Source organism: Nesoenas mayeri, assembly GCF_963082525.1.
Source record: "Nesoenas mayeri genome assembly, chromosome: 1".
Taxonomy (NCBI): Eukaryota; Metazoa; Chordata; class Aves; order Columbiformes; family Columbidae; genus Nesoenas; species Nesoenas mayeri.
Genome location: NC_137541.1, coordinates 20,188,447 through 20,293,042, shown reverse-complemented (window position 1 = coordinate 20,293,042; position 104,596 = coordinate 20,188,447). Strand labels below are relative to the sequence as shown.

Genomic DNA, 104,596 nt, shown 5'->3' with positions numbered 1-104,596 from the left:
GCCAGGTGCGACCGGACGCTGAGTCCCGGCGGGTCCCGCCGGCCCGGCCCGGTCTGTGCACAATGCCGGGCGGGCTCGGGGCGCGGCCAGTGGGCACCCAACCCCCCCGAGCCTGCCGGGCGGTCCGGGCCAGCGCCGAGCCCCCAGGGACCGGCGACCCCCGCCCGCCGGGCTGGCCAGGCCCCCTCCTGGGGCCTCGCAGACAATGGAGCCAGTACCGCGGGCCTAGTCCCCGGCTTCCTGCGCCGCCCCGCCGCCACACGCCCCCTCCCCGGCCTGGCGGCGCTGTCCTGCGGGCGCTCCCAGGCAGGACGGGGCACCGCCGGGCCCGGGGCGCGAGGCCTCGGCCACACAGGCACCGGCGCCGCTGAGGGAAACCGCGGGGGCGGCGGGGGCCGGGGGAGGGCGAGCCGGACCACCCTGCCCGGCCCCCTCCCGGTGCCGGAACGGTGCCACTCACCTCCCCGGGTGGCCGTCGCAGGGGAAGCCGGAGGTCGCCGCCGCCACCCGGCCGGGCCCGAAGGAGTTAAAAGGAAGGGCCGGGCGGGACCGTCCCATTCATTAGCCGGGCGCTTTGTCTCCGGCCGCCGCCGCCGCCGCGGCGCTGAACAGGCTGCCCCGGCTCGGCCGCCACAGGGCGCGGTGCGCAGGCGCCGGGTGCGGGGGGCGGGGCCACCGAACGGCAGCACGCACGACGCGCAACATGTCATCCGGGCCGCGGCCCGTAAAATGGCTGCCCCGGGGCCGTGACGCCCAGGGGGCGGTTGGGCGGCTCCGCGCCCGGATCTGGATCGGGGCGGCGACGGGCGCAGGGAGCCAGGTGTCCGGCTGCGCCGCCCCCGCGGCGGGGCCGGGGTGAGATGCGGGCCTTCGCCGCAAAGGCGCGACCGCTCGCCTCGGCCCTCTTCGTTTCTGGGCCAGCTGAGGGGCGGTGGCGGCTGCTGCGGCTCGGAGGGCGGCGGGGACGGCGCGGCGCCGGCCTGGGGGTTCCTGCGGCGCCGCAGGCCTGCAGGGGCATCTGCTGGGCTGGCAGCGCCTTCCCCGGGAGACCCCGGGCGAGCGTCCGGCGCTCCCCCGAGCCAGCTGCAGTCGGAGCGGCCGTTCCCCGCCTCGCAGCGGGGGCTGGCGGGCGAGGCGGCGCGGGGAGTTGGTGCCTGGCTCGCTGGGACTGCCGGCAGGGCCCCGGCTTCGGGAAAGGCAGGCGGCATCCCATGGCCAGAACACCCAGGAGAGAGAGGCCTCCATGGGCATCACTCTGCTGGGGTACGGGCGGGTCGCTGGCCTGAACGCAGCCCTCACGTTTTCAGGAATTTAATTTCTGTTATGCATATTTGCGTTTAAAAACTCACCTCGATGTGTATTTGTAGTGTAACGCGTGCTGGACATGTTCCTGGGCTCTGTTTTGGCTGTGCTTGCAGCTGGTGTCCGCCTCAGGAGGGCACTTTAGGTGGGGCTTGATTCTGGTGCCCTGTGTAGCCATCACGGGGAAGCTGCTCAGGGACGGAGATGCCTTGTGTCGGTGCAGTGATGTGGTGGCCCGCTAGAGACTTGAGATCTTGGGAGTTTTTCTGGATAAAGCTCTTCCAGTTTCGATATTCAGTTGTGAGTCAGTGTTTCTCTTCTGTGATTGAGAAAGATTAGTCGAGGTTGTCAATTGGACTGGGTGATCCAGGCTTTTCGGGTCGGGTGGGGGTGGTTGGTTGTTTTTTGTTTTGTTTTGTGGGGTTTGTGTGTGTGTGTGTGTTGTTTATGTTTTTGGTTTTTAGTGTATGTCATTTGTACAGAGAGTTACATGAACATATAATCTGGTGAGGCTTTGACATTTGTTGTCCAGTTACCAGCATTTATCGCAGATTTCTACTTCTTAGACTTCAGTGTTGCTGGTCATAACAACTTGCATCTTACAAGTAGAAGTAGGAGTAAAACATTAGCAGTACTGGTTTGAAAGTAATTTTAAGTTTTAGATTAACACAGTGTTTAGATAGAGAAATTGTGCTTAAGCAAGGGGTTTTTTTATGTGAGTTGTTTTTTATCAGTTAATATTTTTTTATTGAACAGTCAAAAATGTTTTTTTGCTATATGTCAGAATATGAAGGAATTTAGTTGATTGCTTTTTGTTTTGAAATAGCAGAGCTTTGGAACATTCTTCTATAATGTTTGTATGTTTGTACTTCTATAGTACTGGTGTGGTCTTCTAAATGGATAGTGCCAGTGAACAAAGTAAACAATCTGTTATGGTTAATGTTTACTGTGAAAATCTCATGTCAGGTTTGTTGTGGGGTTTTGTTTGCTTGTTTGTTTTCCATTAATATGCTATTCAAAATCACAACAAAATAGCTATTACACTGTGTGCTGTCAGTCCTTCTTAGTTCCATATTATAACTTTGTAACTTACAGTGTGTTTTTACAGATAGTTAAACTGCTACTGTAGACAATTCAGGCCAAATAACTGAGGCCAAAGTGATTTGAAGTGAAGTTACTTTCACTTGCCCAGTTTTCACTGTTATAAAAGTGCATTTACATGGAAGCATCTAGTTAAAAATGAAGTTTGGTCTCAGCCATATCTGACATCTAGACTTAGTAATAGAGGCGTGAGAACTTAGCTTAGAAGCCTTTATCACCAGTCTGTTATAAGGTAATTATGGTGATTATTTAACGTGCAATAATAATAAAAAAGAGAAATATATGATCTCATAAAGCATCTCTTTGAGAGCTATTAAATTGTAACGGGTATGTTCAGTTTTACTTGGAATTAAATAGTTACACTCACCTCACCATAGAAAGCATATTTTTTTTTTCTTTTTTGAAACTGTTATGACTTTGAAGAATATCCTAGTTTATAGTAAAAAATAGTACAGTAAATTAAGAAATACTGGAAATTCACTTTGTGCTTTTCTACTGTATGTTGCTCTTTCTGTATGCATCTCTTTGTTCTTCATTTTTTCATACATCCTATTCCAAAAATTTTCTTAAGGGTTAATGAAAGCTGAGACTGAAAGTTGGTTATTTCTTTAAATTTTCTTCTAAGTGGCTTGAGAACCAATTAGTGGTTCAGTATATAATTTATACATGTGTATCACAGATAGAGTGACCTAGCTGAAACTTCTTTCTGTTTTACAGAGACACACTGCAAACTTAAGAAAGTAGGTCTTAAAAATCTGAGCAAAGCTGGGGCTTTTTTTTCCTCACAGGTGACCAGGTAATATGAAGAATAAAACAATGAGGTGATGGGGTGACATGACTGCAAAAGAAAGAAAAAGTAACTGCAATTTCTAGAGAAGGCTCCAGACTGCCAGCTTGTGGTTAATGTAGCAGCATTGGTTTAGTGATAGTCTAAAGACAGAGATTGTCCTTAAAGTATGCGGTCTGAGGTGCAAGTATGTGGAAGAACATTGTGATTTGGCAAGTTGAACATTAGGAAAGTCTGTGACAGAGATTTTGCCAGGAAGCCACCAAACCTTTTCTTATTTAACTTCAGAAATTTTTTTTTTTTTTCATTTTCACCCTTTTATGCCTTTATAAACTTGTTATCTGTTTCAGACATTGTGAATAAACACCTTTATTTGCATGTTTAACTGAACCTGGCATGAATTAAAAGTGGTGCGATATTAAAAAGTCATTTCTCACTTCAGTCCGTGGAGCAAACTGCAAGAACCTGGTTCCCTGTTATGTTTTGTAGAATATCAGAAAGCTAAGAGAGCCTGCTCCCAAAGAAACTGTTTGGGTTCTCTGGGGAATAGGTGTTACAGGTTCAGAGAAGAAAGAAATGTCACTTCGGTAACTGTAAGTAACCAGCTTTCTGTCATTCTGCATGCTGGGGTGCACACTGAATTCAGCATGCTCCCAGGAGGACTATTATTTAATGTGAACCTAAAACCAGTTGGAAACGAGATTAAATCCTTATCTCCCCCTCCTACTGTGACAGAATTTAAAATATGCCCTAAATATACCAATTTTTCTGTCAATATTGTGTTATGTGTTATTAGGTTATTGTAGATTGCTGCAGACAAAGCTTTATGTTCTGTGGTCCCATAGTCTCTCCAGTCATTAAACTGTTCATCTAAATCTGATATTTTTTCCTTCTTTCAATCAATTTATTTCTTGGTCATAAAGATAACACTGATACTGCAATGATAAGTTGATGTAGTTTTATCTTTCTGAATATGTATACCTTTGGAAACATTAGGTGTTATAATGGCATATTGATAATAGCACTGTTAGGAGTATTAACCATTTTGCTGCTGTTACCTTGTTTTAGCAGAATTGGGCAGAGTAGGTTTGGAGATAAATCCTTTAAGATTATTTTCCTTACTCAAACCTTTGACTTCACCTCTAGCAACTTCTGCATCAGTGGTGTGTTTTCCATATGAAATCATGAAGACTATATCAAGAAATAATAGTTATTAAGTCAAGCACAAAGAATTGCTGCCTTTTGTATGCAATGATGTAATGTATTTATTAAAATTCTCTTTTCCTCCCTGTATATGTTGTCCCAAAAGCAGGGTTCTTTACCCGGTGTGCAAGCAGCCGAATATATACACAGAGTCAAGATATCATTTTATTAGGAGATTGCGCTGTGTTGGGAGCTAGGTGATAAAACCACAAAGCTAGCACTCTTTCTTCACAGTACCTGCATCATTTATACTTTCAGTTTTGGTTAGTACCTCCTCACATTTCTACCCCTCTTTCCAGGACTGGTTAGTAATTTACATATTGTTGCACAATCATTTTCTTGGACTATGCATGCTCATGGCTTAGGGTCTTCACCTGGGCCAGAGTCTTCATGCCTGTGGGTGTGATTTTTAGTATTATAATGAGCAAAGTTCATCCAAAGGACACTCTGACAGTCTCAAGATACATGTTAAACAAATGTAACTAATTACGCATGTTCCAGGATGTTCAAACTGCAAGGACAGCAGCTCCTGATAAGGAGTTCCTCAAATCGCTCTTATCTCTGTTTAAGGAGCAGACTGACCTGGTACTGGTCCACTGCTTGCTTATCCTGAAGTTAGTCATTGCTGACAGGATACATTCCTTTAATTGGTAACGACTACATATAGACTCCAGCCTGTTCCAGGACCCTATCTAGGCAGTGCCAACTTAATGATTGAAACCTTAAAACAGAGGTCAGGAGTACTAAATTTGGATGTTCAATTTGGTGTCACATGGGTACAATTTCTAAGAATACTTAACATAAGAGAGTACTTACATATTTAGCATACATACTGCATTAACTTCAGCAGGCATTTGGCTCTCCTCATCAGATTCAACATCTCAGGTTGGGTACTTGGAAAATGAAGAATGAGTAATTACACAGTAGTTGTGAGCAACCTGAAGTGGTATTTACTGCCAAAACCGTGATACCTTTGTGCCCTTATATAAATGGCTTCATATGTTACAAACAAAGTGTCTAATCTCTTTATCTTCTTGGATTTATCAGAGTTGTATGTAGTGATTTTTGACTTTGAGTTGAGGATATAATAAGATGATCACAGGAGTTATTCATATTTACCCTTTATGTGGAGTGAGGATGGTGCTGGAATATGTCTTAGGAATGCTCAATTTGAAGTTCCTATTTTAGCATTTTTTGAGCCTATTGAGATTCTGTCTGCATTAAGAAGTTATGTATCAGAACTGATTTATATATGTGTGAGTTTGGAAAATCTCGTTATTAGCCAGCATCAGGCACTGGCCGAGGTGGTAGACATATCTGAGACAAAGCAAAGAAAACTTGTGTAGGGCTCATTACTATTTGTGAAATGATACATATGAGTTGGATTTCTCTCAACAGAGGAAGCCATGAGCTATGTCTGATTCTCTTGTTTGTTTGTTTTGGGGGGGATATTGTGTATTGTCATGCTTCTGACTGACTTTCTCACTTTATTTTTCCTCCCTAGACTTTGATGTCACGTTGCTTTTTAGTCCTTCCCCACGTAAATGAGAAGCCCGTCTATTTTGGGATTTATTCTGCGGTAAATGACTAGGGATTCTAACAGCAAAGTTTCATCTGTTGCATACTGTCTTAATCATCTGCAGACCAGGTTTGTCCTCTAGAATGAATGAGGAAGAGGTACTAAAGTAATTAAGGCTGGATTTGTGTCTCATTGCTGATGGAGTTTCAACTTAATTATACTAAGGCTGAAGTATTAACTCATTGTAAATATTGGAGATGGTTTCTTGAAGATATACATGTTTTTGAGTGACCTAATTAGGAAAACAGCTTCACTCTATACTTAATCACATATTACACTTGCAAGTTTTGATACTGACAGTAAGGAATTGAGAATAGAGGAGTCACTGTAAGGGATTTAACAAATAAAATGAACTAAGCATACTATTAAACTTCATGAAGGCAGTGAGTAACTTTTTTTTTTTTTTTGGATGAAAGCTGAGCAGATGGAAGGATCAGGGAGTAGGAATGGGTAATGAGAGAAAGTAATGATGTATTTGCAGTAATATTGTTTTAATGGGTTATAGCGGCTTAAGCAGTTCCCTGACTTTGTGCTGAATGAAGTATCTTCTGAAATCCAAACATCATGAGAACAACCACAGGGAGAAATTAAAAATAACACTACTGAAAATGTTGTTTGATTTGTGAAATACATTGTGTATCAGATATTTCTGTGGAGGGCACTTGGCTTTCTTTTTGCTGTGGCTACCTTTGACAAAAATCTTCAGTTCAAATAGATGCTTTTTTGTTGCATTAACTTTCTATAAAGTCAGTCTTTATCTGCTACTGAGACTTCCTCAACATGCCTTGCAAAAAAAGAAGTCAAAATGCAATGTAAATTGTTTAACCACAATGTTTTAAAATTCTTTGCTATGCAAGGATGGCATTTTTAGAACTTTTCACATAGCAAGTATTGTTTTGCTTTTTGATTCCTATCCATTACCACTGACATTTTGTCTTTACCCGTAACTTGGCTCAGTTATGCTATGTGAAGTGACAGATGCTCCAATTCTAAACATGCAGTTTCTTTTGATCGCTAATAACTAGAGATGCTGAAGGGGCACTTCTAAACCCTGGGTTTGCTTTCCTGCTGCCTCCTTTGTGCTGGCAATGATTTTCATCTGATGATGCAGGAAGGCAGTTCTGGGAGCTAAACAGAGACCCAGTGACTTGTTTATGAAGGGTTATTCTGATGGCAATAACCATTTGGCAGGAATAGCTTCCTATAAAGACCTTTCCAGATGGAGTTATTATGCAGAACATAATAAAGGTGCCAAACTGTAAACACTAGGAATTGAATAATTAATTCCAAAGAGGCAATGACAGGAGAGAAGGGGAATACTATTCCCCTGATTATGGTTCTGTCTGCTCTTTAGTAAACAACAATATTGTTATACATAAGAGTGAAAATAACTCTGCTCCAAAGGTTTGTGCTTGATAAAATAGTCTCCAGTAGATAGTAGGTTTGTGATTTAGGAGACCTACAGGTGAGTAGATGGGCAAGCTTTGTGCTTTTGGTGCAGCATTCTGTAATTTGTGGATTTATTTCTTTTTTCAGTTGAAGTATAGTTTATGTATGGTTTCATGTATATGCTTATACCAAAGTGTCTGTAGGGGTGAGCTCAAGCTCCACCTTCCATCATGCAATAGTCATGAGCGCATATAGTGGAGAGTGCCATGTTACTGCAAAATCCCAAAGGTACCTGATGTTAAAGGATCCAAGCTAGATAGCAAAAGGGTAAGGCAGGAAGTAGGTTTCCCTGTCAATTGTGTATCTCAGTGAACTGATTAACATACCTTTCTGTCTGCAAGTGAAAGTCTACATACCTCTTATTGCAGTAGGTGACTCCAAGCTGCAGTTCCAACAAACGCTTAAATCGAAATGGGGTAATGGCCTTTGCATAGCAGCTGTACAGCTTAAAGACCACTCTGTCCAATGGTATTAAGTATTATCTGTAGATAACATTCCATAGGACTGTTTAGCAGATGCAACTGACAAAGGTATTTCTTAGCAAGTACACTGATGTAGCTTGAGTTCTGGTGGAACTCTGATGATAAAAGGACTTTGTCTTTATCAGTACCATAAAAGGCATTGACACAACCTCCAGTCTGTTTTAAAAGTCATATTTCATTGAAGACCATTCATTTGGATCAACATTAACTGTTCTGGAGATCTGAATGGTCTTCTTCCTGGTTTTATAAATACGGAACCACTTTGATTGTGAGGATGAGAAAGGTGGTACATGCAGGAAGTAACAGCTAGTGAAGCCATAAGAAGCAAAAAAACTTTGATTCCTTAGCATTCTGTGAATGTGGATGAACATGACTATTATTTCATCTTTACTCACCCTTTTATCATAATATGGCTAAGCTTCAGGATCAGAGAAATGAAAAGGAAAATGCAGAGAGTTCTTCGTAACCAGAGAACAAGGCAGATGTTCAGTAAACATGTAGGAGTAAAAAGGGCCAACACTTTTCTTTTGTATTTGAACCCAGAAGGTTGATGTCCATTCTGGAATTGCCATGTAGGACTTCGGAACACATATCCCACTCAGTCTAGTATAAAAAAGTCAGACTTTCTGCCCAAGTATCGATAACAAGGAGATGGATCATTAATACATGGAATTGTCTTTAAATAGTTTGCAAAGGTAACCCAGAAGAGGTGGAGGGACACTACACCGCCTCACAGACTGGAGATAAACAGTTGTGGTTTGTTTGTCAGCGCACTGCTGTAATATATCTTTAGATATGTTAGCAGAATTTTTTCCAGAGTTCATGCTGTTCTGGCTTCTGTGAGGTTTGTGAACAACCTTTCATTTGAGAACAATCAGCCTTGCACAGTCATGCCTGTGAGTACTTTACCAGTGCCATATACCACGACTGATGAGGTAAGTGGGATCAAAAAGCATCCCCCTTGCAGGATATGAGAACCATAACAATGTTGCATCCTATGGGATTGTATGGGGGAGAAGGGGGGGGGGGGGGGGCGTGAATATTAATAATACATAGATGAGTCTGAAGGTGTAAACTGTATAGAGGGGAAGCCAGACTTGAAAACGTTATAGGGATAGATTGGCTTGAGGCGCCACATCACTTAGCAAGGTTAAGCAGATTTGTCATTGTGATAGGAAGAAGACCAACACATGCATGTTATAGTCATCCAAAACCTGTCTTGAAATGGAAAGATTCTTGCAGGTTCTGAACATGTGGAGTGGGCTCTGCCTCTTGCTTGCCCTTTTACCAGCCAGCAGTTCAGACGAGGAGAGGAATACAGACTTCTACCCAGGGAAGATCAGCACCACTGCCAATATTTAAGTGCTGTGGCAAGTCTGTTGATCTCTATTATTAATAATCTGTGAAATATGATACTATGTAGATGATACACTTTAGCAATGTAGAAATGTCTCATGAAGTCTGATTCTGCAAAGACAGAGAGGAGGATGCCAAAGCAGATAAACAGCATTTGTGTTTGTTTACGTGATCCTTCATTTTTGAAATGTTTCTCTTGAGAATTTGATAACTAGTGCAGGTGAAAGCTGGCAGGCAGAAGATGTTCTTTCTATGGAAATTCACTGTGCAGGGTGAGTCAGCTGTGGCAACTCGAATTGAAAACTCGATGCTGCCAAGTAAGAGTATGAAGATTCTGATGGGCTGGGACTGGAGCCCCATGCACATGTTGAGCCAACGCCAAAAGAGGCGATGAGGGTCCTGTTGCCATCAAACTATGGTTCAGAGGGGCAGTTATTTTTTGCCTGAAATTGTACAGTATTGCAGTAGATTTTTTTCCTTCTCATCCAAAAATGGAATGAATAATCTTTTGAGACACCAAGTCTCATGGTGAGATGGAAAAGGCAAAGGAAACAGATCTTTGAGATTATAGAACATGTGCTGAGGACTGGTCAGATGCCACAGATAATACTACATACTGTTGTATTTTAAAATATGGGCTAACATACTAATACTTAACATGGAAGGTTGAGAATTCTGATCTGGTAGTCTGCCATAAGGTATGTGAGAGATGATTCAAAAGTGTCAGGATCCTAATACTGAACTATATGTTGAGCCTGCCCTGATCTTTGTGCCATTGCTCTGAAGGACTGTAGCGAAGAATGACATGTGTCCTGTGCCACAGCTTGGACAGTCCTTAACAAAAACTCCTTGTACCTTGTTACCAAGAATAATTGAGGATCAATAACACTGATGAACCTTTCCTGCATGCTAAATTACTAGGTGGAGACACTGTCTCCAGGTATGGACACCAGAAAATGAAGCTCAGCAGTTGTTTGGAGTTCTGTAGAGAATCTAAGGGGCAGGGAGGCCTTTCTGCAAGTGGATCAGAAACCTTCCATCTCAAATCTATTAGGAGATCAGGTCCTGGCATCACAGCACACTGTTGTGATTGATTGAGGCTGTCCTGTCAGTCCTTAGTCAATTGGTTGTGGCAATCAATGATGCTGCTTCTGTCTTTTTAATTAAATCACTGTGGAAGTGCCACTTTGTATTTTTATCAGCATGACGTTTAAGACCTTATACCTTATGGATGGCATGTTTTTACCAAATGTGTCCTGTGCACAGGGCAGGCAGAGCTGAAAGACGTGTCTCAAGAAAAAGTCAAGTAAGTAGATCTTACTAGAGAGAATAAAGTATGAGTTTAAACTACAAAAAATATGGTGAAATGATACAAGTAAGGAACACTACATTATTGAAGGGACATCCAGCTGTGGAATGCTGTAGTCCACCTGGCAGAAAAAAGAAACTGGAGAAGTGCCAGACTTGTGCGTCAGACATGTTGGAGCATGGATACTATCAAGTTCTCTGTGGAAAAATTATTTCCAGTTATAAAGCATTTGTACAACTGCAGGGCAGATACGCATGTGGATTAATACTTAAAAGATAAAACAACATGTTTGCTATCATAAATGAAATTTATTATACTTATTATTAGCTTCTGGACAAAATTTATAATTTCTAGTAATTTTTATACTTTGCACACCAACGCAGATGGTTTAGTATGCTGCTCCCTCTTTAATATCTATGACCAGCTGAATTCCAGTGCAACAACATTAACTTGAATCAGCATGTTGTAAGACTTGTGAGACTGATGTAACTGGAGAGTAATTCATCACAGGGAAGTGCACAAATGACCAGATGGACTCTGCAGTTCATACACTCTTATCTGTCTTCTTTTTTTTTTTTTTTAATTGGAAATTGAAGTTACTGGGCCTGTCTGATCTCAAAGATCTATTTCTACACTGCGTGCACTGCAGTTGCTTCTGTTTTAAGAGATCAGTGTGCTGGATGGTCCCTGATTGGGGGGAAAAAGGAGTTGGAAAGTACTTTGCCTATTCTATAGGATTTCTTTAGCTTTCTGGATCTTAATTCACTTTCTACAAGTAAGTAATGACAGATGTATCTGTTTCCGATTTCCCAGTCATAAATTTATTGCGGGACAAATGGCTGTTGGAGGCAAGGAAACACAGTACCACTAGAGAAAATGTAAAAGTAAGTTGTTTTGAAGAAATCTTTGAGAGGATGGTTGTTAGAGATGGGCAAGTGATCATATGTACTCTTGACCGCTTGCTTTTTACTACTCACAGGACTTGTTCTGTATTATCAGCACAGTGTCTCAGGCCGGGGTAGCTAAAAGTTGTTTCTTAAGCCTGTGGGTGCAGCTGCCTCACAGAAATGTATTGCAGTAAAACCCTCCAGATCTCGAATGTGGCTGTAATGGCTGTCTAAAAATAATATAAAACAAAGGGTGTCCTTCACAGGGCCAGCCAGAAATAACTTGCTTTTGCTCTGTCAAAACGTAAAGCTCTTGCTAGTTAATTTAAAAGCCACAGCCTGACCTGGAGGCGACGCAAGAGCAAACTTTACAGCAAATTTTCTACGTGCAAACCTCGAGCTTGGACTTCTACCAGAGAAAAAATAAATATCAGTCGTTCGTAGTTTCGAGCCTTGGTTTTGTAACACGCCGCGTTCCTTCCCCCCCCACACCGTTTCGTTCTCCCCACGCTGGGACGTGTGGCCGTTCTGGCTGGGGGCGGCGCGGCTCGGGGCCTGGCTGTGGCCGGGCCCGGCCGGCTGCGGGCGGGAAGGCAGGGGCCGGAGCGGCGCGTTCCCGCCCTGTCCCGCGAGGCGCGCCCCGCCCCGGCCCTACCCGCCGGAGCGCCCCGTGCCGGCTGCGGCCAGTCCCGCGCGGGCCTGCGCCACCCGAGGGCGGGGGCGGGGGAAGCGGCGGCGCAGGCCCCGCCCCGCGGCGGCGGCGGGGCTGGGCGGTGCCTGGCGCCCTCACGTCCCGTCCCTCCCGCCCTCCTTCTCCTCCCCCCTGTCGGCGCAGCGCTGTGGTGAAGCCGCATTGTTTGTGCCGAGGGGGGAGGGGAGCTTCTCAGCCCCGGGAGCTGAGCGCCGAGCCCGCAGCCGGACGACGAGCCGCGTCGCGCCTCACGAATGCGCCGCGCCCGGCTGCACCAGCAGCCCCGCACCCAGCGCCGGGTCGCTGTCGCGGGCAGCGCGGCCCTCTCAGCGCCCGCTCGTCCGCCCGCGGCTGCCGGACGCGGGGCCAGGCGGCAGCCTCGGCGGGACCTCCGCCATTAAACCGGCCGCAGCGTCGGCCGCAGAGGCGGAGCGGGAGGTCTGTCAGCCGTGCTTCGGCGGCTCCCACAGCGTGAGTGAAGCCGGGCGGGCGGCGGGGGCCGGCGGTTGGGGGCTGCGGGGACGGGAGCCGGCGAGTCCCGCCGCGGCAAGACGGACACCGGCTGGGGGAAGGGCAGGGCGGGCTGGGCACGGCAGCGGGGGAGGGCGCGGAGGGGAGAGGCGGGCGGGGGGGAGCCGAGCGCGGCGGTCTGGGGGAGGGCGCCGCTCGAGCTGTTTTGTCAGCCGCCATATTTGTGGGCCGAGTATTTTCGCGGTGGGGAGGGAGGTGACTGTTGGGAAGGGCTGGAGATGATGGGCCTGGGCAGGAACCATCGTCCCGGGGGCCGGGAGGGGGGGAATGCCGGGGCCGGGCAGGAACCATCGGCGCGGAGGGGTATGTGCACGCTGAAGGCTCCTGGGCGTGGGCAGGAAGTGTTCGCGCAGGACCGGGGAGGGCGGGCCCGTGGGCAGCCCCGAGCCGGGCGGCGGGAGCCGGGCCGGTAGTCGCGGTGACTGTGCTGTCCCGGGGCAGCGCAGCCGCTGCCGGCGGCGATTTCCTCCCGCTCGGGGGCAGAGCGGCTGTGGCGATCCCGCGTCGGTTGGCCGTGGCCAGGCCAGTTCAGTGGGGTACGTGAACACCGGTTCTTCGCATTCCCCTGAGGATATTGCTCCACAGCTGAAGTTGTGGGGGATATCCGGCCCGTATGCGCGTAAGCGCTGTTTGCTTACTCTCATTGTCTAGGACTAAAGAGCATTCCTGTGTCTTTCTCTTTTTAATGGTCTGCATGAAAGTGTCCATTGAGAATGGAAATTCCCTTTTCCATTGAGCAAGGGATCCAGGGACCAAAGGCAATTTATTTGAAGAGGAGGAAGGTAACTAGGACAGAGATTGTAAAAGGAATTTGTAATCAAAAAGTATACCTTATCATACTTTTCCTGTTGGCTTTAGCTGTTGTACAATTTGATTTAAAAGTATTTTTTCCCCTCATACCGTGCATTCCACACAAACAGCTGTCTTCCTGTACTTGGGTGGCGGTGAAGCAGAGTGTGTGCTGGTAACTTTCTTCCCCAGCAGCAGCTGGTGTAATTCCAGGAGAGGAAAATTGTGGGTAACTTTCTTGTTTCATCTACTGCAGTCTTTGAGTTGTTGTAAGAGGCAGAAAAGTGCTAACAGAAGTGCCTTAAAGTAATTCTATTTTGCTGTTAGTGTGGTGTTAGTATTGAATGGAAACTGTCTTAGTTTACTCTTTTTCAAACTTAGGTCCATGGCTTTCATTCCTGTGGATCTACAGGGTACTATGGGGGGAGGGAAGAAAGATGTGTGATAATTAACTAGGAAGAGCAAACCAATTGCCAGGCATGAATTTGCTATGCAGGAATCTGATCTTCCTTCAGAATATTTATAGGACACTTGCAAACAGAAGAATTTTGGAGAAACAAAACATTGCTTTGGCTTCTGGAGCATTTAAGTTATTCACACTAAGTTTCTATGAAACTTGGCCTGAGTGCTACCTGTTACAATTCTGTGTTCATTGCATTTTGTTTGTAGCATGTCCATTCTGTGTTTAACTGTGACAGTAATTTGCTTCCTAAGTAAGCTTTATTTACAGTTGAGTATTACAGAGAAGATGCCTAGATGTTAGCTCAATTTGTTTTTATCATTCTGGTTCATGCAGTTTATTTGACTTTTATGATAGCAGTCCTAAATCTTAAAGCAACAATGCTTGTGCTTCTAGATGTTTTCTTCCTGTTCTGACTGTTTTTAGCCATGCTTAAGAATCTCAGGAACGGGGAAGGATAGAGAGCTTGGAAACTTAGCATTAATGTGGTGTTGTTTGGGTTTTTTTTTTCTGTAATACTTGGTTAAGTTAGGTAGTGGATTGTATACAAGTTACACTATTTTTTCATTCCGGAAGGCTGCCTCTCATCCGTCCCCCAGTATTTTGTTCAATACAGTCACTATCCTGATGAGCCACTATGAACAGGTACACAACCAGCCAAGATGTAGGAAAAGATACAGACTTTTACATCTAGACAGAAGTAAAGAACAGTGAGGTAAACATAATTCAAATGATCTGTTTTTCTTGATTAGTGACTAAATTAAAGACAAATACATAAAAACCACAAAACCATTCTCATCTGTAGTAGGTTGCCGTACATTGACACATCGGTGTGTTTTAGCTGAAGAATTGCCCACTATTCACAATAATAAACTGAAATCAGGGGCAATCGTGTTATCTTTGGCCTCCAAATTGTAAAGTCTATTGTGAAACTGGGAACTAACTTCTAATTTCAGCTGAATTATTAGTATGTCTTTGTTTTTGGTTATTGGACCTTCTGTAGCGGTATTAGTGGTTTAAACTTTTTTTACAGTTGATAGATCAGTATTATTTATTCCCATGTTGTTTTACAGAATTAATTTACTAAATATTTCTTCCAAACTTGTTTGAAGTGGTGAAGCCTTTTTTATTCATCTGTTGTTTATATAGAGCAGATCAGAGGTCTGTTATGATTAAAAACGTACTATTGTCCGATTTTGTGCTTGTGCTATAAAAACAAGTAATAAGAGTTAAGGATTATTTGTATATAAGATCTATGAGGAACACAATTCTCATATGAATTATAAAACAGCTTAGATTAGTCTTCGTAATTTTTCTGGGAAAACAAGGTCAGTTTGTGAGAGCAGATAGAGCAGACCTTCTCAAGAACTAGTTTGAATGCTAGCTGCTTAAATTATTTAGTCTTCGTGTAAAAGGAGTTCCTTTAGTACTTTGAAGGTGCACCTTTAGAGATAGGCATCATAGACTAAGCAAAAGGAAGGCTACATGGAGGAGTTTGTTATTGTTCCAGTCCTTGCTATTCCTGAAATAGATACACTAGTCTTAAACAGTAATTGTGTTTTCATCTCTGTGTTTCTCTGCTATTTTGGCAATACATGCTAACACTAGTTGTATTATTTTAGCTAATAAACAACACTGACTTGAAGTGCAGAATTTTTGGTTGGTCAGAATTTAAATGGTGAGGCCCTAATAATACTTGAAGCCAGTGATTAAAGATCGAGAGTTTTTTCTGTAGCTGAGGCAGAATGTTGCTGTTTATAAATTATTTATTAGGAAGAACGGGGATAGAACTTTTAAACTTGACCTTATAGGTTGGTTTTATAATATTTTCAGCCCTCATAGGGGGAAAAAAAAAAAAAAAAAGATGTTAAAAAGGTATAAGTGTGGAAGCTTTTACTTAGAAATTCTGTGAACAAAATGCATGCTTGTCCTGGTCATGATGCTTCATGGCGGGGTGCAGATGGAGCTATCATTTTGTGCATTATGTGGAACGATCTATTTCCAGTAAGTGTTAAACTTGAAAATTATGATAAAGAGCTTGGGATTGGATTTAAAGACAGGGAGATTTTTATCTACCCCAGTTACTCTGAGAATCACTCTTGAATAATCTGTTGAGAGAGAAGGGTGTGCATACATGCACAGTTACATGCAGGGAGCAAGCTTTCACTCTGAGTCACATCTGCTTTACAGGTGGAATATTTCGTAGTTGCAGTTCATACTGTGACATATTGAGCACTGCAGGTTCAATTGCGTTCTTGTCATTTTGTAAAGAATAATAGACTCGCTAAGAATTGAGAAAAGTAAAAAAGTAAAGGGCTGTCAAACTGCACACTTGCCAAAGACAGAAGTACGTGTAGTTTTCTGCCTTAAATTGTAGGTGTAGTAATTAAGTTTTTAACAGGATTATTTCAAATTACACTGGAAAACATTGTGGGGAAAACTTATTTCTCCTCCGTGATTTTGTTAGTTCTTTTGAGATCTGGAGGAAAGAAACTGTGGCTGTTGAAAAAAATTTACAAACTGCAGGCACCTTTAATGTATTAGGAAATACTGTGTTAAAGGTTTTCTTCTGATGTAACAGGTGTATCTTTTTTTTTTCTATGGCACTTCTGAAATGTTTTTTCTCATGCAGAGGTCATACATATAGCTCTTCTGTAGGATTTTTGTGTCAAGGGTTTCGTATAGCTGTGTTTACTAAGAGAAGCTGTTATTTAGGATATATATTTATCATTAAGTTACATTTGTACGAAACAAAGTGTGCAGTCCTATGAAGTAAGGGTGACTGGCTTTTTATTTTCATTTGAGCAGATAGGTTGAGGCCTATAGAATTGGAAGTTTTTTTCTTGCTATAATAAAACTAATAATATGAATATTTGGAGTTCATAGTATTAACTGTTGTTCTAATTTTAGGTAAACATTACCAAATGAGGAGAAAAGGAAGATGTCATCGAGTATCGGCAGCAAGGCATTCTTCTTCCCCGTGCAGTATTAAGCACTCCCCCACACGAGAAACCTTGACGTACGCTCAAGCTCAAAGAATGGTTGAAATAGAAATTGAAGGTCGCTTGCATAGGATCAGTATATTTGATCCTTTAGAGATTATATTAGAAGATGATCTTACAGCCCAGGAAATGAGTGAATGCAACAGCAATAAAGAAAATAGTGAAAGACCACCAATTTGTCTAAGAAGCAAACGGCATAAAAATAACAAAGTGAAAAAGAAAAATGAAGCTCTTCCGAGCTCACATGGTACACCTGCTACAACAGCTCCTCTTCCAGAACCAAAAGTACGGATTGTTGAATACAGTCCCCCTTCGGCTCCTCGGAGACCGCCAGGTTATTACAAATTCATTGAGAAGTCAGCAGAAGAACTTGATAATGAAGTTGAATATGACATGGATGAAGAAGATTATGCGTGGTTAGAAATAATAAATGAGAAGCGTAAAAGTGATGGAGTGTCAGTCGTTTCACAAAATATGTTCGAATTCCTTATGGATAGGTTTGAAAAAGAGTCTTACTGTGAGAACCAAAAACAGGGTGATCATCAGTCTTTAATTGATGAAGATGCGGTGTGTTGTATATGCATGGATGGTGAATGTCAGAACAGCAATGTAATCCTGTTTTGTGATATGTGTAACTTAGCAGTACATCAGGAATGCTATGGGGTGCCATATATACCTGAGGGCCAGTGGCTCTGCAGACACTGTCTGCAGTCCCGTTCTCGGCCTGTAGACTGTGTGCTGTGCCCAAACAAGGGAGGTGCCTTTAAAAAGACTGATGATGATCGTTGGGGGCACGTTGTGTGTGCTTTGTGGATTCCGGAAGTTGGATTTGCCAATACAGTTTTTATTGAGCCAATTGATGGTGTCAGGAACATTCCCCCAGCCAGATGGAAGTTAACATGCTACCTCTGTAAACAGAAAGGTGTTGGTGCCTGCATCCAGTGCCACAAAGCAAACTGCTATACTGCATTCCATGTGACATGTGCTCAAAAAGCCGGTCTATATATGAAAATGGAACCTGTGAAAGAACTAACTGGCAGTGGGACAACCTTCTCTGTAAAAAAGACTGCCTATTGCGATGTACATACGCCACCAGGTTGCACACGGAGACCTCTAAATATTTATGGAGAAGCTGAAATAAAAAATGGTGTTTGTAGAAAGGAGGGATCAGTCAGAACTGCTAGGTCTTCATCAAAAGTCAGAAAAAAGACAAAAAAGGCCAAGAAAACAGTGGTTGAACCCTGTACAGTTATGCCAACAGTATCTGCTCCTTATATTCCCCCCCAGAGGTAAGCAAACCCTCCAAGTGAGAGAAACCTTTACTTAATTATCTGTTTAATAGTAAACCAATGCTTTTAGATGCTGACTTTAAGTTTTGGTGCATTTTTAATATGCTTTCCTTAAAGGGCATACTTGGAGGATTAATACAAATCATGTACATTGTACTTTTATGAAATTGCATTACTAATACATTAACTTCCCCAGAGAAATTAGTAGATGATCAAGTGGTCTGTCTTGTCCTCAGAAACTTTATTTTTTCAGTTGTGTTTGGGTTTGTTTTGTATTGTTTTTTGTTGTTGTCAGACCAGATCATGCTGTGTTCTCAGTCATCATTTGCTGTACTTTGGAGAATTAACCACTGAATTCAGAATTGCATATGTGGTTGACCTTCATATTAAAAAAACAGCCAAGCTCAAAGTTAACTGTATTCATAATTTGAGGATCTGAACTTCTTTTCCTAATTTTAAGAGCACCAAACTGAAAAATTACATTTGCATATGTAAGACTTGAATCTTGCTCATCTCATCTAAATTAAGTATAAACTTGTACTGTAAGATCTATGTAAGTAGTACAAAGAAACCTTCCAGGAAGTGTTTTCTCTGTGGGGTAGAGTATCTTTTCAGGCATTTTTTTTCCTAAATTTGTGGTTTTCATTTGCAAATGCAATAGTATTAATGAAGGCTTGGATCATCAGTTTGCTATCTTGCAGACTTTTTTAGAAAAGTTAGCAAGTACATGATGTTTAGGTAGTTGGTTAAAGTATTATTGGTCGTGGAACTTGGAATTAATGTGCCCTCCCATTCAGTGGTGCTGTCAAATATCTATCCTATAACTTTAGTGAAAGATTTATGTTTGAACAATAATGAATTAATGCATGTGGCAAAGAGTTTTAATTCTAATGTTGTTTTTGCTTACAAATTTATACTTTGTAAGAATTTCTATTTAAGCTGAATTTTATATTAATGTCTTTTGCAGTTCTTGCAGGAGCTTTTGCTATGTGCTAAGTGCAAATATAAAGCACGAACTGATATTGCTATTTAGATTTAACATGCCATATTTTTGTATTTTAACTGTAGTGATCAGAGGGGCTGGCAGGTGGCCCTAGATCTGGTGAGGCTGGTGAAGTGATGCATCAAAAAGCGGAGATCTTTCAAGTGATGTTTTCGTAATAGCAAAATTGGAGCAAAATGAAGACCTTTAATCTCCAGGAGTTAAAAAAAATCAGCATGGACTTCAGTTACCTTAGCTGTATCTTAAAAGAACAGTAGCATCTTTTCAGATTTCTTTCAGTTAAACTGAGTTATAGTGCATTTCAATAGTGGTAATAATTTTTATTTCTAGAATTTGAGTAATGACAGAAAGTTCTGAGGTAGAAAAATACAGTTTTGGCTTTGCTGAACATTTGAGACATAGTGTACTAGGCTGAGAAATGCAAAATTGGACTATTAGGACCTGGTACCAAGTTTGTCTTTATTGAGTATTGGTTTTGTTTCTGACATTTACAGCATAAATGTTTGTTATCCCCTTGAATGAAATTCTTACTGATTTAAGAACAGTAGTTTAGAAAAATTCTCGAAAGAGGCATCACTTCCATGTGCAAGTTTATTGCGCTGTGACAGTGAGGGCTCTTAAAATAATGCAAATAAACGCTGCTTTTTTAAAAGCTCACTCCCAAGTCTCAGATAGTGGACAATTCAGGCTGGTTGAATTAATCTAAATAAATACATGATTTGAGACTGCAGTCCTTTTCTGCAGTAAGCTGTATTAATACAAGTAGCTACTTGTTGACTGACAAACAGCGTTTAGCTCCTGTGTGGTGTTTACAAACATCAGATCGATTGCTTTGTTCTCATTATGTTTTACTTGGTAAAATGGTATTTTTGTTTAGTGATGCATTGTAGAAAAACATAAGTTGATAGTAAGCAACTAGTACCATTGTTTAAACAGGTACTGCTGTTTGTGGGAGGGAAGAGTTATATAAAAGTATTTGGCTTTGTCTTGATTAGGACAATCCTGATTGGCGATGTAGTGTATTTGTTTTTTTAAGACAAATTAAGAAAGAACATGAGTTCCAAATTCTGTGTCACAAATGTAGAAACTGGACACAGTTTAAAACTATTTTAAAGTTCAGCTGTATTACAAATGGCTTGCCTTCAGCTGAAGGAGACTCTTGCTTAAGTAGTCTTTGTAGTGTGAACGTGCTTGGTCCTAGAAAGCTAATAGCTGAATTGAAAGCAAAACAGAAATAGGTAAATTAAAAAGAAAAGTGGTTATACTGCAGACTTAAATCTCAGTTGTCTAATTTTCTTTGGCTATTCTTTTTTGTCTATTTTATTTCACTTTTTGCTTTAGAAAACTCTTGTGTATGTATGTGAGTTAAAAACATACCCATAGACTAATAATGAATGATGTAGATATTTTCACAGCAGTCTTCATTTAAATGATCCCTTTTCTCTAAACTGTTTTTTAATGCTTTTTCTCTTGGAACTGCCTTTCCAGACATCTCGAGGAAGAGCAATTGAGCTATTTAAATTATCAGAGAAGAAATATATGTTTACAACATTCTGGAAATTGAGGCACATGTGGAGATGTTTGATTTGGTATACTTTCTTAATCATTAATAAGGAACTGTATGTCTCCTGGGCATGTAGCTGGTTCTTCAGAGTGAGTAGCCGGAGAAGTATACAAATATGAAGGTTATAGTGAGGAGGAAAATACTTGGTGGATGTAGCCTCTGACCACACGTGCTGAAGCTGTAGGAGAAATGTCTTGCCATTTATCTTTAGTTTATGGTAGCAGATTTATGTGGTTTCCTTACCTGGATAGTGAGTGTGTAGGAAAGACCTGGCATTTTAATAATATCATTTGTAATAATTCTGTTTTCCAAAACACCTGTGCAAATATTCACAATATGTTTAAAGACTGGTGTAGAAAAACATACTTCATAATTTCTACAAAACTTTCTGTAGCTCATCAATTTCTGTATCAGTTTATCTGTAGATCAGGTTTTTACGCGACTGCCTTGAATGACTTTGAGGTTTGTACACCTTGCAGTTTTCACAGTTTCTTATGCAGATGTCATACTCTTAAGCTTTTTACTGTTAAATTACATAGATAGTGTCATTCTCTAGGTCATTTGTTATCTAGTTATATGGCCTCTGTAAACTACTGATTAAGGAGTGTAGGATCAAAAGTTTTTAGCCATCGATAGGAGATTAGTGATTGCTTTCTGTCTTTTATTTTACTTTTTTTTTTAAATGGTGGGCATCTATCCTGTTGCTTAGGTTTTTTTAGAAAGTCAGTACCCACTTCCAGAGGTTCAGCAGGTCATGTGAGAGCCTTAAGAGGACTTCAGTGCTGACTTCTAAGTTGCTTAGCACATGGGATACTATATGGGACCACCAAAGAACCTCTTGTGCATATATGATTTGCATCAGGCGTTCTGGCTACAGAAATGTATTGTCTCTTTACTAGGAAATTCCTTTTTTTTTTTTTTTTTTTAATATAAAACTTCTGAAGATCATTGCTTATGTAGTACTGCTTGCATTCATCAGCCTTTTTGTTTTTTCTTTTTTTCTTTTGGAAAGGCAGAAATGATCTTAGTTTGAAAGTCACATGTTTCTGAGATGTGTGGGAGCAGCCGTGTTAGGTGGGTACAAGTGGGACAGGACACTCTGTCAAACTGTACACCTGTCTGGGAGGGACCAACAGTACTTGCACCTGTTGGGAAACAGTAGTCAGAGAAGTGGCCTCCCACTGCCACCAGCTAGGTTGTCTGAAGACAGCGGCAAATTTGTTCTTGCAGTGTTCATAGTCCACCAGTGGTGTGTGATGGTTGACTTTTGCTTAGTAGATGAATGAATACTTGTTTTACTAATCAAATACTGAAAGTGTTTTATATAGATTGCAGGTCCAGAGTTTCCAAGTTAGGAAATCTAACTTTTAGGACTGACTTGACAATATAAATCTAGCTTATTGTCTGTGTTGTTATCCTGTACTGGCTCTGTACACTATTTCTTCTGGATTATTTTTTTCCCCTGTTGCCACTCATCATCCTTTGTAACGACTGACTTACCCACTGAATAGGATGGATACACAGGGAAGAAAAGTTGCAGTGTTAACTGTGAAAACTGTCTGGTTTCTCTCACTTTTGAGTGCTTGATTCTTTAGTACAAACATTGTTTTGGTGTAGTCTCTTGATCTTGTGTGTCAAAAGAGGCATTTAAAATGTGATTGCTTTGTGAAAGAAAAGCCAGTGTCAATATTCATGTTCTTTAAAAATGTGAAAGTAGGACATTGTGGCTATATACTTGGGGAAATTGAATGTAATGTAAAACATTTAATCTTCAATATTCAAAATACTTGGATATAGTATAATCTGCCGTATTAAAATACCATTCGTGCAAGTACTGCACTCTAAAGCGGAAGCAGATATTTTAAAGCATATAAATATTTGCTTTCTCCTACAGTTTTGGTTTCTACATTATATATTTATAGTATCTGAAACTAAAAAGCATTTGAAATGCAATACTTGTACAGAGAGCAAAAAATAATAAAAAACAGTCCTGTTTGCATAATAAGTAGGAATGAGGCGTTATACTTGTTTTCTGTGTTAAATGCATCGGTTCTGTTGCATCATATTATTGAGAGAGAATAAAAGATCCTTGTGAAAGTAGACAAGTAGTGGGCAGATAACTGAGAGTAAAAATTGATGAGTGTCTTAAAAAAAATTTTCAGCTGTCTTTAGAAATCAACATTTATATGCTGCACATTAATCGATTTTTCTATGTTGACCTTTGCTTTTATTAGAAAGCATATCGCTTCTGGTAGTAAAACTGGATTTCTGGTACTTTTTGTCTCAAGGCAGAACTGGTATTTCCTTTTGTTTTATAATTTATCTAATTGAACTATTCTGAACTTTTTTACCAATAATTAAATGTATTCTTGATATCTTGACACGGGCATCCTGATTACCTCAAAAATGAAGTATGGACCAGAAAAAGAAATTAACAGGAAGTGATGAAACACTATCAGCAGAAAGGAACATTTGCTAAGGCCATTGACACTTAGTCTGCATTCACAGATTATACTTCTTAATCATATATGTGGCCTGTAGGCTTTGTTTGGAGGATTTGGTTTAATGTTTAGGGTACGGGGTGTGGGTTTTTTTTTTTTTTAATACCTTGAGAAAAATTTTAAGTGGGGCAAAAAAGTAAGAAATGCTGCTTAAAACTCAACATGAAAAAGCTATTGAAAAATACTACTAGAACCTGTGTTGCAAAAGACTGAAGGCTGAATAAATCCAGACTAATGTCTGTTAACTGTTTATCCTTGAATATATGTGTATGTATACTTCCACAAAATAATGTGGAAATACTTAATTACAGGACAGCATGATGTTGGTATGCCTTATGTTTGTATCTAATACTTAGATGATGGAATCACCTAGGTAAAGTGGGAGAGGATGCCAGCAGTCATCATCCATTGCTGTTTCTTGTAAGATTGATTGAGCTTGAAACCTTTATGATACATGTGGAAACTACTACTGATGTCATCTTAACCTCTATGCTTAAATTTTAAAAAAGCCTAAATCAAGAAGAGAACTACTGCAGTGTTCACTAGCTTTGCCTTAGTGGTATTTGGGGAAAAAAAAAAAAAGTAAAAGTCACTTTAGAGCTTTATTTTCAAACCACGTTGTCCTGACTCTGGTTGGGTTATTAAATAAGAATTAATTAATGTATTGGAGAAAGTGTGACTGACTTAATAGGTTGTAAAAGTAGATTTTGATTTTAAGTAAAAATAATGGAGAAGACACACGTATGGCTGGTGTAAAAAGACAAAAAAAAACAAAAAAACCACACAAACAAAACCACAAGTTGATTGATATCCAAAGGGTGATTCCCCCCTGCTAAAAATCCAGAGAATAGCAGTGTTGTCTCTTATTTAAATATGCCCTTTTAATGAAATTAATATAGGAGTAAGTTGTACATCTATTTTTTTCCTGTATTCTGGTTGTTTTGCATGGTACAAAGAAGCTCAAAACATATATTGATATGTTAAGTGTCTCTGTAAGGTGCATTACTAGTATTCTGTGTGTCCTCTAAGGGTTTTGGTCCACAATGACTATATATACAACAATGCAGTTATAAAGCTCAAAATCCATGTGTTTTTAATTTTCAGTACTTCTGAATTTCACCAGTTACGTGAACTTTCATTAGATATTTTGGTGGCAGTTAGAGAATGTTGCATCTTGTAAGTGCCGTACAAGAATGTGATTTTCAGAACACGTTGTCTGAAGAACTGTCTCCTGGCAGTTTTTAATTCAATAGTAAAGTTATAGAAGGCACAAAAATTAGTAGATAAAGGCTGAGATTTCTTTCATTATAGATAAAAAGGCGTTTTTTGAACTATACTTTGGGTGATGTTAATTTAGCCTTTTGAGATTAGATTTCAAAATCATGTTTGTTATAGTTATGACTACTACAAAAAAAAAAAAGCACAGAATAATATTTTCAGTAATTTGAAGGAAAAGTCATGACTCAGTATTCTGTATAGGAAGTGGTAGAAATACATCTATGCATGTGATTTTTCTGAGAAAACTAGGGAGGTTTTCCAGTGTGACAGGGTAGAGTTTTTTTGTTGTTTTTTAATTTTTTCCTTATCCAGAGTTTTGGTCACAAAGTTGAATGTTAAATAGGAACAAAGTAACCTGTTGTAACTAACGGAGAATTGACTGTTTACTTAACTGCTAAGTTCAATGTTCTGCTTTTCTGTCCAAGAAAGGAAGATGCATCTGTAGATAAAATACACACAGTTAGATTTGCAACCTAGCAGAGAAGGACAAATTCAATAGCTAGAATTTTAAAACATACAGACAAAAATGAATAACTCTGAAGGTGATTGAACACTGTGTTAGACTACTAAGGAAAGTTATTTGGGAATGGGACATTCCAGTTTGTTCAAAATCTTCAAAACAAAAGCTGGAGAGTAGTTATAATTAGGAAAGTGTGTATTTGTCACAGGGGAATTCTGCAGACTTGTGTGGCACAGAAGTTTAAACGAAATAATTGTCAGTCTTTTCAGGATTTGTTGTATGTGCTGTTTGATACATAGCTGACTTCTGTTAGTTATAAAAGAAATTTTATCCTTATCCTTTTTCAAAAGGAAATAAATAAAAATGGACTCCGATTTTTACATAGTTATTAATCCACCTCCTGTGTTATCTTTAAAGCTGATCAAAAGGGTTGGTTTGGGGTTTTTTTAGTTAAATAATACAGTAAATTGAAATTTTGATTGAAGGCGGAGATAAATACAGTCAGAGCAACAAAACTATCTACACTGTTGTTCTGTTTTGTTTTGTTTTAAAAGGTGAGTTTTACAAACACTGTTTGATAGGCAGCTGCTGCCGAAGGTTCAGTGTGGGAAGAGTTGTTTGGGTAGTTGTCAAGGCCCCAGAATTAATTCCAGTTCTCAGAATAGATGCTTTCATAGGATTTTAATCTTTTTTTCTGCTAATTTTTTTCCAGTTAGTGGAATTACTACAATTATTTGTAGGTAATTTTTGTGTCTTTGCTGAGCAAGACTTGAAAATTCACATGTTCTTGAAACTCAGTTTACTTTGTTACAATTTATTCCATTTAGATTTTGTTTTGTTCTGACAGGTTTTAGAAATACATGTGCAATCTTTGTGTTGGAAAATAGGGGTATTTTATTTGCTCAGTAAGGTGGAACATCATTTGATTGTTTTTGGTATTTTAGTGATAGTAAATAAAATTTTAGAGTATCATTTAGTTTTGCTAGTCTTTTGCATGTACGTTTAATACAGCTATGTTGGATAGAGGAAGATGCAAAATAACAAATTAATGCAATGGGAGCTTCAGGACAAGTATAGTAATTCAAATACTAGTTTAAGTTAATGTTTAAAAATTGATTCTTTAGTGGGTATTTGATCTTACTTAATCTTACAGATTTTCATATGAAGTTCCTTCTGCCCAAGTTACTATACTAATAATACTGGCAAAATCACATATTTACATAAGGAAATATTCTTTCCAGTTCATATTTTGAAAAGAGAATGGAGAGATGCTATAGAAGTCTTTATAACAGTAAAATAATATCTGTGGAGTTAAAAAACATTTATGGTCTGTGGAGCAGTTAGTGATGATTAACAGAAAAATGGCTGATTATCTTTTGTTGGCTTTTTTTAAGTTAAACTGCCGCATAGTTAGTCACCAAAAATACTGTTTTCACTTTTTTTTTAAATCTGGTTACCGTAGTTGCCACAGTGATCTGTAACTGAAACCAGGAGAGGAAGGCAGTCATGAGTAGGAGAAGGAAGCTGTAAGATTGCTAATGTGACAAGAGCACATCTCTTATGTTGATGAGCGGTGCTTTAAGAATATCACCTTTTGTAGGGCAGATAATCCATCAAATGTCTCTGTATGAGGAGAGGGTTAGTATAGAGCACCTGATAAACTGCAATTTCTCACTAAAGCTGTTGCATATTGACTATCATTTGAAATTAAATTGAGTCTGTTTTACCCTTTCAAAACAAACCAATTTCATCATCCTTCTGTTGCTTTTTTAAATGCAGCATATTTTTAATGCCATAATTTACACTTCAACCTAAACTGTGGTTTCAGGCTGGGAACTGCAGGTGCTATTCAAAAGGTTCAGTTAAAAAGGGACCTTTCCCTTTTTAAAGACGAGCAGGGAATTATATCTTTCATGGTTGTAGTGCATGGTGCAGTGTTCTACAGTCAGATGCCAGTAGGAAGGGCAGTAGTACTAGTTTTCTCAGTTGCCTGTGGCACAAATAAAACAGTTCTGAAAAATGTTTTGACATCTGCATAGCCTTGGAATGTAGCCCAAAAAAAGGAAAAAAACAAGAGGGAATATGGTTAATGGTGCCAAAACATCAAGAGGCTGCAGTAGTCATCAGCGTGAAACCTAATGCTGCTTTAATGGAACTAATTATATAACAGCAGCTACTGAATTTCATGGGAACACAGCCACGTTTTCAAATCTTCTTATAATGTGTTTCATTTTAAATAACTGATAAGTTGAGGGAAAAACAAGATACTGTGAGCCACACTGAGCTGTTCTTAAGGTCTCAGAACAGTGGTTCAGGCTGCAGCAAGTTACAGTGTAAGAGCTGTTCTGCTCTGGGTTTAGCTTAATTGTCTTAATTATTTAAATATTTTGAGTGAAGTGTGTTTCGCACTTAACGTGGTCTGTTTCAGGATACTCCTCAGGAATTTTGTCTTAACAAATTCTCTGTTTCACGTGAAACCTAGACAGCAAGAACACTTTTGTCTTCTTCCTTGCTTTCTGTAGTCGCTGTAGTTGTGGCTTTTATTCCCCGTTGTGTCTAAAGTCATTGTGATAGGGGAGACCATAACTCTGGTAGAATCTTCCAGATGTATGTTCCTATCTTCTCTTCTTTGTGAGCTGTCTTCAATAGTAGTCTTGCACTTTCTTGTCAATCTTAATAGAGAAATAAAAATTGTTATGTAATGAGATTGCTAAGTGCAGCAAGATAGGTGTGTTTTTTTTCTGAAGAGAAGGCACAAGTTCAATTGATAGACTGGTGTTTAATGTGCGTTCTAGATATCTGACTATTTTCTCACAATATTTGCTGTGTTTGACTTGACGTTTAAAAAATAAAATACTACAGAAAGATGTTATTCCTGATGTTCTCATACTTGGAAAAAGTCCTAGGGTAGACAGATAACTTGGCAAAAAAATGCCTTTGCTGAGGTGTTTTATGTAGACATGGGAGGTGTTTTAAGTTCTGTAAGTCTTGCCTCTGCGTGGGGGATTTGTCAATATAGTTGTAGCTGTTGATCCTGTCTTGTGCAAGTCATATCCTGGATTTCAAAACTATAAAGTCTTCAAACTGCTCTGTCTTACCTGCCTGAAATTTATAATGTTTTGGTTTTTTGTTTGTTTTTACTTTTCAGTATTTTTTTTTTTTTTTATTACATCTCTCTTGGGGGGAAAAAAAAGGGGGCAAGTGCAACAAACTCCTTTCAGACCTCAAAGAATTTCAAGATTCTAGTTTGAAAATTAATTTTCAGTATCTACAAATATAGTTCAGGTTCAGGTAGCAGAAAGGATCTTGTTCAAGGCTCGCACATCCCTTTGTGCCGTATTTCATGCTTGTGTTTAGCTTCACTGCGGCTGAAAGTATCACTGTGAGTGAGAACCTCTTTGCCAATATGGTCACTCTGTCAAGGGTGGGAGCTTCAAAATCAGCACTCAGTCTGTGTTACTTCGGGCATCACAGCAGTGGATAAATCATGTCTCATTTTCCCAGAATGGTTGTGTTGTCAGCCAAAATTAAAATTGTTTGGGACAGTAAAAGCCTACCTGGGAGTGTCTGAGTAAGCAAAAAGATGATCAAAGAACTGTGCTGTAGTTAGTGGACTCTTAAGAGTCTAACAGCAGATGTCACATCATTATATTAATAAGATCACAGTGTAGCTGCTCTGTAGATAACTGCTGTGTGAACATTCTCTGACCGCTGTATTTTGAGAAATTAAGGTGTGATTGGTGGTGTGTTGCCACTGCTGAATGCTGGTGTCTAAATGAAATATGATCAGCCAGTAGTTGTTTGTTTTTATTTGCAGGGAAGGCAAAGAGGAGTAAGATTCCTACCGCTTGTTGGGTAGTTTCTGCACTCCAGATTACCTTCTGTTTATTTGTATTTTGGAAGTTGGAGAATATCTTCTGTGAACATCTTTCCTAAGTTTATTCTAGCACTTTACTATTATAATTATCTATGAATAGAGTGTTTTGTTATGTGACTGGGCAAATGTACTTAAAGCTGTAATTAAAGATGTTTGCTTAGTCTTGCCACATCTGATGGGCACAAAGCCAAAGCACCTTTCTTCACGTTAAATTATGATTCTCTGATCTTTCCAAATAGGTATCTATTTGGCTGTGCTTTTTTTGACTCAGTTTAGTAGGTTATTCTGCTCCCAAAAGAGAAATGTAAAAGTACTTATTTGATTTTGGTTGCATTCTATAATTAATTGTAATTCTGTTGTGTTTGAAGTGTAATATGGTCACATCAAGGTCTGTTGTGCACTGAGTAAGTCTTTGTGGAGCCTGCTTCAGCCCTACCATGAAAGACTTACAAGACAGTCCTAAATCCATTTGCAGACTGTCTAAGCTTTAAGTTAAGCTAAAACTTTTCAAGAATGCCTAACTTACCTTAGTGTATTAAATGAAAAATAATGTCCCTGAAGAACTGAAGGACACAATGGTACTATATTTTGAAGAAAACCTGTGTTTGCTCTGCCTTTACCTTGTGATGACTGAAAGCTCCGTAGCTAGTTAGCATAATACTGAGTAGAGCTGTTGTACCTTACCTTCTATGCAGCCCAGAAAAAACCACCAGGGATAGATCACCTTTGCTGAACTCAGGGTAGACTCACTTGTATGTCTGAAAAATATCATTCAGGTTTCCCAGCTATTCATAAAAATAATTGTACACAAGGTTTACTTTGCTTTTTTTTTTTTTTTTTTTAGGTCTTTGACTACTTCTCTTATATCACTTACCTGAGAAACTGCTTTATCCCTAATATTAAAAGGGAGAAAGCAGAAAAATATTTGTGTGCTTATATTAATTATTTTTATTTAAATGCCTTGTGGTATCACTCTAAAAATCAGATACTTCTTGAATTTAATTTTGCCTGTTTTGGTATTAAATATAATTAGAGAATCTCTGATAGACCTACCACTATCTGTTGTAGAGTTTTGCTATGGGTAGTAATACACTTAGTGAAGAATGAACAGATTTTTTTTTAGTGTAAGTTTTGAGAGGTTACTGTCATGTCAGGCTTTGACATTTTAATGTGTCTTTATTTAAAAATAAGAGTCAAGGTTGTTGTGTATGATGTTCATATAGCACTTTCCTAGAGTATTTGTAAACAGAGTATATGCAAACAGTATTTGCATCTGTTAAAATCAAGTTTGGAGAAAATAGTGTTTATTTAATCATGATATTTTGCTTAACTGTTTGTATCATCCTCTTGCATCTTTTCTGTGTGAATATTTTCATCATATGTGTGGGGTAAAATCATAAGTGTTCTTCTGTTTTATATTTTTGTTTGCTTTATTTATGAAAAAATAATATTAGTGGATGAGTAATACAAGCTTTTTGTTGTACTTTGTTATGTAAAAAGTTAAGATATATTGTCATTAAAATAAACTACTAATTATGTGTGAAGATGGCACAACTTATCTGAAAACTTGTAGGGATTTACAACCTGATTTCTGATTTTATTTTTAATAGGAAGATAATTCTGAAATGCACATGATGCTTTATTCTCAGTCCTAATCTGGGATTGCTCTTGAGTTGATCATGAAAAAATTAATACCCTTTAGCTTTATAAAGTACTTTAATGCATTTGGTAAAAACTATAGTGTCAAACAGATGTATTTGATTGTCATCTACTGCTCAGAAATAATTGTGCTAAAAGAAGTGTCATTGAAAGAAATAAGTAATATGGTGATCACTGCTCTTGTTACATTATACATTCATATATATCTGACGGTTAACTTCCATAGACAAATACATTTTATGCTTTGCTATGAAAAATACAATATCAGTTTTTCCATATTTTAGATTAAATAAGATTATGAATCAGGTGGCCATTCAGCGGAAGAAGCAGTTTGTTGAACGAGTGCACAGTTACTGGTTGCTTAAAAGACTGTCTAGGAATGGTGTTCCTCTGTTGAGAAGGCTGCAGTCCAGTTTACAGTCACAAAGAAACACACAACAGGTATGTGACACACTTTTTACTTACAAGAAAAAATCAGAAAATCTCTTTTATACAGAGTAAAAAAATAACTGGAAAGCATAGCATGTAGTAAAAACTTTCTCTTATTCAGGACTGAGTAAATTCTTCACCTTATTATCAAGTAATATGACCTATATTTGAAATTAGTCACTATCAAATCACAGTATCACAGTATGTTTGGGATTGGAAGGGACCTCAAAAGATCATCTAGTCCAATCCCCCTGCTGGAGCAGGAACGCCTAGGTGAGGTCGCACAGGAACATGTCCAGGTGGGTCTTGAATGTCTCCAGAGAAGGAGACTCCACAACCCCCCTGGGCAGCCTGTTTTAATTTGTGAGATATTAAAAAAACCCAACCAAAAAAACCAAACCAACTTGTGTGGGTTTTTCTTTTGTTTTACTTAAATGTTTCACAAAAATACTGTCACCAAAACTATCCTAATACCATTGTTTGGGTTTTTTTAACTCATTCTCAATGTGCTATGAGTTAGTAAGGTAAAACATTTTATTTCAAGTTCCTCAGAAGATGCAAAACAAGTATGTTTTTGACATTTATAACTAAGGAAAATGGGGATTTTTGCAGAGTTAAGATTGGACGTGCTAGTTTACAGGTTTTGAATTCAGATCGTTATTGCCCATGTTGTTTGGTAATAGCAGAACTAAGAGTGAATTGTTGATTAAGTTCGAAGACCTGTTTCAACTTTCACTTTCACTTTTGACATAGTTAAGTAGGATTGTAGACAAGCATAAATTTATGCTGATATTTTTTTAAAGTAAAACTCAGCTAAAATACATCTAGGTTGGTTAAAGTTGAACACATTTAGCAGTCAGAATAGCTGGAAAACAGTCACTTCACATATGTATCAGATTCAGAAAGCAGTACTCTTCTGCTTCTCAGTTTTGCAGTATGAACATCTCTTCAGTGATGTTAGAGATTTTGGCAGGTCTTCTGTTGTTTTCTTTTCAGGTCACTGAGTGTCTTAGAAAATAATTAAAACTTCCTTTCTGAATTCTGTGTATGGATCCATGTGTGTAGAACTTGAAATGCTGTGAAGCATCATGATGTGGAAATTATTACTGCATCCCAGTTACATTTTTTAATTGAACTGAAAATGTAGCTGGCTGTGTTCTTTCTGTTCTCCAGGTGTTTGACTTCAAGTGGAATTGTTTGTGTAAAATAGTCTTTAGAACTTAAAAATGCATTTTTTAATCATTTACTTTTATTGAGATTTTTTTTTCTTCTTTAAAGTTTAAGTATTATTTTGTTTGAATTGCATTGCTATTTGCTGATTGTTATTAAGTGATGTAGTCTTAAAAATACCACAGTCAACACTGCTTCTTAATTATCTGATCTGTCATTTTTCTTCATGTTTCTTTTCTTAGCTTTTCATGGAAAAAAACTAGTTAATAATGCCCAGAAGAGCTGAGGTTGGAAGGGACCTCTGGAGATACCTGGTCCAACCTGAAAGCCCAAGCAGGGCCACTTAGAGCAGGTTGCCCAGAACCATGTGCAGACAACTTTTGAATATCTCCATGAGTGGAGAGTCCACATCCTCCCTGGGCAACCTGTCCCAGTGCCTGGTCACCCTCACAGTGGAAAATAAAGTTTTTTCTGATATTTGGAAGAACCCTCCTGTGTTTCAGTTTGTGCCCATTGCCTCTGCTCCTGTCAATGGGCACTGCTGAAAGGAGCCTGGCTCTGTCTTCCTTGCACCCTCCCTTCTGGTATTTATATGTATTGATGAGATTTACCCCCCCACCCCGAGCCATTTCTTCTGCAGGCTGAGCAATCCAAGTTCCCTCAGCCTTTCCTCATAGCTAAGATGTTGAATTTCCATTTAGGTGGAATTTACATTGAATAAAAACTGGCCACTCCTTTATCTTCTTTCATTGCTTCTCTATTATTCCATTTTAATACTGTTTTTTGGGTTACAACTTCTCTAAAATATTTTGTATTCTACTTTTAATCTTTGATTAATCTTTTAATTCTGTATGAGAAATTTGCATTCTGAAGAGTGGTGCCAGAGAGTTGCCTAATAATAGCTGAACTTCACTGTATTCAGATAGTAGACTTTTTTTTAATGAGCTTGAATCCTTAAAATTAATCAAGGACAAAAGTCCAGGGCTTATATGGCAGTATAGACTTAGACTAAGTTAGTGTCTGAGAAAATTATACTTGGGAGTTGGAAAGTACTTTTCCTGTTGAGATGGCATGATGAGACTGCAACATTTCTGAATATTTTAAGAGTAACTACCAAAACAATACTCATAAATGATGTTTGATTATAATAAAGTAAGCCTTAGATATGACCTGTTTAAAATCTTGTTGCCTGTTTGCACTCTTGTACAAACACCTCTTTTCCCTCTGCCTCTTCTTCTAACTTTGCACTATTCTTAAGTAAGAAAAAAATTGAAATACTTTCTAAATTAATTGGAAACGTATATTTGTTCATTAAAAATTGGGTCACTTCTGAGACTTGATTCTTAAAACTTATAATTGAAATTAACATGGTCTTTTGAAAATAAAAACTTTCAGGCAAAGCTGAGTATTAAATGATTCAGTTGATTAAAGAAATGTGCAGTTAGTGCTTTTCAGTGAGTCCCAAGTGTCCTGTGCACGACATTGTGTCTTCTTCATAGCCTCTTCAATAAATATTTGTAATACCTAGTTAAGTAGTCATAACTGCAAAGCATTTGAAGCATTAGTCATCTTCGTTATTCCAAGTCTAAGCCAAACGGTAATGTATGCTTCAATACAGCTATGGCATAGGTGTTATGAGAAAATTTTTGAGGTATAGATGATTGTTTCCTTCCAGTCTAGATGGGAAACTTCTTTTACCTTGTTTTATGTGAGAGGTCAGATAGTCAAAAACCTAAATAGGTTTTCAGTCAATACAAGGAACAGAAACACTGGTGTAATAGGGATTCAGATTTTTGTTATTATTGCTGCTGAAACTGAAAATAAATGTTAAGATGAGGAACCAAAACCCTGGAAGAGGTTTCAAGATGCCTAGTATAAGGTGTTTTTGATCCCACTCTGATGTTTGCTACTAAAACAAATTTGGCAGGGGAGCAAGCGTTCATGATCTAGAGTCACTTCCTAATGAACGTGTTTCAGAGCTCACTTACGATATGCTTTTGAATGTGATATTACGTGAACTAGCAGTTCTGAATCACGCAGGAAGATTTTTTGCTTATAACCTACCTCACCATGTGGAGGAACAAGGAACCCTGTGAAAGAATGGTTTATACTGTCATTTCTCTCCACCTAGAAATTCAGGAAAGGTATTAGAAATACTTTAATAAATTTATGTCCCCAGTATTTTTATTTTATTTTGTTTTTCCCTGTAAAGAATGCTTTCATAAAAATAAGGCATGAAATTTAATTATAGTAGCTTGTTGCTCTAGTGAGGTTGGTTTAAAACCACGTTTAGGAGAAACGAAGTAGAAGGTGCTTGTGACTAAGGTCACAACTGCACTGGAGATTTCAGTAGAAACAGAAATTGCAACCACTAAATGGTTTTGATTGGTTGGCATACAAGTGTCAGAAGAGGAACTTAATAAAACTAATTGTATTGCTCAAGATCCAATTTCATCACTGTAATGCTATTTTTGTTTGGCTCATGTTAAGTTACAGCCCCTGTAGGGAGCAAGGCTGTCCCCAGGTATTTACATCCAGCATAAGGAACGATCTGTTGGTACGCTGGCAGCATTCCTGCTGGGATGCAAAGACTGAGAACATAGTCATGGTGGGAGCTGGAGCTGAAGACCAGTTCTCAGTTGATGCGTACTGTGTGTGTAAACTTAGAAGTGTTTCCCTCTTCCCTCAGTATTAATAAATGTGTCAGTTTTAGCTTTTCTAGGTAATACTTGGCGTTCAGCAAGAACTAAGTCCATCAGAAAATACCACAGAGTTTCTTTATAACTTTTTATTGTGTTGTCAGCAAGAAGAAACTTTCTGGCTTTGTTGCAGAAAGACAGATTTGGAAGAAGAGCCCTTTTTTTCAGGAAGTTAATAGGAACTTCCCTTGTCAGAAAGATTTTGAAAACAAAAAATTCTGAAAGGAACTCTTTATCCAAGTTTTTACTAGTTAAATATTGGAAACCAGTGTGTTATGCTCTTTTCAGCTTGCCTGGATCTTTTAATCTAATTAAGGTGTACGTTTTATGTCAGGTAATAGGTTAGGGTAAAGGCAGGTTGTCTTAGCTATTAAAACCGTGCCTGCCAACATTACTTTGCACAGAAGGGTCAAAAAACTGGAGGCTTGCTATTAATCCCCAAGCTGGAGTGACATCGAAGAAGGGAGTGTATATGTGCACAAAAATAAACAAGGTGCTCTTTGATACCTTGGGTCACATCTGCAGATTTTACCTACCTGCCTAGTTTATGAAATGACATTTGTAAATCAACTGATTTGACTGAAAGAATTTTTTTTTTTTTTAAGTGAAACTAGACCTTCAGATTTAGCCAAATACTTCAGTCTCTAATGAGCTACCCCAAGACCTTGTGTAACAAAATAACTTTTTCTTTTTTTTGGTATTTAAGTTTCCTGACCCACCCTAAAACTAATATGGTTTTGTTGACTTCGCTTTCAGCAGGATCAGTTCCCCAGTTTCATGAACTATGCAATTACCTAGGGCAAAAGAGCAGACTCTGAATGGCTGCAAGCAAAGGGAAGATAAGCCTTCCACCTTTAGCAGTAGCCACAATTTAGTTTTGGTCCTGAAAAACTGTAAAGCCATGAAAAAACCAGTATAGCTGTATCAGTTAACAAGTTGCTTTTCCATGCATGGGATCTTTACTCTGAGATGAAGAAGTGTAGAAGAACAGCAATTGATGGCATTGTAGACTTTCTAATTCAGTAAGTCTCTGAGAATTTTAAGGAATGTGTATATTAATATTCAATCAAAATCCACTTTGAACTAATCAGTCTTTCATAGTTTAATTGTTATATCTGCAAGTCATGACTTAACTCCTTAAAAGAAAAGGTGACTGTCAGTAGTGTAATAGTCATTGGGAAAGGGAACTAGAAGTGTCTGGCTACTTCTTTTTGTTCTTTTTTTCAAAAAGAGGAATGAACTGTTGTTTCCACATTGCTTTATTGTACTACAGAGATAGTAAATAATTAACGATTTTCTGACTTCAGTGAAGTCAGAGACTTGAATAAAACTAACTTCATAGCTTCCACAGGTGCTTGCCTTTACTCTTGCAAAGCATGTAAAGCAATAAAATATTATGCCGATCATAGAATCATAGCACTCGCCAATCTATTAGATATTTTATTCTACTGCCAGTTTTTGCAATTCTATTTTTAGAACCTTCAGTCTGAAAGAGTTCACAAGCTTCCTTTAGAGGACCTGTGATATTTCTAAATTATTCTCCTCTGAAGGAGGCTTTTGCTGCGAGTGTAACAATTTATAGTATTGGTTATTGTTGATCTGCTGAGACAGTTTTCTGTCTTCTACTTTTTTGCAATTTATGGAATTTATTTTTTGTTGTAATTTAAAAGAAAAAACACATGACAATTACTTATCAAGTGTATATTGCATTATGCTAGTTGCAAGTCAGGCGTACAAAGCTTTGGATCTCTTTCTGAGATTTTTTTAATAAAATATTTGCTTTAAATGTAACAGTTTTCCAAAGCAAATGTTTCTTTTGTGTATTTGGTACTAATATAAGGACTTTTACTATTTTCTGGCTTTGTTTCTGGTGAATTACCAATACCATTTGAACACTGTAGCTAGTATTCCAATTTCCTTCTCTTTCTTATGAGCAACAGTAAAAACACACAAATGCTCTGTTTTCTCTATGTACAAATCAAACTAAATACTGCAAATGTTTAAACACCACTGCTTCCTAAAAATGTGTCGATTAAATTCTTTCATGTGTTCATTGAAAGGCATTTTTGATTTTGTTCTGTTAAAAGTGTGTCATAATCCTGCTGGGTGCAGGGGAGGTGGACTGTGGTGAGCACAAGAATAATTTGTTTCTACTAGACTTGAGTTTCTGAAGTAGCTGAGGATGTTCACCTGGTTTGGATTTTGATGTGAAAATACAGAATCTTACTTTGCAGGTTGTTGTACTGCTAGGTTGTTGTTTGTTATATTGCATTTTTGATGTAAAGCTTATGACCAAGTGCCATGACTATAAGATAATAGTTGTTCCTTTCCTGTGAATATGTTCTGTAATTGTGTAAAATTAGCTTATAATAAGAGGTTAGTGTTTTTCATTCAATGAAAAATTTTTTATTCTTCTTTTAGAGAGAAGATGATGAAGAAATGCAAGCTTTAAAAGAAAAATTGAAGTACTGGCAAAGGCTGCGCCATGATCTTGAAAGAGCACGTTTGTTGATTGAACTTATACGTAAGCGTGAAAAATTAAAAAGAGAACAGGTAAATGAAGTATCTTAATTTGGTGAAACTTTTCCAAAGGAAAGACTCTCAAACACAGTTTTTACGATAGAAAGGCTTTAGTATTTGTCTTCTAATCCTCATTTAGGATCAAGGAACGTATGGTCATATGTGCACTCGTGCAAACTCTTTAAAATAAATAAAATGTTAATAGAGTCATAGAATGGTTTGGGTTGGAAGGGACCTTTAGAAGTCATCTAGTCCAGCCCAAGGGCTGCAAGTGTACAGTACCAGCTCATGTCCAGCTTTTTGTCCACCAGTACCTCCAAGTCCTTCTCTGCAGCTCTGCTCTCAACCCCTTCATCCCTCAGCCTGTACTGATACCAGGGATTGCCCCGACCCAGGTGCAGGACCTTGCACTTGGCCTTGTCGAACCTCATGACGTTCACATGGGCCCAGTTCTCAAGCTTGTCCAGGTCCCTCTGGATGGCATCTCTTCCCTCAAGCATGTTAAACACACCACTCAGCTTGATGTTGTCTGGAAATTTCCTGAGGGTGGACTTGATCGCACTATGTCATTGATGAAGATACTAAGCAGTACTGGTCCCAGTATGAACCCCTGAGGGATACCGCTTGTCATTGATGTTCATCTGGGCATTGAGTCATTGACCACTGCTCTCTGGATGCGACCATCCAACCAATTCCTTATCCCCTGAACAGTCCATCAAATCCATTTATCTCCAATATAGAGAGAAGGATGTGGAAAACCATATTAAAAGCCTTACAGAAGTCCAAATAGATGATACCCCATAGCTCTTGCCTTGCCCACTGATATAATCACTCTATTGTAGAAGGCCGCTAGGTTGGTCAGACAGGACTTGCCCTTGGTGAAGCTATGCTGGCTGTCTTGAATCACCTTCCTGTCCTTCATGAGCCTTAGCACAGCTTCTGAGAGGATCTATTCTCTGATATTCCCAGACACAGAGGTGAGGCTGACAGGTCAGTAGCTCATGGGATCTTCTTGCTATCCTTTTAAAAAAATTGATGCAATATTTCCGTTTTTCCAGTCACCAGGGACTTCACCTGACCACCATGTCTTTTCAAATGTCATGTAAGATGGCTTGACAACTATATTAGCCAATTCCCTCAGGACTGTGGGAAGCATCTCATCAGATCCCGTAAACCTATGTATGTTCAGGTTCCTCAGGTGGTGTCAAACCTGATCTTCTCTTACAGTGGGTGGGACTTTGTCCCCTTAGTCCATGCTTTGAGGTCCATCCACTTGAGAGGTGTGGGAAGAGAGCTTGCCAGTGAAGACTGAGGCAAAAAAAGTCATTGAATACCTCAGCTTTCTCCTTGTCTGTTTTTAGCAGTTTCCCAGTCATGTTTGTCAGTGGGGTACACTTTCCTTGACCTCCCTTTTCTGACTGACATACCTATGGAAGCCCATCTTATTATTCTTTGCATCCCTTGCCAGATTTGGCTCCAGCTGCACCTTGGCCTTCCTGGCCCCATACCTACGCAACCGGGCAGTGTCCCTGTACTCTTCCCAGGACACTTGTCCCTGCTTCCACTGCCTGTGCATTTCCTTCTTACCCTTTAGTTTGACTAGCAGGTCTTGACTCAGCCATGCTGGCCTCTTGCCTTCTGTACGTGATTTCTTATACCTGAGGATAATGAGCTGTTGTACTCTTTGGAAAGTGTCCTTAAAGATTTGCCAGCTCTTTTCTGCTCCCATGTCTCTTGAGGGCAGTTTCTCAGGGGGTCCTGTTGATTAACTCCTTGAAGAGGTGGAAGTTTGCTTTCCTAAAATTCAGGGTCCTGACTTTATTCTTTGCTTGGCCCATACCTCCCCCAGGACTGTAAAGGCCACCAGTGCACAATCACTGCAGCCCAGGCTGCCTCCAATCTTGATGTCACTGATTAGCTCACTTGCACTGGTGACAAGCAGGTCCATTATCACATCCCCCCTGGTAGGGCTGTCTATTACCTGGCTTAGGAAGTTGTCCTCAATGCACTCCAAAAGTCTCTTGGATCGCCTACAACTCGCTCTGGTATTTTTCCAGCAGATGTTAGGGTGGTTGAAGCCCCCCAGCAGGATGAGAGCCTGTGACTGCAGTGCCTCCTGTAGCTGGAGTAAGTCGGCTTCATCAGCAGGCTCCCCTAGGTTGGGCAGCCTGTAGTAAACACCAGCCACAATGTTCCCTTTGTTGCTTCGGTGTCTAATTCTTACCCATAAGCTTTCAGCTTGCTCATGGCACTTCTTCAGTGACAGCTCTTCACAATCTATCAATTTCTTGACATAGAGAGCATCTCCTCCACCCATCCTTCCTTGCTCATCCCTTCTGAACAGCCTGTAGCCACCAATAGCTCCACTCCAGTCACGGGATTCATCCCAACAAGTTTCAGTAAGTTGTCTAACTAGGTAGTAGCATTCTAGCAAAATGGTGGTGGACTCCAACTCCTCCTGTTTGTTGTCTGTACTGTGTGCGTTGGTGTAGAGAAATTATTTGACAACCCATTCTGTTAGACTTGCAAAGACAATTGGTTTCTGAAGAACACTAGAAAATAGCATCTTTCCATATTTTCCCAATACATGTGCTTATACTGGATAGCACTTTTATTCTTCTGTCACCAAAAAAAAAACAAACCCAAAGCCTGCATCAAAGTCATTCTAATGTAGTGTTAACATTGCTAGGAGAAAAGGAAGCAAGAATACAGAAAGATAACACTTAGTATGACAACTGTGAAAGCAAATTGTTTTCACTTACGAGTCTTTTAATTGTCCTTATTTATAAAAATACTGTTCCATTTTTTAATTTTTGTAAGCTGTGAACATTCATTGCAAGATAACATAGTTTATAATTCTTGAGTCCTTTCTGGAATTCTGTGCATCATTACTGTACATTCACATGTCACTTGCCATACACATCTATTATGTATTATTATTTATAGACACGTATTTTATGGGTGTGTGTTTGTGTGCTTACACACACACCATTAACGTATCATTAAGAGTTTATTTTTGCCATAACAAGACTGTTTCAACTTTGATAACTCTTTAAATGGCCTGAAAATAAAATTAAAGAGGAGTTGTAATATTGTCAAAAATAATGAAAATTCTGAAGGACAGTCGAGTATCTGAAGATGTTGGTTCTGTTTTTTTAAATTATTTTCTTGGAATTTACATAGAACATTGTCTTTAAAATTACTCTTTGTTTTGGTCTTTTGTAGCCTGTAAATGTACATCAAATTATCTTTTTACACTTTGAACTTAGCACAACTGAAATTTCATTTTAAAGACATTAGTTTTAAATTCTTGTTCTTATTTTCACATTGTTGGCAAAATATGAAGCTTAAAAAGGGAACAAAATTCATTTATAGATAAAATCATTTTAGTTCTAAAAAGCGAGTTGAGATTGAGTCTACAATGAAGGGTTGAGAATTTTTTTTTTTCTTATAAAGTCATCAGCTGAAAATGTATGTTAGATGAATGCCAGCTCATTTACTTAAATATATTTATATTGCGTTTCGTATCTGAAGTACTTTACTCATGCTGCAAAACAACTTTAAAACAGTATCTCAATGAAAAATGCTCACTTGTACAATTACTACTTTTTTAGGTCAAGATTGAGCAGGTTGCTATGGAACTTCAGCTCACTCCATTCACTGTACTTCTGCGATCAGTTCTGGACCAGCTGCAGGAAAAGGATTCTGCTCGTATATTTGCTCAGCCAGTAAACCTTAAAGAGGTATTTTTTAAGCTGTATTTTGTTATGTTTAGATATGACTTGGTAGCACTTAATAACAAATCACTGCATGCAGAGTTGGGAGCAGTATTACCTTTAAATATCTATGGTGATACAAGTTCTAGTCTGTTTATGCTCATACGCTAAAATAATTTCTGGGAAATAATTGTACAGAATAACATGTATACATAATGAGCTTTTGTGGTGAGATTATTTCATAAAGAAAACTCATAGGGTATCTTGAAAGTGGAAATGTGGATACTGTGTTCTTATGTGCAGATGAAATTCCTTTTCATTTACTGGGAAACTAGATAAATTGTATGTGTGTGTATGTGTGCATATATACGTATACAACACGTATATGTGTATAAATAACACATAGGCATGTGGACATGTCTATATGAACTGTATATATGTGTTCATATACTACATATACATGTTTATTTTATGCATATGTGTACATATAAATACATAATTTTATAAGCAAGCATATGCATAAATACACTGATGTACGTAAAAACACAGAATTGTAGAAACATGTGGTTTCATCATCTCTTAGTAGAGCTCCACCTTGTTACCTAAGATGCAGAATCTTGTAATATGTAAGCTTCAGTTGGCATGCAAATGTTTGCAGTATCATGATGTGCAATTGTGAGCTACATTTTGAAGTTCTTGATTTGAGGTGTTAGAAAATGCGTTAAAAAATGTGGGTCAGTTAATAGCTAATGTTACTTTTTCTGTAATAAGATAATTTTACCCATTCATGTTTTAAATATTTATTCAAAGGTTCCAGACTATTTGGATCATATTAAACATCCTATGGATTTCTCTACCATGAGAAAACGGTTAGATGCTCAAGGCTATAAAAACCTCAGTGAATTCGAAGACGACTTCAATCTTATCATAGATAACTGTATGAAATACAATGCAAAAGATACAATATTTTATAGAGCTGCAGTGCGGTTAAGAGATCAAGGAGGTGTAGTTCTCAGGCAAGCTAGGAGAGATGCTGAAGCAATTGGTTATAATAATGAAACTGGAATGCACTTACCTGAACGGCCTAAACTTGAGTCACCCCAGCCTTTCTCATGGGAAGACGGTAAGATGTTGTTCAATTAATTTAAAAGTTCCATTTTTCATTACACACAGCATGTACATTCCATACAGATGACTAAGATTGTTGTTGCTGTTCAGTTTGCTGACTTTTATTTCCATCTCCCATTAAAACCATTGCTTGAAGGATTCAAGTGTTTCTGTTCTACTAGATCTGTCGTTAGAACTAAGTTGTTCTCCAGATTCTGATTTTGACAATGCCAGAGCCTAATTTAACAAAATACATGAAAAAGGTTTTTAACCTGAGTGCTTTCTTTCACATGATTGTATATGCTTATAAGTCACGGAAAACGACTACCAGTGCACATAAACTTACGTGCATTCTTAAATAACCTAATGAATTAAAAACATCCAGCACATTTATAATACTAGGAATTAAAATAACTCTTTTTGAAATAGACATCAGGCTTCTGAGGCTTTGTCAGTAAAGGAGAATTATTAAGATATTTCTTTTATAACCACAGTCTTGCCCCTCTCTTTGACACGAAGGAAATAATCTATCAGAGTGGGAGGGATTAATTGTGCCTTCTTTCTGACCTTTCAATTCTTTGCTCTACTACTTAGTTTTATTGAGCATAATGCTAATCAAGAAGAACAGTAATGATATATTAGGAATTTGTTTCAACATTTCTTCACTGGTAATGGTGAAGCTACTAAGACTGTAATCTAAATAGCTTTTTGGTGATATATTTTAATTCTGGCAAGTGATTATTTCTCCCCTACTCCCCTTTGGTATTATTTTTCTGGGAAACACTAACATGTTTTCAATTATACATATTTTGACTTCAGTGGATAGGTTACTGAATCCTGCCAACAGAGCGCATATGTCCTTGGAAGAACAGCTGAGAGAGTTGCTAGAGAAACTTGATCTCACCTGTGCAATGAAATCCAGTGGGTCAAGGAGCAAGAGATCAAAGCTGTTAAAGAAAGAAATCAGCATTATTCGCAACAAACTAAGCCAGCAACACAACCAGGCTCCTCAAATAGAATCAGGTATTGGAAGTTTTGAAGAAGAAAGTGCAGCATTAGAACAAGACGGAGAAGAAGAAGGTAAGATTTTAAGCCATGTTTAAAGCAGGACTGTTCTGAACCTCTTCAGTCAAGTGCTTTAATCATGTGAATTAAAGAGTATAATAAATTAATATTGTATTTAATTTTTAAATGGACAAATAGCCACTTAACTGCAACAAATATTTTAAGAATATAATGCTGATATTTTTAAACAAAACCTTCATTATTTTTCGCAGTAGCTAGGCTTTTTAAAAATTTAGGTCTTAAGAAATGAAAGTACAAACAATCTCATATGAAAAGGAATTGGAAACATCTTTTTACTTTCAGAAATACACTTACATGCCAAAATATGTATTCGGCATCAAGTGAGCCTAGGTCATTAGTGCTAAAAACTCTGTTGTTTTGCTGTTGTTTGTAGCACTTTTTATTCTCTACTTCAGAATTTGGGAAGGCTAGAGGGCAGGCTTGGATTTTTTTTTAATTTATTTATTTAAAATAAAACTAACTATTGATAGGACTTAACACATTTCATGTTGTAGAGGCAAGTCAGCCATATCTAACCAGTCCTTCCCCTTGTGCTTCTCTTCCTCCTCAAAGCATTGATCTCAGAACTGCATCTACTCTTGGGTAATTCCCATTGATTTCAATGAGAGCAGTATACTAGAAAGTCCTAACTTTATTTCAGTTGAAAATAATATTTGCATTTTTGCTTTTAAATCGGTTACTGAGGTCTTTATTTCTCAATTTTAAATTATGCAAAGAAAATCTAGTCTCTGAAAAACAAAGTTCTATTGAGTGTGTTTCACAATTACCTCTAAAAAGCTAGCCTATTTTTCTTTAGGAGAGTTAGAGACGTTTCATTTTGACTAAGTGTTTTGAATGGGAGGAAGAAAGAGCTCAAGGGAAAGTGGAAGCATTGTAATAAATAAAACTGTCTGTGTCTGGTGCAGCTTGATGCTATCAAAGTTTTTGAAAGTTAAAGTCAACAAAATGACTGTCCTTAACTGCCATTCAAACAGAAACTTGGTGTTTAATTCTTAGTGTGGCTAAGAAAATGCTTTTCAAACATATAACTTCCTTGAGACTTGAATGACTATGATAGAAAAAGTGTACATAAATCAGCATGCTTGTCTTCTGAGGCCATTAAGTACTTTTAAAACATTTAAAGATTGATTGGTTCTTTCTTTGGGTTCTTTTTGGTTTTTTAATCTTCAAGTGATGATGCTACTAAATATAGTTCTTTATGAGTGTAATTTCTGGCAGATAACGAGTACATTAACTTTCTTTTACTTGTAGCTTAACATTTTATGACACAGCCTTACACTGCAGCTATTGTGCAAAAAATAGTCCAAAAGTGAGCAGTAACTGTTTTCTTATATTTACACTATACTCTTTTAAAAAAGCATAATGAAGAGCACGATCCAGAGTTGATTAGCATCTTTGTTACAGTTCTGATCTAGTGAAGAGTAGTAGTCATTGGTTCAGATTTTGATTCTGAAATGGAAGGTACTTAGAGAAGTAAAGAAAATGAACTTCCAGAAGGAAGGATGAGGAAGGTAGAATCCTGTGCCCAAGATATCTACAGGACCTGACTTAAGAAGACCTGCAAATTAGCCCTTGCAATTATGCTTTCAGTTTCTGATCATGTGAAAAATATGGTACCAGAATAACCCAATGAAATTTAGGTTTTAGTGTCTAAATAATTCTGTAGTGTTTTGCTGTGCTTACAGATTTTTGTGAATATTTTTTAATTAATTGTATAGAAAATCATAATTTGTTCACAATGAACGGTCACCTTGGACATTTTAAACTACAGGCTTTTTTAATTGGTGGCACTTTAAACATGCTTATCTGACTGTAAATTTCATTCTAAATATCTTCCTGAAATATTATTTACCAATTCAGATATTTGTATGCCTTCGAAGTATGTGAGCACAGTTGCACGATACATTTTTTAGTATGAACTACGCTTTTGTTTGATTAAACCTTAAACAATGGGGCAAAGATTTTTCTGCACTTAGAAGTCATTGATTTCCAAGTAGGCATTGCTGAGCCAAAACAAAAACAATATAGAGACAATATTTATTCCACTACAGATAGTGGGCTTAACCCTTGAGTTTTTACACCTTTTTCAGGTGGCATAGAAAAATTAACTAAATTTTAAAAGATCATGTGATCAACATTGGCCTCATACAGTTACTCTAGAATAAGCATCTTATTAACTTCTGGTTTTTAAGATCCTTTTGGAAGCTAGAAAGAAGATTTTAGCATCTTTTTGAGTTGATAATTATGGATTAGGAAATCCTTCTACTTGTATTTGAGAATGCTGCAACAGTAGAATGTTTATTTTGTTTCCCATCACTTGGCATGAAAAAGTGAAACTAGTTTGATATGCTCACAGTTATATCTCTTTCTTTTCCCAGCATAGAATTATTGGAATTGACTGAGACATGATCATCTTGGGGGGTGGGGGTGGGAAGAGAGAAAAGGAATTAAAAATGGTAGAGGGTGGTTTTTCTGATTTCTCCTATCAAGTCTGCATTGTCAAGTTTGTATTTGCCAACTAGTGACTAATCAAGCTGTAAGACTTTGGGGTGTTTTTTTTTTTCCCCTCCCCTTTTTTAATTTCTCTTTCTTTTTAGTAGATAAAACTTCTAGCCACAGATGTAAAACAGCTTTGCAAATTTGGCCTTTCTATAAATTTTATAATGCATTTTAGCTCACTCTAGTAGTTCAGGTTACAAATACTTTATTTATTTATTTATTTATTTAAAATGCTTATCTGATAAAATTTATTGTAGGCAGGTAAGGTGAATATTGATAAGGTGAAATAGATAAAAATTTACATTATCAAAAATTTTACTTGAATGGCAGTATAATTGCATTTAACAGATAATCATCCACCACCCCGACTTTCTATTTAAAAAAATAGATTTCTTAGTTTTTAGTTAATGAAACTAACATAACTGCATGAGAAGTAAAACGTATTTATTTAGGTGTAAATTGTTAACACCAACTGTAAACACCTACTTTTCTATCCCTGTTACATTCCCAGTATAAAAGTAGGAACTACTAACTAGGACAGATTGTTGCTAGTCAAGGTTTGTTTTTAAAATGTTATGCTTTGTTTCCAAACAACAATTTATTTGGTGGGCTGCACATATATAGTGAGTTTTATATAGACTTTATAACTGCAGGTTTTCAAAAATCACACTCTATTTATAATTTTTTCAGGAGATAAATCTCCCCCTAAACTTGAACCATCAGATGCATTACCTCTTCCTTCAAACTTGGAGACTAATTCAGAACCACCAACCCTCAAACCAGTAGAACTCAATCCAGAGCAGAGTAAGCTTTACAAAAGAGTAAAATTTGATAATGAATTATATAGCACTTCCATTCAGAAAGAAATAAATGGACACACTCCAGAACACTTACTTGACAGTAATCTCAATGAGTCGACTGTTTCTGCTGTAGCTGAGTCATCAACTGATGTAAACAGACGTACATCCATTCTCTTCTGCAAATCGAAAAGTATAAGCCCCCAAAAGTCTGCAAAGAACACTGAAACCCAGCCAACTTCTCCACAGCTAGGGACCAAAACCTTTTTGTCTGTAGTCCTTCCAAGGTTGGAGACACTTCTGCACCCAAGGAAAAGATCAAGGAGTGCATGTGGAGATTCTGAGGTTGATGATGAGTCCCCTGTAAAGCGCTTGGATACAGGTAAATGTTACAGAACTTATTTGAATGGATGCACCTTGAAAGTTAACATAGCTGTTAATTTTTTTACATACCTGTAATTGTTAATGTTCAGATTTTAGCACTTGAACACTTCTCTCATAGCTGAGTAGTTGCAGTTCAGAAAATTACTGATTCATTTTTGTGTTGGCCCTATACAATTTAGACTTTAGACTTAGTGAATCAAGTTTTACTTTTGCAGTTTTCACTTTAACAATGGAATCTTCAAATTCACATCCATGAGTGGCTTATTTTTTGTTTGTTTGTTTTGAGCTGTTTTCTACTTCCTTTTGTTGCAGTGAATAGGAAAGGTGAATCACCTGCTTTTTTGGAAATTCCCTGTTAAATTACATGGAAACCTCACAAAAATACATGTTCCGTGTATTAGTTCATTTTATTGTAGTATTTACTCCAAACATATTTTCACGTTATTTAACTTATGTCTGTGTATGCGGTGCTTTGTATACCCATGTAATTTATGCAAGTGTTAAAATCCCAAACATTTCCTGTATTTGTTTTCTGTAGTCTGTGCCTTTTAAATAAATGAAGTTGAAGAATCTAGGTGTAGGATTACACTCTTAGTGAGACTTCTCTAAAGAACATTAAAAAAACCCCTATCCTGATACATTGGTATAGTACAGTTTAAGTGAACCATAGTTCTGTTTATTGGAGAAGCTGGAGTAAAACCCTCTTTGAGGAAGAACAGCAGCATAAAGAAATTACTTAAATAAGTTTCCGTAATGTTATCCATGGCCATTGCTATGACATATATTACCCTTGAGATAAATACTCTGTTCGTTGTCATGTTGATAACTCATATGCAGGTATGAAAACAGCATGTGGTTTTTTGTGCTTTTGAATGAAAGAATTAGGAATGTAATTTAACATTTGTTGTGTACTCCAAAAGCTGTTTGTGTTTTTTGTGGGTTGGAGGGGAAAATAAGGTTGGTTTTTTTTGAGTTCTGTTGTGAATGTTTTATGTTGTTGTTATGGTGAGTTTTTAAATTATTAGTCGGGGTTTTTTTGGGGGGGGGCGGGGGGGGGAGGGGAGGGTGGCTTTTGGTGTTTGGTTATTTCATGGCTTTTTTGTTGTTTTTTTTTTGTTGTGGGTTTTTTTGTTGTTTTTTGTTTGTTTGTTTATTTGTTTTTAAATGAGATTTTGTTTTTAATCATCAAGTGAGGAGGAAAATTATTCCAATGCTAGAATCATAGTGTGAGAAAATAAGAGTTGTTGACGGGGAAAATATTTTCATTTATATGTCTGTTTCTTTGTTTCATTTCTTTGGAAAGCCCGTTTCCATTCCTTTTCATAACATCTTGGAAAGACCGTTTAGACTTGATTTGGACAAGGGGTAATGGGATCAAGCTGGAACACAAGAGGTTCCACTTAAATTTGAGAAAAAACTTCTTCTCAGTAAGGGTGACGGAGCACTGGAACAGGCTGCCCAGGGAGGTTGTGGAGTCTCCTTCTCTGGAGACATTCAAGACCCACCTGGACATGTTCCTGTGCGACCTCACCTAGGCGTTCCTGCTCCAGCAGGAGGATTGGACTAGATGATCTTTTGAGGTCCCTTCCAATCCCAAACATACTGTGATACTGTGATTTGTTACTCGAGTTCTGAAGTAGGAAGGTATTATATCATATATCATATATCATATTTTATTTATATAAAAAAAATATCATGTATCATGTTAAGATAGTGTAATGATAGGAATGAGTTGATCTCCTTTAATGATATAAACAGCTTTGGTTTCCAAATATTCTGATTTACCAGTGTGTCATCTAGATAATTTTATTATGTACACGTATACAGATTGTATTTTATCACATGCACAAGTAATAATTTTGTGCTAGATGAGACCAGGAATTACTACTAATTCCTTGAACATTTTATCTTGAATATTGTGAATTATTTCTTTGGAGAAGAAGTCATTTTTTATCATACAAGAAAACTGACTTAATCTTTGGCCATTTAAAAAAAGAAATAACAAACCACCAGATTTTAAAAGCATTTGAAAAAATGGTGGTTTGATTTTCTTTCCATGGGGTTAGATGTATGTGGGGCAAATATGCTTCTGATTATCTTCAAAACAAGAGAAAAACAAACAACCACCAACCCAAGCAATTATGGATAGTTTCTTCTAATTTTAGTACTCTTCCCATTTCAGAATTTCTAGGGGGTTTGGGATTTCTGTTTGTTCTATGTAATACGTAGGCTACTAACAAGAATGAAATCCAAAATGTTAAAAGATTTTTTTTCTTTTTTAACAAAATTCTGTATCCTCTTCCTGAACCAATAAAGATATGCACAGAATTAAATATATGTAAAACTAATCCTTAGCGGGCATGTATATTTAATCTTTTCATTTGTTTCTTCAAGAAGAGACTGTATGTGTATTGAAATGTTTTAGCCAAGTTAAATTAACCTGAAGGTGTTCTAGTTATTTTTAATAGTATGTGGTTTTTAAAGATACATCATTCATACAGATGTGTCAGCTTTTCTTAATCCCATAATTCTTTTTCCGTGTGCAACCAAACATTTTGCTCACACATTTTCAAAATGTGTCTCCATACTCATTCAAACAATTTACAATTGGCGCCTATTCTGAGCCATGATTCAGCAGGATACCAGTACAAACCTCAGATGCTTTCCAAGATTTAAAACCAGTTGAATTGTTTTATTTTTGCATATGCAAGCTGATGTCGATTCATGCAAGTGTCTGTGTTCTGATAAAAATATATATTACTGTATACATCACCACATCTTTTTTTCTGTTTGGTTATTTTTTAAAAAAAATTAGTATCGTGGTGCTGGTAGAAATTGTTTTTATTCAAAATAATTCAGCAGATCTGAAGTTTTCCATCCAAAAACATACCCTGATAGAAAAAGCATGCTTCAGGCTTCTCACATGTGTTCTTGTGAGTTAGCACCTTCATGAGCAATCACAGTAGCTGAATATGAATTATCATCACAGTTTTCTGTGACTGCTATGAATGTTAAATATCCTCAATTCTTGTGGATATAGGAAAAAACTAATTTAAAAGGACTTTGCTTAATGTACGAGGCATTGATATTTCAGAGTGGTCATGAGCTGCACTGTCACATCTTTTCTCTTCCTTACGTGTTCATAACCATTGTGGGGATTTTTGCTATTACTTAAAGAAGCCTTGTTTTATTCTTCACCTTACTCACTCTCCTCAGTGTTTCTCCTTTCGTGTCACTCATGTATTCTTATATGAAAAATTTCAAAGGAAGACTAACTGCTCCTACATCTATACAGTCCTAAAATTCCATTTGGGTCTTTGAAGGCAACTGCAAGGCTGAGGTGGCCCCTGGTGAAAGTGAGTTTGACACTCCTGCTCTAAAGCTTCCCTAGTAATGTAAAACTGCAGCTACTTTGATCTTCATTATTCTCATAGACTGCCTTTCATTATGCTCTCTTGAATTACGTTTGAAGCTGGTGTGCTTGCCAGTTAGTTTCAAGAAAGACACATACAGGATCTATCAGCACTCTATATGGTATCCCATGTGTTTTTGTTATTCATATACAAAATAATTACTGAAATACTAGCTTTTTTTCAGAAATAGGGAGACTATTGTACAACGTGACTTAAACTTCAAAGAGGACTGAAAGCGGTTCACTTTATTACTCTGGCCCCCTTTATGAATCTTTGTTTAACAAATGTGAAGCAATAGTGTAATATAACCTTAAAGTCTAATTTCAGAGTGTTCTAGTAGAGCATTATCAATTACTTATATAGCACATCTTGCTCCATAGTTGATATGTGGAAACTGACAACTACATAGTCAAGAGATGTGTTTAAAAATTTTCTATACGCACTTGATGTATCTTGACTTTGCTTTGTATGGTATCTAGCAATTTCAAAAAGCCGATAGATTGTTTTTACTTCGGAAATTTTGGTCACATCATCAGAGAACGACATATGATTCTTGAAGTTCAGGCATGTCAGACGTTAACTGCAACAAGTTCAATGACCTTTTCAAAATATCCGTTGTATACTTACCTTGCCCCTTGGTTACAAATGCTAATCCTTTTCATCAGGAAATGAGTTGGTGCAATTATTACATCTGAGGAAAAAAGGTGATTAATGGATAGAAGGTAGATTTTACCAATTGTTTGAAAATTTGCCTTTATCAGTTGTGTGTAGGTAAGATAAAGTCCTGGAACACATGACTGGTCTAAGATACCTTTTAAACATGTTAAAATGCCAGATTAGGTTCAGATCAAATTTTTATGTTCTTGGTTTTATCCATCACCTTTAAGCTTTCATAAGTTTAGGATAGTAATTCACTGTTATTGTGTTGGTACCTTCTATTTTTATTAGAAGCTAAATATTTAGAATATACTGTCATAAGCAATCACTTCAACTTATCATAGAATTAGGATTGCAAATAGTGATTATTATAGCACAGTATGTTGGTTTTCTATTATTTCTTGGCGAGATAGAAGTAATAGAAAATTTCAGTGAAACATATAATTATTTGTCATTCTTCTTGCTTTCAGCTACACAGATTTTCTAAAGGCATTGAAATGGATGTAAATACATATTTATAACATGGATCACCGAATTAGAGTATTAATACAGTAAAAAGCACAGCATTGGAGGGGGGGCAGGGGAATTTATAATTTCTTAATATATCTTTGCATGCTGTTGTCAGTATACAACAAATCTAATTATACCATATTAAATGTTATTAGTAAATGTTGGCCTGACTTTGAGATTGCTGCAAAACGTTTGATGGCTCTTCAGAACTGTCTGCAGTTAACCTGTATATGAATTCCACTTGCCTTTGATATAACTTAGTATTGTAGTGAATACCACTTTTACTTAATTTTATTTGGTGTGATAAGGATAGAGCTTATATCTGGGGTAAAATGGAACACAGATTATTTTTTTAATTCTTCAGTACTTGATTACTAATGAATCTTTGGCTCTCTGGAGCATAGGCCAATTTGATTAGAAGTCAAGTTTCATATGTGCAGCATTTGATTACCATTCTCTAAATGGAAGAAATGAAAGTAAAATATGTATATTAAGAACATAACTTATGCCCACTAAGTGAATCACAAACTAGATTAGAAGTTGCTCAGTGAAAAAAACAATTGGCATAATTAATCATCTGGTTAACATAGATAGAAATGATAGTGTATTCATGAGTAAAATGCAGTAATTTGACTAGATGTACTGTCAGATCCAGATTCCTTATGCTTTGAATTAAAGTGGTTTGTTTTCTTTTTTTCTTCAGATGCATAGGGATTGTTTCCTGTAAAATCTGATGAGAAATTCAGTTATTTAAGCACTTAATGATGTCCAAAAACTTCAGCTGCCTGCCTTAGGGAAGTTTCAAAACATAAAACATTTTAAGGTGTATGTGAAAACAAAAAAAGCATTGGAGATTGTGAAGGCCTAAAAGGAATTATCCCTCAGCTTGTTAAATTTGTCAGTGTAGAGACACAGGGACTACAGGACCACTTGACTGCTGAGCTGTCAGGACAAAACCAGGCTGCACAGCAGCCGATGAGCACTGAAGCACCTGAGAAAGTGAAGTTTGACTAGAATGCTTCCAAAATTATTGGGAGAAATGCTAGTGCATTTTTTTTCCTTCTTTTTGACAAGTGTTTGTTGGGTTTTGTTTTCTTTTTTTTGTTCGCTTGGGGTTTTTTGGGTGGTTTTGGTGGGGTTTGTATTAGTGGGATGGTAGGCTGCTGAGAAACTTTGACCATTTGCGGAGAAAATCACGCAAATTAAGGAAAGAAATTTGAAAATAACAATGCTCCATTTCTTTATTTGTATTTTGCCCACTCGAGCTTTAGACAGAAATTCTGGCAACTCTACTGAAATTTTCGCCAGTTTAATTTATGGTAAAATTTTGAGAAATAGGAGGGGATTTTTGTAATACGTGTGGAATAAAATAAGTGCATAAGGCAGAAAGAGAGGGAAGGAAATTATTTTATACCAGTCAGAGGTTGCAGTCACATTTAAGATAACAAAATGTTCCTCTTGGTTTTCTATCATCTAAAGAACCGTAGTATTAACTTCCTCGCTGTTAAAAATCTTTGGCTTATTTCTTGATTTTATATTATTAGAATAGAGAGAATTTTGAGTGACGTGGTCAAGAACAGTGGGACTTGATGAACAACTAGATAAGTGGGGGTTTTGTCCTTTTCAAGGCTTATGAAGTATGTGCATGTGTAAGTTATAATATGCATTAGTATTTTAGAAATTTTTCTTGGGTCTCAAACCTGTTAATTTCTTTGAAACTACTATCTTTTGGGTTATTTTAAAGATACTAATTATTAGCACCCAACTAAAAATAGCTGTGTTTTCTAAGATCAGCATAACTGAATTTTCTGTAAGGATAAAAAATATTTCTAGATACCCCCTGTTTTTCTTGATGCTGTAGGAATTGTAAAGCCTTCTACTGTATCCTGGCATTTCATTTTTTTTTTTGAATGCTTAGTTCATTTCTTGGCCCAGGTTTGGCTTTCTAGAAAATAAAATGTCATAGTCCTCTACATGTTTCATCTGTGGCATTTAACACTAATTTTTCTGTGTGGTGCAGATGGTAAACAGAAAACTGTGGCATTTATTGAAGGTATTAAAAAAGAGACTGGATTTGGAGATCCACACTATGCTTATAAATTAAGAACACACTTGCCATGGTGTTGGGGCTGAGTATAGATGATCTGTGTTGAAATTCACAGGCTTGGTTATTGTGAAGTCCCTTGTATCAGATACATAAGAGTTGATCAAATCACGTTATATTTGGCTTTTCTGTAATATCATAGGATCGTAGAATCATTTTGGTTAGAAAGGACCTTTAAAGGTCATCTGATCCAACCCTCACATACTCACCTATAGGTCTGATTTAAGAGATGGATGATCATAAAAATTAATCCAGTGACTCCAACACTTAACTTCAGGTACTGAACCTGGAAGTCAAAACTACAGGTGACTTAGAGCTCATTCTGCTGTGACTGGAGAGAGAGGGAGACGGTTCCTGTGGTATGACTGACTGCAAGATGAATGTCTCTCAGAAAAGATGTGTCGGGGGGTTTGTTGATGTTTCCTTTTTTATTTTGCTTTTCCCCCTAGATGAGAATACGTTAGGTGGTTACATGTGTAGAGGACGGTCCTCAATGAAGAATAATTATGGTAGAATATACTCTCTTGCTGTAGCATGCAGGCTCTCTGAATCCTTCCATCCTGAGATGTAGCTCTGATTTCTGGATTACTTAAGTCAGCTGGGTAGGCGTTACTTCTCATTATTTTCCTGTACAATGGCTTATATTCATGTAAAGTAGAAAAGAAAGCTTACTAAATCATAAACCAATAAATAAAATCGGCAATCCTTCATTTGTGATATATTTCTACCCTTTTCTGTTGTGACAGAACAAACTTCTCAGAATTCAAGAGCATCTAAGTGTTTCATCAGCCTTTGATCATTCACTTGATTATGTAGCTGTTCTTTGTCTATATGTTGTTCTAAACCAAGGATCTTCCACAAGCATTTAGATGAGGCAGGACATCTTTCTGTCCTGGAGTGCTGGACATAAGTGCTCTATAAAAACGGAATCTCAAAATGATTTTTACAAAGTTAGAAGGAAAATGACCAGTTTGGTTTCTGCTGAGACAGTACTGCAAGCAAAATTAAGAATTGGGAGGTAAAAGGAAAACTCTGTCCGTAAGGCTCCTTTCCATGAGGGAAAGTTTGCTTAAAAAAAATAATTTGTGGCAGTTACCCAATATACTGTCAAAGAAAAACCTGTTTACCCAGTTGTTAGGCTTCTTTATCAAAAGCTCCTGGGAAGAGATTAGCTTCACCCTTTCAAGCCGGAACACAGTCAAGATTTCATTTTTGCTTGGAAATGCCAAATAGGAATAAGGGATCCTTGAGCCAAGTAGAATTGGAATAGTTGCTTCAAGAAGCAATACAGCAGACATGGCATGTGAACTGTGGTATTGTGTATATCCTTGTGCATACTTCTCAAATGGAAAAGATTGCATAAGCATTTCTATGGATAAGAGTAGCTGGGAAATGGCAGAAGTGTACACATAAGAAGGTATCCTGTAAAAAGAAACGTACAGTACACAAGAATAGGTTAAATACTTGATACAAAGTTGTGTTTATAGGTACCAAAACAGCATTCTTGGTTGTACTGTCAGTTGGACTTTGTCAGGCCATGCTATCTTAACGTGGTAACATTCCCCCTGTTTACATTTTTCTTTCTCTCCTCCTCCCTTCTTTCTCTTTTCTTCTTTTACTTTTCCCTTTTTCCCTTCCACCAAAGCTGTAATGATAAAGCTGTCCCTCAGAAATTTCTTTCTTACAATGTGTCATTGGAAAAAAATTGAGACGAAAGTAGATGTTGAAAACTAACCTTTGACTGGTAAAAATGGCTAAGTACTCCTGAGTTCTAGTTTGTTGGGTTTTTTTAATAGAAGTATTTTTAGGTCTGAGGTGAAAAAAAAAAACATACTATACATTAATCTGATTAGATACAAAGATGTGAATGTGCAGGTCAGCCTAAAAATAGCAAAGCCAGGTTGAAGTTTAATAGCCCTGGATTGTCTTCACTTGATGATGCTTCAAGCACTGTCAGGTTGACTGCACAAGCAGTGAAACATCCTGTTTTGTCTTTGAAGCTCCTTCCGGTGAAGCCAGGAAGACAATTTTAGGATTGCAATCACTGTTCATTTTTTGCTAGGCTGGAATAATTTTTTAGTGCGATGTTAGTTTCTGAAAGGATTCAGATCGTGTGCTTGCCCAAGTACAGACCAAGCTGTCATGGAGGGAGACTGTTCAATGCCCATAGTAAGCACTGGATCTTTTTATGCTGAATCACTTGAAGTTTTCCTCTCTCTGTGAAATACCTCTCAAGGTTCAAAAGGCCTGGAAAATGGGGTAAAAAATGCAACTCTGCAACTTAATGAGGTAACTGGTTAATGCAAGGACTTGCAGTTTACTGTGGTGTCCTCTGTGTCACCTCACATTTCTGCCTTCCTTTCTTTCAGTGGCAACTTTAGTTTCAATTTCTCTTCCCTGTCCTAGAATGAGGCACAAATTAAGAATCAATTTTCTAAATAGCTGTAAAAGGCAAATAAATGGTAGATTATTTGTTTCCTTTTTAATAGTGTAAAATTGCTGGATGCACTTACATAAGAGAGTTCTGAAGTTCACCTGTGTGTCTGGTTCCTTTTCTTTGGACACCATGCCTAGCAATTGTGTTCTTACAATTACAGGGAAACATTTACTTTCAAAGAAGAAAAAAACATCCTTTAGATTAATTTTTTATATATATATATATATAAATTACTTAGATATAAATTTTATAATGAAACTCTTTAGATAGTAGTTATGAAAAATAAGTTCCATTTAGGAAAAGGAATAGCCTGCCTTTGTAGGTCCTGCTGGGCTGCTCTGAAAGACTGCTAGGCACTAGATTTTTGTTGATGCAATATATAGTCATAGGTAATTATCATGCTTTGTCATTATACGAGTATGAAAATAGTCTTTATTAATGTAATCTCTTTGAGATTTCCTTCTTTTAATTTATATCAGGATTTTGTAGGTGATTAAATAGAAATTTCAAGTGAAGAATGTGTATGAAAGTATTTTTTCTAGAGGCTCCTTACTGTTTGCATTACTGTATAGTTCAGAAAAAATGTTTGGAAAAAAGATTCTGATCTTAAATCCTTGGTCTTGCCTAGAAAATTAGAGGTAGACAGTCCTAAATATTACTGACTTTCTAAAGTTGTATTTCTTGGATGCTGAATGACAGATGCATTGATCTATGTGTGATTCAGGAACTTTAATCTTATATTTTACAGTCACCTGTGTGTGGTTTACATGTCATAAATCATATAAGCTAGAGCTGAATAAAGAATTCTATTTGTAAAGTTTTAAATTCTTAAAGTTTTGTGCTTGCACATTTCAATGGCATTTTCTACTATACTACTACTGTCGTCAGTCTTTTCTATACAACTACAACAGCTGATACTCTCGAGAAGATGTACAGCTTTTTTATGATAAATGTTTCTGCTTGTATGCTCTTATTTTCTTTTCATATTTTTCTGGAAAGTTGTCAAACTCCTCTACTAGTGTTGCCTCTCACTTGAATATTTTCAAATGTCTTGAACAATCGTCGTACAATACAGTGATCCTATTGTTGTAGTGCACAGAGCAACAGGCAGTCCTTGTCTTGTATAAGATGAAGTGATTAAACGTTGATTCTTTTTCCTTTCTGTTGCACAATTTATATTCAGCTGGTTTAGCACATTTTCATCTGATTAGCCAGATGCACCTCTTATTCACAGATTCTGAAGCAAATTAGTAGTTACAGGATAAATTCTTAAATGTTCTTTTGCAACTTGTTGAACTTCGACTATTTTTTGAGCCACCAAGCTGTACTCATCACATGCTACTTAAACAGACAAAGATGAAATTTTTCTCTTTAGGGTTTGAAAGATGCTCCTGTTTAGTGTTTGAGTGCCACGTCATGGGCTCACACAGAGCTTTCTTTGCTATCTTTGACCATGACCAAATTTTAATCAAGTTTTAAAAGCTTCATTTCCAAAGGCACTCTTCACACCAAACTTTATCATCCTTGTGAGTAACTGGCTCCCATTGTTGGCACACTGGAGACTCTTTTAAGAACTGTAAACCTCTATGTACTGAGATATTCATCTCTGTATTCTGAAAAGAATGATTGTGTCTGATATTCTTACTGCACTCCAGAATTGACTGGTGGAAGTAGACATTTATAGGGTTACTTCAAGGTTCACTTCTAAAAAACTTTATGGATACCTTCCTATTGCTGCAATTACACCCATTTTCAAGGTTTACGTATTTAAGAATACAATAACTTTGGGTTATTTATTACCTTAAAGTATTCCTTTATCCTGTCTGTGTGTACCTGTATATATAAATCCTCTTAAATTAGGGTCATCGCCCTTCTTACTCTAGCTGGAGGAATTTTTAAATACGTTTCAATACGATGTTCTTGATGCCTGTCTTGCACATGGAGGCTGTATTCTGTGCTTTTAATGCCTTGAATATATTTTCTTATTCAAGAAGGATGTCTGAATCAAAGTGAAACTTTTAGTCTAGTTTTGCCTCTTTTGAAACTTCAGCTGAGTATTAGTGTTAAAATATGTGGAACACTTGTATCATTCTCACTGTCTCCGGACACTGCTGTAAGGATGGCTTATTTATTTGAAACCTCTGTTTTCCTTTCAGAGAGACTTAATGGCTTTTTTAACTGTCTTCCAGGTTCTCATATTAACTAATATCATACTGGGTATTTATCTCTTTGGATCCTAATTATTTTATGTTATCCTCAACATGGAATGGAATTCAATTTAATGATCATTTTGGAACACAGAAAGACAATTACATTTGAAGTAATTATTTTGGATCATGTTGAAGACACCAGCCATCCTTAAAACAAAAAAAAATGAACACTGTTGGAGGAAGTCTTTGACATATATGATACTATGCTCTTCATTCAATATATTGCCCCATTTCCGTAAGTTATAAAGTTGTACGTGTTGTAGTATATGTGACACAAGTTGGTCGCAGATTTTTACCAATCCCAGTGTTCTTATTCCCAGAACATGCTCTGTGAGAGCAGGTTAGTTAAGAGTGTTTCATCTCGGTCCTCTTCCCTTCCACAAAAACCAGTCTAATCTTACTTGGAGAAGTGTACAAAAATGTTTTACTTATATTTGTGCATTTATACCCATTTTTCTTTATTTTAATGAAGACTAACGTCACTGGTGCTGGGTAAGTGCACAAGTCAGGACTTGCTCAGTCCTTGCTTGGTAAAATGAATCTAAATAGTGTTATATAGTTGATGTTGTGCTGTGTACAGTTGTTTTTTTAGGGGTTGAAATTATTTAACAGTTCTCATCATTTCTTAGCTCTTCAGCTGTGGTTTTAATACAGCACTTCATCTTACATTTGAATATGCTTAGTTTTGCATCAAGCAAATCCAAATTTTTAATTGCTATAGAATCATTTCATACAAGTTTTGCTGTTTTATTTTTGTTTCAGCAGAACTGCAAGATTTGATTACATGCTGAAATGCATAATTCTGTGGTGGCATTTTGTACATTCATGGAGCATGATGCTCCTTGGACTACACTGAGTTTTGTTTCTCTGTCATTTTTTCCAAACCTTGCTGGTTTTCTTCAGTTACCTTTTCCTACTTCCATTAATTTGTTATGGGCAACAAGATTCTAACTTGCTTGATGTAGGTAGTCAATGAATGTTTTAATTGCAGTTTAAGAGCAAACTGCTACTGTTGAGAAAAACTTGAAATTTTCCCTGATAAATACAATTTTCAGGGCAGTGAGAAACCTGTGAAAAAGTATCAAGCTAATCATCTTTGTCATTTTTTTTTTTCCATCTTACTTCACAGTTGTTGCTCTTTTGAAGAAACTTAGAGTGGAAGATAAAATCATCCACTAATAAAAGCTTTTAGTTTGATGTTTGGTATTTTTTTTTTGAGTGGTGGTGTTCTAAATCAAGGGTGCTGGTGACAAGGCAGTTTGTGTGTGTTCCGTACCTGACCCAATAAAGTTTCACTCCATGACTGCAGAGAAAGCTCATTTGATCTGACAAAAGCATGAGCTTTTGGCATATATAAGTGGCTCATAGAGGTTTGTTGTAAGCTTACGCAGGCTACTAATCTGTAAAAGCAGGATTAGTTACTTCTCCTATGGATTTTCTTTATTTGACCTTCTTAGTAATCTCTTTTCAACCAATAAAATGCACATTCCTTAAAGCAAATGGGGTTCTTCTTTAATCTCAGTTACTCTAGTAGCTACCGGAGATTGGCTGTTTATTGATTCATGGGGAAAAAGAGCTTTGTAATGATCTAAAGAGACTCAAATTTCCAGTTATAGCATATAAGTGTAGTTTATCTGTTTATTCTTTGCACATCAGTGATTCCATAAAGTACTTATATTTTATTGCCTGGATTTTTCTGGCAAGTTACAAGATCACTTGGGAACTGCTGCGTCTATGGCTAGATATGAGCATGTTTTGTTTAAAATAAGCATTGAGGTCCTCCTTTCTTAAAATAGTGCCTATTCCTTATAATTTCTGAAAAGTGGTCTGTATAACCTTGAATCTCATGGATTGTGTAAGCTCATGTCAATCAGGGCTTGATATTCAGGAAAATTACTCCTGCTGAATAGCCTGCGTGTTCTTTGTTTTTTGTACTTCCACAAGCAAGAGAGAAATATGTTTGAGAAGCTCTAAATTCTTCAGCACTTTAGTATTCCTGATTTGTCAGGTTTTTTTTCCCCTGCTAGTAAACATTCTACAGATGATTGAAAAAACTCTGCTTACTGTAATCTTAAAAACGTATGTTATTGAATTAAATGAATCATAAACTCGTAGGTTATGTTTAAACTGGCATAAAACTGGATTACCACTGCAGAGAGCTGTCTCCATCGCTGTAGTTGCATGTTTCTGTTGCATCCCTTGTTTCTCAGCATCAGCAATCAAGGAATCACATGGTTGCTGTGTCCAGTGTGTTAAACCTTGACCATGTATTTCTTGGTGCTGATACGATGACAATGAGAATAAACCATTGCAAGGGACTGAGGGCACCAAAATGTCCATTTCAGTGGCAGCACAGTCAAACTCATGGAAGCATTAAAATGTGAAGATGCTCCATAACTTTTTGGGGTTTTTTTGTCCTGGATATACATATGCTTACAGAACCAGTATACATAGAGATATGTAGCCAGGTCATATTTGGCATACATATGGTTAAACATCTTATACGTACTCTTACAAGAATAAACAGGCATTTACTTCCACTTTTTCAGTCCACTGGGAACCTGAACTGGGCTCTGGTTCTGGTAGCAATAATTACTTGATGTATCTTTAAATTTAAAATTTTATCTGTGATCTAACTTGTTTCTGCTGATAGCTGATTTATATTAGCTAGATGCCTGAATGATAACTTGAGTAATGTGTCTCTGGCTTCTGGCAGAATGAAAACAAAAACAGTTCTTACACCTCACTTGAAAAACAGGTCTGACAGGATATCTAAGAATAAAAAATACATTATTTACAGAGACCTAAGAGATCTTTTTATCTTTGCACAATGCTTTTTCATCTTTTCATTTCAGATGCTACGTGAAGTGTGCTGTGATAGTTTATAGGGGATTTTAAGCTTTCTCATCAAGAATACTTTGTTTTGACAGGTCTTCCAGCATAGTCTAGGACTGAAGTAGTTCTTAATCTCCTGCTTTTTGTACTGACTTGCTGAGAATGAGAACAAGATTAATCAATAGCATGTAGCCTGATGCTTGAACACGCAAACAATGCTTCCTTTATCATTTTCTTCTTGTCTATGAAATCAAAGGCAAATATAGGAGTTACATAACAGCCATTCTTAAATAAATGTTCTCCACTGCCAACTAAATGAAAGAGAATACTTATTTGTAAATCTTTCAAACCATTGAATAAATCTTCCTTTTTCTCCTAAAAATCTAAAATTATGTTAATAGCCTAAATGGAAGGTCTCCTGGGCATGGAGCGGGAAATCCCTTAAATCACTGTGTGGAAATGCCTTGAGGTACAACTGGGTCATACAGAGTAACTTGCAGAGCTCAAGTTCCTTAGTTGTCAGCCTTCTTTGCGGAGGTTTTGTAGCGAACAGACTGGAAAAATTAGAGTTTAGAAAAGGGAGTTCTGCTGTAGTTGTCTCCATGTCTAAGTGCTCTATGGAGAGGCAGGTGAAGTTACATAAGCTTATTTGACTATGTCTGAGTGAGCAAACTCATGACTTCTAAGACTCTTGATAACAGGATGGCTGGGATGGGTAGCTCTTTTTTGCATTATGAGAAACATGCTAGTCATATGCTATAAGTAAAAACTTTACTTTCTTGTAAGGGAGTAAGTGCTCAGAGTTGAATTCATGTTAAACTTCTGTTCTCTTTGCAGTCTACAGCTCACAGTAGTTGGTTGCAGACTAGTACCATTGTCTTTAGCCAGTTCATTTCTGTTGATAGTCTTGAGACTCTGTTGGAGTCTTTCTTTTTTAGTTCTGATTTCCTCCATTCTCTTGGGAACGTCTTTAGAATGCTATCTTAAACCTCTTAATTTGTCTCTTTAGCCAATTATAGAAATGGCTTAATAATAACTATGCTGTTTGTGAATTAGCAAACCCAGAGCAGGATTGGTAGCAGCCCATCAAATCAGTAGCTTGTATATAAAAGCCTTTTAAGTATTCATTACAATTATGAAATAAAAATGCAATATTATTGGATGTATATAAACTTGTGCGAGGGAAACACAGTCAAACAGTAACACACATGTTATGATTGTTGTTCACCAAAACCAGGCATGATAATGTCAGTCTGAATTTACTAAAATTGAAAGACTTTCAGGAAGAATGAGATAGCATCAGAAGGGGTGCTCTTTACTTCTAGTGTTGGAAAGGGATTTTCAGTATGTATTGTCTTAGAGTTGTAACACTGTATTTGAATGGGTCTTGTGTTGAGTTGGTAAATCTGCCTGGTTTGTAACCTTTTTTTTTTCCCTTATTTTTTTTCTACTCAACTTCTGCAGCGTGTCTTAATAGCTGGAAACATTACATACAAAGACTGATTTGATATTCCATTTGGTATTTCCCATGTTATAATCTTCACGGTTTTTTATGTTACCTAAATTTCCATGCTGTCTTTAAAATATGGACTACAGGAACCTCCTATTTATAATACTGTGTTTTGAAATGGTATATTTTCTTAATGTTCATGTTTTTCCTTTTTGTCACATCGGAATACTGAAGTACAGAACAATCATGATACAATGTGCGAATGCAAAAAGGTGTTAATGAAAATGGTGTGGTTTCCAGTTTGATGCAGTTTATTTTTGTGTTATGCTGTAGGTCTGTCAAATGGTTTTGGAGATGAAAGTAAAGATAGAGCATTAGATGATACGCCAGGAAGAAAAGTTGAACCTCGTCGCCGCTGTGCATCAGAATCTAGCATTTCATCTAGTAACAGTCTTTTGTGTAACTCAAGGTAAAACTGTAAATCTGAAATGTAAATTTGAGACTGAATATATCAGTTTTCTATACTGCCTGTGACCCATATTGGAGGATTGCATAAATTTTAGAAAAAAGAATACTTGACTATGTTTCTCTTTTCTGTATAGATACATATACATTATTATGCATATAATATGTTAAGTACCTTCCTAATCCTGAACACTAAAAATGGGTGTGTTTATTTTGGTGAGGGGAGGAGAAAAGCCATTTCCAAAGCAGTATCTTGCATATAGGGAAGGTAAATTCAGTAGCTGTGGAACTGTAGATTAGCAGTCAGTGATTTGGACTGCTGGCTGGTTACTGCAGTGATGGTCGTACAGTGGTGTACAACACCAACTATTCACCTTCCGTTTGTGAAGTCTGTTGTTAACCACAGGACTGTCAGAATGGTCACCTCTGCCACCATTGATAAATATCTCTCCATCACCAATGGTGCACATCTTCCAAAAGCACACTGATCTCTGGGTACGAGGTAGCTGTCTTCAGTCCTGGGCTATGAGGATTGGGCATATAGAAGTATAGGGTAAATCTGTTGGAGGAAAAAAAGTCAGCTTTATACATGTGTTCAAGATTGGTATTAAACTGTTTAAGGGAAGGATGTTAATACACTCTAGTCAAACAGACTTTCAGAAACAGAGAGACTTTAATATTGCATCTCCTGTAATTGTGAAATATGGATGATTTGATCTAGAATAATTGTTCTTCAGATTCTGTGTTCTCTTAAAGAAAATTCCAGTGTGCAGAGAACAAATTTCTCATTTTGTGTATAGATGTGACCTGTACAGCAGTTGCAGTTGCATACTGTTTGTCTTTTGCTGATAACCAGGCATATCTGCGTGTGTGAAAAGAATCTGGATTTTTGGCTTTTATCTTGTTGTTTGTGTTTGTTACATATACTCTGTTAAAGCTTGCTGCTCTGATTTTACTGTGTAATGATGAATTTTAAATTATTTTTCAAAGTCTTGATTGATAGTCAAGAATGGGAATTATTAAGTCATGGTTTTAATATTAATACTTTCATAGTTTCAGCCTACCAAAATGTGGTAAAGGTAAGCCTGCACTGATACGAAGACACACACTGGAAGACCGAAGTGAATTGATATCATGCATTGAAAATGGAAACTATGCCAAAGCAGCAAGAATTGCAGCTGGTAACTATAAATAATTGTATTCTTAATTATATTGTATACCTATAATTTTGTCCTTTTATTTGACAGATTCTAGCATTCTTATTTTTACCGCTGAAATACATTAAGCATTTTGAAAGCAGTGTTGATAGCATTGGAGAAACTACTGGTTTCTGCTTTTGACTCTTTAAAGACTTTGAAGATAAGGGAATAGGATCTGATTTTGGTTTTTTTTTTAATTGATAAATGGTATTTAAAATGATCAACTCTAGTAATACAAGCAAAACTTGGTCTGAAGCACTGTTTGTGGTTCTGTCAATATTTTTCTTCGTTGGGCTTTTTGGTTTAGGGTTTACTCCTCATATACTGTTTTGCATAAACATGGTGACAGATGGGTGAGACATGATTCTTTGATTCAGGAGAAAAATGAAATTGGAAAGAAGTGAAAGTTTCTAGGAATGTGGAGGATAGTAAGTTACCAGATTTTAGGGAAATAACTATGTTCTGTTGATAAGTTTTCCACCTGTTTCCATATTTTAATTGCATTACAATATCTAGGTAAGTTGTCTCTTCCATAAGTAGAACTAGGTTTATGTGGTGCAGTGCTCCCACATCCCACGCTGAAGCTGGACATTGACTTTGCATTGTCTTGCAGGCTTGTCTTGAGTTTCTGATCTTACAACTCTTCTTCCCTTCACGCTGGCTGTTCCTTGTCCAGTACTCTTTCATGTCTTTCTAGTGCTTTTATCTGACTCTTTGTTTGCCTATGTCTGCTCTTTCCTTCCCATATGATAAATTTTTTTCTTTCTTGCAGCTGATCTGTTTTCAGCTACAGCTTCATCACTCTCAGGTTTACTGTATTATCTGTATGGTAACCTCCGATACAGGAATTAACCTTTTCTGTTGGCTTTTCTTACTCGGTCCTGGGTAGTCTTACATTTAACACTTTCAACTTGAAGAATTCCTGTTTTTTCAGAACTCTCCTTGATCTCTTCTTAATTCTGTCTCTGTTCTCGGATATATTCTACAGATGCCTAAAAGCAAATGACATTCTGTGCATAACTGGACTTTTACTGTGATTTACTTTGATTAGTAAAGTCCCAGATTTTGCGAAGAAACTTAAATAAAGGGTTGTTCATTCTTGGCAAAATGTCTCAAACAGTTCCATTTGACAGAGTAGATATGCTTTGGAAACACAGTGCTTACAGTTATGCTTTCTTTAGGTCCAAGGAATACCTTGTTTCTATTTACAAGATCCTGTGTCAGAACCTATGACATGATATGTTGTAATACTGCAATTAATGTCGGGATGCAGTTTTGCTTTGGTTAATGACTACAGTCATTGTGATGCACGCACGCTGAAATCCGGTAGTTCAAATGCAGACAATGTTACAGGAGTGCAGCTGCAGTCACAAAGCCAAGTGTGCTGTTTTCTGTAATACTGAGACTTGTGAGACTGAGGTATGCTTTAGAGCCAGGTCCACTCAGTGTACTGGACAATTCAAGACTATTATGGAAAAATATGTTCTGTATTGAAATATAAAGGTTATGTTGAGATACAAATACAGAGGAAGAAATAAAATTTCAAAAGTGACTCAGAATTCTGTCTGACTTTTGAGGCTTGGACTTGTAGGTTTAACTGTGTTTTCTTGGTTTTCAAAGAGAGCTATATGTATGTAAGAGCTTGTCCTTGGTGTGCAAGAGCACTGGATGATCCGTACACGCATGCTATTTAGTGGTTTTCATTAACTGCTGCTGTGTACAGAGATGTGCTGAGATTTGTAGGACTGGGTTCCTTTATAGGGTCAGGAAGTTGTGCTGAAGTAGCAATGTGTTCTTCTGGCTGTCCCTCCTGAACCTCGCCTGATCCTTTTGCTTGGCTATTTCTTGTTCCCTGATCCAAGATTCTTATCTACCTCTCCTGTTCCTGGGCTCTCTCATGCTTTTTGTCCCCATCTTTGTCTAGTCAGATCATCCACCTTCTTCTCAGATTTTTTTTTTTCCCCTCTCAGTAAATCTTAGTGGTGGTGTTTTTTCCAGCCCTGGCTAGATGGTGCCTTTCCCTTCATTCACATCAGACTGATGAACCAAGAAGTGACCAGGGGGCAAGTCGCAGGGGAACGTTTTGCTACTTTTGACTCAAAATAGCTTTACCCTCTGCGTGTTCTTAATTTGAACAGGTAACATTGACAGAAGAGAGAACACTTTGTCCAGTCAAGAGTTACATAGTAAAAGGAAAGTCTCCATTTATCATTTGTGCTAAAGAATGACCCATCAACGCTATGTGAAGTTGCATCTTCAATTCCATCACTTCTTTGACAGGATTGTTGACGTAGTTTCAAAATAAACTGGTTTTTTGTAGTACCATGTTTTTATGTTTTGTTTTGAGCTTTTTCAAAGGGAAAGGATTATTGGAATTTTGCAAATGCTTGCATTCTGAGAATTAAGGTGTTTTAAGAGATACTGTTTCTAGAAGTGTCTAAAAACTTGTTGTTTATCTGTAGGCTTGGATTATATAAGTACTAGTTAGAGCTGTTATGAACCTTACATGCGTTTTATCAATATGTGCATGAAAAGTTGGTTTGATACATGGATTCTAATGATCATGAGATATTGATGAGGAAACAAAGAACTGTGGAAGATTTGTCCAAGATTTCATGCTTTAACATTTTAATTTTATATTTAATTATTATTTTTTTAGAAGTTGGGCACAGCAGCATGTGGATTTCAACTGATGCTGCAACATCTGTTCTTGAGCCTCTAAAAGTGGTATGGGCCAAATGCAGTGGATATCCTTCTTATCCAGCTCTGGTAAGTACACAGCTCCCCATCAGTATGCTAGTGACACTGTTTCTGGTCTAAAAATACCAGCGTGTGAACTTGAAGTAATGAATAAATTCCCATTCAGGTTGAATAAAGGTGGCTTATTCTGTCCTCTTCACCCCATGGATCCAGTTTTTAAAATTATTGCAGTGTCAGTTGTTGAGTCAGTAATCTCTACTGCCCTGCCTATCTTTTGAGATGTGTAATACCGGCTGTCGCGGCTTAACTCCAGCTGTCAACTGAGCACCACCCAGCTGCTCACTCACTCAGCCCAGTGGGGTGGGGAAGGAAATCAAAAGAGTAAAAGTGAGAAAACTCATGTGTTGAGATAAAGACAGTTTAATAGATAAAGCAAAAGCTGCATACGCAAGTGAAGCAGAGGAAGGAATTCTTTCACAACTCCCCATGGTCAGGCAGGTGTTCAGCCATCTCCAGGACAGCAGGGCTCCATCACATGTAATGGAAACTTGGTAAGACAAACACCATCACTCCAAACATCTCCCTCTTCCTTCATCCTCAGCTGTATATGCTGAGTGTGACATCAGATGGTATGGAATATCCCTTTGGTCAATTGGGGTCAGCGGTCCTGCCTGTGTCTCCTCCCAGCTCTTTGTGCACTCCCAGCGTACTCACAGGTGGTGTGAGAAGAAGAAAAGGCCTTGACTCTGTGTGAGCACTGCTCAGCAGTAACTGAAACATCCCCGTGTTATCAAGAGGTTTCAGCACAAATCCAAAACACAGCCCCATACTAGCTACTGTGAAGAAAATTACCTGTCCAAACCAAAACCAGCACACTTGTCTCAGTAGTCCTTGTTTTCACAGTATGTATTTTTGTTTAGAGAATCAACTAATTAAGCATTGGTTAGACAGCATCTTAGTGTTAGAACTGTAAGATGTCTTGTGCTGCAAAATGAGTGTGAAAATACTCTGATTCTGCAGTTCGTTAAAGAAACAAAAATCTTGGTAGGGTCGAAATAAATCGAATTAATGTATGCAGTTGTGAATGATGTACTGGAAACATAAAGCTGTTGTGCCCATGTTATTTTAGGAGACATACAGTTCTACTTAAATTAAAGCTTGCAGAGAAAATGTTGATGAAGTGTTTGGCTTCAGGCATTTGGGCTTATAGAAGCATTGGCTTCTGGACTATGGCTTGTTTTAGATGACAGACTGGACAATCATGACTTAAGATATGTGTGCTGGGGACATCAGCCAATGTGATCATACAGAGTCAGATTAAAACCTGTGGAGGTGAGATTCAGAACACTTGAGTTTAAGTATGTTCAGTGGGTGACTTGAACACTTTGGATCAGATCCTGAAAATGTGATTGATTGTCTCTTGAATGGTGTTAGAACTTTAGTGTTAGATTTAAGGTGATTGGGACCAAAAGGCTCATTTTCTGCCTGCTCCGTTATGTCAGTGCTGGTGTTTCTCTGGGTGTGTGAGGAGTTAGTTGAGGACTTAAACCTCAGTTAAGAGAAGTTCTTCTCCTGATTTCTACAAACTCCCCACAGTGTTAATTTTCTGTTGATTTAGTGCCCATAATCAGTTTACTGTGGGTTAAGATTGGTGCCAGTATGGCTGCTAGAAAAGCACTAAGAGTTTGTGGGGTAGGAGATGGGTGAAAGAGGCAGGGAGTAACACAACTCCTCTTTGGTGGAAGCTGAGCACTTTATAATGCTCCTATAAAGGAGTTTTACATCAGCCTGATTAGTTTAATGTTAGCATTAAACGAAACTTCGCCCCTCCGCAAACCTTATTTTAGAAAGAATTTGTGACTGTAACTGCATATTTAGCTGAAAACTGAGTCTTTAAATTGGATATGCAAGATATTTGAAAGTGGCTTCTGATTTCTTTTTTCTGTTATGTTTTCTGCTTGTTTAGAGGGTGTTTTCCTCCAAATTTTGTGTGTGAGGCTCGTATTTTGCAGAAACAAACATTTTTACCTTAACCTAGGTTGTTTCTTTAAGGTATCTGAAAATCAGACCCAAAATTTGAGGCCAGTTGTGGCTTTTAGAAATACTAGTTGAACTTTCTCCTTCTGAAACCTGCTTGTCATTCTGCAAAATTGCACTAGGTAAAATTCCAATGTGACTTTAATAAGAACTGATATGGGTAAAAAATGCTCTAGAGAGATCTTTTTCAGTTTAATCTACTGCTGTGCCTCCATTGTGCCTGTTCAGCTTATGTCAAGAAGTTATGTGTGTGACACAAAACCACTTTATATGCAGTGGCTGTTTAGTGTGTGATTCTTTTCCAATTAAATTCATTTGTAATGCCTCCTTAAAATTAATTATGTCATTTTAAAAATTACGAACTGTCCTTTCTTCTCTTGTACAGATTATTGACCCTAAGATGCCTCGTGTTGCTGGCCATCACAACGGTGTTACTATACCAGTGCCACCTCTGGATGTACTGAAAATTGGAGAACAAATGCAGACCAAATCAGATGAGAAACTATTCTTAGTACTATTTTTTGACAATAAAAGAAGTTGGTATGTTATTGAAATGTATTGTTTTATGCAGTTACTTAAAATTTTGAAAATCTGTACCTTTAGTCTAAGAGAAAATGGAAACATCTTTTTTTTGTATATATTTCATATGGAAGTATCAACTGTAACGTTTAATATTTGAATCTATTCTTGGACCAAGGTGTATCATCACCGAAATATACCTTTCTTTGGTTTGTTTGGAAGAAAATAATATGTCATTAAGTAGTCTTTTGGTTTGATTTACAAGCTGGTTTCATTTATTGCTCTAGTAAATTGCCTCTTTGGCTAAACAGAATTTTTTTTTTTAGATAATAATCTGTATAATTTATCTGTATCAGCCTTGCCTTCTAAATGACAACACCCAACACCTTTTTTCCCCCCAGTCTCCTCAAGTGCATTTTCTTTCAATTTTTAACCTCTCTAGTTAAATACTTCATTAACACCCTCATTTGAAGTTCTTAGCCCTTTCTAAATTTTTTTGTGAAACCTGCCTTTTTCCCATTTCTTTCAGTATTGGCAATATGCTGTGTGGAGCCTGAAGGGATAATCACATACTAGAACAGTATTTTCTCCTTTCACTATCACTTTGTGCATGTGTGTATTACTGTTTTGTTGGGGTATTTTTTTGCCACATACAGAAGTTTTTCATCTACTTCTTCCAGTCAACAAATTCTGTATTTTCCTGTGTTCTTCTCAGTCCCTCTCCAGGTTTCCACACAGGTCAAGCTAGCTTTAAATCTTTTGATATTTTGTTTTTATTCATGAATTTTCTTCACTTTCAGATATCATTTTCCTCTTTAGCTTATGATAGGTGGTGTCCAGAAACGTTGCCATTCTGGACTCTCTCTGTCCCAGTACACTATCACCTAAATAACTTCTTGCCTGAGACTGAGAACTGGTGTTTGCTTTTCTGTCACCATAGATCTTTTGGCATGATCACGATACTTTGGCTTGCTCTCTCTGTTCTTCAGGTCTTTTCTTAATTAATTGGTACTTCTTCATTATCATCTTTGTTCAGTTGGACAGGATTCCATGATATTCTATGTTCTTCTGCCTTTGTTCATGGAGAACATCCAAATTTAAACGTATTTAGTATTCTTTTTTTCCTTTTCTCTCTTATTGGTATCACGAGTATAATGCATGCTCTCTCTAGCCACTTTCTTAATAATTACCATGACTGCTGCTTGATCTTTCTTTTGAGTCTTCTGTAGCTTAAACCTTCTGTATTTGTAATCATATGCAGGTGGCCATAACTCTTGCAAATATTATGCAAAGCTGTCTGTAACAGATACTCTGCATAGATGGACAGGAAAAACTAAATACTTTTCCATCCCTTTCCCCTTCTAGCATCCGCCCCCACCCCCCAGCTTTTTCCGGTCATGGCTCTTTTGTCCTGATTATTTTGGCACCCACCATTCTGACTGACTTTTGCCTCTTTTACTCCTGAATCCATGTGCAGGGTGCATTTCATCCTCAGTCTGTGATGCCAGCAACTACCTTTTCAAAAAGCCGTATTTGTTTCCTCTCCTTCGCCACTTGCATCTTGGCAAACTTTCTGTTAAAAATATCTTCTTAAAACTTCCCTCTGATTTGTATTAAAACTGGTAATGCTTAGACTGCTGCTTCTCGTGGTGATGTTGCTGTTCTTTATTGTTCTGTCTATATCCTTGTACTGACTCTTTAATTTTTTTTTGTTTCTATGTATGTGCTTAGTACAACAGGGTTGTAGTTTAGAGTGCTTTAATTAAAAAACAGTATTTCAAGAGGCCGTTTTATTCAGTTGAAAAAAATCAGTTGAAATCAGACTTTTCTGTCTGATTTGCAGTTGGTTTGGCTCCAAATGGTGTTCCAAACTGAAGCATGGCTTCTGCTGTTCTGTAGGGTTCCAACTACAGTAGCGTACATCAGTAGATATTCATTAGTTTACTAATTTTTGTTCTCCTTAACATTTGTAACTTAAGCAAACAGAATTAAGATAAACATTTGTGGAAATGAAGTAAATGTAGTTTACACTCTTAATTAATACTTAGAATTATTTCCCTTTAACTAGAAGAATGGAGTATAGAGTTTTAGTTATCACTCGTCTGTGCCCAGGTTTTAATGAGATTGATGGGGCTTAAAATGGAAAAGTACCCTGAATATTGGGTTAGAGGGATTTCATACTGCAGGGTAAAAGGGTAAAAGTGTACTAAGCAGAACTTCCTTGACGGTTCAGGTTTCTCCATAAGGACAAATCTGAGATGCCTTAAATGTAAGGCAAAAATTAATCATCTACAAATTCATTGAAATAATGGAAATAAAAGACTGAAGAGAAACAATACTGTGTCAGGTGAATCTTGAGTCACATTCATTGTTAGTTGCTGCTGCCTATTCTTAAACTAAACTGCATCAATATTTCCTGCTCTTTTTTTGAGTTGATACTTAGTATCAGTCATTAAATAAGTATAATAGAATTGGAATGTATTCTTAGTTTTGTGGAAGAGACTTTCTTAATTTTTGTGGTTTTAAAATATTTAAGGCAAGTAAGTATTATCTTAAAAGGAATTTATCACTTATTTAAGATAGTAAAGCTGATCTACTATATGAGAAACACAATATAGCAGCCCTGACGTTTCTGAACAAACTTTTGAATTTTATTCTATATTTAACATACTTATTTTTCCCATTTCTTACAGGCAGTGGCTTCCCAAATCCAAAATGGTTCCCCTTGGGATAGATGAGACCATAGACAAGTTAAAGATGATGGAAGGACGTAACTCGAGCATACGAAAAGCAGTAAGAATTGCTTTTGATCGTGCTATGAATCACCTGAGTCGAGTCCATGGAGAACCAGTCAGTGACTTCAGTGACATTGACTAACAGATTCTACCAAGGCATGAAAAACACCACACAGACTTGAACTCTACTAATATGAACCTCTTTGTCTAAAAGAATGTATTGAAGATATAACCCCTTAATTGTTGATTCAGTGGCTGAGTTCTGCAAACTTGAAATATTGAGCAATTCTTCTAAATCACCATTGCCATATTGATTAATGATTTTATCGTGTTGTAGTTTGGAGGATTTTCCACTAAACCTGTTAAAATGTCTTGTTCATAGTGTTCATAATTGTACATAAATGTATATTCAACACTTAACTTATTCTGATTTTAGAAGTAGCTCTTTAATTCCTTTTATAATTTTGCTTGGGAGGGAATTGGGTTTTGTTTCCATGCTTTTTATTTTTTTTTCTTTCTTTCTGAGGTTAAGTTACCTAAGCACCATCTTCCAGCTTAAGGTGTTTAGTGGATCTTAAAGTGTAATATCAAAATGGCATCAAATATATGTTTGCCTGAATCATATACATTATGGTGCTGCTTATATAATTTCTTCCTTGGTCTGTAGCTTCTGAAAAAGACTTCTGAATGTTTGTGTAAATTGTTGCTCTTTGCACAAAGTACCGCATATTTAAGATTGATGTAAATTTACAATTACAAATATGTATTTTAAGAAAGGCAGTTGCATTATTTTGGAGGGTACTTTGTGGGAAAGACATCAAGAAAAAATTATACTATGTACATCACTTGCAAATCACCAAAAACACTCCATTTGTTGCTCAAAATAACAAGATTGTTTTTGTTTTGAACAAACCTGGCTTAAAGCCTGCAAGCACATTATTTCTTTCAAAACCATATCCCATTTATCTCCCATTGATTTGATTTTGTTATGTGTGCCTCCCTGTGTTTTATTTATTGTAGAAAATGTATTAATTTGCTTTATAATGAAAAATAAAATTGACAAATATATTGATATGCATTTTTATACAGGCACATGAGAAGACAACTTGCTTTGGGAGAAAAATGTATTGGAAATTGTATAAAATAACTTGATGGTTTGTGTGTAATTTGATTTTTTTTGTAACTTGTAATCTTCTGTTTCCAATGAGATTTATGTAACTTTTAATTTAGAACACTTTGGTAGCAATAGAAACTTTGGATACATTTTTGTATGGTACATGTGATGTATATAGAATTAGTACTTTATTTTTATTTTTAAGAAGTAAAGCATTATGTTTGGGCAGGGGGAAGAAGGAGGGTGGGTTTCCAGAACTGCATTTTTATATTAAAAAGAAAAAAAATAAAGTCAAGATATTGATTGTTGTAGCTACTTTATTCCTACCTTCACTGAGATACTGAATTTGTAACAATGAAAATGGCAAGGTATGTTTGCAATGTGATTTATAATGACTCCATTATTTATAAATGCACTGTGTTTGAACTCTTTTGCAGTGATATCTTAAATACTGTACCAAGTTATATAATATGAAACACCAAATAATGCATATGAATGCACGAAGTATTTATGCCCAGCTTTTTTATAAAGGATTAGCAAATACAGCAAAACCAATACTTTTAAAATCTTTTTTTTAAAAAAAAAAAACTTCATTGAATAGCATACTTCATTGTTAAACTTGCTTGAATCTTTATTTTAAAGGGACAATTACTTTTTAAATAGTTTTTAATGTTTTTATTCTCTATTGTTTGTAATACCCCCTTAGAAGCTTGAAATAAAATTTCTTTCTCAACTGTTAATTTTGTCCTGAATTTAGCCCCTGAGATTTTGCTGTAGAGCCCATTTTCTTACCCCATGACTGAGCTGTTACAGAGGCGCTAGTTCAAGAACCTGATTGTTTTCTTGCTGCAGGATGCAGTGTCATCCTTACTGAGCCCTCCACCTGGTAGGTATCCTAGCAAGCTGCAATAGCTGTGTCCAGTTGCCTATGGTGGACTGTAGTATTTAACTACAGATGAGTTGGATAAATTTCACAAATGATCAAGCAAATAGGTTTCTCAGTCTTGACAGTAAACTCAGCTTTAGGGGGAACAGTGATGGCAGGTACCCTGTAGAGATGGTCATGGAGGTGTGCGGCTGTAATCAAAGCAACAGGCAAATTAGATAGAAGAATAAAATGTAAATTCGGTTGTTTGCATTAAATAGAACTGTAATGACTTCAAGGATGTGCCAAATAGCCGTGCTCATCTTTGAAGAGAATGGAGCCTAATTTGTGCAATATTGAGACAGTAGAACTGCTGGTCATCTGTTAGCACTACCTTGTAGGAATCTTCAAGAAAATAATCCAGACCAGATTTTATTTCAGACTTATGCCACCAAATTTACTCAGATTTGGTGTGTGTAACACTGATAATGATTCACAGCCTCATTGGGACAAGAAAATAAGATGTTTTGCTTTGGTTTTTTTTGTTGGTTTTGTTGGTGTGTTGTTTGGTTTGGTTTTTTTTGGTTATGTTTTTTGGGGTCTTTTTATCTGTCAAGCCTTGAAAGCTGAAATTGCAGTCACAGTAGGGGTTGGAATATGGTAATTTGGTACTTGTATTTTAAGAATTTTGATATCTGTAAATATGACATCCCAGTTCAAAAAAAAAAAAGAAGTATATGCGCCATTGCAAAATGATTCACTAGAAGACTTCACCAAGTTCTTAACTACTTTGGATAGGAAGGAGGATAAGGAGCTCCTTTTTTGAAAAGAAAAGCGGAGCTTTAATTATTCTGCAACAAATTGTTTAATCACGTCTTCAGTGAAGGCTTTAGTTTGGATTTTGCTGGGACTTCCAAGTTTCGTTTTCTGGCTTTTGTCTTCAGAAACAGCTCCATCAGTTCTCCAAGAATGTAAATTTGCTGCCTTGATCTTGAGGTGTCTGTGTGCACTTCAGAGAATTCTGAGCTGGAAAACTTCACTGATTAAAACAAGCCTGTTAAGCATCCTAACAAACAACACTGCATATTATTTTGAGGAAACTGGCATGAAGGGAAGTTGTTTTTTCTCTTGTATGTGTGATGGAAACTGTCCCAGGGATTCCTCCCTGATACCATCTGAGAGGAGGCTGCAGCCGTGGCCATGGCTGTTACTGCACTCTTGTGCCAAAGTATCGTCCAGTGGCTCTTCAGATTGGGTTAAAGTCTAAAATAATTTCTCAGACTTCTCAGTCTTCAGTGTGACTTATGTGGTTTTAAGGGATTCTTTTACCTATTTAGAAAAGGAAGTCTGAGCTCCGAAACTTTCCAAATTCTAGGGCCTAACCTGGTACAGTGTTCAGATGAATATGTGTAGATCAGAATGTGTTTTACTACATTTTAGACCAAGTTCTTCTGTGGCACCATTAATAACTGTAACATAACGATAGAGTGGAAATTGATATTCTAGTGGAGGAGAACAAAAAACCACAGTGTTCACACCTGTTTCTTGGGAAGCGTTACCACAGAAAATACAGGGTGTAGATTTGTACATTCACTACTCCACTCGGGCATGATCATTTCCTGCTAATAAAGTGTGACAGTCCCACATCAAGAAGCTGAAGCTGAGGTAAAACTTGTATTAAAATGTGAGAAATCATGTTATAAATATTTCATGAAAAAATTTGGATAGAGAATGACTTTACAAAAAAAAAGAACAAAAAAATCCCAAAACAACGAGTTTGTTAGCAAAGTCAGTAATTTTTTTTTAAATTGTGATTTTGTATTTTTTACACTAGAGGGAGCAATGCACACAGACCATCAACACTGGCAAATATTTAATATTTTCTTTTAAAAATGCTGCTACTAAAACTGCTTGCTGGTAAACAGTCCTTTAGGCTTCTGTTGTTTGTAGTCCATCAAAAGTAGCTTTCTGTGTTCTGGCTGCAAGTGGGCTGGTGTGGGAACTTATTTTTAACTGTAAAGCTAATATGTCAAACAGCTCCGGCTCTTTGTGTCTGATTGCTAGTGACAGGCAAGTAACATTTTGCACTTCTATTTAGCTGATTATTTTTCTTCCCACAGGTGTACTGCTATGAGTGCATTCTGTAGCATTGTAAACAGAAAATGACTCAGAGCTGCTTGCTGCTGGTAATGCAGTGCAAGTCGACCACACAGCATTTAGAAACAGAAATACTCAAGTTTGGAGGTCAAGGTGTGAGGTGAGATAATCATGCTGTCCTGCAGGCTGGGAAGGGAAGGTTGTTCTGAGGGTATTCACAAGAGAATTAGATAACTAAGCTCTGATGTGTGATCCTCTGGTTAAATGTTGTGATCTATATATAAGGAAAACATGTTTTGGGTTTTTTTTCCCTCTATAAGTCTGTAACACAAGGAGTGAAATGTGACTGGAGGAAGCATCCACTTCTACATTCTACCTCACAGCTTTTGCTTAGCTTGTTTACGTTGCTGTGTAACATAATTCAGTTATTATGATTCACCTAGTTTAACAGTTCTTCCTTGAATTATTTATTTCCTCTAAATTTTCTCTTATAAGGTAGAAGAAAAGAGTAAACTCAAGCTAATGGAAGTTTGAAAATATTCATTTGAAATAGCATGAAATTGATTAAGCTTTTTAAAATCTTTATTGGAAATTGGTATTTGATGGGAAGAGGCTGTAACTTTATCTTCCTGCTTCTTCAGCTTTCTTTTATTGCCTGTGCACAGAACCTGCTATCAAATCTCTGCTGCTCAGGGAGGAAAATGCAATATCTCAGCAGCTGTACTTCAAGGTTATTCAAGCCCCTTTTTGATCGTTTCCGTGGTGTTACAGATCTAACACTGCAGTTTGCAGTCACCTGGCTTTATCTTCTGCTGATACTACATGAAGAGGGGACAGAAAAGGACTTTTTTAAAATTTAAATTTAATTATTCTTTAAAATTTTGAAATTAATCCCAATGATATCACATATCTTGGAAAACAGTTCTCTGGTCAAACCGCTGCTTCGCTGCCTCTGTTGGTTGTTTTCACAGTTCTTCCAAGCTCAGCTTGTTTTTTGTTCGTCTGTTTTGATGTCTTCAGTGCAACAAGTCAGCACTGTCAGCAAACCAGGGACATTTTAGTTTTCTGGGCTAATGTCTGGGTGTACAAAGAGGTCTGGGGTAATGTGAGTAGTTTCCACATATGGTCTCCGATTGCTTCTCTTTATACAGTGAGCAAACATATTGATACATTTCCCACCTGCCCCATTAAGCTGCATTTTAGCACATTTTTGGTCTTGCCTAAGCTGTCTGGAGCCATTCTCCACATGAAGGCCTTCACTTTGTGAACCCCAGGGAGATGTAACTGTTCTCTATTCAGCTTCCCTGGCAACAGCCCTACGTTACAAAGATTTGGTTTAGTCTAAAAAGACTGGTTACGGGTTATTAGAGCTCTCATCTTCCTCATCTATGTTCAGTCTTTGTGTCCTTGTATAGGAATATAGCAGAAGATTTGGCGAGGAGGTTAGTTAAATGTAAATACGCTCAAGTGACTTGCACCTGTCTGTAGAAAAAGCACATACATCACACTAATTGTTTTACTGACCTTGTGTGCTTGATGAGTAGAACCTCTGTGTTAGATAACATAGGCCTGTGAGAAACTCTGGGCACCTCATCGCTATGTCTGAGATTCCTGCTTTGTTGTGAGAAGGAGCAGGAGGCTGCGCCTGCCTGAAGCCTTGACATACAGGTGAGCTCAGCAGGCCCAGGGATCTTCCAGCAGGGCTGAACTGACCAGTGCCTGCGTCCCCGCTTGTGTCACCTCTGCCTGGGAGCTCAGGTGCGACTTTGGAGATCCCCCAGTAGAGAGTTAACTAAAGTAAAACTTGCTCTTTGCAATGCATTCGTGGCCTGTGACTCTTCTTGCGATGTGCCTGCGTATGTGTCCGCAGTCCTTCACTCCTCCTTACTCCACTCTATGAAGACAGGAATTTTCACACTCTTACAGCATGAAACAAAACAGAAAAGGCCTATCTAAATACATGGAAAATACAAGAAGGAAAAATTAAAATCTATGCCTGTCATTTAATGGGAAAACAGAGTTGCTAATAGGTGATAGAAAGATGATGAAGGATTTGAGTTATTTTGATTGATTTCTTTGCTTTATTCTTCACAAAGAGAATTGTTCTGAGATTATGGCAGTTCATTTTTTCACAGTCCTAGTGCTTGATAAAAAGTTGACAATGTCTTCCTTATCTAATCATTCTATAGGGCTTGATGCTCATGCTCAAGTAGGTGGAGAACTTCAGGAAAAAGATTAGCAATTTTAATGAACTCATGAAGTATTTTGGGCCTTTTTAAAGAACCAGAGAAGTGCTAAAATATTATCTCCATTTAAAAAGGGGAATTTGGAGCATTGTCCCCCACTTCTGCTAAAGATGAAGCCACTGCAAGGACATGGTGAGAGAAGCAACAGTGGCTGGATAATAAGGTAATAGCTGAGACATGGGAAGAGAGAGGGCAACAGTATTTTCCTACTTTTCTACTTAGATACAAACTGGATTTATAAGTAGTTAAAGGTTATGGAGAACTTAATTTTTAGTTAATTTCAAAATATGTATTATGTAGGATAGGATATCAGTCCTAATAGTGCATAAAAGGGGTAGTAACAGTTGGAATTACTTTTGACCTCACCAATGCTTTTGATGTTCTTCATTATTTTTTTAGGCAAACAAAAAAATTATCACCTAGAATAAACAGTTTTTTGAAAAACTGTAGCAGTTCACAAAGTAATTGTCAATGGTTTGATGTGGAGCTGGGGGAACATTTTCAATAGTCCAACTTTTGAATCTGCACATTAGTGAAGAATAGCATTTAATGCTTTTATGCTAAATAGCCCTGCAAAACTCCTCAATGCGAGTCTAAATTGTTTGGTGTGTGTCTACATCTATGTTTTGAATAAAATTTAGTTTTGCTTTAGTAGTTCTTTGACTTTGCTTCTGACTTGGTGTGACTTTTCTATCTCTGATATTGACATCCTAGAATTAGTTTCTTCACAGACTGACATGTAGACTTCACTGACTTAGCCATAAAATGTGGTGCTAGAATACTAGTAGAGTTTTAGTTTGTTTGTTTGTTTGTTTTTCCCAGCCCAGGGAGAACTTGGAATTAGAGATGTTATTTGTCCACACCAGGACAAGGTGATGGGCAGCAGTTCTTTTAAAAAGTGAAGACCTGTATTAAAATTGTCTCCTTTTTTCTTTCAGTGCAAATAGTTGTTTGTGCACAAGGAAGATGATTCTTACAAGATAAACAGAAAGCAAGTAAAACTAAAGTCAGGTAGTACATGAGTCTAACTATTAATCTGAGTTTTATGCCTTTTCTGTAACTTCTAGATTTTCGATGGTGCAACTGATGGTCCTTAATTTACATATTTTAGAAAAAAAGTGAAATTGAAGTTACTCTTCTGCACTTCTACCAGGTGAAGATTATAGGAAGAATGTATACAAGATACCGGTAAGATGCTAATGAAGTATGAAGATCAGTTTTTCAGATCAACTTCAAATAATTTGAACCAAGATAATCTAATTTGCTGCATAATTGTCTGCTTCTTTCCCCAGATGTTTATTTCTTCAGAAAATGCCTAATACGGTACTTGTCAGCAGGTGTTTCCAGCTGAGAAAAATATGGGGCTTTGTTGCATTTTTATTACATTGTAAAATAGTCCTAGCTTTTAACAAAAAATGGGTCTAAGAGGGGATTTCAGCGGTGTAGAAAAAAGGCTTTTTGTAGTGTCTGACTGGAAGAAGAAATGTGCGTATACATTTTGTTTTGGATTCTAGAAACTCAGAAATTGGGGTTTTTTCTTTAAGTTTCCATTACTCCTTTTTTCCTTCGAAGATCCTTAAACAGACTAACTTTATAAGATCTCTTAAAATTCCTGTGTTTATCTTGAATGTGATTATTAGTTAGTTGTTTTTTATACTTCAACTGCTATAAAAGTGTTGAGGTGTTTGTAAATAAATTAGTCTTAGTTGGTCTTTAATAGGTAATGAAATGTTTATAGCCTTTGGTACTAAGTAGGATCGACCAGCCCTGTGCATGGCTCCCTGTAGCCAAAGGGTTTCACCCAAATTCTATGGTAGTTGTTTTGGGAAAAAGACTAACTCTTTCATCCAAAAGAATGCATAAAGGCATCTCTTAAGTGAATCCATTCCAGACTTCTTCATTCTTCTTAAGCGTTCTTAGAATTTACTCATCTGGTAAACTAATCTGGATCAGAACAGGCTTCTCAAAATGTTCTAAGCATAAAGTTATATTTAATAGCTTTAGTTTGTTGACAGACAGTACTGTTGAGCCTTTACCTCTTTTCATTTTGTACACCGCCATACATGCTCTTAACAGTTACAAAGGCCTTTTTACATCCTTCTGTTGACTATTAGGTTTACAAATCACATCTGTGATTGCTATTCAGTTTACTTCCCCAGCTGTGGGATGTCAGCAGTGTAAAGTAAGGAAGAGTGAAACTGAGGCACCTAATACTGAGTAGATACACTGAAAAAGTTTCACTTTTGAACAGAGTAGATCTGACAGTGAAAGATTTCCTGGATTTTGCATATTACTGTGCACAAGATTAGCCCTCTTTCTTGATGCTGGAGCTTTTGACTCAGAGATTTAGGTATGGGGAGTGGAGGATTGTGTGAAACTGCTAAAAACATGGTATATGCTTATAATATCACAGAACCGCAGAATGGCTGAGGTTTGCAGGGACCTCTGGAGCTCATCTGGTCCAACCCTCTGCTCCAGCAGGGGCACCTAGAGTCAGTTGCCCAGGACCATGTCCAAACAGCTTTTGAACTTCTCCATGGATAGAGAGTCCAGAACATCTCTGGGCAACCTGTGCAGTAAAAAATTGCTTCCCAATATTCAGAGGGAACCTCCTGTGTTTCAGTTTTTGCCTGCTGCCTTTGGTCTGTCACTGGGCACCACCAACAAGAGCCTGGCTCTGCTTTCTTCACACCCTCCCTTCCAATGTTTATATAAATTGAGAAGACCCCCCTTCTCCAGGTTGAACAGTCCCAGCTCTCTCAGACTTTCCTCATGGACTGATGCTCCAGTCCCTTACTCATCGTTATGGCCCTTTGTTGGACTCTCTCCAGTGTGCCCAGGTCTCTGCCATGCTGGGAAGCCCAGAACCAGACACAGCTCTCCAGGGGTGGCCTCAGCAGCACTGAGCAGAGAGGAAGGACCTCCTGGCAATACTTTGTCTAAAGCAGCCTAAGATATCATTAACCTTCTTCCTGAACATCATCTAATTTTTCAGTGTGCAGAGTTCACAAAGGTTTTGTAACACTTTAAATTAGTTTAAATTAGGAGGCACCTTGGGGAGAGTAGGTAGTTGTGAGGAAACCAATCATATCTTCTGTTCTTTTCTCAGTACTCATTAAAAAGAAAATAAAATTATGATGGTGTTCCTGAAGTGCTGCTTCTTAAGGTTTTCTCTTCAGTACATTTGTATGTACCATTTTATAATGAAAATAATTAAGACAACATCATTGTATGCTGTAAACCAAAAATCACTTAAAAAGAAAAAGGGCCAGCTTTATTTACCGCAAGTTTTTCTTTTACCATAATTCTGATTTTTAATTCTACCGTCAAGCTCTGTTCTGCCTTAGCTGTTTCTCTTTCCCTCAAAATGAGTATTATAACAGCAAACCAATACATGGTTAAGAAGTGTAAAAGTAGAAAAAATCACAAGAGGTTACAGAGAAGAGAATAGACATCCTGGAGTTTGGACAATCCCTTTCCAGTTGCTCTGTGCAGCAGTTTCCCCTCTGATTCATGCAGTGCACTAACGCCTGGGCAAAGAAAGATAGAAAGCTTTCTGCAATGGATTTGACATGTGGTCATTGAAGCAGTAGGGTAGAAGCAACTGAGCATTAAAATTTAACTGGACAAATCAGCAAAAAGGGTAGCTTAATAATTTTGTGACAGGAACTATGACACTCAATTGTTTTCAATAACAGGTGATTGCCCTTGGTGGACCAGAAGGTCTCTTCAGCGCTGTATTCCTACTCCTTGATTGTTAAGCTACCCCGTAACAGGTAAATATGACTTAGTTTTAGCTTTTTAGCTATTTTTCAGAAATCTAATTCTACTATGAATGATTTTCTCCCTCTTCCCCCAATTCACATGTTAAAATAAAACCAGAATAATTCATCAGAATTAATGGTGCCTGAGATGAGAAAAGTGAATGTAGTGGGTTTTTTGCTTTCATTTTTGTTCACTTACTTTCATATTCTGTTTATTATTTACTTCATAATATTTTGGTGGTTATGGTGGTGTTTATACAAGGCATATCATTAATAGGTATAAAGCTCCCATTTCTTGAAGATAATGGTGTTTTAGGTAAATAAAAATGTGTAAAGCAGTATGTTATTTTTTTCTTTTTTTTTTCAGAAGTTCGTCTGGAATTGAGTGAAAAACACTTATAATCAAAATAAGCAGTAAGAGAGACCTGTTAGCAGTTAGAGATGTTACTGAATTGTTTGATTTATCAGAGATTATGTCTGTCAACAAGAAAATACCAAAAAAAAAAAAAGGCAAATATAACTGAATTCGTCAAACAACAGTAAAGCCATTGTTATTTAAAAAGTCCTAATTTCTAGGCAAGGAAAAGGAGGCTGCGTAGTAAATGAGGGCAGAGTTCTCAGTTTAGAGTCAGAATGAAAAAAAAATAAGGTCAAAGACGATAGCAGCAGCAGACAATCGCATGACACCTCCAGAGCCGTGTGTGCCAGAGACCCTGCTCATGCTACTCTCTTATTACTGCAATTGCTCCAAGTGTCTGTCAAATTTCCCATGCTTCATGTAAGCTACTTGCATAAAAATAAACCATTAGCATTTTAACACTTCAGCAATAAAAATTTGGGGTTTGTTTTGCATTTAACATTCAGTATTTTCATTAATCTTAGTTAGTGTGACACTGTCTTCTGTGTTCAAGGTTACTGGAGTTGACAGCAATGTATTCAATCCGTCCTAAGGTTAGGTATAGTTAATGAACTACACAAGTCTGCTTGTGTTTCTAAAAATTAGTTTTGGGGACAGTCTGAAGTTCATATTAGCTCTTGTATTCAGCTGTCTCTTTAATGTTAGCTATATTTGTACACATATCAGCTAAAGAACAAGCAGCTTTGGAAAGTCAAAAAACAGCTACAAAGCTGAAGCTGTCATGTTTGCAGCGAGAGAACAGGTAAAATCTTTGCAGTAGATATTAGTCCACTCAAACACATGTAATCAAATTACCACTATATTTTCTGATTTTCATGGGTTCTGTTATAAAATGAAGCCAGAGGCTGCATGGGTCTAAGTTGAGATGACCATTTGCTAATTAATTTGAATGCGAGCAGGAGGGAAACCAGTTCTAGAGCAAGACAAAAGCAACACATGGTTTAGTGCTGCTGCTGCTGACATTACCTTAGTTTTGGTAAAAATAGAAACCTCCTGTTGGCAGAAAGCTATTTAGTTGAAAGGAATGAGAGAAACACTGCATCTCAAAGGATGGTAGAGAAAAAAAGCCTCCTAGTTGGAATCATATGGCCACATGTTGACCACATACAGAACTGTGCAACAGCCTGTGAATGCTGCCCATAGCTGACGGCACAGGTGGAATCCTCCTCAGATGGTGTATGGAAGTCTGCAACAAGAAACACAAGCTGGGATGGCCCCATACTTGAGTCAGGTATGCAGAACTAATCAATAGATACTTGATGTGTGCATAGGCAGGTATGTGTGTGTGTGGTATTATGAAGGTCTACACAAAGGTACTTGTAATGGTCATTAAAGGGAAATGTACCTCTACTACTTGTGTTCAGTATTTTGTGGTATTGCTTGCCCTGCTGTTGTGTGCATTTGGTCTGGTGTTGTGCTGTGTCCCACACCCTCTGTGGCTTGGCTGTAATTCAGGTGCAACAGAAGAATGTAATAGGAAGTGTTGTTATCTCTGGCTAACAGATAAGGGGGTGAAACAGAAATTTAATGACTTGTCCAAGGCCACGGAGGAAGCCTGGGACAGAGCTAGAAATTGAACCAACACACTTCTGCCTCAGCTGCCAAATCAGGGCTTCTCTTTTAATCAGCTGGTGAATTTGGAACCAATTACTAACTCAGTTGCTCAGTGAATTTTGCTGGGAAAAGAAGTGTGGTGTGCTGACCCTGGCCAGCAGCAGAGTGCTCGCACAGCTGCTCGGTCAGTCCCCGCTCCCAGCAGGGTGGGCACAGGAAGAGCAGAAGTGAGAAAATTTGTGGGTCGAGATAAAGACAGTTTAATAAATGAATATGCAATAAACCTTTGGCCAGTTCAGGTCAGCTGTCTTGGCTGTGCCTCTCCGAGCATTCTGCCCAGCCCCAGCCTATGCACTTGAAGGAGCAGAGTGGAAAACAGAGGTCTTGATGCTGTGCAAGCACAGCTCAGCTACAGCCAAAATGCCACTGAGTTATCAATACTGTTTAAGTCACAAATCCAAAAATCAGCATGATACGGGCTGCTGTGAAGGAAGTTAACTCCATTCCCACCAGATCCAGTACAAAAAGTTTGAGGTTTTTCTGTTTGGTTTCATCTTGCATCAGCATCAAATGTATTTTTATGATAATTTTGTAAAATCTGTTTTAAAGGCAGAAGTCCTCTAACCTCGTTTCAAAATAGTCAATAGTGCTGTAGTCAGAGCAATCTTATGGGATACAGGAGGCTCAGATTTAAGGCCCTGCTTTGAACTTGACACAGGTGCTTACCTGTGAATCTTCTATGTCCCATTTGCATCCTGTGAACACTGAACTTGGGCTCCTGTTACCCCAACCATCCATCCTGTAAAGAGGAAGCCTTCTAAAAAAAGCCTTGTTGTAATAAACATTCTTCAAAGAAAAATTAAAATTGTTACAAAACCAACTTAATTTTATTGAAAAGCTTCTCATCAGTACAATTAATTTCTTGGCCTCTTATCTACCTATAAGTCCTGACTTTACCTAATCTCTACTCCTGTGCTGCAGATGTGAGGCACAATATAAAACATTTTTTATAAAACAGCTACTAAATGATCCTAATCTATTTACTGCTGTATTGACTGCTGGTACCAGCTATTTCCAGACTACCCTCTATACAGGTATGCCAGGACAAGATTGAAATAAATAAAAGTTCTATGATGCATGCTGGGATTGCATGCGGGGACTACCAAAACAAATAATTAGTGCATGTAGTTAAACAGTTTAAATCATCTGCACTGTGTTTAAAGTTATGGGCTTTTACCATTCTCTGCTTCTTAATTTAAAAACTGCATTTTCAAATCTTTGCATGCTGATTGAAATACGGATGTTTTAACTTTCTATGTATATTCTACTAGATCCCCAGGCAACAAAGATGGCAGTTTGCTAAGTATGATTCCCGAAATGTAGTTAAAGTAGTAAAAAGAGAAAAAAAAATCCCTTATTTTGAAAAAGTGGTGGCACTGAGTATTAATGAAATAGTAGCACTAAATTTGCATAATGGTCTTTAAGGGATTTGAGTACTTAATTCTGATGGATGAGTTGCTCATTTAGTACAAATATACTAGAAAAATGTAGGAGAACTATGGTAGGCATAATTTTTCTTGTGGAAAACTTTTCTCATTAAGACCATCTTATTGTGAAAACACTGTGTATGTATCTTTCACAAGCGTAATTCATTTTAATTAAATGAGTACAACCTTAGTTAAATAGTCCTCCCTCAGAGGTAACATATAAAGGTATCTTCACAGGCTGAATTTTGCCCAAACAAGGTTTAGACTAAAATTCATATGTTATTATTGAAAAATAACAGCCGTGGACCAAAATGTTTGACAACAAAAGACTAAACCTAAGTCTTTTACTCTGTTAAGGTTTTATGCTAGCTTGTTTGCTCATTTTAAAGGAGTTGTGGGACTTAAAGCACAAAAACTTGTTCTCAGCCAGTTCGCTTGATATAATTGAACTGACTTGTGGATATGCTGAAATGCTGAAGATACCCTCATATGTTGGAAAGATTTATCCTAATGCACAGTAGATCTTCTTTGTTAGTTAGTGAGAAGAATTACTATGTAGGTAAGCTGTACTTTGGTGAATGGAGATGCTGGCAGGCTCCTCCAATGCCCAACGATTTCACACTTCCTCCAGGCCCAAAGATGAAGGTCGATTTGGACATAAGTGTGTTCTTAAGTGTGGGACTTAAAAGTAATTGCCTGAGACAGAGGTGATGAGGGCTTGGCCTTGCCTCCCGTTTTCTCTGCGTTCTTTCACCTTCCAGATTTATTATGGGTTTGATTTTAACAGATATTTTCAGGTTTCCCCTTGGTTGCTATTCTTTCTCCTTCTCCGCTTTGAGAGAGGACATGGAAATGTTAAGTCTGAAAGAGGTGAATGAACTGAGCAAATCTTCAGTATGGGACTTTACCACTGCACAATGTCAGAGTAAGAAAGTGCACAAGGAACAGCTTAGTTAGATCCTACTCAGTCTACCTCAACAGGACTGCTGAAGTAAGCATTCTTAATTTTTAAGACTAATGCTAAGGTGTTTACAACTGCATGAAAATACATACCAAATAAATTCTAAAGTAGCTAATTGATTGGATTTCTGGTATTAACTTTTAAAAACTATACATATTACAGACAAGTATAAGTCTGGAAAGACACTGATTTCCAGACAATGTGCTACAACTAGCAGTTCAAACAGAACAAATCTGCACAAATAATGTAAAGGTAATGATGAAAACCTTTTATTATTCTGTAAATATGCCTGCATTCTGCAAAGTAAAATAAATCAATGTTCAGTTTGTGTTGGTAAATTAATGCCTTTTAGATTAACACCTCTTTTTGGATTATGGAACACTTGCATGAGAATATGTACAATCAGTTGTCTTACACTCAATTTATTAATATTTGTCATGGTTTAATTCATGCACTCCAGAAATGAGAGGCAGTTTGCAGTGTCCTTCAACTTTAACTGTAATCACAGAGTGGACTTACTGCTAATGATGTCTAAGGATCATATAGATAATAGCGATGTCAATAGGCCTTTGGCAGAGAAAGCTGATAATGTTCAAAGACTAAATTATGAAAGTTAACTATTTAGAAAATCGTGGGAAGCCCTAGGGTGTGACAGAATTAAATCTTGACTTATGCTTCAAGGAAGATAATGCTAGCAAAGGATAAATCTGTAGGGCATAAGTATTAAAAACTTTTTCCATTTAAAACAGTTTATCAAAAAAGGTCAGTTTGCTGAACCTCAAGCTTCCATGACATAGAGAAATTTTAACACTTGTTTTTTAAATGAATACTCTATGGTCCAAGATAGAACTTTTAGTTAACTCATTGTACTGGGTTGTGTGGCAAGGTTTTGGTAGCAGGAGTGCTACTAAGGTGCCTTCAGAAGATGCCAGAAGCTGCCCCAAGTCTGACAGAGACAATGCCAGCCAGCTCCAAAATGGACCCATCACTGGTCAAAGCAAATCCCATCAGCAACGGTGGTAGCACCTCTGGGATAACATAGTTAGGAAGGCAAAAAAACTGCTGTGCAACTGCAGCTGGAAGAGAGGAGTGAATATGTGAGAGCAACAACTCTGCAGACCCCTAGGTCAGTGAAGAGGGAGGGCAGGAGGTGCTCCAGGCATGGGAGCAGAGATTGCCCTTCAGCCCGTGCTGCAGCCCATGGTGAGGCCGGCTGTCCTCCTGCAGCCCGTGGAGGTCCATGTCAGAGCAGATAACCACCTGTAGCCCATGGAAGATCTCAAGGAGGAGCAGGTGGATGCCTGAAGGAGACTGTGAGCCCATGGGAAGCCCACAGTGGAGCAGACCTCTGGCAGGACCTGTGGCCCCATGGAGAGATGAGGCTGGGCTGGAGCAGGTTTGCTGACAGGGCTTGTGACCCCATGAGGGACCCACACTAGAGCAATTTGTAAAGAACTGCAGCCTATGGGAAGGACCCACACTGGAGAAGTTCGTGGAGGATCACGTCCCATGGGAGGGTGCCCATGCTGGAGCAGAGGAAGAATGTGAGGAGGAAGGAGTGGCAGAAACAATGTGTGGAGAACAGACCACAACCCCCATTCCCTGTTTCCCTGCACTGCTCAGGGTGAGGAGGCAGAGAAATCAGGAGTGAAGTTGAGCCTGGGAAGAAAGGGGGAGGTGAGAGGAAAGTGTTTTAATATTTGGGTTTATTTCTCATTATTCTACTCTGACTTGATTGGTAATATATTACATTAATTTTCCCAATTTGAGTCTGTTTTACCCTTGATGGTAACTGCTGAGTGATCACCATGTCCCTCGCTCAAACCATGAGCCTTTTCTTGTATTTTCTGTCCCATGTCCAGCTGAGGGGAGTGATAGAGCACCTTTGGTGGTACTGGCTGCCCATCTAGCCAGGGTCAACCCACCACACCCATCAAGGAAGCAACTCTTGTGGTCCTGGTGGGCTGACAGTAACCATTTGAGATGGATATGTGAGATTAAATCTGTGCCCTGTTTGAGTCTGCCAAGGGATCTGAACACAGTTGTGCTGCATCTAATGTAAACGCCTTCACCTCTGTTCTCATGGCTACGGTTTTGGTTTGGTTTTCTGGTGGAGCTGCTCAACTCTGACAAATTTTAAATTGTTTCTGCAAAGACTCACTCTGTAGACCAGGGAACAAACATGAGATGTAAGACGTCTGGATTCAAATTCCCTGTGTGATAAATATTTGTTTGTTTATTTAAGGTGTGATAACTTCGGCAGCAGTGAGAAAGACCTTTCTTACTATAGGCAGAAAAGTTAACCATAATGATTTAAGCTTATCTCTGTGACTTGACTTTGGAACAAGGCAGTAATGCCAACCCAGACAGATCATCTACTCAGTTGACAAAGTTTGTTTCTGTATTTCAGTCCTTATTTTATGTGATATATTGTATACTGGAGAGCCTAAACCATGCTGAGAATGGACAGATCTCCTTGCAGACCTTCTGATGGTTTCTAGAGCAAAGGTGGCCTAAGCTAAGCAATCAACTCCATAGATTTTATGTGACATAAGATGAAAAGCTTGGGTTTAATTCAAACTTGTAATGTAGATGTTTTTATTGTTTTCATTTCTCTTATGTTTTCCAGAGTCTTGGAGTAAAAAAATTAAAAGCAATTTAAAAATCAGATTAAAGATTTGAGTCTTCTTCTGAAATAACTGAATTTATTTATTTGAAAAATGTTATTTTTCTTCCTAACTGTCATTTTTGCTGCAACAGAATTCCCATCCAGATATCTATAATAGTATTAGAATTTAATACTCTAAGCTGCTACACCTTAAACGTACAGCCAGTTACCTAAATGCTATGGTATATTTTCATACCTGCTGGATCACTCCTGTTGCAGAATTAGCATAGTTCGGGGATGCCATTTAGTAACTTTAAAAAATATTTCCCAAATTTCTTTTGTTTAGACCATTTCCAGAGTACTGTTATTCCCCACTGTCCACAACCAACCATCCAGAACAAACGTCTCACATTTCCCGACTCCTGATCATTAAGCTGCTGTTTCTGCGTGTTAATTCATCACAACCTGTCCAACAAATCCAAATACATTAGCTAGAGTTTCTTCTAAAATTTATTGAAATTATTGAGTGACTTTCCGTTAAATCAGTATTTGCTGGACTGATGGGCTGCAGGTCCATTGGTCTGGAGTATATACGACCAATATAGCACAGTTTGGAGGAATCTGATGCTAAGAAGATATTCTAAGGCAGTTGTTCTACTGTTGAAGGCTTTAAAGTGACGACAAACTTCAAAGTCTGAGTGGTGACTTTTATCAGATGCATGAAAAGTACATCTTTTGTATTTGAATAATCAGTTGGAGTCATAAGGCTACAGAAATACATAGCATAAAAATGATTCCTACTTCAAAGGGCACAGAACAAACAACAGTTTCAAGTATCTTTAGAGTATATGCAAATGAATATATGCAGTATTTTTTTGTGATTATTTGCAGATCTTTTGTTGATATGAGTCTGCAATACAGCATTAAAACAGTTCATTGAGGTCTAGAAATAAGCAGCATTATCTAATTAATTACAGGAAACATTCTGATGAAACCACCTGTACAATTCAGCCTCCATGTGTCTGTATACTGTGTATAGGTAAATCTGTATGATGCAATCCAGTTCACACAAGGACTGTTCATTCATTCTGAGTGTTCCTTGTGTTGCACAAGTACTTCAAGTGCATCAAAGGTAACAAATGGTTCAGGCCATCTCTACCCATGTTCCAAGACCCTTAAATGAGGCTCAAGCATCACTGCTGTTCCCAGTCCTCCTTGTCCATTGTAGCAAGAAAGTGTGTATTCAGACATAAAAGCCAGCAAGGAATAGTTTAATCATTTATGCTCTACTAAGAATTTTGCATACATCTGACAATTTTCGCAGTTTTTTGACACTGCTTATCTGTAGATGGCCATGGTCTGGCTCTTGCAATGTGATTACAGGACAAGTCTGACTGCAGGATTTAGGTTCATGTAAATAGGTCTAAGTAGTAGTCTATAGTAATAATAAATATTATTATACTAAATATTACTATATAAAAAGGAAAAAAACAGTATATGCTTAGCACATACATTTTTAGTAACAACTAGGTGAGAAACTTTTGGATCCAGAAGGGTCCAAAGACTATTTTCTTCTCGTGATGTTACTCATTTAATAGTTTCTTTCCTGTCCCTTTCCTGCTCTTAGTTCTCCTAACAGCAGCAAGAGGAAAAGACAAAGCAGCATAAGCCCTGCTACCTTCCTCATTTGGGAGGCTTCATGCAGTGTGAAGCCGGCTCCATTTTCAGACAACAGGGCAGATTTCATTTTCAACTCTAGGAGAAATGTCTAGCGATACATACTGCTGGTGGTGGTTAATTTTGAGAAGTGAAAAGCAAGCCTTCAGCATGTAAAAAATAGCCCAAAAAAGGAACTATTTTCTGCAACAACTTTTTTTGTAGGAAAAGAAATAACGGGCTTTAATTGTAGTCAAGATGGTTTAGGTTTGACATTAGGGAAAAAGCTCCCTAACAGGAGCTTTAGGAGGTCTAGAAATTCCCTAACAGTAATAATTTCACAGCTCAGGTTTAGATGGATGATGGATTTTGTTGCATTTTTTCAATTTGCTGGTTTAACAGTGTAATTAGTTAAATATTTTAGGATGGATTTTTTCTTTTATTTTCTTTTTTATATAGTAATATTTCAATCTCTCTTTACTGCAAATTTCATTGTGAATAAAACTTTTACATGTGATGCAAACCGTTTTTATATTTTCCCACTTGCAGGGAGTTAAAAATAAGTAAAAATGTTTCTAAGTGGAACACTGAAATGACACACATTAAAAATGGTTCAAAGGTTTTGAAATTTTCTGCCTGAACTTTAAAGCTCTGTGAGTTCACAAACATTTTTGTTGTAAAAAACCAAAACCAAAACAAAACCATTTTGTGAGATGAAATTGTCACCAATATTTTAGTAATCAATGAAAACTTACACAAATAATTAATTTTCTTATTTTTGCTGGCTTTTTTGTTTGTGTTAAAAATATGAAAACAACAAAACTAAATTAGTCTGTTGAAACTGCACTTATTCATGCTCAAGATGTTTCACGTGACCTATTAAACACAAATGTGTTTTAATTAGAGCAATTTTTTATGTGCCTGATGCTATCATATTTATAATATTGATATAGGTATTTATAATGTCACATAACATTTCTTAGTCTTTTAATTGTGAAATACCTGACAGTACTGACATTTCCTCCTCACAAGGAGAGTAGGAAGGGCAGGTGCTGATCTCTTCTCTTTGTCAACCAATGACAGAACCTGAGGGAATGGCAGGAAGATGTGCCAGGGAAGGTTTAGGTTGGACATCAGGGAAAGGTTCTCCCCCCAGAGGGTGCTGGAGCACTGGAACAGGCTCCCCAGGGAGGTGTCACAGCCCCAAGCCTGACAGTGTTCAAGAAGAGACTGGACAACACCCTCAGACACATGGTGTGAACTATGGGGTTGTCATATGCAGTGATGGGAATTGGACTCGATGATCCTTGTGGGTTCCTTCCAACTCAGGATGTTCTATGATTCTTAAAATAATGTTATCAGTATTAGAGTTAACAATACTGAAATTAATAGAGTAGTTGAAACTTCAAGAACATCTTTGTTCTACAATGACATTGTGGAGTGCATGTTATTATAATTTTAATAGAAAAATATTTCATTATTATGGGTTTGCTATGTTCTGAACTCTCATAGAAGTGCTCTGAATATGAAAGCTGTGTAAGGTTGAGGTGTAAATCTATTTTATCATAACTTGATACTGTAATTCTTATTATCAATCTTGTAAAAAAAAAAAAAAAAAAAAAAGTGCCCTGAAACATTTTTGGGGTTTACAGACAAAAGAGAGCAAAAATGTCCTATAAATCTAGTTTAGATATCACCAAAACCTTATCAAACCTCTTCTGCATAGGAAACATCGTCTTAACACCCGTATCTTAAAATCAGGTGGTTCTTCTGTTTTATACCAGAAATGAGAGCAACATTACCATTTGTGTTTTAATTCCTATGTCAGTCTTGATTTAACTTCACATAGAAATCCTGTTTTAATCCTTTTGATGAACATGATCATTCTAATTGCACCCATCTTTTACCCAGAGAAAATTCCAATTATTTGAGTAAACCCTCAATTATATTGACATCTTTGAAAAGGAATTGTGTGTTTTCCCCCATGAAGGCTTGCTCTTTGTGCTGCAAGTATTCTCTTTGATGGATAATGCCACAGGCATAGTTTGTTGGGCTTTTTTTTAACGTAACATATTGGCTGTTAAAATAAATCTGAAAGAACACAGAGGTCATACTTAGCTGGTCCCAAATGTCCCTGTAGACATATGTACAGACAGGTGGCTAACATAGCCTCCTGTCCAAAACAAGATCTGGAGGGATTTCTTCCTATTCCTGGCAGGTGGTCAGCTCTTCTCAGAGATCTCTGAATATGTCTGTTCAAAATATTTATGTGATTTTAAGATGGAACTATGCGTTCTTTGGGTGCGAAGCTGCTATCCACCTTTCAAAGATGGTTCACTTGTGATTTTGAAATGAATTTCTTTTTCATGAAACAATGAAAACAAAGTGCTGAGGATAGAAACAGGGCCATTTAGGGCAAAAGCAGCAAAATTCAATCACATTGCATTACACTGTATTTCTACCTCTCTTCTGGAGAAATGTGGGGCACTGTTGAGGTGGTCCCTGCACAACTGACTCACTGCCTGAATGTTTCTGCAAAGTTGTCACTGTTTGAGCACATTGTGTGATGTGTGTATCTGTCCATCATGAACAGAACGCAGATGACACCTTTCTTCTGCAGCGGTATTGACAGAGAGACAGCAAATTCCTCCATTTCAGCCGCGTTTCTCCAGCAGTGGCACATGCACTTCACTGCTGGGCCAGTGCTGGAATAACAACTTGCTGTTTCACGTAGTCTTTCACAGACACTGTTGCAGTTCCTCATCCTTCAGCTGCTCCTTTTGTCAGAACTGGGGGCTGTGGGAGCAGACCAAGTCCTCCCATGCTCGTTAATTCTGTGGGAACGCAGCTCATGCCATTGCTATGAGAGAAATCACTTGCATTAGGTTCTGGTCAGCTTGCTCATATTATTGGCCCCCCAAAAGATGACAGAAAATAACACCCACAGCTTTAACTTTTTTCCCTGTGAAGTGACTTACAGCAATTGAGAGGAGCCCAGAATCTTGTTCCTGAAGAACAGCCCTGCAAATGAGTTATAAAATTGTATAGCAACAAGGTATAAATAATATATATTGTCATGCAGGATTAATACATTTTCATCTTTGGGTTATGGAGAATTCCCATAATGTGGTAGACCTGTGGGTGATAATGGCAAGGCTCATTTTGTTACATTGCTTAAAATGATCTCTGTATTTCCATCAAAACTATCTACTTCCACAGGTAGAGAATGTAGGTACAAACATATCCAGACTAAATTAACACAACATGAGAGAGCTACTGAAAATACATTCCTTAATGGGAATGTGTGGATACATCACAGCCTTTGCCTCTTTAAATCTTGTTTTCTAGTACAGAAATGTATTTTCAAGCCTGTTCTAAAACCACCAAAAGCTGGTTTGCAAAGATATTGTACTCCATTGACTGCTGCACAATGATGGTTCGATGTCCTTGTAAGTACAGAGACTCTGTTAAGATAAGTGAGGCAGACAAAGTTTGTCTTTCCAGAAAAACAGATTTCTGAGAAACAGCTGTGGCTTTTTTTAATCAAAGGAAACTCTTAAGTGAATTCAGTACATGGCTGCAGAAAACATATGGACCAGTAGGTGATTAATATGTGCATACAGAAATTCCAGAGAAATCCCTATGGCTTTGGTAGATGAAAATGACTCCCAGTGAGCACAAGGTTCTAATCTGTGCTAAAATCAGGGCTTTTTTTTTTTAAATCAGCTTGCATTAATACACTGTGTTAGCCCTAGAAAGCTGTAACTGTTGATTTGCACAGCCTTAGCTTTGACCTTGTCAGTTTCAGCCTGGAGAAATTTAGCCCTTGCTTGAAAGGTAAAATACCACAGGTGTATGCTGTTGTTGACCAAGATACACATCTAAATAATTTCCATTGATGTTTAATTTAATTTAACACACCTAAATTATTTTCTAGTAATAGTTCAAACATTTGATATTTGCCAATTTCTTTTCACAAGTACAAACAGTAATTTTGCCCTCATTTTCCCATTAATTTCATTGTGAAACTGTTAGGTGTGGTCCACATCAGGATTCCTTATGTATTTCTCTTTGCAGCACCAGGCAGAAGGGCCACCATTTTCAGGTAGTGTGGAACTTTCTATATCCCTGTATCTCTCTGGGCTGTAACATAAAATACAAGGTACAAGTTAGTAGCCACATCTCTGGAGCTCATTTTACTTATTTCTTCATGTTCTCTTCAGTGGAAACGGGTGTACATGCAGCAGTGTTGCATTAAATAGCTCTTTAGAACTCTTAATGGTTCATAGTGGAAGGGCTGTTTTGATACAATGGTAATTAGCACTGGAGCAGATTAAATACTTGTGTCTTTGGTGTTAGAAGTCACTTTCAAAATTTTGGATTTTCTCAGCTGACATTGCAGGGACATTAAAGAGCAGATGGACTTTCTAGCTACCCATACTCAGTTATTCTCAACAGGTACGATTTTATTTTCATTTTTATAATGTCTGGTGTCACATCTGATGTTTTCTTCAAAATTGCAATTTAACAGAAAGGTGATAATGTAAACATGTCAAAATGTATCACATGAGATGTATATTTGTTGTTGTTGTGACTCAGAATATCTGTTTCTACTCAAATACTTCATATGAGAAATTTGATAATAGTGAAAAGTTGCAAAGTTGCAGAATTTGAACAAAAGATAAAGTAATAAAGCTGACAAGCTTACTAGAACAGCAAACACCAAAAAGAGATGGATGTTGATTTTGTCTTATCTCTGCTCGTGGCATATCTGTTTATATATGTGTTTACAGCCTCAGTAACAGCTGACTGAAGTCTGTGATTTTTATTCTTCTGAGATATGCTTACGTTAGCATGGGAGTGCCTTTCGTAGCCAAACCCACACCTTAGTGTCTGGTAGGAGCTGGCCTCTTTGCCTGTCTTTCTTGCTTTAAAGGACTAACTGCGATGTTCTGCCCTGTTCTTTGCTCTAGTGTGTGCTATGTTCACTTTATTATAGACGTGAGCCTTTTAGACATGCACTGATGTTCATTGGGACATTATGTTGTGCGTTTTCAAATACAATGATCTTACACACCCCATTCACGATTCTGTTTTTCAAAAGCAGAGCAACATTTATACTCATTTAATTTAGATGTGGGAAGGTTAAAAGCTTCTGAAAATCAAGTATGAATAATTTCAACTTGGAAAGCCAAAATGACTGTTCACTGTTAAAATTAATCTGATTATTATAGACACAAACGGTTGAATACTTCTGCATTTTCTCAACTTCTGTGATAGAAGTTGTGTGTGTTAACTTAGAATCTCCTCAGTGTGTTACTATATCAAATAAATAGCAGAGTAAATAGAGCAAAGTTAACTGAGAATGAGTGATAATTATATAAAATATTATAAAAAATTACACCAGAACTTTCTTACAGTTAACTAGCTGATATTATATATTTAACCCATTGTTTAAAATGACTGATATGCAGTATAAAGTACTAAATGAAAGTTTTCATTTACAAAAATGAACCACTAAATGAGATGCAAACAAGGCTGATAGTAATTGATTATTGCTGGGTTGCTGCTTTGTGATTAGATTTGAAACTTACTATTTTTTTGTCATTTATATCTCTGAACTGAAATGCAAAATGTTTAAAGAAAAATGCTATGTCTCTAATAATGTCCTAGTTTGACACCCTCTATATCATATTTTCCCAATATATTGTTTTTATTGATCAAGGGGCCCTTTCCACGCTTGCTCATTGGGTTCTCAAATGAATTTGGCATTTTGAGGTCTCATTGTAAGCTACATATTAACAGTACAAAGAAAGAGCCGCACATCCTGCAGGGTCTTGGACAACATAAAACAATGCTCTTAGCTTTTATCTTTGGATGAAACAGTCTCCTTGATAGCAGATGACAGAGCAGGGAGCAGGGCTCATCGTTCCCCATAATGAACCTGCATTCTCCAGATGTGTCCTGCTCTTGGGAGCATCTGATTGCCTGAGATTTCCAGGCTCAGCAATCAGGCTCCAGAAGGACAGTTTGCTTACAAAGCAGGCAGTTTGAAAAAGTGTGGCAATGGTAAAACTAAGTAAATCATACACGAAAACCTTCATCTTGTATGTATATTGGATATATGCTACGTGATTGAGATAATAGTGGTTGGAATTTTCTCTCATTGCACTCATCTTTCCTTCAACACTGATTTTTTTTTATAAATCAACTTTCTAAAATATTTTTTAATTAGGATGCAGATATTTGTATATATTTTAGATAAGAATATTGAGTAAATAAAATACTTTATGCCCACTAACCTCTTCAAAGAAAGCATAGTTATCTGGGTAACTCAGTAGGAGAGCAATTTTCCTGTATTAAAGCTGCTTTCTTAGCTAATGTCTGTTGGGAGAGCAGATTTCTTTACCAAGCCACTCTCTCTCTAAAAGATTTAATTAAAATTTTATGTCTGAATTTATAAACCATTAAATTATATTGAAAATTCTTGCACATAAAAACTGTTCCCTGTAATGGTGAAACATTGCAGCTGTAAAATATTTATTATTAGATATTATTAATTTTTTTTGTAAACTGCAATTTGTCTGATTGTTTCAGGACTACTTAACATACTTATTTTGCTCTTAAAGATTCATTAAAGAATCTTTAAAACAATAATCAATTTTTTTTTGAGTGCAATAAATGAGATACAACATTTGTCTTTATCACTGATCACAGGATGTCAAGCCTAGATTTGAAAATTTTCTTCTGCAACTGCGATCCACAAGATGGCAATCTTGGACTGAGGGAGCCTCTACAAATTATTCCGTGAATAGTCTTGCTGCTGTTTCCAGCTCTGGGAGCAGGTTTGAAGCTGGTGAGCTGTGCTGGTGGCTGGGGCTGCACTGTTGGATGGACCCCGCTACCCTCAAAACTGACAGCTCAAGTTGTGCAAAAAGATGCTCCTTTGCTCTAACTGGTTTCCAGTGATAATCACTATAATTCAAGCAGCTAGCTTTGAAATAAACCATTTGAAAGTATAGAGACTGTTTAGTAGTATAAATATCTCTTAATGGCTTCTGCACATTTAATGTGAAGACTCAAACCCATATACTGTACATGAACAGCTGGATGTTAGTTTTATCCTGTCCCTGCCACAGCACTTACACCTCTGACAATATTTTTAAAAACATATATCCTGTCAGCAAGTTATGAAGCTGAAAGTACTGTGGTTTCTTTTTACAAATGGTCTTTCTCAGGAAACCTTAGGAGAGACACATACGGACTTTCATTGTGTACGGGTCTACTTGTGGAAAGTAAGAAAGAAAGTAAGAAACACCTGGCAAGTCACTGTCTCAGTGGTGGGCAGCCCTTCCTCTGGTCTTGTGGTTGAAGAGTAGGCAGAAACAGCACTTCAGATACATCACAATCTTCGCAAACAAGACATTCAGTGATTTTTATACTGCAGACTGCTGTATCACTCAAACAGCTTTGCAACATGTCCAGCTCTGCAGTGTAAACACTACCTATCACAGTATCACAGTATCACAGTATGTTCTGGATTGGAAGGGACCTCAAAAGATCATCTAGTCCAATCCCCCTGCTGGAGCAGGAACGCCTAAGTGAGGTTGCACAGGAACATGTCCAGGTGGGTCTTGAATGTCTCCAGAGAAGGAGACTCCACAACCCCCCTGGGCAGCCTGTTCCAGTGCTCTGTCACCCTTACTGAGAAGAAGTTTTTTCTCAAATATAAGTGGAACCTCTTGTGTTCCAGCTTGATCCCATTGCCCCTTGTCCTAAAGATCACTTTAAAGAATGAGGTTGCATGGATTGAAATGTATAAATCCTGCTAAATCTTCACTTGAGATGAACCTTTGAACTCACCAGCGTCATAAGAGCCTGCAGCAGAGCTGTGCTGACTTAATGTGAGACCATCAGAACTAGCAAGTCACCACAGTTGTAGCTTCTCAACTTTGTGAACTAGTATGGCTCCATTGAACTCAGTATAATCGCCGTGATACACACCCTGGCATTAGTTGCTCATCTATCTCATGGGGCACTCAAAGATTTAAATGTATGATGCCAGTTTTAGGATTAGGCTATTTAACATGGTGAAGTTGGTAGTGTAGTCCTAGAGAATAGTTCAGCCTTCCTGCAAATGATTTCAGAAATGGGCAGCAAGAGGCCGTGAGAAGGTGTTTGGAGGAGGCCATGCGGGGCAGGGGTGTCACAGCCATGTATTGACCCTGGAGTTCTGGTTGCCTAGTAGTTTCCTCCAGCTTAAAATATGATTTCAAAACCTAGACAATACCAAACCCTCATTTGTTAGCCTTAGTGGGAAAAAAAAAATAATTTTGAAATTTAAAAATTCATTTTGTAATTTATTTGCACTCATTTAAAGAACAAGCTGTAAGTGCTCTTTACTATTCAGGACATTTCAACTTGCCAAGGATTGAATTTGGGATTTGGAAATGACAAAATCCCAGAATTAACTATGAAAAGGAAATTATCTGGGAGAAAGCCAACGAAAATAGGATGAACAATTTGTTCTTTTCCTGTGTTGTATTATGTTTATGTCTTCTGAATTACTGAAGTCTTCTGAGGATCAAAATGAGGTGCTACCAACTTTTTTAAAAGCATAAAGTATATAGAGACCATAGTGACCTCTTTCTCACCAGGCTTAGTTAAAAGAATAAAGATTGGTAGGGACAAAAATGAAGAAATCCAGCTTGCTCTTCCGTGACCTTCAGAAAGTTGACAAAGACTAAGGTAGCCACAGAGAATTGTATTAGCTGAGGTCTTCCTCTGACCCTGTACTCATCCCTCATGCAAATGGACAAGAGGTCATCTGAGAAGCCGTAGTCTCTGCTTTGTCCAGAAAACAGTGGTGTAGGCAGCTTGGCAGGAGCCGATGCTATCATGTACCTACAGGAAATTGTGATCAGCCTGACACCCTCTGATGTGATTGCTTTCCTGGTTTACGGGGTTTGATCTACATTAATCGTACTCAGAGGTATGAGTCTGTATTTCCTTAAGCTGCACCACTTTTTAGAATCAGAATCATTTTGGTTGGAAGCAATCCTCAAGATCATCGAGTCCAACCATAACCTAACTCTGGCACTTAACTATGTCCCTAAGAATCTCATCTATACATCTTTTAAACACCTCCAGGGTTGGTGACACCCCCGCTTCCCTGTGCAGCCCGTTCCAGTGCTTCACAACCCTTTCCATTAAGAATTTTTTCCTAATATCCAATCTGAATCTCCCCTGGCACAACTTGAGGATATTTCCTCTTTTCCTATCACTTGCTACTTGGGAAAAGAGACCAACCACCTCCATGCTACAAACTCCTTTCAGGTGGTTGCAGACAGCAATAAAGTCTCCCCTCAGCCTCCTGTTCTCCAGGACGAACAGCCCCAGTTCTCTCAGCCACATCGTGTTTTACTCCCACTTTCTAGATCTGACAGGGAAATTTTAAACAAAACTGGATCCTGAATACTTTTGCCCAAAAATCAAAACTTTTATATTTATCATTGACGTGTATTTATGGCTATTCAGATAGTTTCCACTTCATGTGATTGTCTTTATTACTATTCCAATTGAAATTAATTTTGAAGATATTAAGGTTTTATGAAACATTATACATCTCACCTTTATTCATCACCTGCAATATTTTTTTGATTATGCATGTGTAAGAAAAATCCTATTTTGCACATTTCAGCTAGTATTTCTGGGAAAAAAAAAAAAAAAAAAAGCGGAGCTTACCAGAATGCAATATTACTGAATTACAGTGTATTTCACTGACAGAGTTGGTTGTGAAATAAATTTAGAATAGTCTACAATAATTCTCCCTTAGTATCTCCTGCTCGTTAAAGAAAGATCTGAGTCAGAAATACCAGTCAGACCTCACCCTCACAACTGTGTATACAGCTCAAAAAAAGGTAATCTAAACACCAAGAGAACCTACCCATGTAATTTCTCATTTTATCTCTAATTCCAGCAAAACAACATACAGTGTAGAAAGATGACAGAAAAAATAAATGTGTCATCTAAGTCTTGTTCCGTAGTGGGGAGTATTTCAATTGTTTTTAATATGAGAGCAGGTTTTCAGAATGTAAACAGTCAACAGCTATTTGTATTAATTATTTCCATTCTTAAGATGTCCCAGCAGGAGCTCTTTTCAGTTCAAACTGCCTGAAGAAACATTATAGTGTATATACATAAGCAGAGTTTCTTCTCCTCTTTTGCCATTTCTGATAATCTTGCGTACACTACTGATATATATTTCTACATTTAAAGCTGGTTTTTTTTTTCAGAATAATTAGAGAGAGAATATTGATCTGCAGTAAACACATGTGTGATCAACATTATCTTTTTACTTGTTGCATACGCTAAGAAGCATAAGATAAATTATCCTTAAAATAAAAATACATTAAAAAAAAATAATTTCAGATAGCACGAACTTCCTAACTGACTGTTTAGATTTGTAGATTATCACAAGAAAACTAGTATAGAAATTATTATATATATATATATATTTTTTAAAGCTTTTATAAAATTAATTACTGTGTATTGCAAACAGCATGGAAATCATTTGTCCTTCTAAACCCAAACCGTAATACTACTTTGTTTTACTTTGAGGGAAGCAGAGTTGGATGTAGTTGGACATTTATACTGTACTGCTGCTCCAAAGCGTCTTTTAGTGATTCTTCCCTATGGGGCCTTGGTTCCTGCTGTTGAGTGGTGGGGTTTCACCAGGCAAGAAGAAAGGAGGGAAAAATAAAAGAACATTTAGTCATCTATGTGTTTTGGTTTTTTTTCTTCCTCAAAGCTTATTCTCTTTGTCTTCACACAGTAAAACAAAGAAAAAATGGTGATAAGTGACAATTATTCTTATGGGCTGTGTCCTAAAGCCTCTCTGGTTCATGGCTCATTTGTTTGCGGGATGGGTGTTGCACACTCTTTGAAATGGTGTGCCTGGTAAAGATGTGGGACACTGTCTATGTGTGTCCCCAGCTGGGGCTGAGCCCACAGGGAACCTGCACTTGTGCTGTCCTGACAGCAACTGGCCAGGCAGCTGTCAGCCCCGTGGTGGCAGCCACGGCAGCACGTGGACCCTGAGGGGCTGCAGTACTTCTGGGTTCCAAACCTTTCCTGCAATTCACCTCACCCCGCACAGCTGAACTACCCCTGCAGAAGGAGTTCCCTTACTTGAGTTTGGTGGTTTGGCTTCTCATAATCTGCAAATTCTGGAGAGCGTAAATGTTGGTACCGCCTGATGTGTTCACTGTATGGAAATGGTGGAGCAGCTCCCATTCAGGGTGGAGGCTGAGTCAGGAGCTGATCACAGGATCTCATCAAACTCCCAAGCAGCATGGGAGCTGCTCCAGGGCCATGGTCTCCAGATTGGAGACCCTCCAATGGCAGGTGTTAGCTCCTGCCAATGCAGGAGTTTGTCCCAGAGGGCAGGTTCTCCTCTGTCTTGAGAAATGGCTACAGTTCGTTGGTCATGCAGCTCCTCTCCTGTCCTATACATCAGAGTTTTATTGACCTCCTGTCACTGTCACTGCTATTCCTTCAAGAGAGGGCTCGGACTCATTAGTGGGGCAGCTTGTTCAGCTCCTGCCCCAGCTGTGTCTGCTTTTTGAGGAAGTTATGAACTATTGACATGGTAGATCTCATGAACGTTTAAAAATACGTATTAAAAAGAGAGGCCATTTCAAAATAAAGTTTTTTGTTTGTTTATTTGTTTTTTCCTCTGTCAGAAATGCTGCTTTCCAACTGCCAGTATCACTTAGTTAAATAATCTGTAAGTATTTAGTACATTATTTACACTGGAATAAATAATATCACTTTTATACAAATTTGGCTAATGAAGTGTTGCTATGATATTGCACCAGGTTAGGTAGCCTGGAGAACTGCATGCAGGTTTGGAGCTGGGGACTGTGGCTTTCTAAAGCAAAGCCTGTCACTACAATCACCCTGAAAGGACAAGAATTGATTAGTTTTCTCTGAGACTTCAGATCATTTCATGATGATACTGTCTAATATGTAGATTAATTCAGTCTGAGCTTTTACCTGGGGCTTTTGTGAACCTCAGTGCTCCCTGCTGCCTCTGAACCCTAACTCTCAGCTCATTTTCAAAAGCAGCTCACCCTGTTTCATCCAAAACCATCCTTCAGTTCTTCATTGTGAAATAGGATTAACAGCTGCATTGCCAGTCTGAAAAGCTGAAATACGATGAACAGTGTTCTGGAATATTGCCAGTTTATTTTCAATATTCAAAGGTATTGTGAGGGTTTGTGTGTGTGTTTTGTTTTTGTTTTTTTATTTACTGTGTACACTTTTTATGCTGCTTAAGTATTAGAGACATATTTTTGTGCTTTTATTGCTGTAGCTCTAAAGGCTAGAACTTTCCCTGAAGATAAGAAAACACGACTGAATATTTTCATATATTCACAAGACTGTACTAGTAAGATGCTAAAAAAAAAAATCCTGCTATTATCAGATGAAGATAGCTTGCAAAATTATCTGAGAAATAAGATTAATTATTCTTTATAGAGAAATTAGCAAAGTGCCCATTATGATAGTTTTAGTTTGACTCCCGAAGAATCTGAAGTGCACCATTTACATAAAATATGGATATACTTACTTTAGTGTTTTTAGTATTTCAGACAAGTTGAATCAACTGAAAGAAATTTCTCCTCAGGGGTGTAGTATCTGCTGTGGCAAAAGATATTCAACTTGTTTCAATAAAATAAATTGGTTGGCTTCAGCAGAGCCTTTAGATTGATTCTGGCTTGGGATCTAGCCCCAAATGAAGAAGACCCATCCCAAATTAATCTGCTTTTTCAGATATTCTGAGATCTTTGCTTTCCCCAGTGAAGGTCAGGGCAGTAGGAGGTAAAACACGGGCATGATTAATGTTCTCCAAATCTGTCTGGAGCTGAATGCCTAGTGCAGGAAACCAGCTGACCAGAGGGCATTGATAAGGAAGGTGATGTATTTGTACAGCTAAAACACAGAGACACTAGTGAGGAAACTTTTCAGTTGTGAAGAGTAAGGTCCAAATCTCATTCTGGCATATCAAACTGTTATAGTTGTACCTTATTCAAAGATAAGGGAAATTGGTTTGAAGTAGATTTTTTTCAGTCACTGTGATATGTTGCATTGTTTCAACACTAAAAAGAAAGATGTAACATGAATATGTTTAGTAAAATAATTAGAATTCATGATTTCTTTTTCTGTAGAAAATATTTATAATGGGAAGATTTTCTGCATTAGGAGGTAACACCGTTAGAAATTCTACAGGAATGTTAGGAAAATGACCTGCAAGAATTATGTTCAGAATCTAAATTTATATGGGATAAAAAAGAAAAAGGCTGCAGGGGACAGGAAATAGGTTTGTGTTCCATTTCTGTGATTCAACGGCATAGGAATTCAATAGCAGTGGCCTTGGAAATGTCAAGACACCACAGTGCAGAGAAAGTCTTACTGTGTTTGTTTGTTTGTTTATTTCTTTCTTTCTGATAAAATCTGTCTTTATTTCAGTCTGTGTACACACAGAGTACTCCACTGCCTCTGAACAACTAACAAATGTTGAGAGACGA

General features: G+C 37.6%; 1 protein-coding gene across 8 annotated transcripts; it reads left to right on the top strand.

Annotated features, from left to right (window-relative positions):
* The first annotated feature begins 12,267 nt into the window (after positions 1-12,267).
* BRD1 (bromodomain containing 1) lies at positions 12,268-73,596 on the top strand. 8 transcript variants are annotated; one of them, XM_080351511.1, is made up of 14 exons: positions 12,268-12,617; positions 13,379-13,459; positions 16,837-18,217; positions 30,844-31,000; positions 37,279-37,410; positions 40,992-41,120; positions 41,904-42,216; positions 43,020-43,280; positions 46,476-46,964; positions 62,916-63,051; positions 64,101-64,228; positions 66,906-67,015; positions 69,369-69,523; positions 72,196-73,596. In XM_080351511.1, exons 3-14 carry the CDS (start codon positions 16,851-16,853, stop codon positions 72,377-72,379), a joined length of 3,561 nt encoding a protein of 1,186 aa, XP_080207637.1. In that variant the 5' UTR covers positions 12,268-12,617; positions 13,379-13,459; positions 16,837-16,850; the 3' UTR covers positions 72,380-73,596. The 8 variants fall into 8 exon arrangements, with proteins under 8 accessions (XP_080207637.1, XP_080207639.1, XP_080207636.1 ...); XM_080351512.1 differs by lacking the exon at positions 12,268-12,617 and adding an exon at positions 13,128-13,213; XM_080351513.1 differs by lacking the exon at positions 13,379-13,459 and having other exon boundaries at positions 46,860-46,964.
* The last annotated feature ends 31,000 nt before the right edge of the window (positions 73,597-104,596 follow it).

Bases quoted from the DNA above. Each gene is read 5' to 3' on its own strand.
- BRD1 (XM_080351510.1), top strand. From the start codon at position 16,851: ATGAGGAGAAAAGGAAGATGTCATCGAGTATCGGCAGCAAGGCATTCT. The intron at 46,965-62,915 runs GTAAATGTTACA...GTTATGCTGTAG, and splicing joins TGTAAAGCGCTTGGATACAG to GTCTGTCAAATGGTTTTGGA. The intron at 69,524-72,195 runs GTATGTTATTGA...CATTTCTTACAG, and splicing joins TTTGACAATAAAAGAAGTTG to GCAGTGGCTTCCCAAATCCA.